This window comes from Erigeron canadensis, chromosome 3 (genome assembly GCF_010389155.1).
Source record: "Erigeron canadensis isolate Cc75 chromosome 3, C_canadensis_v1, whole genome shotgun sequence".
Taxonomy (NCBI): Eukaryota; Viridiplantae; Streptophyta; class Magnoliopsida; order Asterales; family Asteraceae; genus Erigeron; species Erigeron canadensis.
In genome coordinates, this window is record NC_057763.1 from 5,020,791 (window position 1) to 5,164,969 (window position 144,179).

The 144,179-nt window shown below is 33.7% G+C and overlaps 11 protein-coding genes and 2 pseudogenes across 13 annotated transcripts; 7 read left to right on the forward strand and 6 right to left on the reverse strand.

The window, feature by feature from the left end:
- The first annotated feature begins 18,098 nt into the window (after window positions 1–18,098).
- Window positions 18,099–20,702, forward strand: LOC122591407. Its single transcript, XM_043763678.1, has 9 exons — window positions 18,099–18,254; window positions 18,339–18,606; window positions 18,691–18,787; window positions 18,867–18,997; window positions 19,161–19,245; window positions 19,359–19,497; window positions 19,583–19,672; window positions 20,257–20,436; window positions 20,541–20,702. The coding sequence occupies exons 1-9, from the start codon at window positions 18,099–18,101 to the stop codon at window positions 20,700–20,702; spliced, it is 1,308 nt and encodes a 435-aa protein (XP_043619613.1).
- A 1,725-nt stretch (window positions 20,703–22,427) lies between these two features.
- On the forward strand, window positions 22,428–28,051 carry LOC122591408. Its single transcript, XM_043763679.1, has 10 exons — window positions 22,428–22,566; window positions 22,657–22,776; window positions 22,857–22,967; window positions 23,380–23,476; window positions 23,589–23,659; window positions 24,092–24,610; window positions 24,718–25,054; window positions 25,405–26,282; window positions 26,388–27,136; window positions 27,218–28,051. The coding sequence occupies exons 1-10, from the start codon at window positions 22,428–22,430 to the stop codon at window positions 28,049–28,051; spliced, it is 3,855 nt and encodes a 1,284-aa protein (XP_043619614.1).
- Window positions 28,052–28,971: 920 nt separating this feature from the next.
- Window positions 28,972–36,417, forward strand: LOC122593439 (transcription factor bHLH35-like). The gene is made up of 5 exons (XM_043765851.1): window positions 28,972–29,091; window positions 29,198–29,366; window positions 29,814–30,041; window positions 30,724–30,894; window positions 36,182–36,417. Exons 1-5 carry the CDS (start codon window positions 29,027–29,029, stop codon window positions 36,269–36,271), a joined length of 723 nt encoding a protein of 240 aa, XP_043621786.1. The 5' UTR covers window positions 28,972–29,026; the 3' UTR covers window positions 36,272–36,417.
- A 3,996-nt stretch (window positions 36,418–40,413) lies between these two features.
- On the reverse strand, window positions 40,414–43,740 carry LOC122593739 (pentatricopeptide repeat-containing protein At1g09820). 2 transcript variants are annotated; one of them, XM_043766185.1, is made up of 4 exons: window positions 41,629–43,740; window positions 41,000–41,514; window positions 40,720–40,914; window positions 40,414–40,639 (listed from the first exon to the last, which is right to left on the reverse strand). In XM_043766185.1, exon 1 carries the CDS (start codon window positions 43,633–43,635, stop codon window positions 41,770–41,772), a length of 1,866 nt encoding a protein of 621 aa, XP_043622120.1. In that variant the 5' UTR covers window positions 43,636–43,740; the 3' UTR covers window positions 40,414–40,639; window positions 40,720–40,914; window positions 41,000–41,514; window positions 41,629–41,769. The 2 variants fall into 2 exon arrangements, with proteins under 2 accessions (XP_043622120.1, XP_043622119.1); XM_043766184.1 differs by having other exon boundaries at window positions 40,995–41,514.
- A 1,571-nt stretch (window positions 43,741–45,311) lies between these two features.
- On the forward strand, window positions 45,312–47,127 carry LOC122591409 (glutathione S-transferase T3-like). The gene is made up of 3 exons (XM_043763681.1): window positions 45,312–45,654; window positions 46,025–46,295; window positions 46,635–47,127. The coding sequence occupies exons 1-3, from the start codon at window positions 45,312–45,314 to the stop codon at window positions 47,125–47,127; spliced, it is 1,107 nt and encodes a 368-aa protein (XP_043619616.1).
- Window positions 47,128–75,964: 28,837 nt separating this feature from the next.
- On the reverse strand, window positions 75,965–89,890 carry LOC122593737 (DNA ligase 4). Of its 2 annotated transcripts, none has more exons than XM_043766182.1 (26): window positions 89,510–89,890; window positions 83,739–83,830; window positions 82,945–83,030; window positions 82,723–82,859; window positions 82,229–82,303; window positions 82,007–82,098; window positions 81,796–81,867; window positions 81,616–81,695; window positions 81,451–81,488; window positions 81,366–81,372; window positions 81,107–81,262; window positions 80,782–80,857; window positions 80,532–80,656; window positions 80,425–80,459; window positions 80,282–80,340; window positions 80,126–80,209; window positions 79,931–80,026; window positions 79,524–79,572; window positions 79,347–79,434; window positions 79,076–79,270; window positions 78,757–78,982; window positions 78,566–78,671; window positions 78,347–78,477; window positions 78,094–78,255; window positions 77,844–77,996; window positions 75,965–76,841 (listed from the first exon to the last, which is right to left on the reverse strand). In XM_043766182.1, the coding sequence occupies exons 1-26, from the start codon at window positions 89,840–89,842 to the stop codon at window positions 76,217–76,219; spliced, it is 3,378 nt and encodes a 1,125-aa protein (XP_043622117.1). In that variant the 5' UTR covers window positions 89,843–89,890; the 3' UTR covers window positions 75,965–76,216. The 2 variants fall into 2 exon arrangements, with proteins under 2 accessions (XP_043622117.1, XP_043622118.1); XM_043766183.1 differs by having other exon boundaries at window positions 82,945–83,025; window positions 89,510–89,585.
- Window positions 89,891–91,278: 1,388 nt separating this feature from the next.
- On the forward strand, window positions 91,279–93,348 carry LOC122593013 (pentatricopeptide repeat-containing protein At3g14730). Its single transcript, XM_043765348.1, is given in 1 exon segment — window positions 91,279–93,348. A coding segment is annotated over 1 exon segment (1,833 nt). The 5' UTR covers window positions 91,279–91,364; the 3' UTR covers window positions 93,198–93,348.
- A 140-nt stretch (window positions 93,349–93,488) lies between these two features.
- LOC122593014 (RNA-binding KH domain-containing protein PEPPER-like) lies at window positions 93,489–98,277 on the reverse strand. Its single transcript, XM_043765351.1, has 6 exons — window positions 97,876–98,277; window positions 95,231–95,477; window positions 94,986–95,137; window positions 94,634–94,903; window positions 94,186–94,380; window positions 93,489–93,790 (listed from the first exon to the last, which is right to left on the reverse strand). The coding sequence occupies exons 1-6, from the start codon at window positions 98,140–98,142 to the stop codon at window positions 93,587–93,589; spliced, it is 1,335 nt and encodes a 444-aa protein (XP_043621286.1). The 5' UTR covers window positions 98,143–98,277; the 3' UTR covers window positions 93,489–93,586.
- A 6,880-nt stretch (window positions 98,278–105,157) lies between these two features.
- On the reverse strand, window positions 105,158–111,210 carry LOC122591410 (annotated as a pseudogene).
- A 4,552-nt stretch (window positions 111,211–115,762) lies between these two features.
- LOC122591253 lies at window positions 115,763–119,931 on the reverse strand (annotated as a pseudogene).
- Window positions 119,932–130,120: 10,189 nt separating this feature from the next.
- On the forward strand, window positions 130,121–134,289 carry LOC122591341 (protein CHLOROPLAST IMPORT APPARATUS 2-like). Its single transcript, XM_043763605.1, has 4 exons — window positions 130,121–131,304; window positions 132,463–132,600; window positions 133,408–133,472; window positions 134,011–134,289. The coding sequence occupies exons 1-3, from the start codon at window positions 130,342–130,344 to the stop codon at window positions 133,456–133,458; spliced, it is 1,152 nt and encodes a 383-aa protein (XP_043619540.1). The 5' UTR covers window positions 130,121–130,341; the 3' UTR covers window positions 133,459–133,472; window positions 134,011–134,289.
- Window positions 134,290–135,459: 1,170 nt separating this feature from the next.
- LOC122591411 (putative clathrin assembly protein At5g57200) lies at window positions 135,460–138,372 on the forward strand. Its single transcript, XM_043763682.1, has 12 exons — window positions 135,460–135,564; window positions 135,658–135,796; window positions 135,887–136,011; window positions 136,320–136,412; window positions 136,504–136,620; window positions 136,693–136,758; window positions 136,834–136,914; window positions 136,993–137,073; window positions 137,163–137,378; window positions 137,486–137,555; window positions 137,661–137,761; window positions 137,850–138,372. Exons 1-12 carry the CDS (start codon window positions 135,460–135,462, stop codon window positions 138,243–138,245), a joined length of 1,590 nt encoding a protein of 529 aa, XP_043619617.1. The 3' UTR covers window positions 138,246–138,372.
- A 95-nt stretch (window positions 138,373–138,467) lies between these two features.
- Window positions 138,468–143,395, reverse strand: LOC122594269 (pyruvate kinase, cytosolic isozyme-like). The gene is made up of 3 exons (XM_043766743.1): window positions 143,379–143,395; window positions 140,800–141,004; window positions 138,468–139,757 (listed from the first exon to the last, which is right to left on the reverse strand). The coding sequence occupies exons 1-3, from the start codon at window positions 143,393–143,395 to the stop codon at window positions 138,480–138,482; spliced, it is 1,500 nt and encodes a 499-aa protein (XP_043622678.1). The 3' UTR covers window positions 138,468–138,479.
- Between the last annotated feature and the right edge of the window lie 784 nt (window positions 143,396–144,179).

Consider the following 144,179-nt stretch of genomic DNA (forward strand, 5'->3'; position numbering starts at 1 on the left):
AGGTGTCACTGGACCAGCTGAAAAAGCTACAGGTGCAACTGGACGAGGTATGACAATATCTGGTTCTCCAGTTGCAGTAGCATCAGTAGATAGAAGAGGAGGGGTTGTAGAAATGAAAGGAAGAGATTCAATGTGTCGTTCATGCTGAGAATGCTCAGGTGTGAACGACGGCGACGGTGGGGTTAGGATGTGTCTATTTCTAGGCACACCCATAGAAGAAGGTGATTGGCGAGAGGTGAATATTGGAGGTATTTCTAAGCTTTGTACATGAGTTGGGGAAACTGAAACATGTGGTTCTTGGGGTTGACCAAGGAGAGAAGGGAGCTGATCAAGTATAGTCGCATCAGCCATCTCCTGGTCAGATTCTGTCTCAGATGAGTCCGAAGACTCAAGCTGAAACACACCCTCATTTATGCCAAGATCCATAAATGTTGGGGGTGGCTGAACAAGTTGTTCAGACTCCTGATGACCAGTTTGAGTTGCCTCAATGGTATCATCAGTTTGAGGATCCGTTGCCGAAGCATCTTCTCCCTGGACAGAGGTGACTGGTGCCTCAACCACAACTGCTCTATCCTCAGTTGCAATATCATCGGCAGCGGCTTCAGAGACCACTATCACAGATTGTGACTGGTCAGGTGCAGCAAGTCCAGATCTTGATCTCCTGCTTTTAGAGGATCTTCTTGCTTTAGGAACTGCCTGGACTCCTGCTTCTGCCACAGTTACTACTTCAGTAGACGAACGGTGGGTCCCTCATTATTTTGAGGCCCGCCCAGTTGCCTTTCTGATTCACCAGATTGTGGTGCATCAGTTTTAGAGAATGCAAAAATCATTCTCGGGGACATCTGGACTTCATCAGAAGTGGACACCAGGTTGTCCAGATTCCTCAACAGTTCTGGCACAGAGAACGAGGATTGCGTGTTGTTGTACTCGTCTCTGCCCAGAATCTGAATAAAACAAAGGGACAGAAACCTTGAAAAGGGAACACAAGGACCCCTGTTACCCTTCAACTTGAATACCAGGCTTCTGAACAAAATGCCTGCAAAATCCACCCTCAGCCCATTCCAAAGGCAGTACGCCATTTCTGCCTGGAAGGAGTTTATCTGGTCCAATCCACCAGAACTCCCTCCCAAACTTTCCACCAAGTGGACCATAAAGAACTTCCAGGATGGTGAAAGCCCCTTCATTGTAATGGACCCCTTGGTCTTCAACACATCCCCCTCCACCATCTCCTTATTTCCCATATCAAGGAAGACCTGGCGGAAATTGATATTGGAGGAAATCACCACTGGAGTTTCATTATGTCTCCAGTAGTTGAGGTTAAGGGCTTCCCTCAACGTTCCAGTGGTGATGGTACACGGGACTGACCCATCCTTTAGAGAAAAGGAGATGGATGAGCAGTCCTCAGAAAGAGAGGCAGTGTACCAGAACTCACACAAGTAATCATGGAATAGCTTGTGTGGATTCAAAGAGAAGGCATCGCTGAGGGGAGAAATCCGAAGAAAGGATTGGATTCTCCCGATAAGAGAGTCAGCGGCCTGGAGCCCTTGAAGAGATGCCATTGGATTATTTGGATTTAGTTTAATAAGCTTAGAGCTTATGGGAGCACCAGTGGCACGAATAACATTTTGTGATGGAATGTACTCAGCAGTGAGTAGATTCACATCACGAGAACGAGATGAAGAAGAAGAAGATTTAGGAGCCATTTGTGAATTTAGATTTAGGGTTTTGGACTTAAAGAAGAAAGAGAGAAAAGGATCTCGAATTGTGAATGATTGAAAGAGTAAATGAAGGAATTTTGAGAGAAGTAAATGAGACGGATATATTGTGGGGGGTATATATAGGCAGTAAAAATATTGCCAAAATATATACGAAAAGATATTTTAGTCTCCAAAAGTTTGAAATAATTTGTAAAAAGTTATTTTCCAAAATTTTGAGAATTCAAAAATATTTAATACTTCCCATCAAGCATTTAATGCTACGACGGCTGGTATTCCCACTTACCCACTAACTTCACCAATACCCATAAAAAGTGCAGTACATTTCAGCAAAAGTCTTGACACGTAAGACATGTCAGGTGACGTTCGTGAGTGCGAGGTTAGTACTCGAGTAACATCACGTGTCACAAGTATCCACCAAGTAAAACACAACGTTATGAAATCTGGCTGACCACCATTTTGAGACAAGACCAAACTAGCAACCAAAAGAAAATTTAGATGCCAGTTTCAACTGATGACCTTCAGTTGCATTTTTCAATAATTTATTTGAAAAATATTTTGAGTCTTTTTCCCCCTAAAAATGTGATCCATTTGATCAATGACTAGTCTTTGAGTACATCAAGGCGTTCAATCTCCAACCAATCAAGGATCACCTGGACCATCCTCAACTGAAGGGCCTCTTCAGTTTAATGAGGATTTAACATACCCAGTTCACTGATGAGATGTTTAAAAGTCTTTTCATCAAGAGGTTTTGTAAAAACATCAGCTAACTGTTTATCAGTGGGGATGAAATGTATTTCAATATCTCCTTTCATAACATGATCACGAATGAAGTGATACCTGATATCAATATGCTTTGTCTTTGAGTGCATCACTGGGTTGTGAGATATAGCAATAGCACTGGTGTTGTCACAAAAGATTGGGGTTCTTGTAAATTCATGCCATAATCAAGTAACTGGTTTTTGATCCAGAGAATCTGGGCACAGCAACTGGCCGCAGAAATGTATTCTGCCTCAGCAGTAGACATTGAGACTGAAGTCTGCTTCTTACTTGTCCAACTCACCAGTTTTCCCCCTAGGAAATGACATCCACCAGTTGTGGATTTTCTATCAATCTTACAACCTGCATGATCTGAATCTGAATAACCCATTAGATCTAACCCTGAGCCTTTGGGATACCAAAGACCAAGGCTAGGGCACCCTTTCAGGTACCTGAAAATGCGTTTAACAGCATGCAAGTGTGATTCTTTTGGATTTGCCTGAAATCTGGCACATAAACATGTTGCAAACATTATATCTGGTCGACTGGCAGTTAGATACATCAGTGAACCAACCATTCCACGATATTCTTTTTGGTCCACTGGTTTTCCATTTGGGTCAGAGTCCAAATTTAATGGAGCTGAAATAGGTGTGGTTTTTGATGGGATTGAATCAAATTTGTATTTTCTCAACAAATCTCTGACATATTTTTCTTGGTTAATAAAAATACCATCCATGGTTTGTTTAATTTGTAAACCTAAGAAAAATGTTAATTCACCCATTAAACTCATCTCATATTCTTGAGACATAATTTTTGAAAACCTTTTACACATTCCATCATCAGTTGACCCAAATATAATATCATCAACATAAATTTGTACCAGCAAGATATCACCTTTTTCTTTCAAGATGAACAAGGTATTATCTATTGCACCTCTTTGAAAACCATTTTTGAGAAGATGTTTAGTTAGAGTATCATACCAGGCTCTTGGGGCTTGTCGAAGACCATATAAAGCTTTGTTCAGTCTATATACCCAATGTGGATGCTTTCATTTATGAAGCCTGGAGTCTGCGTAACATACACTTCTTCTTCCAATGTGCCATTCAGAAACGCACTTTTTACATCCATCTGGAAAACCTTGAATTGTAAGTGAGCAGCATAAGCCAAGAAAATTCTGATGGCTTCAAGTCTTGCAACTGGAGCAAAAGTTTCATCGAAATCAACACCTTCTGCTTGACAATAACCCTTGGCAACTAATCTAGCTTTGTTTCTGACAACGTTGCCATCTTCATCCATCTTGTTCCGGTAGACCCACCTCGTTCCAATGGGTTCTCTCTTTAACCCTGGAGGACAAGGAACAAGCTCCCAAACATTGTTCCTTTCGAACTGGTTGAGTTCTTCTTGCATAGCTTCAACCCAGCTTGGATCTGCCATAGCCTCGTCAATCTTCTTCGGTTCAATTAGTGATAAGAAGGTGACGTTCAAGCATTGATCACTTGTGGCTCTTCTAGTCTGAACCCCACTATCTGGATTGCCAATAATCTGCTCAATGGGATGAGCAGCAGTCCATTTAGTGTATTGACTAGGTTGGTGTAATACAACATCAGTGCAAGACACCTGACGATCTCCAACTGTTGCAGCAACAGGAGGAGAATCAGTCCAAACTACTTCAACTTCATCATTATTGTCAACTGAAGAGTTAACATGATTATCTTCAAACAAAGGTATCTCTTGAAGAACTGGAGAAGCTTGAACTGGTTCTGATGTTGTTGTGGCACGCACATCAGATCCAATTACCAGTTTTTCAGGTAGGTTAAAACTGATAGAAGGATAGAATGAGGTGTCACAGAAGTTCTTCTTTACCTTAACTGGTTCCAAGACTTGGTGTTTGGAAACATTTTCTGGTGTACTAACTGATTGATGAACCTGATCAGATACACCAAAATCAACTGGGACAACTGAAGATAAATCAAGGGTTGGTCTTTTGTTGATTGCTTCATTTGATTCATCGAACGTGACATGAATTGTCTCATGTACCTTTTGGAGTCTATAATTATAAACTCTATAGGCTTTTCTAATATTTGAATACCCCACAAAGACACCTTCGTCAGCTTTTGCATCAAATTTTCCCAACTGACTGGAATCGTTTAAAATGTAAACTGGACAGCCAAATACATGGAAATATCCAACATTTGGCTTACGATTCCTGAGGACTTCATAGGCAGTCTTCCTATGTCTCTTGACATAAACTGACCGGTTTGGGTGTGACACGCAGTTGCTACAGCTTCAGCCCAAAAACAGGTGGGAAGACCAGATTCAGATAACATACTTCTGGCAGCTTCAATCAATGTGCGATTCTTCCTTTCAACCACACCATTTTGTTCTGGAGAACGAGCTGACGAGAAGTTTTGAGAAACGCCAGTGTCAGTGCAAAATGTCTCCAATTCTTTATTCATGAATTCTGTACCGTTATCACTTCGCAACTGACAAACTTTCTTGGTAAACTTGAGCTCAATTCGCTTGATGAGAGAGATAATTTCACCAGATGCATCACTCTTTGATCTGATAAATATCACCCAACAAAATCTGGTGTATTCATCGACCACAACCAAAGTGTACCTTTTACCAGCTTTAGTTTGAACATTCACTGGACCAAAAAGGTCCATATGAAGCATGTGAAGAGGTTCAGTGATGCTGAAATTCTGTTTGGTCTTGAAACTGGCTCTTTTCTTTTTGCCCATTTCACACCCTGGACATGGCTTCTCCCTTTAAAGGAAAACAAAGGTATCCCATCAACTAGTTGCTTTCTTGACAACTTGTTAATGTTTTTGAAGTTAAGATGGGATAACCGTTTATGCCACAGCCAGTTGGTGTCCTCATCAGCCTTGACATAGAAACAATGCTCTTTTGGAGTAGGCTCCATGTTCATGATGTACACATTCCCTTTTCTTGGTGCAATCATTACTACCTTCCAATCCTTGTTAAAAACAGTGCCTTGAGCAATGTCGAACAGTACCCTATATCCATCATCACAAAGTTGACTGACACTTATCAGGTTATATTTCAAACCATTTACAAATGCAACCTTAGTGAATTGAATCTGCCCATTGTCAACAACACCATATCCTTCAGTTTTCCCACTTCCATCATTACCAAATGTCACTGCAGGTCCATCACATGCAGTGAACTCTTCCAGCAGGGGCTTACATCCGGTCATAGTCCGGCCAGCTGCGCTGTCCAGATACCAAATATTTTGTTTCGATCGCCCTGCACACCCAAGTTAGTGATCAGTTATTTTTGTGAACCCATCTTTTCTTGATGGGTCCACTGGACTTCTTCCGAGAAGTCCCATGTGCTTGACTAGGTGTTGAACTGGATGAGGAAACTGGAGGGTTCTCTCCAGTTTCTGGAATAAAAACAATTGGTTTCAGTGGAACATTGACCTCCTTTTTCTTTTCGATGTATGCTCCTTTCTGAGCAGATTGTTTTATCTTTTGTTTTTGAGGAGGAGTTTTGACAATTTGTTTTTCAACAGAAGAGGATGCACCTCCTTCCAAATTCTTAATTCTGGCAGTACAACTTTGTACCTGCCTTGACAAATTTTGGATTTGATTTTCCATTCTTACCAAAATGTTTTTTCTTCAGGCTGCTGGCCTTTGGACTTTGGCTCAGCGGGGGTTTTAGTCTTTAGAGTTGAGGACTCACTTGACTTATGAGGTAAAGGATTGTCACCATATTCCTTTTTAACTGGAGCTTTAGCCTTCTTGGCTCCAGTTTTGACCTCAACAGGGTTGGTCTTAGTGGATTCAGATTTGATTGTGCCAGAGGAATCATAAGGTGTTTCAATTTTAACAGATTCTGGCAATTGGTGAATTGTGGGTAAAACAGCTGCCATCTGAAGATCACCAGATTTCCAGGCAGTTTTTTGAGCATCAATGGTTTTAGAAAAAGCGTCATAATTTTTACCAGATGCTTGAACCCAAGAATTAATAACCATATGTTCTTTTTCAAGATCAAATTTCAGTTTTTGGTTATCTCTTTCCAATGCCTCGTTTTTCAAATCTGACTCTTTAAGAGCCAACTGGACACTTTGCAAATCATTTACTTGACTTTTCATGTTGTTTAATTCAACCAAAACTGTTTCTAAATATCTTTCACAGTCAGTTCTCATGGTTTCAACAAATAACAAGTCATCATTCAATGATTCAGCAATATCCAATTTCAGTTCTGAATCAATTTCGATATCATAATCCCTTACCTTCTTTAAAATGATATCAACCCATCTTCCAGATACAACATCATCCTTCACCACTGGTTGTTGACTCTCCAATGCCATGAAACACATATCTCTAATCTCTTCTTCATCATCAGATGAATCATCAGAGAGTTCCCATTTCCCTTCAGTTTGAGCCATCATGCACTTGTTCTTTTCTTTCTCATTATTTTGTTCAAGAGACATGAGAGCAATCTGGGCCTTAAGTTTCTTGTATTTGGCCTTATAATCATCAGTTTTAACAAAGTTTGGGACAATAGGACCAGTTTGGTAGTTCATCTGACTAGATCTGCATTCCTTCATGAAATGGCCTTTCTTACCACATTTATAGCAGGTAAGATTAGCCTTATCCATTGAGATTGAATTGGAAGCATTATTGGACCCATTAAATCGATTAGATTTATGCTTAAACCTATTAAAGGTTTTAGCAATCATGGCAACCAGATCATCATCGTCAGTTTCCTCACAACCATCACTGAGATTAGTGGTTAGACCAGAGTTCAAAAAGTTGTTTAACATTTCCTTCATAGAATGTGACTGGACATTCTCAGTAGATATTAAAGCAGCACAAGGTTGCCCAGAAAAGTTGGCAGCCTTGGAACTCTGAGCATGGTTTAAAGCATCTTGTTCAGCGAGTAATCTTGCTGCATCATTATCTTCAGTAAATCTGAAGGCTCCATAAAGAGAGGCAAGAGTATGGCTATGCAAGGTCTTTCCTTGTCTTAAGACAAGAACCATGTGTGCCCATTTGGATGGCAAAACATCACAGAATTTTTCAAGAAGAATATCCTTATCCTTCTCCACTCCCAAGCCTCTAAGTTGATTAATTAGGCCAGTAAATCTGGTATAAGTACCAGTTAAACTTTCATTGGGAAGAGCAAAGAAGGATTCATACTTCTTGTTGAGAGCAACCTTTCTAGTGACAATGGTGTCATTTCCTCCTTCAAACTGGAGAACTAATTCATCCCACATAGATTTTGCACTTGGAAATAGCACAAGAGTAGGAATTAGTTCCTCAGGTATAGCAGAAAGAATCATGTTTTTCAGTTTGGTATCAAGATCAACCAATCTGCGATCCTCATCTGACCAATGTTCCTCAGATTTTTCCCTGGTGCCTCTTCTCCCAGTGGGGTCGAGAAGAGGGCTAACACCACTGGACATGGGTGTATATGGCCCATCCTTAAGGATTTTCAACATATACCTCTCTATCCCACCAAAATGCAAGAGCATTCTAGCCTTCCATGTACCAAATGTCTCACCATTCCCATCGAATTTGGGAACAGGAGAGTTGGAGTAATGTACATGAACGTGGTTAGCTCCAGGAGTAGGAGGAGGAGGAGGAGGGTTAGTATTTAAAGGAGTAGCAATATTAGGATTAGATTCATTTGGACCAGAACCATTCTCACCTTCAGCAGCCATCGAAGCAGACCTAGGTTATAGAATTGAAACAATTCAACCTGCCTGCTCTGATACCACTTTTTAGTCCCAACTATTACTAGATGGGTGCTGAAGACACCTCTATGTCGATGGTGAGTGAACTTTGCAACACGATCAATTAATCTGGATGTGACCAGTTTAGATTGATTGTGTACCAGGTTAACTGGAATTAAGTATTAAGGTGACAGAATATTAATACACTGCAATAATATAAATGATGAGTATATAAACTGGTGAGACAATATGTAATTTTCAAGTGTATTTTATTTATTACTTGTTAAAATAAAATACAAGGTTGTTGCGGAACCAAGATAATACAAGAATGTAAATATCCTAACAACCCATGAATTACAATTGATCTAAACTTGGAAATTCTCCTAAACAATCGAAACACTTAGAGTTGTGAAATGTTTCTTTTTGCGATTGAGAGAATATTGCACAAGTTCACCAATATTGCAGAATATATGTATTTGCAAAAGTTATTGAAACAGCTTGTGCAAGGACCTCTATTTATAGTCGAAGATTGAGCATGGGGATCTCAACTTCGATGTACAAATATGGTTGACAGCACACAAAAGTATTGTTTAAATAATCCTTTGTGTGTGTTAAATAAAGTAAGACAAAAGGTTACTTTATTCAACCACTCTACATCTTTGTATCTTTATCCAAAGACAATATCATTGTCCGGTTAAAAGGATGTAGAGTAAAAAGGTCCTCCTCGTAATCAGTGTAAAGCTTTGTAAGAGCATTTACACTGGAGGATTCTCCAGTTGATTGATCTGGTAGATTGTCAACTGGGCTTCGCTGCCATTGCCAATCTCTATCTTCCATTTGTTGTCTTTGACTTCAACTGGAAGGTCTTCAGATTCTAGTCGTCTGATCTCAACTGGAGGAAGTCATCAGTTGCTAAACCTGTACAATGCAACTGGACTTCTAATATTTCGGACAATTCCTCATGCTCTCCAGATGTCACTGGAGAGCTCCAGTTTAGTTAAAACTGGACCTAACAAGGTGTGTCGGACTCTATAACGCACCCTCCATCGCACCCCTTCTCGGCAACACAATGTGCACTTGATGTACGTTTTTATATTGTCTTTAAATTTATAAATGTTGTACAAGTAACTATCTTAAACCACACACTTTTACGAGCAGAGAACCCGGTCAATGTAGTATAGTCTAGTGATAAGCTACATGATCGTTCGCAGAGACGCGTTGAATTCTCAACCTTTGGTTGCTCGGGTTGACCATTACTCTGCCACCTATTTTGAAAAGAACCAAAGTTATTTCTAGCATAACTTGAATTAAAGTTAGAATTATCGGGATTTCTTTGGAATAGTCCACGTTGGTAGCCTCCTCGGTATTGGTTTTGAACAAAATTGACTTGCTCGGTAGCCTCCTCTTCACAATCTTCGGTATAGTGCATTCCTCCACAATTGTTGCACCCGTGTGCAATTACTTTGAGGTCCTTGTCCATTATGTCCAACCTATCTTCAAAAGTACAAAAACAGTTAGATAAAGCTTTAAGTTCATGAATTACCTCATTGTCGTAGTTGCTCTCAATGCTAGCCACGGTCCTCCTCGGTCTTCTATCTCGATCCTTATCGTCCATATCTCGAGCTAAGATAGCTTGCACCATATCCTCCATCATTTTGTACGCGGCATTTGTAGCCTTGTACAAAAAGTTACCACCGTCGGCTAGGTCTAAATCCTTTTGGGAACTCTTGGATAAACCATAGAAAAAGACTTCCATGATCTCATCCTTGTTAAGTCCATTCCCGTGACAGTTTCTGATCATTTCCCTAAGCTTTTTCCATGCGTCAACTAGTGATTCTCCTACGTCTTGCTTGAAAGCCTTGATGTCTCGAAGCATTTTCCTAACTAGACTCGGGGGAAAGAATCGCGAGACAAACTTTTCACGAAGTTGATTCTATGTAGTGATGGTACCTTCATCGAGCTCATCAAACCAAGCACGTGCCTCTCTCGCGAGAGGCGACAGAAATAAGCTAAGTTGCACGTTGTCATCGATGACATCTCCTCTGTATTTGAATATTTTGCACAAACAGGTGAACTTGCTTACATGCTTATGGGGGTCGGATTTTGCTTGGTCGTCATACTGGTTGTCTTGGATTAACTTAAGGTGGTGTCCTTTGACTGAAAACGAATCTCCTAAGTTCGGTAAGACTATTGCCAATCCCGGTGTCGGTGCAACGACCCTCGTCCTTTCCATCATGGGTCGATCGAGTTCGTCTACTACACCTCTAGGGGAGTTTGGTTGAGACATAGTGTCGGGTGATCCTACGGGGTCTTCTAAGTCGAAAAGGTTTTCTAAGTTACCTACGGGTGTCGAGTTGGATCTGTTGAGCCTTCTCCTATGTCTGATTCTACTTAGGCTTGTCGAAACGCGTCTTAAAACCGTTCCTGATCTCAAACGCATCAACTATCTAAGTACCCTACAAAACTTCAAGAAAGATCAACGCACCAATATAAAGCTAAAAATGAAAAATTAAATTAAACTACTTAAACTAAAATTGGAAAAAAAAATATTTTTGGATTTTTGATTTTAAAAAAAATGAAAATACGAACTAATTAAGCTAACCCTAATTTTGACCTAATTTGACTTAACCTAAGTACTGAAAAGTAACTACTTCGTGCCGAACCACAAATCAGGATCCAACTACACTACTAAACTAAGAATGCGTCGCATTCCCCGGCAGCGGTGCCAAAAGACTGTGATATGCGTTTTTATTTTGTCTTTAAATTTATAACTGTTGTACAAGTAATATCTTAAACCACACACTTTTACAAGCAGAGAACCCGGTCAATGTAGTATAGTCTAGTGATAAGCTACAAGATCGTTCACAGGGACGCGTCGCTTACCTAATCTAGTAATATGTGTAATTCTAGCGGTTGTGAGGTTGTCACAATTTCCTATTATATTAATGCAATAAAACTAAATAAAAGTCGTAACCGCTTATTCAGCGAGAGGCTCAGTCTAAAAATAGTTTGAAAATGCATAAAACAGTAATTAAATTAAAATACTTGTTTGGCATCTCCAACCTCATGGTAGACCAAATACTATCCTACTGGTTTGCTAAACTGTTGGAAACTTAATCACGACTCAGATTCTCGTTAGATTCACTTTGCCTAATTATATAGTGTTGTTGTTAGACTCACACTACCCTATAAACAAATTCTTTCTAGATTTATTGTTTAAGCATTAATGACCTAAAGTTTGTGTTACTAATTCATCTTTTAATTACCCGGCTCTTAAGCCATGACCAGATATAGTTATCTCCGATGACCACAGTGCTCGTTTCCAAGTCAAAGGATCGCGTCTGACATTGTTAAGCATCATGTTCAACTCATCCTAATCATTATGGTTCTGGATCCCTCGGTTACAAGTGAATCACTTTTTACTTCTAGTTATAGACCGACCAGTCGTTTTCTGTTCTAGCATATTAGTCCAAGTGTATGATCATAGACAACCATCAGAATTAAACTAATATGTTCAGATATAGAACCGATAACAATATGAATTACTAATAAACATGGATCTACGATAAACAGTAAAATACATTCCAACAGATTCTAACAAACACAGTAAAACAATAAACGTCTACATGATCACATTGATTCAAACAAGTATTTAGCCTACTAGCCTAATATTATTAAAGGAATAACAAAGTATGAGAAGATAAAAGACATTGTTCAACAATAAAGGATAAATAAAAGATAAATATCTAGACCAAGGATGAAGATCGGAAGGCGTTAGAAGATCCAAAACCTTCTGGAAATCTGCAAAGTCGATCTAGGGTTGATGCTGGGCGGCTAGGGCTGCTGAATCGGCTTTCTCTTAGGGTTTTGAGGGTTAGTTCGACGTAAATAGGTGTTTAAGTCGGTTTATAATCTGGGCCGACCAGCGGCGCTGGTTCTGGGCTTCGTAGGGACAACGACGCTGGTCTTCAGGGTGCAGCATTGGGTGCTTGCCAACGGCGCTGGTGGTTGCTGTTTGATCTCGTATTTCTTCGTTCGGCTTCCGAGTCATTTCCTTGTGTCTTGTAACTTCATAGGCTTCCTTCTTGAGTTACTTGATGTCATTTACCCTCTCTCGTATCTTCCGTGAACCTGCATAAACATACGATTCCATTAAGTACCAATAGTTCCGGAATAATAACTCATTTAGACATAGAAATGAAGTCTTTCGATAGGGGTTTTTGTCACAAAATGGACGCTTATCAGCACTGCACCAATTAAGAGGTGTGTCACACTCCCTACCACACCTCCTTTCAAAACACTAGGTGTGCCGCAGCCTCTTTAGAGGTACGTCACACCTACTTGACGAACCAGCAACTTTCCATTGTTTTTCATCCAAAACGAAAGCCAAGCAAAAACCCACCCTATGTCCGACTTTAATACATAAAAGTGACATCTTTCATGATCATTTGATGCTATCAAAACAACCATTGATTCATTAATGAATTACAAACATTATTGGACTATTTAATTACTCAAAACATCCTTATATGATTATTAAAAGCGACCGAATTTTTCCCAACCCTTATGGCCAGGAATGTGATGATAGGATGGACCAATTAAACACCACATCAAGAAGGGGGTACCTTAATTTAATGTATACAATGATTAGGACATAATCTATGAACCAAATCTCACCCGAATCACCATGAATCACAAGAAACACACACGAATTGCTTGAGAGGATGAAGGGGGAGGTTTTAGGGTTTGAGAAAAGTGGAAAAACTGAACTATGTTTGTGATTAGGGTCTAATTACATCCTAATCTGCTGTAGCAACCTTTCCCACTTGACACTTTGAGTCTCTCAACCTTAAGACATCACATTTAGGGCTTAAACTCACTGCCGGGAGTACAACCGAGACTTGAAGCACAACTAGACCATCTTAAACACATTAACACATATATCATTAAGGGATTAACACCTTACACATATAGCACATTAATCATACATAAGCATTAAATCTCCTAGAGATTTAATAAACACATAGTGTTGACTTAATGATTCAAGTCAACTGTTAACTCAAAACTTGGGATGTTACAAATCCAGTTAAAATATAAAAGAAGGAATGTAGCAAAGAATTTATCTCAAGTTGATAAATTTTGAACATTAAGTTTACGCTTTGTATGAATTCACTATGTTAATATTTGTTTTTCCCCCTGGAAACAAAGCTACAAATAGATTTTTAAAATTAGCCATATGCCCGCGCGATGCGGTTGTGCGTTGATAATGGTGGCGGCGACGGATGGCGGTGGCGTCGACGATGGGGTGGTGGCGGCAGTAGTGGCGAGGTTATTAATATAAAAGTAATTGACATATAAAAGGTATTGTAAGGTAGTTAAAATTAAGGGTATTATAGGTATATATGTGGAGATATTTAAATTAATGAATAAATAACACGGGTAGTTTGGGTAGATCAAGTTTTTTTTTTTTTTGAGAATATAGGAGGCCCAAATGCTTTATAAGGTAGTTAAGACTAGACAAATGTCCGTCCACAGTGAAAACGTTGGCGATGGTGTCCTTGGGATTTAGCCCAAATGGACATTTAATTCCCCTTATGTCTTTCAGTCAATTGTTGGTCACGGGTTCAAAACCTTTAAAAGGTATATTGGGAAGTCCTTGCCAATGAGGTGAGGCATAGGGATTTTCTTTAGCATTTAGCTGGTTTCCTCCAGAACGGTAGTGGGACTTCTACCCCAGTCATGCCCTCGGATCGATTGTGTTGGTGACGTGGTCGATCTCTACATGACGTTGAAGAGGCAATGCCGCTGAGTCCAATCACCACTGCTATTCAAAAAAAAAAAATCATTGGCAGTGGTGGCAGTGGCAGTGGTAGTGGCAGTGGCGGGCGGTGGCGAGCAGTGTGATTATTAGTGTAAAAGTAATTGATGTAAAAGGGGACAATGTAGGTTAAATTTGGGGTTGAAGGATGTGTAGTGTAAATAATTTCATTAAGAGTATTATAGATAAATTAGGTAGATATATTTAAATGAATGAGTAGTTTGAATTTATCAAGTTATGTTTTAAAAAACGTTGAGCCAATAAATGCTTTATAATGTTTTTTAGATTTAGATTTAGATTTAGTTTAGATAGTTTAGATTTAAATAAATAAAAGTTACATTATATTAAAATTGAAAAGGAAGCGTTATCTACACTATCTCATAATTTCTCCATACCTCAAAAGAAGGAACCCAGTTGGAATACGATGGCAGCCACAAGGCAAATGGTGATGACGAAGGTTTGGGAGCGACATTGAAGTCGTTTTTGGTTAACTTGGACACATTAAATGTTAACTTCTATACATGAAGTACAACTTAAACGTCAAAATTGAGAACAATACTAGAGTTACTAACAAATTACAAACAAAAGTTGTAAAAACACATGTGTCATCATTAGAATAAGGAGAGAGAAACATGAAAGAGAAAAAGATTTTATTTTAATTTGGTCCATCCAACTTGACAAGTTAGTTTGTAAACTTTTTTGCAATTTGTTTGTAGCTTTAGCATTTCTCTAAAATTAAAGACGATGTATCAAAAATATATAGAAAGATATACCACATGCCATTTAGTTACAACTAGTATTTTTACCAAGGCGTTGCCACGGGTGAAAAATAAAACTTTAGTGTCAAAAGTTAAAAACATTAAACCGTAAAACAAAGTTTGTGTGACAAAAGTTAAGAAAACAAAAGTTTTGGGTTATGTGGTAAAGGACTTAAAAAACACAAAGTTATGTGAGAAAAGTTAGAAAATTAAGAAACTTAAACTTGAAAACATATTTTGTGTGGTGAAAATTTAAAAAATAAAAGTTATTTGGCAAAAAGTAAAAGGGAAAATGTAATTAAAAAATATTATTTTAGTGACGAAAGTTTAAAAAGTAAAAGTTATGTGGTAAAAATAAGAAAGAAAAAAAAAACTTTTGATGGGAAAAGCTTAAAAACCAAAAGTTATGTAGCAAAAGGTAACTAAAGCAAAACTTCAGTGGCAAATATTAAAGGGGAAAGGTTAGGTAAAACATGCAGTACCTATCTCAGGTAAAGCAGGGGGGATTATGTAAAATTCAAGGAGAGTTTATGTAAAAATCAGGGGGGTTATGTATGTTTATTAAATTCAAAGGTTTAATTTGTAACTTTTTTTAATGTGGCAGTACCTAAGCTTAGGTAAAGTCTGCAGTACAGATCATTTTCCCAATATTAAAATACTTAAAGTTGAAAAAGCTCCGTTATATATTATTTTTGTAACTATCCTGAGTTATTCAAGCAACACTTAACGGTCATTAAATCTGACTTAACAGTTGTTAAATCCGTTAGTCTTGTTGGTTGTGGTATTGCAAGTTGTACCTCATGCATGAGGGATGTGTTTTTAGCTACAGTAACACCCCTTCAGTACATAGCTGACGTTACAAATTAGTATGTATATATAATTTTCTATTTAATATAAATAATGTTGAAAACTGTATCGTTATTATTATTTGGTCATTAATATTTTTCTAGCGATCAATAAGAATAATCACTTAATCTCTTATATAAATAAAACAAAATTATTTTTAGAATTTTTTTTCCTATGTGGCATTTTCTCTTAAGCTATTTTTTACAAAATTATGATGTCATAATTATTTTTCTTTATTTTCAAAAGTCTATTTTTTTTATATTAGGCCCTATGTTATTTATTTTTTTACATATTATTTTTGTAACCTTAAAAACGATTTTTTATATTAGGCCCTATGTTATTTATTTTTTACATTTTCTTTTGTAACCTTATATTTTTTAAAAATTAATATGAAAAATGATCGATTGTATTTTAGCTCTCTTTATTTTTAATTCTATATCTACCACTGATTTATGGTAGTTAGTTTTACTTTTTTTTTATCACCTAATCAGGTTTATATATTAATGTTTATCTTTATAAATACGTTGCTATCTCCATATCAAAAATTATAATGTGTCGACAACAAATTACATAATAACAACAACGGTACCTAATCCGGCAAAAGTCGTGTTTGGGGGAGTTAGAATGTAGACAACCTTAACCCTACACGAAGATAGATAGACTACTTTCAAAAACATCTCTGACCAAAAAGAGGAAAAAGATAGAGAGTGTAAAAAGTTTAGTAACCATACATGTTGGTCGAGTATTGTCTGACTACATTACAATTAGAGAAGAATAACAGACACCACATAACACACTTTAGCGTAAAATGGACAATATATAGTAAAAGAGACATTTAAACCTATTATACATCAACCTACAAATGTAATAAACATGTCTATGTACATACAACCAAGCATGGTTCCAACAATTACGAGCGGTATGTGTAAGAATTTCCCTAAATCCCCTCCCAGCAAGCCAAAGAAGCAAATAGGGTTAAAGACATACACAACTCTCCTAAATTATATACATAAGTGTGTATATGTTTTGGTTTTAACTTTTTAATTATGTATCCCGGGCTCTAACTAGTTTGATCATTATTTAAAGTTAGTGACTTATTAAAAAAGTATATTTGATTTCTAATAAAATTTGCGATGGATCTACAATGATAAAAGATGGCCATCAGAAATTTTCTAAGAACAATGTATAATGATTAATTTAACATGTTAGTAATAAGTATAGAGTTAATTACATAATTGGTATCTCAATTGTGCATGACATTATTGATTGCGTAGTCAGTCACATGGTGTATAGTTAAAACTAGATATTAGACCCGTGTCTAACACTGTACATGAGATTTATGATATTATTAAAATTAGATGTTTATATATTCAATATAAAAACTTATAATTTTGAAGATATATATTGTTCTAAGTACTGTTATACTTTGCAAATTGTAGTACAATAATCACAGGTTCGTCATTTGATCATGATGCGACCCATAACACGAATAGGTTTATTATCAATCACTTATCCTATGATAATTAAACAACAATTCGGATTGTTTTCATATTCTTTGATAACAATTAATATAATAATATATTTGGATAATGATTATTAAAATTTTTAATTTGTAGTTATCTAAATGATGACATCATCAAAAGTCAATTTGATGAAATCGAATGATGTGATTGGTTAATAAGTCATTAGTTCAACTGTCTTATAGTATATATTAAGATTAAGATTAAGATTAAGATACCATTTATTTAATTAACCCATAAAATCTTTATATATACTAAAAGACAACTGATCAAAAGTCAATTGACCAATCACAACGCTTAATTTTGCTAATTTTCCCAATTAAACATGTGACTTAATTCAATTCAATTAAATAAATTAATTTTAAATTAACTTTTGTCAACTATATATAAATATAAATTTTTTTATTAATTCATCCGTATAAGTAATATAGCTTTTATAAAGCTTCTAACTCTAAAACTTTTACATATATACAATGCACAAACCGACTTATACGATATATATACAATACAGACATTTAGTTTTAAAACCCAATAAAAAAACAAACTCATCCTTATATGTTCCCAAGAACACTTCTTTGCCAGACCATCTCACCTTCTCTTCCATATACTTGAAAATCCCAAATCGGTACGTCTCCCCTTCCCTTCCATTCTTAAAATCCGTATTACATTCAAAACCGCATATGGTATACAAGAAGAACAAGAAGGTACGAATTCTTATCATGTTTACATTATATTTTTCTTTAAATCAGTCCTTATTGTAATCAAATTAAATAAATTCAACTTTGTTATTTGTAATTGCAATCTGAGTATATTTAGGATACATATTCTTCTATATAAACCATAGAATCAGAACCCACGAAATTATTATCCCACGAGTCACAAATTGCAAGAAAAAAACCCAGCAGTCGTTACTCTTATTGTTTTAAAAATCCCACCAAAAAAACCCACCAGTTGTTCCTCTTATTCATCTTAATAACCATGACTAACGAAAAGAAAGTAACTTTTTTGCAAGACATCAATGAGAATTCGATTGATTACGCCATCAAGGTTAACATATTGCATCTTTGGAAGTGTTTTTTTCACAAAAATTCCACTAATGCATCCAGCCTTGATATGATTTTGGTAGATAAACAGGTAATCAACTTCTGTTCTTATTTATTTGTAAGTTGTAACATGTATCTTTAAAATTTGTTTATTTGGTACTTTGCTGATTAATAGGGCACAAAGATATATAGCTCAATACCTTACAATTTGATTAAAGATTTCGAACATCTACTTGAAGAAGGAGGGTTCCGATTAATCTCAAACTTTGAAGTGAAACCCAATAAATCATCGTTTGTGTTAGCTAAACACCCATGTAAGCTAAACTTTCTGAAAGAGACATCTGTTTCTGATGCAACTGCGTTTGAAAGCGTTGGAGAGCTTTTTGAATTTTGTTCGTTTGAACTGATTAACAAAGGCAATGTTGATGCGAATGCATCTTTTGGTAAGTCTTAATAATTGTGATGTATATTATCCACTATTTATTCCAAATTGTATATTAACAAGGTTTAAATTTATATATAACCAGATATCATAGGTCAAGTTATTGAGAATAAACCTCTTCGTGTCATGGGAACCGGCAACCTTACAAGACATATTCTTGAATGTCAACTTCGGGATGACAAGTAAGTTTATTTATAACTCTTGATTCTAACATTCTTTTCATAATACTTTGTTTATATGCTTAATTATTAACTATAACAGAGGGACTATTGTATCATGTGCCTTGTGGGATAACTATGCAAAACAATTCCTCGAGTATGTCTCAACTAACAAAAACAGTGACGACCCTGTGATAATTCTCTTACAACTCGCAAGGTTTAACATCTGGAAGAGTAAGTATTTAAACTTGCATTTGAGTTTACTGCTATTATCTTTTCCTTTCTGTTTATCTGTTTTCTATCTTAAGTATACGTTTTAAGTTTATAGGGTCTGATGCAGGGTGTTCTTATTATATATGTTTTCCTCTAATTATTTAATTTATGATTATATTCATAGAGAAACCACAAGTCTCCAATTGCATGTATGGAGCAAAGCTTTATATCAATGAAAACATGAGGCCTATACTTGAATTCAAGGAGAGGTATTCGTAATTTTCAAATTTATAAATATTTGCTTACATATAATAAACTATATATGCATGTATATAAATTTGAGTTTCCTTAATAATAATGTACACCTGTTTCACAACTTCAGTTTAAAAGGAAAACGTTTTGGAATGGATTCCTCTAAACAATATCCAAAACTTTTAAGCAAAGTGATACTAATCAAGCCTCAAGATTCTTATTTGAAGTTTCCTTTGAAGGGCATTGTTGAGTTGCTTCGTATAACAGAGGTAATAACCCCATAAACAACATTTACTTATTTTATTAAAAATTTTCCCTATTCACATTAATAATCTATCCATTCATATGTTACAGCCTACTACATGTGTTGTTGTTGGGAAGATAACAAGCATCATAACTGACCAAGGTTGGAACTACTTAGCATGTTGTAAATGCAATAAGAAGGTAGTTAAGTTGGAAAAAAGTGATGAAGATAAGGACATAAAAGTTTACTATAAATATGAACAATGTACAGTTGTTCTTGACGTCTACTGAAGGTAAAAAATATCTCCTTTTTTTAGTATACTTTGTGAAAAAATATACTCTAAAATCCCAAAACTAACTTACATTTGATATGCAGAATAAGATTGCAAGTGATAGTTAAAGACAAAACTGGAAGTGGTTCATTGTGGCTATTTGAGAATGTTGTGACCAGCTTGGTTAATCGGTCTGCCTCATACTTGATAAGCAAGATTAAACCGGTAATAAATCCTATCACATGAAATTACACCGATTTCTTACATATTCTACATGTCTAAGAGGATACCTGCATTTTATTGTTTACATTATTATGTGTATTTTTGATGATGTTAGTTATTTACAAATTTGGGTATATATGAAGTTACTTAGATATGATGTTTTTGATGATTAAACGTCATGCACTGCACTTATTTATCCGATTAATGTTGTTGGTGTAAAGAAATAGTTTTATTATTCAGGGAAAGAATTAATTTTCTAAAGTAATCATACAATAACGGATTCTCTTGTAGGGCGATACCCATCATATATACCCAAATGAATTTAACTCTATTCTCGACAAAAGGTATGTGTTGAAAGTTGAGATCAGCAAATTCAACGTGAAAAACAAGTACAAAATATTCACGGTCTTTAATCTTTCAAATGATGCGGATGTCATAAACTCTGTTTTGGACCAGCCTGGAACCAAAGAGGTACCATCTATATTCACCCTTAACATAAGAAACCTAGCTCTAAATATATTTAATGTATTAACTGATCATAACGAAATTACTTGGTTATATATATAACTCCACAGAATGCAATAAACTTGGATGATGAGAGCGACCAGGATGAAGTTGGAAATTTGAAAGACCCAAAAATCGAGGAAAGTCCCAATGCTCTGACCAAAAAGAGGGAAAACGACGACCAAGAGAATGAAGATGCCAAGTATAAGATCCCAAAAATTGAGAAAGACTGATGTCATCAGATATTCGAGCTTTCTAGCAACATATCTCTATCAATAATGTTTCTTTCATTAGTTTCTCTTTATTATTAGTCATCTTATTTTATAGTACTTATTTTGTAGTTCTGCAATGGCTACTAAGCCATCTTTAGTCGCAGATTGAATGTTTTTTTTAATCCTTTGTTGGGACACCATCTATGAATAATGCTTTCTATTACCCCTGTAGTCTTGCCCATGTTGCCATTTAACACAAGTTGATTTACTTGTCCATTTATCGTGTATCATCTGCTCTCTGCCTAGATACTTAATTTTATTTGGTTATAAGCTAATTGCTCCAACATGCAGTCCCAACATGTTCAGGCATTAGTTTGAGAATAATATAACTCCTCATTGTTGTTAACTTAGACTGATATGATTTTATGGGCCAACCGAATGACCTGCAACCAAAAATACATAATCCCGGATCAACGCATTAACTATTGGCCTTCTTAAATCAATGTATTAGAATGGTTATCAGAGAAGAAAACCACATTAATAATTCGAAAAAAAGTAACGGAAAAGAAACTTTGAAGGTAAGGCCTGCCACTTTTATCACATGAATGGCATTACTAAATTTTGGTCAGATTGACATTTACTTCAAAACTTTAAACTCAAACTACACAACAAAGGCTCTTCACTCTATCTCCACTATAAATGACGCAAAAATAAGGCAAACGACGATTCAAGTTAAAATCATGTGTTACCTCTGTTTTCATCCATCATACAACAGAATAAACTGGAAATAGTTTCATACGTATATGTGACACATAATCAATATATAAAACAACAAACTAATTACAATACAATCAAATAAGTCTATTAACAGATCACGACCCTGTAACATTGTACCCAACTGAGCACCTACAGACCGTGTATGGAGACTTCACAATTAAACCTCGCCCATGTCGGCCATTTACACAACCTCATTGACCTGCTCATCTCTTCACCCATAATTTTGGACATTTTAAGCAGCGTCATCTACACACAAATTTGTGTATTTCTCCGACTATAAAGGCAAACAACCTGGCAGAATCCATCCTATATGCATCATACCTGTCTCTTGCAATGCCTCACTCCCTTGAAACTAAAACATGAGGACTGGTCATAGTGTCAATCTGACTCTAACATGGTCTGGGCTGACATTAATGCTAACAACCATTACAAATTCCTTAACCATCATGGTTTTTATTTCAATCAACAATATTCAATGATCTCAATATCAATTTTAAAATTTAAGTCAGCCTTTCTTTTAGTTAGACTCATAAATTCATAACTATATGGATCAAATTATTAACTTTACATTCTATATTAGATTACACTTAGTATTTAAGAATTATAATAATATATTATTATCTTTCGAGAGGAATTTATGCAATAATGAATATTGTATTCTTGTGAATATATATTCATAATAAGGAAACTTAAAAATTACTACAACCGTAAATAAAAACAAATTTAAGTGATCCTAGATGGTTTACAACTACCTATTGTAGTAACAGTAGGATACAAAGTTGATGTTACATGATCTATAAATAGAGGTACATGTCAGGCAAAATCAAATACAACTTGAGCAATAGAGAAGTATTATTCGATCAACAACTTTATACTTTCTTTTACTTTTTCGACAATTGTGTGTGACTTGCAACTTTTCAAAGAGCTGCAACAACTTTGTTTTTAGAAATTGCATAGGCTTTTCTCACAATGAAGTTTCAGGATAAACAACCACCCAGAAAAAGAAAAAGAAACATACACATCGCAGAAGCCATGGAAACCGACCCAGGTAACTCTTCGTCATTATATGAAGTCCCAATCAGTTACCAAGCATCAAACGAAATCCCAGGTATTCGTATTCTTATCTAAACTGAATTATACAACTTCTGTTCGTTAGTATACTACAAAATCTTTACTTTATTACATGTTTACAATATAGGATACAATAGACGTGGCCAGTCACATAAGAACCTCCCACCACAAAATCAAAATAAACGTCATCATAATGACAAAATCGCATGCGGAAAACATAATGAGAGTGCTCTGTCAAACAAGACAGGTGAGGTTATTCTACTTATTTGTACACACATACTTATATAGAAACCACCATTATTAAAAATTTGAAAAATTTAATACCAGGATACAACTACATCGACGAGTCAAATCTCCATGATGTAGAATTAGCAACATCATTCGAATACGAAAAAGGGATAAAGTCTTTATATGACAGCAGTGTTGGTATATCGACAGGTACACATTATAAATATATTCTTATTAGATAAAAACATATTTTGCTAACCTTCACATGCTAAATTAACAGCTTACATTGACATGGGAGACCCGATTTATATTTGTAACTCATGTCAAGCAATGCTATGGTACGGAGAGGCAATAAAAGGCAACTCGGACTTGAAAAAAAAATCATACTCATTGTGTTGTTTGAGGGGACAAGTCCAACTACCCAAACTGAAAGAACCCCCCATTTTGTTATCAAAACTGTTCCAAGGTAAAGACCCACAAAGTAAAGATTTCACCGAACATATAAGGCAGTACAATATGATGTTTAGCTTCAGGTCAATGGGTGGAAAAATTGATAACACATACAACAAAGGAGGAGGCCCATACAGTTTCAGAATGCATGGGCAAAACTATCATTCTATAGGAAGTTTGTTACCAGAAACAGGACAAGCCCCGAAGTTTTCTCAGCTCTATATTTTCGACACCGATAATGAAGTATCCCACAGATTCTCCGCATACAGGTTAGTTTACAAAAACATAAAGTTAATCATTCAGTGTATTCCGTTCCTTCTATAAACATCCTAAACAAATTTTCATATGTTTAACATAATCGACATGTTATGTACGTAACAGCTTGGGAAAGAAAGGCTCAATAACTGACCCACATTCAATACCGTTTTGGGACGTAATCAACTCAAGGAAATGTTAGACGTTACCAATCCTTTAGTCAAGCAATTTCGAATGGCAAGAGATCGATTAACCATAAACGGAGACGAAAATGTCAAGCTCATACTGCGCGGCCGCAGGGGCAAGGACGGTAGGACACACAATCTTCCTACTGCAAACGAAGTCGCAGCATTGATAATCGGCGACATAAACGGATCTCGTGATAAAAGAGACATAATTTTAGAAACCAAATTAGGAACCTTAAAAAGAATCAATGAGCTACATCCATCATACCTGGCACTCCGTTATTATTTCCCTATGCCGAAGACGGATACAGGGTCGACATACCACTACGGGGCGTAGAAGACATAGATGACCAGGTAATACAACACCAACTTCATTAAAATATCAACTTATTTCTATCAATCTGATTGCTATTGATCCTTAAAAACACGTTATTCATCTCCTAGGGCGGACAAGGCTTTCTATGAGAGCTTTCTTTGCATATAGGATACAACAGCGCCAAAATGAAGTTTCTTTGATTTTAATGGCCAGAAAGTTGTTCCAGCAATTCATGGTTGACACCTATACCATGGTTGAAAACGACCGGTTGTACTACATAAAATGCAATCAAAAGGTGCTACGAGTTACTACTGAGGAAAATCTGTCTAAAGCGGCTCAATCAGGGGAAAAAGACGCGTCGAAAATGGGGACCCGGATAATATTGCCTTCTTCTTTCACAGGAGGCGCAAGGTACATGCAACAAAATTACATGGACGCTATGACACTTTGCAAGACTCTTGGATATCCAGATTTATTCATAACATTTACATGCAACCCAAAATGGCCCGAAATTTGTAGATTCTTAGAAATACACGGTCTTAAATCGGAAGACAGACCGGACATACTCACAAGAATGTTCAAGCTCAAGCTTGATCACTTGATCAAGAACCTCAAGGATGACCACGTACTCGGGAAAGTGAAAGGAGGTACTGCTTCTATAACTATTTTAGTCTCTTTATAAACTAATATATATATATATATATATATATATACACATAATTAAACGATTGTAATGCTTTTACATGTTGGTCAGTTGTGTACACCGTGGAATTCCAAAAACGTGGTCTGCCTCATGCCCATATATGTCTATTCTTCGAAGAATGCGACAAATTAAGAACCCTAGAAGACATCGATCGTGTTATATCGACTGAAATTCCAGATAAAGAAGTGGACAGTGAGTTGCATCATCTTGTGTGTGAATTTATGATGCACGGGCCATGCGGTAAGGACAACCCAAGCTGCGCCTGTATGAAAGACAAAAAGTGCTCAAAAAACTTTCCAAGGGCATATACAGAAACAACCCGCATAGACATCAAAGGATATCCCGTGTATAGGAGAAGAAAGACCGGCGTGACATATGAAAAAAGCAGGTAAATCTCTTTTAGTGTATATTCAATTTGTATGCCCATCCATTTTCAATTGTTAATTTGGTAGTCGGAATACACTTCTACATACAATAGCTTTTTGGATCAGCCAATTAGTAGGCCAACATGTCATTATTCTAGGTGGTTATAATACATCAACCTTTCCAAAAATATAGAAGCCCATATGTTAGTACATAATGAATATTTTAAATCACGACTTTAAGCTTAATGGTCTTTTTTAAAAGAAAACAAATGCTGAGCCGTTTTGGTTTCTTTGTACCAGAATGATATATATAATTCTATGCTGATAGTAATGCAAATGCTTATCTACATCGTTCCTTTTCTTGATAAACCAGGTATGTCGTAGGTTACAATCCGATACTTATCAAGCAATATAGAGGACACATGAATGTCGAATGGTGTAACCAACTCGGAGCTATCAAGTATCTGTTTAAATATATCAACAAGGGTCCAGACAGAATAACAGTCGGCTTTCCAAAGAAAACCCAAAATGCCAACAAGGAAAACCAACCAACAGATGAAGACGAGGTCGCAGGTTACTATGATTGTCGTTACATATCTGCATGTGAAGCAGCCTGGAGATTATTTGGTTTTGAAATACACTATCAGACACCGCCTGTTCAGAGATTATCCTTCCACATTAAAGACCGTAAACCAATACTCTTTGATCAGCATGACACGGTTGCTGATGTGGTTACAAAGCATACGGTGAAAGAGTCGCAATTTCTAAAATGGATGGAACGAAACAAGACGGACAAAGACGCGAGATCTATGACATATCCGGAATTCCCCACCAAATATACTTGGAACATAAAAGACAGAGAATGGACAAAAAGGACAAACCCATCAAAATCAGCAATTGGGAGGATCAACTATGTATCTCCAAAACATGGGGAAACATACTATCTCAGAATTTTTCTCAACAAAATTAAGGGACCTACATGTTATGATGACCTGAAAACTGTACATGGAAAAAAGTACAAAACGTACAAAGAAACTTGCTATGCACTGGGTCTTTTGGATGGTGATGAGGAGTACATACAATCAATTAAAGAAACCGGTTCTTGGGCTACAGGTTCTTTTTGTCGATCCTTATTTGTCATGCTCATTACATCAGACAGTTTGTTTAGGCCTGAATATGTTTGGGAACAAACATACAACAACCTAACTGATGATATACTTCACACACGTAGAAAAGAGCTTAACGAGCCAGGTATTACACTTTATCTTTTTATATTAATAAAGAAAAATCACATACCAAAATCTATTGTATTAGTTTATAAAGCCATAATCTTCTTATTGTTAAACGTATGTACAGATTTGGAATTGGACCCAGAAGCTATTAAACACATAGCATTGGCAAAAATCGAGAAGATGCTACTCGCAAGTGGGATGAGCTTAAAAGACATACCCAACATGCCCTGCCCAGATTTCAGATACATCGAGGTGGCATGCAACATGCTCATTCAAGATGAACTCGGTTATGACAAGGAGAAACTGGAAATGGAACATCAAGGATTACATGCAAGCCTCACAGCGGAACAATTAAAGGTATACGACACCGTCATGGATGTGGTTGCCCAAGACGACGGGGGCGTTTTCTTCCTATATGGATACGGAGGCACGGGAAAAACATTTGTTTGGAAGACATTATCATCGGTTATCCGACGCAAAGGAAGCATAGTCTTAAATGTCGCGTCAAGTGGGATAGCTGCATTGCTGCTAACAGGAGGAAGAACGACCCATTCGAGATTTGCAATCCCACTTAACCCAACCGAAGACTCCTTCTGCAATATCAGCGCAGACAGCCCTCTGGCAGACTTAATACGAGAGGCTAGATTGATCATTTGGGACGAGGCACCCATGATGCATAAGCATTGTTTCGAGGCCTTAGATCGAACAATGAGAGATATAATCCAGGGACCAAATTCACACAAACCTTTCGGGGGTAAAGTCATAGTTTTCGGGGGAGACTTCCGACAGATCCTTCCGGTCATTCCAGGGGGAAATAGAGAGGAAATTGTCAATGCTTCGCTTAACCATTCATCTTTATGGGATCATTGCAAGGTCCTCACATTGACACAGAATATGCATTTGCAGAGCGGGACAAACGCCCAGGAGAAAGAGGAAATTAAAAAATTTGCATAGTGGATATTGACAGTCGGTGAAGGGACGGCAGGAGGCAACAATGACGGGTCTACAGAAATTGAGCTCCCGGAAGAGGTGCTGATTAAATCCGAAAAAAATCATGTCAAATCTATTGTGTCAGCAATTTTTCCTTCGATTGCAGAACACCATAATGACAAGGGATATTTTGAAGACAAGGCAATTTTGGTACCGACAAATGAAGAGGTCGATACGATCAACGAATACGTACTATCGAAGATAAATGGCGACGAGCGTATTTACTTCAGCTCAAACAGTGTTTGTCAGTCAGAGTTCATTGACGAGTTCCAACAATCTTTGTACGCACCGGAAATACTGAATGGGTTCAAAATATCAGGGATACCCAATCACAAATTGGTACTAAAGGAAGGTGTGCCTGTGATGTTACTTCGCAATATAGACCAGTCTAACGGGTTATGCAATGGGACGAGATTGAGGGTAACAAGATTAGGAAAGAATGTGATTGAAGCGGAAGTGATATCCGGCAACAACATTGGATACAAAACTTACATCCCCAGAATGAAGCTAATACCGTCAGATAAAAGAATACCGTTCAGGTTTAATAGAAGACAATTCCCGTTGGTCGTTTCTTTCGCAATGACAATCAACAAAATTCAAGGCCAATCTTTATCGACCGTTGGTCTGTATCTACAACGTCCAGTTTTCACACACGGACAGTTGTATGTTGCAATCTCTCGGGTTAAGTCGAAAAAGGGACTCAAGGTGCTGATATGCGACAAAGATGGGAAGACAACAAACACTACAACGAATGTCGTCTACAAAGAAGTGTTGCAAAAGATGAAGGAAGATATGTGATTTTTTAAACAATTAGATTTAGCATTAAGAATTTTCATTTGAGTATCTCAATTTATTTAAGACTACTTTTACATTTAAACCTATAAGTATCTTTGTCTTGCATATATTATTTCTTATATTAATAATTTAATAAACTCGTGTATTTGACACGGGTCTAAAATCTAGTTATGTACTATTTTCCCTTTAATTAAGTTTTTTATCCGTGTAGGTTTTATTTAATAAAATATTATAGAGGCATAATATTTAATAGATTCCCAAAAAAGTGTGTTATAAATAATTGTGGAATGGATGTTTATACCATTTTAATCTTGAAACGATAGTCTTTTATTCCGATTAGTTGATTGTATATTGGAGGCAACTCCAACTATAAACAAAACATCTTTCTATGATTAGACTAAAACATCTGTCTATGATTAGACTAACATATATTCTCTATTTTGTTTTTTTTTTTTTTTTTCATCGAAAAGTTAGTTGGTATTTGATATTAAAAAATATTTTATTACAGACTATGAGATGCAAATCATAAGCCGTTATAAATGATTTAAGAAAAAAATCACAAACTTATCACTCTAAATAATTGAATAAAGACTTGTGGTGAAATAATGAATGCAACTACTAGTTTAGCTAAACTACAGAGGTCATTTTTCTTGATTTGATGTATTATTTTGTTTTAAAGTTTTATAACAACTATATATATTTTTAGATACAATTAAGCCTATATATCACTCAAAATGGAATAAATCATTAGTAATTAAATTTTCTTTCTTCTTCATTTTCTTTTTACCTTTTTTTATTTTTTTTTAAGTGGCAACATATTTGTTGTACTTGACTTGACGTGGAAAGTTGAACAAATACTAGCCTCCAAACTTCCCTATAAATAGCTTTACTTTTCCTTTTACAAATACACACATCCTCGTCTATTGCCTTATATTCATCAAAAACCATCTTCCACTTTTTTGCTTATCAAATTCTTGAATGGAAAACATTGAAGAAGTGAACAATAACTATTGGGACCTCATCCATCAAACTGAAGATGTAAGGCAAGTGTTTTTACAATAATAATATTTCAATAATTTTTTAATTAATATTCATTTATCTTAAATTTATCAAATTTGATGTAACTTTGGTGGTCATATATATATACAGTTGGGGTGGACTGGATGAAGCTTTATCCGGCTACTACGACTCGAGCTCGCCCGATGGAACTCAGTCGTCGTCGGCTGCCTCCAAAAACATCCTGGCCGAAAGGAATAGGAGGAAGAACCTCAATGATAGACTCTTTGCTCTTAGAGCAGTGGTCCCTAATATTAGTAAGGTGTGTGACCCTCCATATATATATGATTGATCATATATTATTTCCATATTTTACATATCACCATTTCTTTTAATAGTCATTTCCCTATACTTGATTATGTTCTTTGTTAAAGCATTTCAAATTCAATATTTGTTTCACAACATTCGGAATTCTTAGTTGCTATAGAATTTTGCCACTTTTCTTTAATAATAATCATTTGATTAATTTATAGTAAAGGTGATGATAATAAATTAATAATCTAGAATAATTTTCTTTCATAAACAGTTTTACATTATGCAATAACATGTTTGCATTTATTGTATATGACCAAAAATTTTTAGTAATTATCATCTCCTCTTAATTAATACTAATCTTGATTGATAAGTCTTGTGAAATTCACTTTTGAAAAAAAAAAATTAATAATAATAATATATAACGCGCCCCTTTTTTTTTCTCTACGAATTGAAGATGGATAAGGCATCAATAATCAAAGATGCGATCGATTACATTCACATGTTGCACGAGCAAGAGCGAACAATTCAAGCAGAAATAATGGAACTCGAGTCTCGAAAGTTAGAGCCCGAGTATCATGACTACTTCAGTCAACACATGTCGAATGAAAGATCTAAGAAGAAAAAACTTGAACAAGCATATGATCCAAGTGGATCGAGGTCGTATCCCATTGAAGTCATAGAAGTAAGTCATACCTTTTATATATATATTTTTTATGTTTTAACTTTTTGTCCAAATATCACTTTTATATATATATATATATATATATATATATATATATATATATATATAACTAGAGGAATACCCGCGCGTTCGACACCTCTGGAAAAAAAGGCGGTTAAATGTGGGGTATCATGAACAAAAAACAATGGGCTGTAATGAATAGAAATACACGTGATGCGGCTAATATTTTAATCGAATATAGAAATTAAACTGAGATCTTGTCTTCTACATTAACTAATCCTTATCAAACAAGTGTTATAAAGATTAAAATAAAACTAAAAAAAAACTACTTTCAATCTACATGACTACATAGTGAACAACCTGCAAACATCAACATACCACAATATCCATTACCTAAACGCATAAACATCTTTATTCCAAAAAATGAATGATAGATACGTAAATGCATAAGATTTTTCCAAGGGTATTTTAGGAAGTTCATGAATAAAGTGTTTGGGAAAGTGTAAATTATAAGGGTAAAATAGAAAATTTAAAGGTAGGTGTTTAATTTGGGAGGAGATTAGTTTGTTTATATAGGGAGTATATATATTGGTATGCTAGCTATTATATTTTTTATATAAATTTTTTTGGGTGGCTTATCTATCGATCACTTTATAAAAAAAAAATATTATAACTTTGACAGCTAAGTGTGTCATATGTGGAAGAGAAAATAGTGTTGGTGAGCTTAAAATGCAACAAAAGAAGAGACACAATTGCAAAGCTATGTGAGGTGTTTGAATCTTTGAAGGTCAAGATTATGACTGCCACCATATGTGCTTTTCCTGAAAGGCTCCTCAACACTCTCTTTATTCGGGTAACTTTTTTATCCTTATATCACTTACATTATTATTACTCGTATATTATACAACACGTTCAAAATAATTGATGTACAAATAATATCTATCATTATCTAATACGACAAAACATGTTTCTTAAAAAGTTGAATAACATAGTACTTAACTTAGTAACTCTTGACAGTACACCTGAAGTTCTTATAATACATACACTTTAATACTATACGGGAAGTTTTATAATAATTAAAGGTTACCATTCTTATGTGTTTTGCTAAAGACGGTGATATAACTTTCAGGTGGGTTAATTTTTATATAAAAACAAATTATTGTGTTTTGTTAAAAGACAATTATTTGAATTATGATGATTATGAAAGACTATTTTTTCCATTATTATTATACTAGATTTTAGACCCGTATCCAACACTGGATACGAAATTTACGATTTATCAATATTAGATCTTCATACATTTAAGTCATAAAAGCTTTTACTTTTGAAGATATACGGCTTTAAGTGTTATACTTTGCAAGTTGTAATACAATAATCATAGGTTCTCAATGTCGTTATTAGCCGAGACATATTGATGGAATTGTTTGCCGTAGTCATTCGACAAGGCACATGCTATAATAATTACTCTATTATAGAATATTTTGAAACCAATTGTACTCATAATGTGATATTATTATGAAAGATAATTAAGATTTAAAAAATAAACATACCTGTGATCTTGTACTTAACATTCAAGTATATGATCATGATGCGGGCCCTATAACACGCATATGTTTATTTTTAATCACATGTCCTATGATAGTTAGATAACAATTGGAATTGTTTTTATATTATTTGATAACAATTAGGATTCTTGATTTGAGTGGCAACTATAACTTTAAACATTAATACACAATTTGGATTTAGTATTCAAGTAACCCTTTGTTGTAAATCTTGTTTTGTTATGTAATCGTCCCATAGTCTGTGATTCCTATTGTGTTTAGGATAATGATGTTGTATATCGTCATATGTTATTATGTTTTGGATATGTATCTAGATTTCAAATGTGTTTATATTAAATATTAAACTAAATATTAATATTTATAATTTATAAAAATCTAATATAATATTTGTCAATAAGTCATTAGGTTTTGAAATATTTTTTTGTATGATATGTCAAAAAGAATTTAATTTATTAAATGATTGTAAGTTTTAAAAAGATATCTCAAGTTGATGGCTAAAAATAAATATAAATTAAGTATTTAAGGCTAAAAAGTGTAAATTATTGGTGAACAACAGAAAAGTGTAAATTAATAAGACTTTTTCTACAAATTAATATAAATACTAATATAATAATATATCTGGATAATGATTATTAGGATTTTTAAGTTGGAGTTAATCTAAATTATGGAAGACTAATTTTTTCCTTTATTATTATTATATATATAAGAAAGATGATGTCATTATATCATAATTATCTAATATTATTATTATTATATATCTTTTGATTAATGGTTCCTATACAAAACTTTTGTTTTGTCTACATAAAAGCGTTTAAATCATATAATTTGTATTGTATAGTTGTCTAATGCATAATAACAAAATAATTTAGGAAACACTTCCCGGCCCGTCGATCTCTTTCGTTTTACTTACTAAATAATAATCATTGCAAGAGAAAGTGTTATTTAATGACTATGGACGATTAATATATGATAAACAAAATCATATAAAAATTAAAAATTTAAAGTTGTTCCAAAAGTCCAGGGAGAAAAGGGATCAAGAAGAGTTGTCCTCACTCTAAAGATATAAGAGTAATTAATTACAAATTAGATACGGGATAAGATTTATCATTATGTTATGTTAATATTATTAAAAGAATCCGTATATATAAAATGTTTAGGAACTTTCTAGCTAGTCATACTCGATCACAAGGCAAATTTGGCTAATAATTACTAGTTCAATATATTTTTAAAAAAACGAAAAATAACCAATCTATTATCAAGTCTCAATGTCTCATCAACCAATATTTCAACTATGATAAGCTTAATTACATTACATACGTATGCCATTCGAAAAATAATACTTTAATAACATACATAAACAATCATTCGTCTAATTTAATTAGTAAACGGTTTAACATTGACACTTTCAAATTTGATGTAATTTGTATATCAAATTGTTAAACAGAAAATCATATAAATGGAGAAGGATTAATTATGTCTCGACTCAACCAATATTTTCATGGTCGTTCGTAATCAAAAATTTTAATTGATGTTTCAAATATCAAACAATTAATGTATATCTTGAAAGGCAGATTTTAAGTTGGAATTCCCTTAGACTTATATGCAGAGTTTTCAATTAAGAGTTTTTCTACCTTTAAGTAGAAATAAAACTGTATACATTTTATTTTTTCTATACCTTATGAAATATAAAGTTGAGTAACTGTTGATTATATAAAACACCTATAATCCACAATCATGGCATGCCTATCAAGAGTTCGGTGTGTAAATTACCATTTTTTATATATATCTATTTAGCTAGAAAGATAGATTATTTTTATAACACAAATTTCGTTATTAATATTTTGACAAGATGTCAAAAGTAATACGAGTATATATTACTATATTAGACCAGGTAAGTCGAACTAATATACCATAGGTAATTAAAATTAAGCTGTAGTGAACGATAATATGTTCATAGTTATTTTTAGTGGATATATATATATATATATATATATATATATATATATATATATATCAAGTTAAAGTTTATAACTTATTGATATAAGGCACACCAAATCATTTTCTTTGAATATCTAATATAAAAAAGCAAATACAGTCAGTCTTATTTGTCTTTTCATATCTTAATTTAAATAATCATTCCCTTCATCGAGAAACATAGTGTGAGGAATGTGCTTTAATTTAAAACAGTAAAGATCATTATATTAATCGAAGAAAATAAGCTATAGATATGGAAAAATAATACAATATATCAAGTGGCAATAAGTGCTAGTAGGGTTATGTTTTTTTGTTTGTTTGTTTTTTTAGAGGGGTGGGGCCTAAATTGTTGTTTAAGGTAATGTGTGACTTATAGAGTTATAGTAACTTACTTGTCTGCATATTTCTATTCAAAAAAATGTTTTCAATAATATATAAGACAAAACTAAAAATAAAGGTAAAAAAATAACATCACAAGTGACAACTTATAGTTACGTAATATATTTGTTAATTTATATTTCTCTCGATAGTCATATCTTGAGGTATCCTATGACACATCAATGTCATATATCTTAATTATTGCTATTTAATATGTAACCGTACTTATAAAAAGATATATGAGGTGTGTGTTTGTTTAAATTTTTGGAAATATATATATATATATATATATATATATATATAACGCTCTCGTAATAGCATTCTTAAAATAAGAACGATGAGAAGATTTAAAAACATCATTTTGATGCATTAAAAGTCCGTAAAACTAACATAGTGTATAATTAATTATCATTATTTAAGTGTTTATCAACACATTGATCCGTCAAAATCGAAAAAATCACGTTTTTTGTTGGATGCATTATTTTGATGAATATGCATCCAAGATGGATGCACAAAACAAAAAACATGATTTTCACGATTTTGACGGACCAACGTGTTGTTAAACACTTAAATAATGATAATTAATTATATATTATGTTAGTTTTATAGACTTTTAATGCATCAAAATATAGTTTTTAAATGTTTTCACCGTTTTCTTAATTTAAAACTTTTCTTATTTGATTGTATATATATATAAATTGAACCAATACATACATATATACGAGTGAGAGTTTCAAAATGTAAATATGTAATGATCTATACATAAATATTTATGTTGTATAATTAACTATATATGTAATTGTTTTTAATTAACTTTTAAATTCTAGTTATTGGGTATATCTGATTAATAAAAATTTGCCAATTGACAACTTTGTATAGAACGTGACAGCTTATATGATTGCTACATATAACGAATACATCCAATAACCATGATTTCAAAGTTCATTATATACAATAAATATCGAAATAATTCATTACAGGGCATAAACGTTCATGTATAGGTATAGTTTATTATATTATGAGATGCTACATCCTATGTGTAGAAGAGCTTATGTTTTTAGATTATAAGATTATGGGTTGAAAAATGCATTTTGACAAAATCATCGTAACTTAGCTTCACTGAAGAAATGCTTTCAACCCAAGATAAAAAGCTATAAAATGTATGACAAAATAAATTGAACTTATATCTATAGTCTCTTTCTGATGATGGAGTAATTAATTAGTCTGCTTTATATGAATATATTTCTATGATGATGTACAAATCAGTCACTTTCATATTTGTAATGAAAAAATTATGATCATAATATTCCTATTTTTTTTTTTTTTATTATAGTAACATTACATTTGTTAATTAAAAAGTGACTTATTAAAAGTGGAGACCATAGTTGACGTTGAATTTATTGAAAGCTTTTCGAGAAAATGATCCATATTAGGAGCTTTGTTTAATGGTTTAACTATATACGAGCATTGTACCCGCGCGTTGCGGCGGCTAGAAGGTGATGATAATATAAAAGGAGGTTGTGGTGGAGAAGGAGGGCAACGACGGGGGGTGATAGAAGGTTGACAGTGTGTAATGATGAGAGAGAATGAGAGAAATGAGTGATTATAAGGGTTTTATGTTTAAGTAGGGGTATTTTGGGAAGAAAAAAATACTGAAATTTAAGAAATTCAATACTCTTTATAAGAGAGTATAGATATAGTTAACAATTTCATTTCATTTCTCTACTATGATGATCACTTACATATAAAATTATTGTATCTTAGATTTTGTGTCATAGGTCTAAATACTACATGATTTTTTCTTTGATATCCTTTATAGTAATAAATCATACACACTGACTTTATACACTGTAATTTTCATAATCGTTTGTTAACAAGTTTAGCATGATTTTGAGGTTCTTAATCCCATTTGTACAAATAATTGTAACAAGTTTTCGGCTTGTAGTACCCGCCTTCATTGCAAGTCAAGTCATGGTTAATTTAGGACTCTTACCAAAAAGAAAAAATGTTTTTTTAACAAAACATGTTGCGCAACTATTTCGCGAATGTATGATCTAAGATACACCATTGTCTAGACTCGGACTCTCAAATACGTATGTGGTATGTTAGCTTTGAATAAACAAGGTTTGTTACACAAAGTAATTTTTTAGCCTCACACAAGTATATATATTTTTAGTGTATTTTTTTTCTTATTGTTTTGTTATAACAAGCTAATTTGTGTAACAGGCTGATAAAGAAGAGATCGATATATTGAAGATACAAATTGAGACAGCCATATCAGCCTTAAATGACCCTCACAGTCCAATGAGCATGTAGTTAATTTATAGCTATGATCAATTATTTCATCGAATTCACCTTTTTTTTCCTTCTTTCTTCTACTTTTTTTTTTCTTTGAATAGTTAGGGAGTTGTAATTATAAAGAGATATTTTGTATGACATAATATACTACATTTTGATTTTTATAATAGTTCAAAAGATTATGATTTGTTTGAAGATAACATCAGTGATCCCTATAGATTTGTCTTATTATAATAGACCCCTCTAATTCTTTTCCAAGCAAAACTATATGCATTTTCCTCATATAACTGTAAGATGGCCATCCTTTATTTATTAAAGCCATTCTTTCACAACCGATTCAGTAATAGCACCATAGCTAGCTTCTCCTTTTCACATATTTTTGTATCTCTTTCTATCTATGCATACATAGCTAAAGACTTCTCAGTCCGACTAGTTCAGAGACCTTGGAAGTTGGAAGGCTCTCTCAACCTTTCGACTAAAAACCATTCAACTGGAAATACATTCGTTTTAACAATCCTAATGCAAATATTCTAGCTTAAATGTTTTTATATACAAAGCGTCAATTATTATACTTAGTGACATTTCGACTAGAAACTGAAGATTCTGTAAGATAATTAAGATTTAAGGACATGGATACACATTGTCTTACATACTACATACTGGCCATTAAACATAATATTAGTCTTTGAGCAATTCCATGGCCCGTTCCCTAAAACTCACTTTCTTCTTCTTTGAAGGTCCCGGATTAGGATCTGATGTCGGGGCTGGGGTTTCACTTTTGGGAACTGGAGGATCCAAAATCACACTTTCGTTGGTCTTTGGTTCCAGGCTCGGGATCATGTCTAGTAACATGGCCTGAGCTGGGTCAACCATGACTTCCAGTTTATCACTTTCTTTATTAGTTGCATTATCGCCCCTATTGTCACCATATTCTGATGTGAATTGTGCATAAGGAGACACGTACGTGTCAAGTTTTAGTGGTTCTGTATCTTCAACAACGGGGTCCTACATTTCATGTAGCTTTTCTTGATCAACTTCCACATGGATTTCATCTAAAGAAACCTCATCTTCTTCAGATGCATATTCATCTAACTTCACGGCCATGTTGCCAGAACGTGCCCGAGTTCTTCGAGGCTGGTTGAGACCTGTCTTTCCACTAGAAATTGTTTTTGCTTTAGTTGGCCTACCTCTTCTCTTTCTGCCATCTCTAACTAAAGGTGGTACTTCTAAAATTTCTGTCTTTTTCTTCTTATCTTCTTTCTTCAAGCTAGAGAAGGTTTCCGCCTCCAGTGGCTTCTCACTGTTATAAAGTCAGTTTCTAAGCTACATCAATTAAAGGGTGTATGGACTTATTAACATTTGAAACTAATTATTTGATTAGAGTGAATTTGCGATAATCAGTTTTTTTTTATAGCTTTTCCTTACAAACTGCAATCTTAATAATAAGAGCCTAAGAGTAGAGCAAACATTTACTCCATGATCTTACCTTAATTTGAGAGAATTCTAATCTCATTTCTCAGAAAATCGTGTTTTCTTAAGGGAAAAATCCATAAAAAGGTAACCTTTTTACTCAAAATTCCTAATAAGGGGAACCTATATAACTTTCATATATTAAAAGGATTCCATTTACATAAATTTCTCAATAAAGGTAATGTCATTAGTTTTCGTCGTTAGTCATTCGTTAAGTTTCAAGTCACCATGCCAGTCATTTAAAAAGCTTATCTGGATATTTGACTGGAACATGGAAATGTATATATACATGTTTATATCTATACACCCAACAAAAACACAGGAAGAACAGAAACAAAAACGGAAATCAGAAAGGAATAAAAGAAACATACACAATAACCCAATCTAACCTTAATCTAACTAAACACAATAAACACAAAATCACCTTTGAAGTCAGAAAGAAACAGAATCGCCGATTCAGATCTGAACAGGAAGAAAAGGGGTTGCTTGACCGGCGTTGACCAGATCTGAACACGAATTCCAGGGAGTTTTCAATAATATATGAAATGGACATGTTGCCAGACACGATCTAAGGGAGATGTACATAAGGATTTAGAGTTTGAATCATGTTTAGATCCATTAAATTTTTCAGTCTTTTAAGTTTCACATCGAAAAACTCTTTACACCTTTTTTCTGGCAACATGTTATTCCGACGAGTTCTTATGTTATTCCGGCCGCCGTGTGGTTATGTTGAAAATAAGCTTTTTATGGAGCAAAATAGGCATACCAATTACTCGTCATATCCACCTAGAAACGTAAATGCTGCTGCAAATAACATAGTGGGTATTAGTGAGGCGACCACCATTAATTCAGCAGCTCTTTCTTTCATCCTCCATTCTTTGGAAATGTATGTATTAAGTCAACATATATAATTTTGATTAAGTCAACATATATAATTTTGATTTAATTTTGTGTATTGGTGGATATATGTATTTTCTTTTTCTTTTTATAATGTATAATCTGTTTTAGTCAATGCCACGTAAGCAAAGTCGATGATGTGGCATGGGTGACATGACACTTAACGGATGCCTGACGTAAAAAACTAACGATGTTCCCCTTATTAGGAAATTTATGAAAATTGGATCCTTTAAATAGACGAAAACAAAATAGGTTCTCCTTTTTTGAAATTTTAGGTAAATAGGTTACCTAAAATTTTGTATTTTCCCTTTTCTTAAAGGAAATGCCTTTAGCGGCCATTTGATATATTAACTTCCTAAGAATCATTCTTTATCATGCTCAGCTATTTGATTATTACAACTTAAGACCAACATGGCTGTGGATTAATGGCTTGCCAAAATGAAGATGAAACCACGGACTGAAATAAATAAATAAATACATGGAAATTCCAGTTTTATTACAGGTGATATAGTATTCTGATAACTTAAAATAGAACACCAAACGTGATCGCTTCTAGAAGAGATGTCCATACATGATACATCTCTTGAGTCTTCTTTTTTCCCCTCTAATTAATCATTAACCATGTAGGAAGTTACTATTCTGACGAAAACATTCAACTATAAATTAAACTATAGATGCATATTATTTGGATGGCCATTCTAAACACAAACCATAGATGCACATTATTTGTAGGGCACGATATACTTCGGTATTATCACCAACTATTTATTATGATATATTACGAGTAACATCTTTAAAACTCCCAACCATCTCCAAGATTGCTTAGTTGTAAGGCTGAGTCATTTAGTATACAGTCTATACACGAAGGAAAGTTCAGACTTACTCAGATGAAGTTGATTCTGTTGAACCAATGGGCCTCAAACTGTAATCTTCCTCTTGTAGCATTTGGTTCTTCTCGAAACAGTCTTCTAGCCACTGACAGTTGACCAGATGTAACTTTTTGTTCCTTAAAAGACGCCTCTCCGATGATGAGAAACTGTCACAGCAAATATTAAAATTACACTCACAAGTCTTTTTTAGAACGGAGAACAACTCCAGTAAAATGTCTGATCAAATGGCCTGATGTTGATTACCTTTTCAATATAGTATCAAAATCCACATTTAACCCTGGCAAAGACATGACCACCATATGAGTAGCAGTAGAAATATGATTGCTGACTTTACCGCCATTAAAGGAAACTTCAAGTTTCATCCTTCTCATTGAAAGTTCAAGGAAAGCTTCCCAATCTGATCTCCTACAACTCAAACCCATGGTTGATTATCTATATAAAATTTACAAATATATCCAAGAAAAAGAAAGTTGAGAAAGTTTAACAAAGAATTTACAGATAGTTTGCTGGAACATAGAAATACATGCAGCATCCACTGAAGCGTGACCACTTGTCCAGAGGACAGTACTTTTTATGATAGTCAATGGTTTTAGAATCCTCAGATCTATTGATGTTATTCAAAAGCTGGAAACAAAACCACAATGTTTAGTCTATTAATTTTGTACCATTAAAAAGAATGGTGACTGACTGATTATCCGAACTTTACAATTACCTGTTCCAAATCTTTGATGTCAATATCCATATAATAAGCATCTGAAAATTCATCAATATCTTCTTGTAATTTCTTCTTTGAAGACTCGGAAAGAACGAGAAAATACCTATATTACCCATATCTGCAGATGAGACACTTCAATGTATACCAGAAAACTCAAAAAAGATAGTAATGGGTACTGCAATAATTACTTTGGCTGTAAGGGGATAAGTTTCTTTTAACAACAACAATCAAGAAGCCACGAGTAATGGATGACATCACCATGACGCTTTGCAGCTTGAAACTTGATCCCTCTACTTTCTGCAGCAATACAATGAGTAACTGCATTGTTCAAATTCATTGAAAAATTACCACCATTTTCAGCCACCATTTTGTGCAATGAATCCAAGGTATGCGTCAAAGGTACATTCGCAAAGTCTAAAATGTTTCAGGAATTCCAAATATATGGTAAAGATAAATAATGACAGATATACTGAACAAATTTGATAGAAGGATACAAAACATCATATTTGATAATACTTTTGTCTCTCCTTTAACTTGAGAAACATCAGTATTGAGCAGATGAGAGGGAACTGACGAACCACTCTTTTTATTTGCAGTCCTTGCTGATTTTGCTCGTTTTGGTTTATTTTCTTGCTGATTTTCCCCCCATTGTGTTGTATGATTGCTAGAATGCACCAATTCTACAAAAGCTGCAAGAATGAACATCCATACTCAAAACATCTATAGTGAAAAGTCAAATTAAGATGTAAAATCAATAACAATTTACTACCTTACAATCAACATCAAGGCATTCATGCCACGGTTTATCATCCCTTGAGGTAAAAAAGGGGAGTAAAGAAGTAGATGGTGACATATCGCGGTGCTGCAGGCTCAAAGACCACTTGATCTTCTTTTGTGGTATCCTAAATAAACGACGGTAAGCTTTGCGGCCACCATACATTTCAATTCTGATGGTAACAACATCATAACCTCACAACGAAGATAGAAATTGCCGAATAGGTCAATTTATGTTAGCACAAATCATCTTCAAATCAACACTCAAATGTGTCCCTCAATCTTGCTTCCAAATTTGTCACTGCTATCAAATTGAAGTGGACAAAAATCGAACAAATCAAAGAGCTATGAATTTGATTTGCAAATATCTGAACTTCATGAACTAGCCATAACCAACAGGGTAGATCGATCAATGAACTGGAACATAGATCAACCAGCAGCGAGTGTATCTTCTTAAGCAATCAGACCAAATGTATATTGATCAGATTATAAACCAAAACATCCCGTTAAATATCCTGAAAAAGGAACAAACATATAGATTAACTTTTACTCAACTGATTGATAATGATCAATAAGCCAAGTTCCCGCACTCTACCAGACAATTAAAATAGACCAAACAAACTGATTACCCTTTGACAAAGAAGACAACGAAGTGGTTGCAGATTCTCGATTGATTACGTTTGATTTCTGCTAAGAAACTGATTTCAACATGTTAGAGCAGAACTGTTCACCCACAAAAAAAATCACCACCACTAGCAGAGAGGTGTTAGTCAAGAAGTAACAGGATTGTTATAGAGATGCCCGTCTATATCAGGAAGAAATCCTCGCTCCATCATTTCCTCTCTAACAATATCATAGGTTATACGATTAGGTACCAAACCTTTCTCCAACATCTTGTTAAGAAATTCATTAGCTATTTCCAGCTTACCTTTCGCACAAAAGGCCTTAATCAACACATTATACGTCACGACATTGGGCCGCCTCCCATCCCTTTCCATTCTTGTCATCACATTCAAAGCGGCCTTGAGGTTTCCTTCCCTACGATAACCATCCATCAAAGTATTATATGTTAACTGAGTCGGAATCAAACCAACCCGCGACATCTCGTTAAGAAGCTTTAGCGCCTCTCTTGACTCCCCATTTTTGCAAAGTGCACCAATCCGTATATTATATGTTACAACATCTGCTTTCAAATCTCTATCCTTCATAACCTCCACAACCTTATTCGCAGCCTCCATATCTCCAACTCGACTATATCCAGCAATCAATGAATTAAAAGTTGAAACTTTGGGACTTATATCATCCTCTAACATTGACTTATACACTTTAGCCGCTTTTTCCAAATTTCCATTTTGAAAATAAGCATTAATCAATGTATTAAATGTATACACATTAGGAACTAACCCTTGCTTAGCAATATCATCAAACACCTCTTTACATTCCTTCACGAGTTGCTTCTTTGAAAACCCGTTCATCAAAGCATTAAAAGTAACAAGACTCGGCTCCACGCCCAACTCAACCATTTGAGCCCACAGCGCAAGACCTTCATCAACCTTCCTCAAACCACAAAACCCGTTAATCAAAGAATTATACGTGACAACATTAGGTTTCAACCCCTTATCTTGCATTTCCTTAAACAACTTCATACCGGCAACAAGGTTTCCATCCTTACAATACCCATCTATAACACAATTATACGTTACCTCATTTGGAAACACCTTCTTTTCCACCATTTCCTTCATAAGAGCGTCTACTTTATACATTTTCCCATCCCTGCCCTTCTTACAATACCCATCAATAAGCGTATTATACGTCACCACCGACGGCGAAACACCCCTAACCCGCATATCCTCAAAAACATCCGTTGCTTTACGCAACCTCCCAGCTTTACACAACCCATTAATCACCATATTAAACGTGGCCCGATTAACCCCAACCCGTCTCTTCCCCATCTCTCTATACACAAATTCAACACGCCCAAACATCTCTTCTTTCACTAAACAATCAATCAAACGATTACACCCCAACACAGACAACTTCAACCCGTAATCACCCGCCCTATCAAAAACCTCGAACCCCATCTCGGGTTTTCCATTTTTCAAAAACCCCAACATTAAAATTTCCACAATTATCGAATTCACACACACATTTCCCTCACAAACCACACCCAACATCCGCAATATCGAGTTACAAGAATGTTTCGAATCAATAACAGCATTTCTAACAAAACAACATCTATCATCTAACAATGATCTGATTTTACTATACTTATTAGCATTTGCCAACAAATAAAACAATCTAAGATAATGTTCAAGTGAATGAGATACCTTAGACTCCCTTTGGGACCATTTGAAGTACGATAAAACCACGTCGGCCGGAGCATTCGATTCGAAAAGATGTTGGAGAAATAGGTTAGGGGGAATTGTTGTTGAATGAAGGGATTTGAGGGCATTCCAATGTTGATTTTTTATAAGATCAAGATAAGTTTGTGTGTCTTTTTGTAATGGAACAGGGGATAATATTGTTGTTTGGGAATTTGAGGAATAAAAATAATAATAATAAGATGATGATGATGTGGTTGTGATTATGGAACATGGGATTCGTGTGTGAAATCGAAAACGATGAAGACAGATCATGTTACAAAGTGGTTTGGATTTAGACCAACTTTAACGCAGCATGTATTGGCGGCGTATTCAAGCCAAAAATCCGGCGTGGAGGATTAAGGACGTCGGCGTGGAGGGTTAAAGACGAAGATAGATTGAAAACTCAAAAGTCAAAGCATTGAAACTTTTAGAGAGCGTTTGGTAAAAAATGTTTTGTAGTTTTACATTTTTAATTTTTTAAAAAATAAGCGTTTGGTTGTAAAAAATATTTTGTAGTTTTTTATTTTTAATTTTTTAGAAAATAAAATGTGTTTTCATTTTCTATAAAACAAATCAAAATTTTAAAAACGCGTTGTAATTAGAAAACTAAAAAACATGTTAGAGAAGTGAGAGGAAGGAAAAAATGAAATAGAAAATAAAAATGAAAAACAAAATAAAGATGTTTTCTAAGTTTTCTATGAAAAAATAGAAATCAATGTTTTTTGTTTTCTTGGAAAACATTCTTTGATAACTATTATTAGAACGCGTTTTCTGTTTTTCATGTTTTCTTGAAAAACAAAAATGAGAAACAATGAGTGTTTTCCGCAACCAAACACCCCTTTAATACCAATATACGGTAGTTAATATCAAGTTTGATTTTAAACCTCCAACTATTAACATATCTATAATGCTCTATTGTATATGTTAGTTTGAAAAGAGTTTTTAAATCCTATTTTTTAGTTAATATATGGTTTTTAAGTTAATACACGCATTTTTATTTTTTTTAAATATTAATAGTATTGATGAGGTGACATTAATAAACTGGGACTTCAGTGTTGGGGTTAATGGCAAAAATGTTTCAATGTGATGAGTCAATGTATTACTGATTGACATCAATAAACTGGGTTTTAGTGTGGTGGATTAAAGATGTTCTAAGAGCAACTTTAACGCACAAAGTTTTACCGTTTCCGGCGCGGCGCATTAAGGCCACCAGCGTATTGGTAGGCGTATCCGTCCAGCGTAGTGGCCACCGCGGTAATGATTCTTGGTGTATTGAATTGATTATTGTTTTTGTTTTGTTTTCACCTTTTTCTTTTCTTTCATTTTGCTAAAATGTAGGGTGAAATAAAAATAAATATTGTTTGTTTTTCTATTGATGGTGTTGAAGATTGTAGGTCGGCTGAGTGAAGTGGAAAAAATGAATGATTAGATCTAGGCTTTCTTTATTAGACTAAACGGAGTGGACACCTTTATGGCCGACCCTCGCCCTCCCTCGCCGACCGTCGCCCCCCACACCACCCCCGTCGACCGACAATGTATTCGCCCGACCCACACCTCTCGCCCTTTCTTCCTTTGACCATCACGTTGACCGAGGTGAGTAAATGCCCTACCGGCTAGTTTGACCAAGATTAAAAAAAAAAAAATTCCCCTTGTTTTTAAAAACAAATCCTTTCCATTCCATTTTCCTTTTACTTTCATCTTCTCCTTTTTTCTTCCTTTTTTACTTTCATATACCTTTCTTCTTCTTTTTTTACTTTCATCTTCTTCATATTTAACCAAAAATGTTTCCAAACAACAACTTCAACAACAATCCTTTTACCCTGGGTAATCGTAGTCAACGTCCAAATAACTCAAATCAACAACCCGATATGTTAAACGACCTTAATTTACTCAATAACCCACAACTTTTTCAATTGATTCAACATATGTCTACTAATCAACAAATGAGTATGGGTATGGGTATGGGTTCACTTATGGGTATGGGTCCGGGTATGGGTATGAGTGGTTCGAGCCAACATGAAACTTTTGGTGGGTCGTCTAGCCAACAAAACACTCCCGGTTCATTTTTTGATCGTCAAAGGCTAGTTGAGACTCCACCACTAGATTCTCAAGATGATGATGTTGTTCAAGAGACACAACCACCCCCTCAACCATCAAAACCAAGGCGGCATAGGAAAAAAGTGGCCGGCGAAGACGAACCACGACCAAGAAATGTCATACAAACGTGGTTACCGTCGGAAGAAATGAATTTAGCTACGGCTTGGCTATCGGTGACCGAAGACCCAGAATGTGGTATTTTTCTTTTTACGCATACTATTTTTTTTATATAAATATGCCCATTTTTTTAAAAAAACTGTTTCGTTTTTTTTTTTTAAAAAGTTGTTTCGTTTTTTTTTTTTTTTAAAAGTTGTTTCGTTTTTTTTTTATAAATTAAAAAACTGTTTTAGTTTTTTTTTTAAATATATTTCGGATTTTTTTAAAAAGAGAAACAGTTTTTAAATTTTTTTTTAAAAAAACAGCGGACTTTTTTTTAAAAAAAAACACATTTTTATATTAAAAAAAACAGTTTTTTTTTTTAAAAAAAAAAACAGCTGAGTATTTTAATTAAAAAAAACAGTTTTTTTTATTTGAAATATTATTTGAGTTTTGTTTTTTGTTGTAGCAAATTATCAAAAAAAGGGGGTATATTGGTCACGAATAACCGAGGCTTTGGCGACATTAGAAGAAAAGCCGATAGATTACCGTGACCCCGAAGTTGTGAGTGCGAAATTGAGGAAGATACGTCCAATTATTCAAAACTTCAACCAAATCTATACTCGAATCGGTCATGCAAGTGGGGAAAACGATTTAGATCGTGTTAGAAAGGCCAACGAAGAGTATGAAGGAACTTATCGCAAGCCATTTCTGTATTCATCAATTTGGGGCAAAATTCGGTATATATTTTACTTTTTATTAAGTTTAATTATGTTTAATATATATATATATATATATATATATATATATATATGTACATCTCATTTTATTATGTCTAATATATATATGTATGTACATTTCATTTAATTATGTTTTATTATGTCTAATATATATATGTATATATATGTACATTTCATTTTATTATGTTTTATTATGTCTAATATATATATGTACATTTCATTTTATTATGTCTAAATATATGTACATTTCATTTTATTATGTTTAATTATGTCTAATATATATATGTACATATATTACTTTTTATTATGTGTAATTATGTTTTATATATATTTATATAGGTACAGTTCGAAGTTTTATCTCGTGGACAAAAGCGCTGTGAGGACCAATCTCGGTGAACCCACGGCCAAAAGGTCGAAGACTTCATCATCCACTGACCCAGTGGCTAGTCAAGGGTCGGATGCTAGGGTCAACTTTGACCTTAACTCGTTTGAAGAGTTGGGTGATAATGATGATGAGCCGGGGCATCAAGAACGGCCCATTGGTAGGGACGCATCAAAAAAAGCGTCGAGAGGGGAAGCCGGGTTGAGCTCGGGAGGCAAGGGGAAAGGAAATGGTAAGTATATGGAGACGTTTGAAGTAATTGCGAAAAAGTTGGATAAGTTGTTTGATATGAGCTTGAAGAAAATTGAGTTGAAGGAAAAGAAAGTTAAGATCATAGAAGAAGACCGCGATTGGAAGTTGTTGGGTACCGACTATTCCCACCTTGAAGAGCCCGAGCGAAGCATCATGGAACGCAAAAAACAAGCGCTTCGTGAAAAATATTTGTCTTGATTAGTTTTTATATTTAATAACTTTGTTATTTTTATGAACTATTTTATTTTTCCAACTTTGTTATTTTAAGAACTTTGTTATTTTTATGATTAACTAGTAGTAATTTTAATTATGTTTAATAAATTTGTTTATGTTTAAAATATATATGTATCTCCTTTTTATTATAACAAACTTTGTTATTTTTATGATTAACTAGTAGTAATTTTAATTATGTTTAATAAATTTGTTTATGTTTAAAATATATATGTATCTCCTTTTTATTATAACAAACTTTACAAAAAAATCAAAAATAAAATTAAATCAATTATTACCATATGGCACATGGCACAAGTCGCCCACTCCTTAAAAACCCACCCATTTCCACCTTTTTTGAGGGGCAACTCTTTTTACCCCACATGCCACATGGCACAAGTCGCCCCCTCCTTCCCCTGACACCACTCCTCTTAGTCTTAGTGACTTATTTATGGCTAGCATATGAAATGTCAAATTTACCCTTGTTTGGAATGATACGAGTATATTAGTTTGCAAAAAAAAAACACAATTAAACCTTAATCGTTAATGTAGTACTGTATAAGTTTGTTATCATTAGTAATAAAAATTTTAAATAATATATGCTATAATAATATGTTTTTAATTTAATATAATGTGTTTTTTAAATTGATATAAATGATGATGTGTCACTAATAAATTGGAATTAGTAAAAGTTATTTAGTGTAGTGAGTTAGTGTATTGGTGATGTGGCATTAATACATTAAATGTCAGTGTGGTGGGTTAAAGATGATCTAAAGGTTTTAGCTTTTATTTAAGAAAATAGCGACGAGCTCTGGTAATCGTGCACCACGTCTTCACTTGGCTGTTCTTCGGAATCTTTTCTTTGATTTATTTTTTTATTTTTAAGTTGGGTAAGATTTTAATTTGATTAATTTAATTTTTTTATACTCTATAATCTACCCTTATAAATATAATAAGTAAGATTCAAACTCTGATAAAATACCTTAAAGTTAATGATTTTACCAATTGGTCACCAACGTTATTCACTATATATGCCTTTTAAGAGTTTAAGTTGGATATAATATAAAACAACTGAGATTGAAAGTGGTTTAATCTACTTTTTCTAATACATTTTATTGTGTAATAATTATATTTTTACAATTAGTTATCTAATAAAGTAATTTTCACCTTTAATGTATTGTAATGTATTAAAATAAATTTTTGAGTGTTTTAATATTGGTCTTACTTTAAAGATGTTATCATTTAGAACTCACCTTTACTCTATATTTATATTTATTTATATATCTATATCTACATATAAAAAGAATAGCACCTTTTATTTATGTAAAATGTTAAAAATACTCTCTGCAATATGACTATAATAACACTCACTCTTCTTCTAAATCATCTCTTCTTTATTAACTAGTTTAATTACTGTATCTTCACTAATATACCTAAAATATCTTTAATGAAATAAATTTCACCAACAGTTATTCAAATCTTAAAATAAAACCCACTTAACGGAAACTTTGACGAAATTACAACTAATATACCCAATTACCACCACCACCGGTCCAATTAACCACCCAACACAACGACCGCTGTCGGGCCAAAAACCGCCGCCGTTTCAATCAACCACTCAGCAATGCACCGCAACCTCCATCTTCCTTTTTTTTTCGCCGCATATATATAATCGATCGGGGTTTTTCATTTCTATTTGTTTTGCTTCAACATTCTTGATTAAAACTCAAATATAACTTCAAGAATCAAAGATTTGGATGCATTTTTACATATGAGTTTTGAACCAGAACCCAGGTAGTACCTAGAAAGCGAGTTTGAAGTTATGGTTATGAAAAAAATAAGAAATAATGTGGTTTGATTTGACTGCTAATAGGTAGATCCATTTTTGTTTGTATAGTTTGTGGGTGTGTGTTTTGGGGATTTGTCTTGTAAGTTTGTATTGTTGGGTTGATTGTAGATTTTTGGAATATAAATTTATATTGATATTTTCTTAATGATGATCGATAAAGACCAGATTTTAGTTGTTTATGATTTCAGAGAAGGGCTTCTTGTTGATGATGAAGAACCTAAAGTTGTTGAAAATATATATATACAAGATGAATATATATATATAAATATATAGTCCCTGTGGTTTGTGTTCATTAAAACTGGACGATATTACCCTCGCATGGCAAGCACGTGAGCGGCTTAACGGCTAAAAAGGGACGGACGTTTGTAGGAGGGACGACTGACAATGAAAAAGAAAAGTCCAGGGACATCTAGTGATAAAAAAAATACAGGGATGAAAATGCGAATCGAGCAAATCATAGGGACGATTTGTGATAATTTCTCTAATAATAATAATAATGATGATGATAATAATAATAATAATAATAATAATAATAATAATAATAATATAATAATAATATAATAATAATAATAATAATAATAATAATAATAATAATAATAAAAAGAACTATCATGGTAGCCAAACATCATTAATATATATTAAAACAAAAACCCTTAATTCTAAATTTGAAAAATATGGATCATTGATTGAATTTGATAACTTATTTTCCACCATTATATTAATTGAATTTGATAACTTTTGGTCCTTCAACTTTTATATAAATGTGTTTACCACTCAATAACTTTGTTAACTACATCTTTTTTAAAATAGTACTCTGAATTTCTTAATGTTAGTAACTTATAACTATAAAAATTATATACGACACTATAATATATTTTCATGTATATAAAGTTTTTTTTGTATATTTCTATTTCTAATGTCGTGTAAATGATATAAGTTTTGATAAAATTTTCATTTAAAACTGATTGACAAACTGAATATGGTATTTAGATTTTGATAAATATTATATGATAAATTTACTACATGTTTATTTATTTGTCGATAATCTGTACCATTTGTTTCACTAAGTTTCTTTTGTTAAAAATTTTAGTTGTATTATTTTTAAAATTTTTATTCATAATAAAGCATTACAACTATGATATTATTACGAGAAATTTTAATTACATTTTCCTTTCATTATTAAACTTTTATTTTCAATGACACCACAACTTTTTTCAAATACTTTTATACTACATGGTTTTTAGATGTGATTTTTAAATCCATTTGAATTAAAATAACACATTTGGTACTCTTACTATGAGTAAAAAATAAGCTTAAACGTAGTGTTAATAAAGATATCTATTTAATATTTCACAACTAATATAATGATGAACTACACTTATTAGAATATATATGCTCCATGTATATATTTTAGTTTATGGTTGAAAAAATTATTTGTTAGCATTTTAACTTGAAAATAAACATGATATTATAATTGTGGTTCAAAAATCTGTAAATATTTATTTAGATGTTAATCATTTTCATATATTAAAAGTTTTTTAATATAAAAAATATGGAGTAATATATAATCTCACGTATTACGCAGGGAATAAGCTAGTGTTCCCATAAAAGACACCCAATTAATGTTCAAAAATGAAACAACGAAGATAAAAAACAACGAAGACTTGTAACATGTAAGTATGAACACGTGTATTATTGCTCCAGCCGTAATTCGAACGAGGTTTATTCTATTCATAACCCACATCCCCACATGCTTTCATGGAATCACTATACTTTCCATACATTCGAAGTATATATTTTGTCACAACAATATTTATATGATTAAGGCCTATTTTTTAAATTTATTTTATGGACTTAATAATAAAAAACTTAATATATTTAATTAAATTTTATGTTTTTTTTATTTAATAAATAATCAATTAATTATTTTTTACTTGATATACACAAACATCATTTAATATATTCAACATTTACTAACTAAAAATTAAACGGACCCTAAAACTAGTTGCCTAATATAAGTAACCATTAAGAAAATTAAACCCATTTTATTTTATATTACATAATAAAACACATATACACACATATATATAAATATAGACCATGTAATCTGAGATAAATCGTATTGATAATGACCTCTTAACCAGTTTTTTCACTGATTCATTTCATAATTTGGAAGTTTCTTATGTCTTATTTCGGAATCAAATATTCCTTGATTTCCAAATAAATCCTTTATTTCATTTTTAAGAAGAAAAGATGGTCCATTATATTGCAGAATAGATCTTACCTTAGTTAATTGCTTGGGTTTGTGATAATTTAAAAAATACATATTTTTGTGACAAGTAAGATAAATAAAAAAAAATATGTGATTTTCGCTTACTATTACTAAGATTATCAAATATCTTTTTTATAGTCATAAGCGAAATAAAGTCAATTTTATTTTGTTTTGTTTTCTTAATCCTTTCTTGATCTTGATTTCTTTTATTATTGTCAATGTGTTTCTGAACAATTTTTTTTTTATTCCATAAAAAGGTATAGAGTGGTTAGTGCATATTAATGATACATAGAAAGATATCAATGTATATTTTTACAATGCAAAATTGAATTAATAATTCAATATTTTTTCTTTTTAATAGTTTCCAATATTTAGATATATAATTTTTAAGTTCCATTGAAGGGGCTGAGCAAGAACTTCATCTTGAAGTGGCAAATTTAAAACATTAGTCTTACATTTTATATGAATTTTTTATTTATTTGTTTGTTTTTTCTTTTTCTAGAAGTAAAATTACAAATGAATTTTTAAAATAAATAAAAATTATCCATACTGCATCCATATATATACCTGAAAAAAGGGAACCCAGTGAGAATACGATGGAAGCCTAAAATTTTAAGCGAGTGATCGACATTGAAGTCTTTTTTAGTTAATTTGGACATATTAAATGTTAACTACCATCTATATATGGAGTACAATTTAAATGTTAAAAGGTGTTGAATCAAAAAGTATCATGCCACATGGCATTTAGTTACTATTTTTTATTTAAATTAATATTGAAAACTTTACAAAGTATCATTTTAAAAAAAAGTAATGGAGAAACTATAAGCCTAGTAACATAATTAGATACCCACCAACAAATATCATTTTCCTAGTCACCAATAAAAGAAATAGTCACTAATTTGTGATGAATTATTAGTCCCAACTATCACTAGATGGGTGCTGAAGAAACCTCTATGTCGATGGTGAGTGAACTTTGCAACACGATCAATTAATCTGGATGTGACCAGTTTAGTTTGATCGTGTACCAGGTTAACTGGAATTAAGTATTAAAGTGACAGAATATTTAATACATGCAATAATATAAATGACGAGTATATAAACTGGTGAGACAATATGTAATTTTCAAGTGTATTTTATTTATTACTTGTTTAAATAAAATACAAGGTTGTTGCAGAACCAAGATAATACAAGAATGTAAATATCCTAACAACCCATGAATTACAATTGATCTAAACTTGGAAATTCTCCTAAACAATCGAAACACTTAGAGTTGTGAAATGTTTCTTTTTGCGATTGAGAGAATATTGCACAAGTTCACCAATATTGCAGAATATATGTATTTGCAAAGTTATTGAAACAGCTTGTGCAAGGACCTCTATTTATAGTCGAAGATTGAGCATGGGGATCTCAACTTCGATGTACAAATATGGTTGACAGCACACAAAAGTATTGTTTAAATAATCCTTTGTGTGTGTTAAATAAAGTAAGACAAAAGGTTACTTTATTCAACCACTCTACATCTTTGTATCCATATCCAAAGACAATATCATTGTCCGGTTAAAAGGATGTAGAGTAAAAAGGTCCTCCTCGTAATCAGTGTAAAGCTTTGTAAGAGCATTTACACTGGAGGATTCTCCAGTTGATTGATCTGGTAGATTGTCAACTGGGCTTCGCTGCCATTGCCAATCTCTATTTTCCATTTGTTGTCTTTGACTTCAACTGGAAGGTCTTCAGATTCTAGTCGTCTGATCTCAACTGGAGGAAGTCATCAGTTGCTAAACCTGTACAATGCAACTGGACTTCTAATATTTCGGACAATTCCTCATGCTCTCCAGATGTCACTGGAGAGCTCCAGTTTAGTTAAAACTGGACCTAACATGAATCTATAACGATAAAAAATGACCACCAAAATTTGATCACCAAATAATATCGACCAACTTTAACATGTCGGTGTTGGAATTATGTACGATTTTTCATTCATTAATGTGAGTTCCCTACACAAAATGTTAATCGAATATAACAAGATAGTACAAGTATATAACAAGTATATCAAGTAATCCCACTGACAAATAATTCTGATCTAGATAATAACTAGTTTAGAATTACGATCCAGATATAAATATGAACACAAAGTAAATACGAGAAAAAGTGCTTGAAACTATATAAATACTATGTATAATCAAGTATTATGGCAATGAGTCGAGGTGTATTTTTCAATGTATTTTATTTATTTCATATAAACAAAATACAAAGGTTGTTGTGGAACAAAGATAATCACACTTGTGAAAGTATCTAAACAACGTTGAAATACAAATGATCTAATCAACAAGGAAATACTCGTAAGTTTACTTAGAGTATATCTCACAAGTTGCAATGCCAAAGTTCCAAGCATTTTGCAAGTTGTGAGAAGTCTTGTATTTATAGACCAAGATGTCTTGATGACATGGCAAATGGTGGTACAAATACAGTTGGGTGCATTTATGGATTTGTAGGACAAATCCATAACATGTTTGTTTACAGTAAAGTATGTAAGTCTCTATGACGTGACTTGACATACTTTATTCCCAACCTTTTACTTAAACTAGCACAATACCAGGTATAATGTTATTAACCGGATAAAGGCCGTAAAAGTACTGCAAAAAGACTTCCCCGTAATCAGTGAAAAAGTGTTGTAAATACTTTTTCACTGAGCGGCTTCAGATCTTCAATCAGGTAGAATCTTCCCAGAGCTCTGCTTCTCAGAAGATTCTCTTCTTCAGTCTTCGACTTCAGAATGAATGTCTTCAGGTGTGTTGATCTTGATCTGAGGTGAAGCTTCAGAGAACTAATTCTGAGAGGGTCCTCAGAATTTCTATACAAGTATCTTTTCTGAACTTAAGATATTTCTGAACAAATTATACTTGGTCGATTTTCGACCTAACAATTAATTTTTGTTCCATTTCGTTTTATTTAATAAAGTTTTAACAAATGATATTAATAATTAGAGTTAAGAATCTGGTAGTGTATGTAACTTGTCCTTTTTTTTTCTATTGTATGTGAACATTAAAATTCCTGAACGTTTGGTGTAAGTATACCTGGTAAATTGAATCAATCGTGTAATTACCGGTTGGATCAAAATTTTAGCCGGTCAAGTGCCACGCTGGTTCTATGTCACCTACATATTAACCAAAACTTTATATAACCCTAATATTTTCCCCCATTTTTTATTCATCCTCCCGCCCCCCATCTCTTTTCCCTCTCTTTCTTTCCCGCTCTCCTTCCCTCTCTTCTTCTTTTACCATGGCGTCAAGCTCGTCTTCTTCTTCAAGAAATCCAACTCGTTGATATATGCATAGTCATTGTGGAGAAAAGATGCTCGTTTTCACATCGTAGACTGCAAAAAAATCCAGGCAGGCGATTTGTTCGATGCCCTAGGGTGAGTTTCTATAAAATACTTAAGAAATTGAATTATGGTCCACTGAATTAGGGTAAAATTGTTGTTTTATTTCAGGTGAAAAGCCGATATTGTACTACCTTTACTTTTCTTGATGAAGAACTACCGAATCAATACTACAAGGAACTTCTTCGCAATCTTCATTCTCAATCAAAGGAATTTGTTAACCTTAAATCTACTGTGGGAGATGAACAAGATGATTCAAAGGTTCAATTTCTGTTGAAAGCATTGGAAAACTTGACTTTGTCAAAAAAAAAAAGTGAATATGAAAGACAAGGTTTTCTATTTTTTTGTTGGTGTTGCAGCCATGTTCTCCATTGTCATTAGACTAGTACTCATGAACTAAGCATCTTGTGTTGTTTTTTTGTTTCCATTTTGTTGTAATGAAAACAATGCAATGAAAATTGTCTTGGTTATGTCATTTGTGTTTGTTTTATTGTGTATGGATTCTGATGATTTTTTTTCCTATGAATTTTATTTGACTTAAATATACTTGTAAAAATTGGCCATGTATATTAATGTGGACATTATCTACCTAAAAAATGTATATGCTTAATGTAGACATTATATACCTAAAAAATGTGGACATGTATATGCAACCAAGGACTGACATCATAACTTGACTGCCACAGATTTATTCCATACATGATAGTTACAAAATTGTGGCATGGCACAATTAGCAGTCACAAAAGAGATCATAGTTTTCCTGCAGTTAAGTGTCTACCATATCTACATACTACTACAAATTCATACCCTAAAAGACAACAATACAGATACATTTACATAAGTTTTGTTTGACCCATTAATTCCTAATCAACTACTAGCATGTTATCAGGTGCGTCTCCTGGTCCTGGCACATGCTTTCCATTTTTTTTGACAAAATTCTCTGGCTAGGGGTCCTTTGTTTGACTGGTGGAGCCTTCTTCATTAGTGTTGCAGGTTTTTTCTTTGCCTTCTGTAATGTATCTTTATGTCCCTGATATGACTCACTTGTTATTCTTGGTGCAGACACTGTAATCCTTTCTTCAATAGGTTGTGGCCCGGATGGTTGAATCAGTGTTCCTGATGAACCAATGACACCTCCTAGCCATGACATTGTTCTGCCAAAAGCAACTGTGTATCTTCCCTTGCCCTTACCAAATTCATTTCCACCCCTCTTGATACCTAACTTGGCCCAGTGCTTCTTACATTTGCAGAATCTGTAACATATAAATAAATTAGGGTACAACATAAATTATTGTGAGTATAATGAAATAATGCCAAAAAGTTTAAAGTAATAACTTACTAGCTATTGTTGTTGAAGTTGCAAACTTGAAACCTCCTTTTGTAACCCCATACCTCTTTCTAAGACTGATTGGTGGTTGAGTAAAGGAGTTGGTGCTTGCAATTGGTTGAATGGTTGCCTTCAAAATTGTTGGTTCAAATTTTTTTTCCATGTTTTGCCTTGTCAATTGTTGGTTCACCTTTGTTTCCATGTGTTGCCTTGTCAACTGTTGCTTCACCTTTGTTTCCATGTTGTGCCTTCTTAATTAGTTGACTACTAGCTTTACTTGTAGCCTTTGTTGGCTGCCTTGTTGGTGGACTTGATTACCTTGTTGGCTGACTACTTGAAAACCTTGGTGGACTTGACAACCTTAGTGGACTTGAAAACCTTGGTGGCTCATTACTTGGTTCATTTACAAACTTAGGCATATAAACTGCTGGTTGAGTTGCAGGCCTAGGTGGCTGACTTGGTGGTGGTAATGAAGTCCTATGTTTGTCAGGAACTGGTTGACTATGAGATTGTCTCCTGCCAGACAAACTTGCACAAACTTGCTCCCATGAGTTATATCTTACACTGCTTTCTTAACTACCAAAAAAGTTACTTTCCACTTTTTCCCTTTTTGATTCCCAATGTTTGTCACTGACTGGTTCACTCTGCCTTTGATTACTTGGTTCACTATTTTTTTGATTAGGTTGTTGATTCGGTGTTTGAACATGTGGTTGATTATGTGTTTCATCATCAAGTGGTTGATTTGGTGGTTCATTGTGTGTTTCATCATTTGGTTGATTCAGTTGTTCATCAAGTGGTTGCGTCTGAGTTGCAGGCCTTTTCTTTCTAGGTTTTGGCACATAAGGCCTCTCAGTGGCTTCATTCTTACAACCCCTAACATTGTGTCTTTTTTGCCAACACTTTGAACAAGTAATTATGGTTCCATGTTTGGTTACCCTTCTGTTATGGCTTACCCTAGGTTCATGGGCTACTCTTATTCTCTTACCTTTTGGCCTCCCAGGCATGATCCTAGGTTTTGGAGGCAAGGGTACATTATGATTAGGGTTTACTTACCATGTATCCATTCCACCAACAGGATTAAGGTATTGAGTATAAGCATCCATGAACATACCCTTTCTAAACCAACTTGAAATGTGGTCCTCTGGTTCCTCATTTAACCTGAATATGGCATTGACAACATGAACACAAGGAATTCCACTCAATTCCCATAACCTACAGTCATAAGTTCTAGCTTCCACATCTTACCCATATGAATACTTGTAATTCCTCACCTCAAATTTATTAGCCTCAGCATGAATTACCAACCATCCACTCCTTTGATTTTTTTCTCAAGTCCATTTTTTTTTCTAATGGCAGGACACACATCATGTTTCCATTTAAAACTTATATCCCTAATGCTCTCCAGCCTAATCATAAGAATGACCCTTAAAGCTTCTAAGAGTGTTATTATAGGCTTATTCCTAACCTTCAAAAGTACAGAAATCCAACATTCACTAAACCCATTCTCTATTGCTTCACAACCAGTATGCAACTAAAAAAAGGCCATACACCAGGATTTAGGGTTTCTATCCATTAAGTACTTAAAAGCATTAGGGTTAGCTAACTTTACCTCTTTCATGACTTCTTCAAATTGGGAAGGATATGTTGCTTTACATGCCCTCCAGAACAGGTTTCTGAAATGCTCACCACTGTAAATTTTCTTGAAGTTCTCATATATGTGCCTTGCACACTGTCTGTGCTTTGCTCTGGACATCACCTCCTTTACAGCCTCAATCAGACCCTGAAGAAGTAAATAATCAAGTTATATGTATAATATAACAACATAATTAAGAAATAAGTATAAGTAAAACAAGTTATATAATCTACCAAAATTTATAAAATTGTACCTTATGTTGGTCAGACATTAAAGTGAGTTCATCACCTTCTTGACACCCAAGATCATGTTCTAGTAACCTTAAAAATCATATCAAATTATCCTTATTTTCCACTCCTACAATTGCCCAAGCAATGAAATATATTTGATTATTGCCATCACTTCCAACAGCTGTCAGTAACTCACCAGTGCATGTTGTTTTCAAAAAACAACCATCTAATGCTACAATCCTCCTGCATCCCAATTTCCACCCCTGCTTCAGACCATACAAGCATACATAAAATCTGTCTAAGTAAACTTTCCCATCAGGGTTCACAGTGGTGCCAAGCTAAACAGTTGAACCTGGATTTGTCCTTAATAATGCTTCACCATATGGCCTAAGTAGAGCATAATGCTCCTCTAAAGACTTCTCAAATTCAGTCAATGCCCAAGTCTTGGCCCTTTTACACTGTGTATGTGTTACAAAGCACTTGTATTTTTTCATGACTAACTCCTGAATGACACACAATTTAATCTCTGGTTATTTCTTATTCCTATCTGTAAAATGCCTGCCAATCCACTTGTAATTAACCAATGTCCCAAACTTGAAATTCCTAGCACAAGTATGCTCCCCATCCATTGTCCTAATCTGAAAAGTCTTCTCTGTAGCCATCCAAGCTGCAAACAACCTAAACTTACAGTTACCCTTCTTTTGATATCTCATCCCATCCTTGATTTGTTTGCCCTTTTCTTCATCTTTCACCCTTGGTGGTCAATTTCCACACCTTGCAATGATGCTTTTACTGCAACTCCTCTAATACCACAAAGAGTAACCATTTTCAAGGCCATAATATGTCAGACACTCCTTCATTTGCTCAGGGCTTTCATACTTTTCACCAACCTAAATATATATATATATATATATATTATACAATGCACATTAATAAATATATATAAATTCAACAATTACAACTATATAAAATATATAAAGTTATCAACAGAATATAATAAATATATAAAGTTGTTACCTTTGGCATTTTTAATCTCAGTGAGTTGATTTGTCATAAACAAGGAATGGTTCATTATCATTAGGTGGTGGTTGTAGTGGATCTTGAAATTCCTCCCCATCTTTCTTGGTCATTGCTTCAATAAGATCCTTCAAGAATTGATCATGCTCCTCTTGTATAACAGACTTATCATCACCTTGAGCAGGTTGATAGTCGTAAATTTTAGGTAACTAGCTAGGCCTTGGCATTTTTTGCAATTGGTCTACCTTGCCTGACTTGTCTGACTTCATCTTCTCCTTCACTTAAGTGGTCTAAGGAAGCAACTGATTCATCATCATTAGCTACATCCCAATCATCATCATCATCATCATCATCATCACTATCTCCATTTCCTGGATTCCTACTCTATTCACCACTTTCCTCATTGTTTTCACTTTCTTCATTGTTTTCACCATCCTCATTGTTTTCATTCTCAGAATTGTTTTCATTTTCCTCATTGTTTTCATTCTCAACATTGTTTTCATCTTCCTCATGGTTTTCATTCTCAGCATTGTTTTCATCTTCCTCATTGTTTTCATTCTCCTTAGTTTGTTCTTCATTTTCAACCAAGAAGTCCTCATAATTATCCTTATTGTTTCCCTTTTCAGTCTCATGCTCCCCATTCTCATGCTCTTCATTCTCATGGTCATTCAAATCTATCTCCTCTTGTGGTTCATGATTCTTATCATTTTGCACATACTTATCTAGGTTGACAACCACATGCTCACAAAATAGTTGCATAAGGCCATATGTATCAGCTAAGTCAAAAAAGGTTGCTACTTCAGCATTATCTCTTAATTTCATGAATGTACCCATGTCACCTAGTCTTAACTGATAGTACAACCCTTCTATTGGATTTACTACTTCACTCTCAATGTGATGTACTAACCCTTCTAACGTATCAAACTGTCTAAGTTGAAGTACATTTTAAAGACCATGAGAATAACAAAAAAGGTGGAAAAAGAACATACCATCATGATGGACATTTACCGGGAACAAAACAGGTTGTCGCTCTTTCATCTAGAAACACAAACATATAAATAAACATAATTTAAGACACAGACATAGTTAAAAAAAAACATATACTCAGACTAAATAAGTAACGTATTTCAAAAACTTGACATTATTTTTGAAAACCCCCAAAAATTTTATAATCAAAATTAAAAACCCTAATTTTTCGCCCATTTGAAAACCCTCATTTTTTGCGTAATCATAGCTAAAAAACATATATTCAGACTAAATAAGTAATGTATTTCAAAACCCTGACATTATTTTTGACAAAAAAAAAAACCCAATTTTTATAATCAAAATCAAAAACCCTAGTTTTTCGCCCTTTTGAAAACCCTCATTTTTTTGTATAATCATAAATCATAGATAAAAGATTAATGTATATCATACCTTAATATAACAGGAAATCAAGATTTAAACCAAAGATGAAAGATTAATGTAGATGAAAGAGTTTGTTGATTGAACTGAAAAGGGAATCGGGCGGGGGGGGGGGGGTGAATTTAGTGTAAGTGTTAATTTAGTGGGAATCGGGGGTATTTATATGGGGTTGTTTTTTTTAAGCAAAATATTATGTGTTATTTAATTTCCATGTCATCATCAAAAACACGCGCCTCGCTTATTTTGATACGAAATTGCCCCTGAGTTGTCCTGAACTCAGCTCAGATCGAGTCAGCCTGGACTCAGCTTAGGCCATGATGATGTTTCCATCGATGGCATACTTTGGGAAGATGATTGGTGATCCTATCTGCCCCCTAGGATTCACCTTACTTAATTGGGAAGATTAAAATGTTGAGGGAAGTTTGAAGATCAACTCGCAAATCCGTTCAATCTGGGTCAGCTTGGAAGAAGAGTCAGCTTGGGACGCCCAGTCTGGGTCAGCTTGGGCAGAGTCAGCTTGGAGCAGAATCAGCTTGGGATTTTCAAACACTTATCTGTTTTGATGCTTTCAATAATGAGTCATGTGATTAACACGTGTGTGTGGCTGTTCTAGATGGTTCTGAATAAGGATAAGAATTCAGTTTCATGTTTTTGTATTGTTGTGGTGGCACCTGATCGTGGGAGAAGAAGAATACAAGTGGGGACCAGAGAGAGAACCTTCCACTACCCTACAGCTGCAGATTGTGCTCTCCATTCCTATTGGTTGATTAATAACAACCTTGTACTAGTTGTCTAGGGTAGAATATTCCTTGTCTCTTGTATTTCCTCTATAAATAGAGGTTGTCTTTCATTGTAAAAAGGATCAGAGTGTGTTTATGAAAAGTTTGATAGAGCTGAATTCTATTCATTTGAAAATCTTCTTTACCTTTATGGATCTTTGATCTTAGTGGTTTGAAGTGGTCCCTTTATCAGTAATCTTGGTGGCTTTGCCTTTATAGATTATTGTGGTGAGATCTCAAAATCTTCATTACTTTTATCTGTATTTGTGGTGGCTCAGCCTTTATCAAATATAGTGGTGGTTTTGGAGTGTTTCTGGTATTTGATTCTGGTGGTTCAGTCCTTTACGAGTCAAGTATTAGATTCTTATCTACCCTTGTTTATTTGTTCTTGTTTCAGTTTATTTCCACTGTTTCATTGCTGATGTATTACTTGTTCTTATAGTCAGCTTGGGCGTGTTTTGTTATAAATTCAGAAAAATCCTACAAAAATAGTTTTAATTCCGTTGTGCTTGTATTTTATGAGTTGACTCAGTCTGACTCTGAGTATTTCACCTAAATTTCACATCAGGTTGGTTTTTTTTTGAAGCAAAATATTACGTGTTATTTAATTTCCATGTCATCATAAAAAACACGCGCCTCGCTTATTTTGTTACTGGCAAACTTTTAAGCAGGTGAAATTTTACACGATTTATTCAAGTTCGAGACATACTTACATCAAATGTTCAGGAATTTTAAGTTTACATACAATAGAAAAAAAAACAAGTTAAATACACTCCCAGATTCTTAACCCCAATAATTATTATGGAACTAGCCAAATGCTCGCACAGTATGGTGATAAGATGGTGGGGGTGATCGATCATAGGGGGTGATAGGTCATAGGAGGTGATATGTCATAGAGTGTGATAGCCAAATGCCTTAACCGTAGGGGCTCTGCCCTCGGATTTAAAAATTCATCGAAAGTATATCGAATGACATCTCTAATGAAAGAGTATGAAAGTTTAAGAACAACCATATAATTTTTATAATTTATCGATGTAAATTGATTTATGGATGAGAGAGAAAAAAAATGAGTGGTTGAGATTTGATGAAAGAGAGGGAAATGAGTGGTTGAGATTTAAGGGTATTGTAGGTATATTAGGTGATAATATTCATACTAATTGATAAAAGAGATGGGTAATTTGGGTAGATCAAGTTTTTTTTGAAAAAATAAAAATGTATAAATATTTTATAAAAGAGTATTGATATAGATATTGATTAATGAATATATGTTTATATCATTATGATCTTGAATGATTATCGTTCATCTATATTTTTATATATATTCATAGATTACATTCCTTGATAAAAACACATTATTGGGATATACGATTTTATCAAAATAGCTTTAATAACTAAATTAAAATCATCATTATGTTGTTTTTAAAAATATCTTCACTAATCTATTTACATCAATTACCTACACCGATCAATGCTGTCACTACAAACAACAATCACCGCCACCACCAACAATTACCGCTGTTACCACCAAACCAAAAACACTATTGCATTATGTAGGTACCTCACTATTCCAATTAGTAAGTTTTATATTGAAGACACTCTAACCTACAATTAAATATACTTCTATAAGAGATTTTTAATCTAGGTCGTTTTTCCCGGTTTGATTTTTTTTAATTAGTTATATATAGTTTTATAAAAGTTATATATTAAACTTAATCCTTTCTCCTTAGTTATAAAACAAACTTAACCCTTTCTCCTTAGTTAATTAAGATTTTGAAATACCTAAATTATCTTCACAAATTCAACATTTTTTTCATTCATCCATTAAATGTACCCAAAATACCTCTAACAATTTCAACCCACACAAACTTACAGTCAAATCGTAATCTAATTATCTATCTAAATCTATATTATATTTGGATTCAATATTACACAATTCATCAAACCACATTACGTCAATAACTTACACTAGTTGTCTCCGCCAGCACCACCACAAATCTGCGCCGCCGCCACCGTCGCACGACAACATTGGTCACCGCCACCGTCACTACATCGCCACCACCATTGTCACCTCCACCACGGCCGCTACCGCCGCACTCCACCACCACTCGTTACTGCCATTACTGCCATATCACGTGACTACCCTTCTATATATTTAAATACAAGCCTAATTACTCAAAATGTATTACATGGTGGTGTGGGAAACGAGTGTTGATCGGGTTGTTGAAATTGTGCAGCTGACGACGACCCCCCATGGTAGAAATTAGGGGGTTGTGCAGCGGCAAGTGAAGCATAATAAGCTGCCATGAATTGAGCATAATGGGGGTCATTTGGTTGTGGGATGAAGGGTACTTGTGGTGGCTGGTTAGTGTACGATTGATTAAAATCTTTCACGGCGTTGTTTCAGAAGTCGTTGGCTTTTTGGTTGTTGAAGTTCGACATGATTTTCTGCTTAAAATGGTTTTGTATGTGTGAATATATCTGAATAATGCAGGTGTGGTGTGTTCTAGTGCTTATGGAGGTGTATATATAGGCTTTTTCAAAAACTAGCCGTTAAAGGACTAAAAGTGTAAAGTTTTTGAGCTGCAGGTGGTCAAAGAAGACGTTACAGGGACCTGTTTTGCCAACTTTTGAAAGTTCAAAATTTTTGTCTTCTTCCTTAAATGTAGCCGTTGCATTCAAAAAACAAAAATAAATAAAAAATAAAACAAGCGAACCATTCGTCCCTGCAGGAACGAGAGACCCGGACTAGTCCCCCGAACCTACCAGGGACGAGTCCCACCCAACGGTGTGGACTCGTCCGAGGATGTCGAACGAGGCCAATGACGAGTCCATTGGGGACCTTCTTATATCCATCACTTACATTATTAGGGGGAGAGGAGTCATGTAGCTTAATTTCCCATTTCTTCCAAATCCCACCAATCAAATACCTCCAACTCATTTTCCTTTTCAACCCTCCCAACCAACCCTCTCAACCATTTTCAATTGCATTCATCACCTTCTTAACTCTCCCAAATTTTATTTTTTTCTTTTTCATTTAATTTAATCAAACATTTTTTTTCTTTTTTAATAAAAACTTAAATATTTCATTAAAATTAAACTAAACATTACATAAACATAAATTAAAAAGTACATAACAACATAAACCGAAATTTAAATTCTACATGATAATGAAGACAACTAAATCAAACTCGCAACTGATGATGGCTGCATCGCTGGATCGTCAAGGTATGATAAGCCTAAAGCCCATATATGCGCCGTGAGATCATATTGGAGCCGATGATGCACGTTCTCGTCCTGTAACTCCCGGTTTGCTTCCAGGTTATAAACTCTTGGCACCGGTGGATCCATAATATGAACCGGTGATATTGCCCGCCCGTTGTCTTTTATGATCATGTTGTGTAGTATTGTACACGCGGCGACGACTTTTCCGATCTTCTCCTTAGTCCATAGCCGGAGGGGACGATCCAAAATCTTCCATTTTTCCTTGAGAACACCAAACGCCTACTCAACATCCTTTCTTGCAGCATCTTGTAGTCTTTTAAATTTCTTTTCATCTTGTTCCACTAGATGCGGATAAGCTTTAACAAACGCATCCCACCTAGGATAGATTCCATCGGTAAGGTAGTAACCACACCTGTAATTCCGTCTATTTACGCTAAATGAACTATCTGGCACAGATCCATTACGCTCGTTTTGAAACAACGGCGACTAATGCAAAAGGTTGACATCGTTGTTCGATCCAGCAAGACCAAAAAACGAATGCCAAATCCACAAGTCATAGGAAACAACACACTCAATCATAATAGTAGGTACCTTGTGATCACCCCCCGTGTATTGCCCTTTTAAGTGTTTAGGGCACATCCTCCATTCGATGTGTGTACAATCAAGACTACCAAGCATTCCTGGAATGTAGTGTCTTTTTTCATGAGCTTGTGTGATGAGAGCAATGTCATGAGATGTCGGCCTACGTAAGAACTCCTTTTGATATAAACTACTGATGACCGTATCACAAAAGTACTCCATGCTCTCGCGTCCCGTTCTGGCAGCCATACATAAATACTCGTCATACACGTCTGAAGGTTCACCTATAAACAGTTGCTTGATCGCCGATGTGCACTTTTGTAGAGCGGTGCAACTTTTTTTTACCCCGTGCGTCGTACCCCTCTTGAAAGTAACTAAATCTAGCTTCCATATCACCAACAATCTTCAAAACAACCTCTTGCCCATGCGAAAACGATGACGAAAAAATGGTTCGTCAAACTTTGAGTCTTCAACGAAGTAGTCACGCATTAGTATCATGTAAGCTTCTTCTCAGTTTCGATCGATATACCTACGAGTGTCGGAAGAGGTGCCGGTATCTTCAAGCTCGGCGTACACTTGATTAAAAAACTCAAAAGTACCCCCCATAGACGAATCCAATTTTTTTTAGTAATGTGGTGTTTTTTTTGGTGAAAGTGTGAAGATATGTTTTTATTTGGTGAATGTTTTGGTTAAAGTTGAAGTGTATATATAGGTAAAGAGTGGGGGAAATTTTCTATTTCTTTTTTGTTTTTTTATGTTGAAACGGTCAAAAGAGTGGGTTGGACCCCACCTCCACACGCTCCCCTAGCTCCCAACGGTCACATTCTTCTCCAAACCTGGAGGGCTTTTAGCCCGTTCACTTCCATGCTGTTGCCATGCCGCGTTGATGGCGGCGGTGTTCCTTTAGAGGGCTGGGCAAGCCGCTTGCCATGCCATGACCACTCCTCCCCCCTTATACTATACAATACGTTAAAATATTAGTAGTGGATTAAGGGTCAGGCAAGTGAAGCAAGGGCTTTAGACCCCAAATATTTAAAGGCCTCGTATTTTTATAATCATACATAAACTATTAATGAGAATTACAAAAACGTTTCGGAAAATAAGAAACATAAAAATATAAAATTATGTGTTTTATGTGATATGTGAACATGTTTACTTACATAATTATATACATGTATGTATATGCGAATAAACAACAGTGCTATGTTGAAAACATGTTCACTGTTGTAAAATCTTAATCTTAATATATATTATAAGACAGTTGAACTAATAACTTATTAACTAATCAAATCGCTCAATTTCATCAAATTGATTATCGCTTATGTCATCATTTAGATTGACTACAAAATAAAAATTCTAATAATCATTATCCAAATATATTATTATATTAGTATTTATATTAATTTGTTGAAAAAGTCTCATTAATTTACACTTTTTTTTCCATCAATAATTTACACTTTTAACCTTGAATACTCAATTTATTTTTACTTTTAGCCATCAACTTGAGAAAACTTTTTAAAATTTACAATCATTTAATTAACTAAAATTTTTGACATATGAAATATTGTTTACATAAATTTATTTCAAAACCTAATGACTTATTAACAAATATTAGATTAGATTTTTATATATTAGAAATATTAATATTTATTATAAACACAATTTGAACTTTAGATACATATCCCAAACATATTAACAGATTACGATATACATCATTAATATCCTAAACACAATAGAATTACAAAACATAACACGGTTTGCAACAGAAGGTTACTTGAATACTAAATTCAAATAAATATGAACTTCATTCAAGATTCATGATATCTCTTAATAAAAAAGGTACATAAGTTTCTCCTTTTTTATATATTAGTTTTGCGTATTAATATTTAAAGTTACAGTTGTCAATCAAATCAAGAATCCTAATTGTATCAAAGAATATAAAAACAATCATAATTATTATCTAATTATCATAAAACAGATGATTAAAAATAAACCTATACGTGTTATGGGTTCGCATTATGATCAAATACATATACTACAGGATCACAAGTATATTTATATTTTAAATCTTTATTATCTTTCATAATAATATCACATTATGAGTACAACTGGTTTCAAAAAGTTCTATAATAGAAGAATTATTATAGCATGTGTCTTATGGAATGACTACAACAAACAATTTCATCAATATGTTTCGGCTAATAATGACAGTGACAAGCCTATGATTATTGTATAACAACTTGCAAAATATAACATTTGGAACCATATACTTTAAAATTATATGCTTTTATAATATAAATGTATAAAAATCTAATATTAATAATATCGTAAATCCCGTGTCCAGTGTTGGACACGGGTCTAAAATCTAGTTTGTTACATAAAGTATGAATAATTCTATTAACCAAAAAGGCCTCGTAATAAAAATTGGCTTTAGACCCCTCATAATAATATATGTTAAAAAATTATTGATGTGCGAATAGTCACCCTTTCTCTTTATCATTATTTAATAACACAAAATACGTTTCTTAAAAATTAAAATGTAGACTAACATACTTAACTTAGTAACTCTTGACAGTACACCTGAAATGCTCATAATACACTTTTATATATATGGAAATTTTATAATAACTAATTGTTACCATCGTTATGTGTTTATTTGCTAAAGACGGTTATAATTTTCAGGTGGGTTTTCTTTTTAAAGAAACAAATTATTGTGTTTTGTTAAAAGACATTTATTTGAATTATGATCATACAAAGTTATGTTTTTCTTTATATATAAAAGAAAAGAAGATGTCATTACATCATAATTATCTAATAGTTATTATTTCTCTATTGAGTAATGGTTCCTATACAAAACTTTTGTTTTGTTTACGTTAAAACGTCTACATCATATAATTTGTATTGTGTAGCTGTATAACATAACAAAATAATTTATAGATCCACTTCCCCGTCTCTTTCGTTTTACTTGGTATATAATCATAATCAATTATTGCACTTGCAAGAGAAAGTGTTATTTAACGACTATGGAGATTGATATATATATATATTAGGTCTTTTACCCGCACGATGTGCGGCTAATTAAAATGTCATTAATGAACGGAATGTAAGAAAAATAATCTAGATGTGGATTTTTTTTTTAACCACAATCCAGATGTGAATATTGATAATTATTAAAAGTATTTTATGTTAATCTATACAATTATATCATTTGTTGGCCCTTGTATTTTCATATTATGGTTAACAACAAAACCGGTCAACAAAAAGATTAAACAACATGCGCTGAATCTGGACTATACTACATAGGTTATTAAAAAAAGATTATAACATATATTACTGTATTCAATAATAATACATAGCAACAATGAAAGTGGAAAATATGTAGCATGCCTATTTATTCATCAAATGTAATTATATGTACAAAACAAAATACTAAACATGACAACAATTTATTCATATAACATACACATAAATATAATACGTATAAGTAAAAAACCAATAAGATAAATAAGAGAAATTAATTATAGTTTTTGCTTTTAGTTATGCTAAAGAGATGAAGGAAATACCTTATGCAGTGATGGAAAAAATATAATCTCAAACACAATCAAGAAATAAAGTATTTTATCTCCGTCAACCAAGAAACTCATTTATAAAACTCAAGTAACAATTATTATTATCATTATATAATAGACTTTGTTTTGTGCTAGAATACAAACCAATTTCGGTTACTTTATTTTATATGTTCGGCCAAGAGAAGGAAGGACACGAACAACAAAATTGTTTTGTTATATATAATCTAATAATAATAATAATAATATTTTCATATGATTTCTAAATTTTGATATATTTTATATATTTTTGGCAAAAGTTTTATATAATCTAGCTATAATTTCAAATAGTTGAAAGTCCATGCAATTTCAAGCACAAAACTATTCCAAAAATAGTTTTTTTTTTTCGTTTGGAAAACTTTGGTGTAAAAGTAGATTTAGATATAAATATTCTTTTTTTCATGTACGTGATTCTTTATGATTTTTATAATTAATATAGAAGTATGAGATTTGATTTAATATTATGAATATTTTGTATTTTTCATGTACGGGATTTTCTTTTAAAATATAGGAGTATGAGATTTGATTTGTTATTATATTGTTTTTATTTAATATTTTGTATTAAATTTATACAATATTATTAAAAAAAATGAAGATGCCACATTGGATAAATCCTACGTGGCAATGTTTAAACATAGCTTTAGTTTTAAGGAGTGCTTCAAAAAGCTCGATTAACTACTGTTTTATAATGTAGATAGATATATGATAAACAAAATCATAAGAATAAACAATTAAAAGTTGTTCCAAAAGTCCAGGGAGAATAGTTGTCTTAACTCTTAAGATATAAGACTAATTAATTACTAATCAGATACAAGATAAGGTTTATAATTACGTTAATGTTACTAAAAGAATCTACCAATATACTAAAACATGATTGATATTTTTTTAAAACGACATATGGCACATTATATAAATGACACGTGTCACTTTTTATTTTAAGAATTTTAAAATAAATAAATTACTTTAAGTAATATAAATATTATTATATAATAACTACTTCGTAGATTACTATTAGTTGGAATCTGTATCTAATTGAAATTCTAAATTAAACCTATTTGTTGTTCTCCATATCTAATTAAAATTTTAAAGTTTATCTTATATTTATTCTTTGACATTAAACTCAATATTCATTAATGGCAATCTTAGCAATTCGACAACGCTGCCTCAAGAATGTACACCAGAAGCACAATATACCAATACAAAGTTGCTCATATACAACTAAATAATATCTAAGATAATACTATCGTAAAGAAGATAAGTTTTAATTATATTGTTTTAAGTATATTGGCTATGTCAAGTTTTATTGGTTATTGTTATTAGTTAGTTGATGATTATTTATTAGTAGACCGCCTTCCCCACTACCGTCACCGCATTACCCGGGTATTATATAATTTATTGCTACCTTTAGTCAGACATAATGGCTATTAATATATATTTATTATAATAAAAAAGAATATAAAAATAAACAATTATGAGTCGACCGTACAACACACGGGATTAGTACTAGTTAGTATATATAAATGTTTCGGAACTTTCTTGCTAGTCATACTTGATCGCAAGGCAGATATGGCTACTAAACTATCAAAAAATTAATAACTACTAGTTAAATATAATTTTTTTAAAATGATAAATTACCAATCTATCATCAAGTCTCAATGTCTGATCTCATCAACCAATCCGCCAACTATAATGTAGTTAATTACATTACATACGTATGCAAAAAACACTCATTCGTATTATTTAATTGGTAAATGGTTTAAGATTGACACTTTCAAATTAATTTGATGTAATTTGTATATCAAATTGTTAAACCGAAAAACATATAAATGGAGAAGGAGTGAAGGACCATGTCCCGACTTAACCAATATTTTCATGGTCGTAATCAAAAATTTTAATTGATGTTTCAAATATCAAACAAATAATGTATATCTAGTAAGACAGATGTTAAATTGGAAAACCCCTTGACTTTGTGTGCAAAGTTTTCAATCTTTACTTCCCGTATAAATGGTAAGAGTCTTTCTATCTTTAAGTAAAGAAGATAAAGTTATATACATTTTACTTTTTCTTTACCTTATAAAAATATAGAGTTGAGTAACTGTTGATTATATATAAAACACCTATAATCCACAATCTTTGCATGCTTATCAAAGAGTTCAGTGTGTGTAAATCACCTTTTTTACAAATATCTATTTAGCTATAAAGATAGATTATTTTTTGTAACACAAATTTCGTTATTACTCGTAATATTTTGTCATCGGGATGTCAAAAGTAGTAATATATATTAAATCATGATCAGGTAAGTCGAACTAATATACCGTATGTAAATTATAGTGAACGATAATATGTTTATAGTTAGTATTTATAGGTGAAGAGGAAAGTTATTTTGAGAACCATAAAAAAAAGAGAACACGAGAACCAATCTGGGTCACACATCTCATCTCCTTTTTTCTCTCTCATTACTTTCATCCAAATTTTTCAAAAAGTTTTATCTCACAAACCGTGCATCGTTAGACGGAAAAAAAACCATGAGTAGTCTTAAAATTTCGTCCTCTTTCATTAGAGATGCGACTTGATATACTTTTGACAAACTTTTAAATTTCGATTTTTTTTTTAATTTTTTTTTTAGCGATAATCCTACACATGTGTAGGATTACATCCTACACATGTGTAGGACGTCCTACACATGTGCAGGACATGTGTAGGGTATACATCATACACATCCTACACATGTGCAGGTAAAAAAAAAAATTCGAAAAAAAAAAAAAATTTCGAAATTTAAAAGTTTGTCAAAAGTATATCAAGTCGCATCTCTAATGAAAGAGCACGAAATTTTAAGACTACCCATGCTTTTTTTTCGTTTAACGATGTACGGTTTGTGAGATAAAACCATTTGAATGAATTGGGTGAAAATGAGGAGAGAGAAAATTAAATATCATCAAGATCAAAATCAATGGTCAGGATTGGTTCTCGCGTTCTTTTTTTTTGATGGTTCTCAAAATAACCCACCCCTATAGGTGAATATCTATATATTTATTAAAACAATAGGAATCCTAACCTTTTAAAGCCCTCTTCAATATGAAGTTATTTTTAAAATTTGCCACATAGGTTTTTATCCTATGTGTCATTATCACATTTTTTTGACAATATTTATCCATTAAATATTAAATAAAAAAGATATTTATACACAAACTTAAGAAACCAAATCCCTTATATTTAAGAAACAAATCCCATATGCAAAAAAGAAAACTAAAACCGTATAAACTTAAATATGAGTTTAAATTTTCTATATATCTTTTTTTTTTCCCTGTAAATGCAATATACTTTATCTAACTTTTTTGATCTTGGATTCATTTAATCAAATCGTATATTATCAAAATCGTTTCATTATAGGAATTTAAATATTTTTAACTAGATAATAATATCACAATTTGATTCATTGAAGTTACGGGTTATGCGGATTCATTTCTTTCATGGGTAGCAATTGTTTTAATAAAAACATGGGTTGTAATTACAATTATTCCTGATCAAATATGATATTTAGAGCAAATATGCAGCCACAAGATATTGTCAATCTTATTTAAACTAATTTTCACTATCCAAGTAGCACAACACCATTAGGTTTCTAAATATGTTCAACTAAGTTTATTTTTTTTTTTTTGGTATTTAAATGTTGAACATTATATATATTATTGATTTCAATGTCAATATTAAAACTTTTAAAACATAAATTTAATATCCGCACATCGTGCGGGTAAAAAACCTTGTATATATATATCTATATCTATCTCTATATCTATATAATAAATATTAAAACAGTAGGAATCCTAGCCTTTTAAGCAATCCTCCCTAAATCAAAGCTATGCTTAAATGTTGCCACATAAGATTTATCCTATGTGGCATCTCCATGTTTTTTTTAAATTATCAATCTTTTTTATAGAAAATATAGTATAAATAATCGTATATGAAAAACAATATATTTATAGGATTGATCAACATTAATTTGGCAAGAATATTACAAATCCATAAATTCTTACATATCCTTTATTATTGTTGTTGTTATTATTTATTTATTTATTTTATTTTTATTTTTAATAAAATCGTCACTTTGTACGTACGATTACAAATTCTATATTACTAAATCCTTATATTTGTTAGAATTGTACGTACGATTACAAATTCATTTGTTTGGATTTTACTTCGCACTTGTTTAGTTCATGTGAGTTTGCTAGAGTATTATGGGGTCGTATGAAGACATGGTTACAACTTGATATCCCCTTCGCTGGTCCTTTTGAGATGCTAGAATGGCTATCTTCATTCCATGCAACTTCCAAGTTCAAGATGGTAATTGAGGCGATCTTTTTTATTTGGTGGTGGACTATGTGGAAGTATCGAAAAAACGTCGTATTTGAGAATGAGGTGGAGACTAGTGAAGACGTTTTTAACTCGATTATTTCTCTATCTTTTTTTATGGTTGTCTTCTCGGAGTAATAAGATTAAGTTATCGTGGTCATTATGACTCATTAGTCCTAAACATTTGATGTAATATTTTTTAACTTCAGTATCGAGCCAAAGTTTTTGTTAATACATATAATATTGCTATTAAAAAAAAAAGTGATAGCAGGGTTGTGTTTGTATGTTTGTTTTTTAGAGGTGTATGTAGGGCCTAGAATATTGTTGTTTAAGGTAATGTGTGACATATAAGTATATAACTTATTTGTCTTGAACACTTGCATATTTTTATTTAAAAAAATGTTTTCAATAGCATAAGACAAAACTAAAAACAAAGATAAAAAAGGAACATCACAAGTGACAACTTATTGTTATGTAATTTATTTGTTAATTTAAATTTCTCTCGATAGTCGTATCTTGAGGCATCCTATGACACATCAATGTCATATATCTTAACTATTGTTATTTGAATATTTTGCGCAACTATATCGCGAATGTATGATCTTAAGGGTGTTGGCAACGCTGAGTCGTCCCGGTAGTGAGTGGTCCAACCACTCGCACACCGCCGCCATTACCTAAGCACTCACGCGTGATTGAAATTGAGTGGTCCGACCACATCGAGTGGTAAGCGAGTGGAACGATTTTCGAGCCTTTTTCGACCGTTGAATGGCTACTTTTTTTTTTCCAGTTTATATATATATATATATATATATATATATATATATATCAATTCATCTTCTTCCATATATACAAACAACACATATTCAAACACACACAAATAACACACTTTTCTTTAAAAAAATTACAAATCTTATCAAACAATAATGGAAAAACGAATTGGTTCTACCACTTTGCTAGATGAACCGTTCGAGTGGTCAGATGATAGTAGTCTAGAGGTGTTTGCAGCCTCGATTGAGGGGGACGAAGCTGAAAGTTTCAGGTCAAGGCGCAAAGTCGTCAACCGTGACCGTTGGGCCGCTTCACAAAGGTTGCATCGCGACTACTTTTGTGAGGAACCCAAATACGATGGTGATTTTTTTGAAGATAGGTACCGCATACCTAAACACTTGTTATTAAAAATCGTTCGAGATCTTGAGGCGAGATACTCCTATTTTAGTTTTTAAAATAAAAATAAAATTATAGTGAGTGATGAGTAAGTGGTGGCAATGCCATCAAAAATAAATTGAGTGATGAGTGAGTGATGGGTTTGAGGTGACATAATGTAATTGGTTGGAAGTGAGTGGTAAGTAAAAAGTGAGTGAATGGGATGCCAACACCCTTAGCTCGTGTGCTTATTTAAGAATGATACACCATAGTCTAGACTCGGACTTTCAAATAGTCAAATACATATGTTAGCTTTGAATAAACAAGAGGTTTGTTACATAATACTCCATTTTTTAGCCTCACACACACAAACATATATATATATATAGATATATATATATTAGTGTTTTTTCTAATTTGTTTTACTATAATAAGTTAATTAATTGTGTACATGTTTGAGAAAGATTATATAGATATATTGAAGATACAAATTGAGACAGCCATATCAGCCTTAAATGACCCTCACAGTCCAATGAGCATGTAGTTAATTTATAGCTATGATCAATTATTTCATCGAATTCACCTTTTTTTTCCTTCTTTCTTCTACTTTTTTTTTTCTTTGAATAGTTAGGGAGTTGTAATTATAAAGAGATATTTTGTATGACATAATATACTACATTTTGATTTTTATAATAGTACAAAAGATGATGATTTGTTTGAAGATAACATCAGTGATCCCTATAGATTATGTCTTATTATAATAGACCCCTCTAATTCTTTTCCAAAGCAAAACTATATGCATTTTCCTCATATACGAGTAACTGTGTATAAGACTTTAACATGGCCACCCTCCCTTCTTTTCTTCACATAATTCTGTATATATCTCTAAAATATGTGTGCAGTCATTTTATATCGATATACAAAGGAAAATTCAAACTTACTCAGATGAATTTGAGTTTGTTAAACCAACGGGCCTCAAACTGTATTCTTTCTCTTGTAGCATATTCGGTCCTTCATATGTAACTTTTTGTTCCTTAGAAGACGTCTCTCAAAAGAGGTGTTTTTGACAGCGAATGTTATTGTTGGATAATGTGAAAAATGGTAAACCGTAGATGGACTTTGAAGTTTTTGACAGGGGAAGTGATTACGGGCTGAAGTTGTCAGATGCCCTTATGAAGGAAATGTCAGAAGAGGTGTTTCCAAATGAGGTTAAGTATAATTATCTAAGATGGAAATTTGGAAAAAGCGGCTTAAGTGTATAAGTCAATGTTAGAGGATGATATCAAGTCTTTAGCTTATTTACAATAGCATCAAGCTCTTCATCAAAGAGCCCAGCACTGACTCTGCAGCCACGGACCATCATGAATTGCCAGTATTTATTGTGAAATAACTAAGTGTCAAACTAGACTACAAATAGCCTAATATGTATATTTAGGTGACCTGAACTACCTAAAAAAAGTTAATGGGTGGGAACCCTATGTGATCCCATGTACGGGCGTGGTACCCAGAATGCACGTCGCATAAAACTCATGTCCGGTGACTCGCCGTTATCACACATGAATCACATAATACAGTTTATCCGCTTGTCTTTGACAAGATTTGAACTCCAGAGTCTTCATCTATGTACCCATGTAATCACATAATTGTTGATACAAGTTGATCTACTTACTAATATAACCTGTCACAAATCTTACGGAAAAAGATAAGACTTTATAACAGATAATCTTAAGACAACCATGGGGAACCAATATCTCAAAATGCAACGTCTTGCAGTATCTAGAGTTATGGTTTAATAAGTTCAAAGAAATGAGTGCTCGAATTCAGCAATATCAACGCTACAACCTATATAAAACTTAGGTTCAGTGGAAGGATAAAACATAAATGTATTGGAAAAAATGGTGAGTCAGTATTTTTGTTGTTACAGTTTTAACTTTACAAGCTATAAGTTATAAAGATTGTTTATTAGCTAGCTTCTCTTTTTCACATATTTTTGTATTTCTATCTGTATGCATAGAAAAACATACATAGCTAAAGACTTCTCAATCCGACTAGTTCAGAGACCTTGGAAGTTGGAAGGCTCTCTCAACCTTTCGATTAAAACCATTCAACGGGAAATACAATCGTTTTAACAATCCTAATGCAAATATTCTAGCTTAAATGTTTTTATGTACAAAGAGTCAATAATTCTACTTAGCGACATTTCGCTATATACTGAAGATCCTGTAAGATAATTAAGGACATGGATACAGATAGTCTTACATACTACATAGTGGCCATTAAACATAATATTAGTCTTTGAGCAATTCCATGGCCCGTTCCCTAAAACTCACTTTCTTCTTCTTTGAAGGCCCCGGATTAGGATCTGATGTCGGGGCTGGGGTTTCACTCTTGGGAACTGGAGGATCCAAAATCACACTTTCGTTAGTCTTTGGTTCCAGGCTCGGGATCATGTCTAGTAACATGGCCTGAACTGGGTCAACCATGACTTCCAGTTTATCACTTTCTTTATTAGTTGCATTATCGCCCCTATTGTCACCATATTCTGATGTGAATTGTGCATAAGGAGACACGTACGTGTCAAGTTTTAGTGGTTCTGTATCTTCAACAACGGGGTCCTGCATTTCATGTTGCTTTTCTTGATCGACTTCCACATGGATTTCATCTAAAGAAACCTCATCTTCTTCAGATGCATATTCATGTAACTTCACGGCCTTGTTGCCAGAACGAGCCCGAGTCCTTCGAGGCTGGTTGAGACCTGTCTTTCCTCTAGTACTTGTTTTTGCTTTAGTTGGCCTACCTCTTCTCTTTCTGCCATCTGTAACTGAAGGTGGTACTTCTAAAATTTCTGTCTTTTTCTTCTTATCTTCTTCTTTCTTCAAGCTAGAGAAGGTTTCCACCTCCAGTGGCTTCTCACTGTTATAAAGTCAATTTGTAAGCTACATCAATTAAAGGGTGTATGGACTTATTAACATTTGTAACTAACTATTTAATTAGAGTGAATTTGCGATAATCAGTTTTTTTTATAGCTTTTCCTTGCAAACTGCAATGTTAATAATAAGAGCCTAAGAGTAGAGCAAACGTTTACTCCATGATCTTACCATAATTTGAGAGACTTCTAATCTCATTTCTCAGGAAATCTTGTTTTTTTAGCAGAAATAACTTTAGCGGCCATTTGATATATTAACTTCCTAAGAATCATTCTTTATCATGCTCAGCTATTTGATTATTACAACTTAAGACCAACATGGCTGTGGATTAATGGCTTGCCAAAATGAAGATGAAACCACGGACTGAAATAAATAAATAAATACATGGAAATTCCAATTTTATTACAGGTGATATAGTATTCTGATAACTTAAAATAGAATAGCAAACGTGATCGCTTCCAGAAGAGATGTCCATACATGATACACCTCTTGAGTCTTTTTTTTCCCTCTAATTAATTATTAACCATGTATGAAGTTACTATTCTGACGAAAACATTCAACCATAAATTAAACTATAGATGCATATTATTTGGATGGCCATCCTAAACACAAACCATAGATGCACATTATTTGTAGGACACAATATACTTTGGTTATATCACCAACTATTTATTATGATATATTACGAGTAACATCTTTAAAACTCCCAACCATCTCCAAGATTGCTTAGTGGTATCCTGAAGGGTCTCAGAAGAGACTTTGGTTCGAACCTTGCTTCGACCTTGGGTAGAAGCATGACTGTCTTACTTCCCCATACCTCACACACCAACGGGACGGGTGATTTTTGTTAAAAAGGTACAAGTCAAATAATTAAAGTTTCTCAAAAGTGACAAAGAAAAAGGAAAAAAACAAAGACCTTGAGAGAGAAAAATATATGGGCTGAGTCATTTAGTATGCAGTCTATACACGAAGGAAATTTCAAACTTACTCAGATGAAGTTGATTCTGTTGAACCAATGGGCCTCAAACTGTAATCTTCCTCTTGTAGCATTTGGTCCTTCTCGAAACAGTCTTCTAGCCACTGACAGTTGACCAGATGTAACTTTTTGTTCCTTAAAAGACGCCTCTCCGATGATGAGAAACTGTCACAGCGAATATTAAAATTACACTCACAAGTCTTTTTTAGAACGGAGAACAACTCCAGTAAAATGTCTGATCAAATGGCCTGATGTTGATTACCTTTTCAATATAGTATCAAAATCCACATTTAACCCTGGCAAGGACATGACCACCATATGAGTAGCAGTAGAAATATGATTGCTGACTTTACCGCCATTAAAGGAAACTTCAAGTTTCATCCTTCTCATTGAAAGTTCAAGGAAAGCTTCCCAATCTGATCTCCTACAACTCAAACCCATGGTTGATTATCTATATTAAATTTACTAAAATATCCAAGAAAAAGAAAGTTGAGAAAGTTTAACAAAGATCTTACAGATAGTTTGCTGGAACATAGAAATACATGCAGCATCCACTGAAGCGTGACCACTTGTCCAGAGGACAGTACTTCTTTTTATAATAATCAATGGTTTTAGAATCCTCAGATCTATTGATGTTATTCAAAAGCTGGAAACAAAACCACAATGTTTAGTCTATTAATTTAGTACCATTAAAAAGAATGGTGACTGACTGATTATCCGAACTTTACAATTACCTGTTCCAAATCTTTGATGTCAATATTCATATAATAAGCATCTGAAAATTCATCAATATCTTCTTGTAATTTCTTCTTTGAAGACTCGGAAAGTACGAGAAAATACCTATATTACCCATATCTACAGATGAGACACTTCAATGTATAGCAAAAAACTCAAAAAAGATAGTAATGGGTACTGCAAAAATTACTTCGGCTGTAAGGGGATAAGTTTCTTTTGAGTACAACAATCAAGTAGCCATGAGTAATGGATGACATCACCATGACGCTTTGCAGCTTGAAACTTGATCCCTCTACTTTCGGCAGCAATACAATGAGTAACTGCATTGTTCAAATTCATTGAAAAAGTACCACCATTTTCAGCCACCATTTTGTGCAATGAATCCATGGTATGCGTCGAAGGTACATTCGCAAAGTCTAAAATGTTTCAGGAATTCCAAATATATAACTATCCACCATGGTAAAGATAAATAATGACAGAAATACTAAACAAATTTGATAGAAGGATACAAAACATCATATCTGATAATATTTTTGTCTCTCCTTTAACTTGAGAAACATCAGTCTTGAGCAGATGAGAGGGAACTGACGAACCACTTTTTTTATTTGCAGCCCTTGATGATTTTGCTCGTTTTGGTTTATTTTCTTGCTGATTCTCCCCCCATTGTGTTGTATGATTGCTAGAATGCACCAACTCTACAAAAGCTGCAATAATCAACGTCCATCATCTATACTGAAAAGTCAAATTAAGATGTAAAATGAATAACAATTACCAACTTACAGTCAACATCAAGGCATTCATGCCAAGGTTTATCGTCCCTCACTTTATCTATACGGGGAAACCTCAAACTGTATGGAGCAGCAAAAACCTAAAATACGAAAGTGAATTGAATAACTTCATCTTATAAATTGATTAAACTGCAATAAAAAATAAAGTTCGTAAATTTCAGAGCCACACCTCAGACCGAATCGTACGAATGTCACTGGTAATAGAAAGTATGATTGATCTGTGTGTGAGTAGAAAACATAATGGTGAGAAGCAGTGCCCCATATAGAGATTTTTTTCACCCAAAGTCTAATTTTAAAATATACAAGATCCTAAAGTGTTTACTTCAAAAAAATATTTATGTATAACCACTTTTCTTGTAATATATCTTTCTTAGCGGACAAAAAAGTGATGTAGGTCAACCCAATTACCACCGAGTAAAATAAACCATTTTAGCCCAACCAATTTTGACACTTTATATGACCCATATTGACAGTTTACCTAATCCATCCGGCAAGACCATGCTGCCACTTCTTGTAAGAAGCACTCATGTTGTCATGAGATTTTTTAAGCTTATTACAAGTAAAAGAAATGCTTACTTCTCGGGACTATCAATCCAGACATCTGGTCTCTCTTTTGAGTTATTGGTAACCTTATAATAGTTAGGCGGACCCTTCTTTGGGTATTCATATTTCCTGCAGTGATTTTTCAATAAGGAAACATGTGTCAGCTATAAATGTGAAGGCAAGTTTCAGACTTTAATATATATTGAAAGAAAATTGATCATCTGTTACCTAAAATAAGGCTTTAGCTTATTTACAACAGCATCAAGCTCTTCATCAGAGAGTCCAGTACCCACTCTGCAGAAGGAAATGAACCTGCAAAATAAACCATATATAATTAATATTTTCGATTATATAGGAAAATTTTAACTAATACATTCATCGTACCTCCTAGGGTAGGTATTTGGGGCTGGGCGTTCTGCTAGGCCCACTAAAAACTGTGCAACCTTCAATTAAAGTAACTTGTACTTTGTAAGTTCATTTTCTTGAATATGAACTCAACAGATAAATCAATGCAAAACAGATCTCACCTGTCCACCACGACGACCTGAGCCATAATATCCACCTACAAAAATAATTTAATATAACTATAAGCTATGACCATTAGTCATCAAGGAAAGAAGAAAATAACACACACCTATAATGAGAACATCCAGATCAGATCCAGCTCTAACATAATCAGGTTTCAACTTTAACCACTTGCCACTGCGATCACTTGGTTCCCATTTGGAGCCAAGGTCTTTCAAAACAATTCCTTCATCTCTATAAGTTCAAAAATATAATCAGATTAATATGCATACTAAACAACATTACACGAAGAACATAAATATTCTAGGACCAAATGATAATTCTATTTTGTTATGATTCATTGGTGATGTAACACTGACCTGTTCTCGATGGTTCGTTTGAAAAAAGTCTCAACGTCATCAATATTATGAGCAATGCGCGACCAGCATGGTTCCCCTGAATTACCAGTATTAATTGTGAAATAGTAAAGTTCCAAACAATGTTGTCACATGATTGAAAAATAAGTTTTAACGGATGCAATAGATTATTCTGACACTTGATATTAGAAAGGAAAAGAAAATAGATTACTATAGCCTAATATATATACTTAGGTGATCAGGACCATCTACTAATACATATTAACGGTTGCGAATCTATGGAAAACGATAAGGCTTTAACCAGAAAATTGATTATTTAGTTATTTACCAGCAGCTGTATGAACATTAAGACCACCATCAGGAACCAATATCTCAAGACGTCCCTTGACTGGGTTCACAACCTTTTTAAGTAGCTCCTGACGTTCCTTTAGACTTTGATGTATAACACTGGTGTCTCCATCATATAAAATATCAAATGCAACGTCTAGCAATATCCATAGTTACGGTTTAACAAATTCAAAGAAACACGTTAATTAGATATTCAAGAGCAGCGACCTAAACAAAACTTAGGTTCAATGGAAGGATACAACATAACTGCATTGAAGAAAAATGGTGAGTCAGAATTTTCTTTATCATGAAATATGAACCAAATCATATGGCTCAGGAAGTAACCTGTCGCTCACTAGCAAGTCCCTCCTTTGCAGCCTTGGCTGAAAAAAAAAAGGCTTGATCATCAATTGAAAAAATCGACAACACAACTTTACAGAGTTACCACTCTCCTTTCCCAAACATGTAATATTATGCAAACAGAAAATATAGTGGTGAGTATCAAAAAACCTATTTCTTGATTTAAGCCAAATTCAGCAAAACGGTCATTTGATGTGTCCCAAACTAACATTTCCCCATCAAGTATACACCTGAAAAGAGAGTCGCGAAAGTTGCAAAGAAACATAATCACATACAACTAAAACAGAAAAGATAGTTATATAGCATCTTACAAGATACAATTTACATTACCTGTCAACGAGAATATTTTGCTTGATAATATTTGCCATCCCGTGTATATATTCTGGATGATCAAGAAAATTCCTGAAAAATGCAGAATATTAGAACTCATCACCTAGACGGAGTGACGGGCACAAAGAAAAAATCCCTGAAAAGTAACAATAGAAAATGAAAAAAAATGTAAACAGTAGAGCATAATTCAGTTTCAAGGATGTGCGTGTACCTAGAATAAAAATGTATCTCTTCTCCGTTCTTATGGATTTGAATGCGATCACCATCAAATTTGCACTCAATGACAACTTCCTTTCCGTGAAGCTGTAGAAAGAGGGAAATAAATATTTTGTTAACACAGGAAAATTTCACAAAAGAACAGCAAGCAAGCATAGCTAACAATGCAAATGTCAGCACAATGAGGTCTGTAAAGATATAGGCAGAAGTGCTGTACCTTTTTCCATGCACTAGCTGCATTAGCAACCCTCAAAGCCAGTTGAGGTCGCACAGCTTTTCCAACCTCTATATCCTACAAACAGAAATGCACACCAGCAGCTAGATTATGATATTATAGCTAAGGTATGTTATTTTATAAAGACTTAGCTTAGTGATGGTAAAAAAAAACAACAAAAAACTACTTATAATCAATAAATAAAGACAGCATGTTTACACTCTCTGGTAGTTGAATATAACTTTTTATCATACACATGGTAGTTTAACTCACACGCCACATGTGTTTATACTTTATAAACATTTTTTTGTAAGAGTAAACATCAGCACTTTACCCAAAAAAAGAGTAAACATCAGCATGCTAACTAATAAAAAAGGCTAACCAAATATAACATGCAGATAACTGGAAAAGGTTTTATAACATGCCTCTTGGAACCCAATTCAATGTATACCATATGCAGAAATTGAGAAAAGTTAAGATCAACTTCTAAAATAAACCTGGCGCTTGTGGCGTTGACGTCGGTCCCTCAACCTTTCACAAACTAGTTTTAGGTCACAAGTGACATTGAACAAGTCTTCAGCATCAGGGTGAAATTCGTGGAAGATACTTTTCTCACTGATTCCTAACTTGAGATCTTAGAAGAAATTGATGTGAGGAAGTTAAAAGAAGAAAGAAATCGTTCTCGACAAATAGATACCAGCAATAAATAGCTATCTAACCTTTAAGGATAATCATAACAATCCACTTCATTTCTTGTGCATTTGTGTTCCTGATCAGATCAGAAAGAACAGAAGTCTTCTCTGCTCTGTCATAACAGATAATTAGAGAGATAAAAAGCAATGAAGACAAAGAAAGTAGAGATAGAGGAAAAGGTGGGAGATCAATAATAGCAGTTAGCTGTAGGGACTATCAACATAACTATGGGGACAATAGCATGATAATTATCCATGAGTCAAGTTAACTAGCAACATATCATGAGAACCATGTTATATGGATCAGAGACTGACAGCAGCAAAGAGGCCGAATGGGCCGAGGTCTGAAGATTATTGAGGCCATTTTTACATTCGGAGGAAGATAAAGACAGAGTTCAAGAATTAGAAGGGAGTAATGTGTCAATTTATTATTTAGTCTTTACATAATTAGCTAAACTTGTTCAAAGTTAGGTTATATGTCTCGTTTAAATAAGGCCCATGCCATCAGTTGTCTTTTGTCTTGAATATTGTTTTACGTTCTAGGAGCATTAGGAGCTACTAGAGCTCTATATCCAACATTATCAATCGTAACAGCTGGCTGTAATCGGCTATTTTGTTCGTGAATTATCTTGTTTATCTTTGTTCTTGTTATGTACAGCTAGATACTTATCACCATGATTCCACAAATCAAATTCAGTCACATGAGAGAGACATGATTCTCACAAGCAGTAGTTGACTCCAGATGTATCAAACAAGTATGTTGTTACTCTGAATTTATACAGGCGGTGGTGTTTGGTTAAGAGAAAAAAACACCATCATACCTATTTTCACTTGAAGCCAAGCGATCAAGCAAGTCATTTATCTCTTTAATAGTTAGGTCCCCAGAAATCATGCCCTGCCTCCTCTGTAGAACCTGCTCAAACCCAAAGGTAAGATTTAATGGAACAGAGTGTAAAACATCATAGTTATCTGACCCTCGTTACTTCATTTAACTAAAATCCTAACCAATGATATGATACAAATATGAGAACAGCAATGATACACACATAGTAACATATGATAACCAAGGGTCCAAATCCCGCCCCACGTCCCTTTAACCATAATGTTACATGGTCAACCTTTTCTCATGTTGGCCGTAGGACTGGCCAGTGGTCGGTGGAGCCCCAATACTGGGTCAATTTTCCATTAAAGTTTACTGGTAAGGAAAAATTTTGGCTATATTTATTCTGACGTAATATTGATATCCATCAATATTGCATAAATATAAACAAAATCAAAATCCTTCCCGGAAAATAGATCACACTATCAAGAAATGGATAACTTAATATTTGCTTTGTTGGGAGGAGAGCTAAGAAAGGGCTAAAAGATGACTTTTGGCATGAACTATATGTTGCACAAATGACTACATGAGTTGAACCAGTTTCTAAATTCTAAAGCCATTCTTCAAATCTATTAACATTTTATACCAAGACTTAAAATACATATCTACTACCTTATAAACCATTAACTCCCTTCAAATTTTGATAGACCCAAACTACCCCTCTCCTTCATTCATTAATTTAAATAACTCTACTTGATATACCTATAACATCCTTAATAAAATTATTTACAATATACATCCTTCAAATATTAGATAAATACACTACCCACTTTACATCAATTACTTTTACATTAATAACCACACTGTCACAGCCGCCGTCGCCACCATCGGCGTCACCAACGCCGCTACTGCCGCCACCACCACCCGTCTCCGCCGCCACTATCACCACAATCGCCATTACCGCCAGCTCATCAAGTTTGACATTAAAGGTCAAAGTGCTTCTATATTATTGGAGCGTAACAAACATAAGTTACATACCATTTACATCATCGATTCCACAAGAAAAGTAAAGTCAATATGGATGTCGTCCAAATTAGCAGTAACATCCATTGCTTATGTGGTAAACTAAGTCGCACTTTTTAAAACATTTCAAGGACATGCTATTTCCCAGATTCAAATATACCAGACTTGTCAAAATCAGTGTATGACTATTTATGAAACTAGTTCAAGTGAAATACACATGTGGTCCATGTAGATATTTAACACAAATCTACTACCTCACCCTAAAAAGTCCACAATCCACATTGTTACTGAATACGCAGATGTTGAAGTTTTCAAATACAAAATGAACTTTGTTCTTTTTAGCGTTGAAAATCTTTTTATTCAATATGTAACTTAACATAACAGCAATTTGTCCTGCAAAGGTATAACCACAAAAACTTCCGTCACTTTGATGTTTCAATGTAGCCCATTATACACTTGATAGTCAAAGTGAACTTAAATCTCTGACAGAGTTATAACGTATTCATCTATTATCCGCTTGTCCTCCATATACTTTCAATTGCCGGGGAGTATGACAATCCATTAAAAAGATAACCAAAAAGAATATAACTAAATACCATACGATCACCCACAGTAAATTTTATATATATATATATATATATATATATAGCAACCTACATTTGTTCATTAGACATTCAGATTGTTGGGCGTGATGGCCTTCTTGGGCCTGTTTTATTAAAGAGGCCGGCTCTTTTAGGTTTCCTTGGGGACCAAGTTTAATACCCTAGCTGTTCTCTTATATATATCCCTCTCTATTGTAATTCTATTGTCGTTCTGAGCATTAATAAAATCCCTAAGTTGCAGCCGTTGATTAGTTCACACACTTTGTGTAAGATACCACGTTAATTATCGTGTTCTTCTTCTTTAATTTTCTGTTTTGCTTCCGCTGTGCAACCTACTGTTCCTAACAAGTGGTATCAGAGCTTAGGCTGCTTTGATTCTGTTCGTGGCTGCTGAATTCGCGATTAAGGGACTGTTCTCTGACCCTTTGTTCGCTGATCTTGGTCTGCTACTGATCAGATTTGTTTCTGAGATCAGTTTGATTGAAATTCAGTTGTGGCTGCTGTTGTTCGAATTATTTTAATTCGTTTGCTGCTGCTACTGTTCGGTTTTGATCTGTTCTGGTTCTGTTCCTGCTGTTTGCTGCTTATTAAGCTGGTGTTGCTGCTGTTTGCAGTTTTCTGTTGCTGCTGAAATTGCTGCTTTCTTCCTGTCAGATCTATTTGAAGCTGGTTTGCAGCTGTTCCGCTGCTGTACATCACCAAAAACTGTCCCTGTTTGCAGCCGACTGCTGCTGTTGGATCTCGGGTTTAGGGTTCCTGTTTTGGGGTTTTTTTTTGGGTGTTGTTGACTGATCGTTTGGAAGATATAAGGTTGCTGTTATTGTTTTTTTTTTTGTTTGATTCTTGTTGACGGGTGTTAATCAACTAAGTTGAAGTCGGGTAACTTTGGTTATTTATTTTTCGTTTGTCATTATGGCTGAAGACGGGAAATTTGTGATTGAAAAGTTTGACGGTTCAGATTTTAGTTGGTGGAAGATGCAGATTGAAGCTATACTTGGTCAAAAGGATCTGGACATTGTTCTTGGTAAAAAACCGGAGAAGATGAATGAAGAACAGGCAGCTCTTTGGGATACGAAGGATAAGAAAGCAAGAGGGGTTATTACACTGAGTTTGAGGAGATGTGGCTTACAACATCATGTCTCAAACTACTGTCAGTGGTATGATGTCGGCGTTGTCAAATATGTATGAGAACCGTCTGCTGCTAATAAGGTATTCCTGATGAGAGAGTTGTTTACCATGAGAATGAAAGAGGGGGGCTTAGTGACCAAGCACATTAACAAATTAAACTCGATCTTGTCCAGATTGTCTTCTGTTAAAATAGAGTTTGATGATGAGACCAAGGTTGTACTATTGCTATCTTCATTGCCTGATAGTTGGTCAGGGACAGTGACGGCCGTTATCAGCTCGGTGGGAACCGATGATATGACATTTGAAAAGATTCGGGATTTGGCATTGGGTGAAGAAATTCGCCAGAGGGGTACTCAGTCGAGATCTTCTTCTGAGATGTTACATGTTGGCAAGAAAGGGAATAGCAGGAATAGTGGCAAGGGTCGTGGCAGGAGTCCATCTAGAACTCGACTTGGAAACGGTAAGGTTCCTGATGTGACTGGCATAGGTAATGTTGTCTTGGATACTTCTTTCGGTAGTACTTGGACTTTGCTAAACGTCAGGGTTGTTCCAGAGCTCAAAACAAGTTTAATCTTTGTTGGGCAATGGGATGATCAGGGTTTTGATGTGAAGTTTGGTAGAGGAAAGTGGATTGTGTTCGAGAAACATCGAGTTATTGCTAGGGGTTTCAAGAAAAGTTCGTTGTATCTTGTGCATGTTCTGTCTGGGGAAATGACCACCCCTGTTAAGACGAACGCCAAAGTTGGGCTCGCTGATTCGGTAGTTAAACGAGTTTGGTCGATGGTAAAGAACTCCGGAACTCCAGGTAATCTACTTGAGCGTATTCGGAAGTCTGAACGTGTACTGGAATTTCGTGACAGTGGGAGAAGCTCGACACAGTCAGGGAATCTACGTTGGATTCGAAAGACTGGGGATCCGAATAAAAATCTCTCCTGAGAAGTTACCGTCATTGGAGAGTGTTCCTCTGAGAAGTCCTGAATCTACTTTGTGGAAGTCAGACGGGATTGAGGATGTGAAGCTGAGGTCTGCTAAGACCGTGTTGGGGCCATCTGAGGCTCCAACGGGGCCTTCTATTTAATAAGTGGGGGTCCTCTACAACTAGGTATGCTATGGTTTGAAGTTTGGTTTGTTCGTTGAACTGGACCTGTTGTTCTGTTCCATGTGTTGTTTTGGGATTACTATTCTAACCGGGATATTGTTTGAAAGGCGAGCTGAAGTTTTTCGCAAGGCCTTCAAGTGGGAGATTGTTGGGCGTGAAGGCCTTCTTGGGCCTGTTTTATTAAAGAGGTCAGCTCTTTTAGGTTTCCTTGGGGACCAAGTTTAATACCCTAGTAGTTCTCTTATATATATCCCTCTTTATTGTAATTCTATTGTCGTTCTGAGCATTAATAAAATCCCTAAGTTAGTAAGTTGCTGTCGTGGATTAGTTCACACACTTTGTGTGAGATACCACGTTAATTCTCGTGTTCTTCTTTAATTTTATGTTTTGCTTCCGTTGTGCGGCCTACTGTTCCTAACATAGACATCCTATCTGTACTAGCTATAAGTTTGATAAGCTGAATACTTAGATAGTCATATAGGAACTTCAGACCTTTGCCACAAAACTATAAAAATTTTGACTACCGTAGCCTTTATAGCACTTATTTCACATCAAACATGCGTTCCATTGAGCCGGTTTCTAGAATACTTGTGGGAATATGACGGCACTGCATTCACCAAGTATGACTTAACTTATGATAACATAATGTTATATTTATTCACCTGGATGTGGATTTCAAAACAGAAAGCGACAAATAGAAAATCCTATTTTTGAATTTGGTTGAGCAGTCCATCCATGTCTCTCTCAAAACTTAATCACACTGTAACATGTTTCTTATTTCAGCTTTAGCAACATGATCAGGTGCATACTTAATGAATACCCGTTGTTCAAAAGTTAAAAGACTATTTACTAGTACTATTAGAGGATCTTCTTGCGCTCCTTTGTTTCTTTATCTAATCCCGCCAAAGGCAGTCCGAATCACCTTCTCAACTACTACTTTCACTAGCAAAACTGCAACAATTTGTCAATCTCAACATCCATAAACATTTCTTATCCGTAGTTCTAAAAGCTATATTCGAAAATGCCTTCAATACACGTTACCAGGACTTATCTCCTACATATACTCTAAACAACCCGAGCATATCTATATCTATACTATATTATAAAGCAAATAACCCCTGTCTAAATTTTAAGTTTCAACATTTACTTTCCCAAAATGTCCCTCCTATCTATTCTATATTTATCTAAAATAACTATAATACCCATTCTCTCTTCTCAAATCTCAACCAATCATTTTTTTTCTCTCTCCTCCATAAATCATTTTATTTCTCTAATTCATTAAAAATCATTTATCTCAAAAACCGTACATCGATATATTACAAAAAATTATATGGTTGTTATTAAAATTTCATGCTTTTTTATTAGAGAGGTCATTCAATACACTTTCGACGAATTTTTAAATCCTAGGGTGGAGACGGTTAAGGGTGGAGCCTGTCAGGTAGATCACCCCATCACCGTTGCCACCGCCATTACATCACCACCATCACCGCCGCAACGCGCGGCTACCGTTCTCGTAATATACAAAGTAAATTTTATTCCAAATGACTCTACATTTCCAGTCCGAGATATAAGAAACCTCATACTTTTTCCATCCCAAAATATGAAATCAATCACGTCGAGGAATAAAAAAAACCTAAATAATCCGAAAATTTCTTTAGTAAAGGTAGATTAGTTGGTCAGGCCACCATCTAACTTAACATTTCTAGGTAAGCTACACTTAACATACATGTGTAAGTCAGCAAACGGCTAGTTAGGTTTCCACCATTTCAGAATAGACATTCAACTATTTTAAAACCGTAATAATCGAGCATTCCTAAACCTTTAGGTCTTTTGTCCAGTGAACACTTAATTATAACTAAGTCAAACCCTAAGACTAACCGAAACTACAATTATAACAACAATGAATCAATCGGATTATACCTCGGCCGCCACAAGTGAAAAATTGCCAGCATTAACACCGGTTTTAGCCCCGCCTTTACGCCAATTAATAAGACGAACGGCATCAGCAGATTCTCTAGACATACCTAAAGCATCAATTATACAAGTTGCCAAAACTGATTCCTTTAAACCGTAAGAACCTCGCTCTCTATCGAGATTCGGAAGGATCAATCGTACTGCTGCGAAATAATCCCAGGGTTTACAATAAGTGTCTAGAAATTTCCGGAATTTAGACCGTTTTTTTGATGAAGTTTTTGATTTTTGAATCCAGTTGAATAAACTGCACATCACGCTGAATTTTGTATTGCCTGACATTTTTTTTTATTTTTGATCGGTTAGGGTTTTATGTGTGTTTGTGTGAGAAATTTGAAAGTTGAAAGTTTATATATAGTTGATTGGTAGTGTAGCAGGTCTAAAGCTTTCCTTATACGATTCATTTTTGTATTTTGTTTTTTTTCATGAATGAAAAATAAAAATAAACTTGTTTATCATTTCACAATGTTCATTCAATCATTTGTAATATACTAATATATAAAGATAAAAATTAGAAAGAAAACTTAATTCTTTATATTGTATTGGTACTTACTAGATACGAGTATATGTTCTCAAATGACTTGCACGTGAAGGTATTTTAACAACAGGGATAAATTATTTTTAACCAAAGTCAAAAAAAAAAAAAAAAAAAAAAAAAACACCGAGACATAAATGAAAAGATTGTTTTTAAAAACCACTTGGAGGAAATCTGCATTTCACCCTAATTATAAACAAGGACCGAGTGAATTCCAATTAGAATGGTACACGTATTATTAACCGCACTCTATTAGTTGAGTAAAATACTAAAAATCATGACAACGGCATAAAGCACTCTATTGTTCAGTTATAACTTGGGTTGTTGGCTATATGGTTCAAACTATATGCATAGTTCAAGTTTGCAATGAAGTAGATAGTGGCCCGATGTAATTTTTGGACTATACTTTTAAAAAATAATTCTTAAAGGTAAAGGGGTGTGGTTGACAAAAAAAAAATAGTGATAAGAGACAACATCTAATAGCGGCTCACGTTTGCTTATCGCCTTTAAATTGGGCAGCTCGCAGTTTGCGCCACAAACCCATCCAATTAGCCTTGTAATGTCAAAGAGTTTAGATATCCTTTGAAAAAAAGAGAAATGAAAGATTTTTTATAATATTAAAGATTATGATATTCTTTATAATTGTCAAGGTTCATATAGACTTTAAAGACAAAAGATATGTGATAAGAATATGAAAACAAAAGAGATTATACAGACATAAAATCAGTGAGAGTTAAAATATATCAATATATTATATATCATAGAGTATATGTATAGAAAACAGACAAGAAATGATAAATCATCTTAATATAATAGCCTAAAAATCGTTCAAACCATTAGATGAAGATATGTAAAAAAATCAAAGGTATGATTAGAGATAAGAATTAGTGGAATTCACATATAATTATCTTTACTTCTTAATAAAGCAAATCCCTTCCCTACCCTAAATATTTCTGTATTTGAAATACCTTATTTACCCTTAGACTTTTTTTTGTTTTTTTTCTTTACGTAATTACCCAAAATCCCTAATAAAACAGACCACCTTCTCGCATATTGTCGCTGCATTGCGCGAGTACCATGCTCGTAGTTTTAAAAGAATTTTAAAGTTAGCTTTTAAAAGAATAAAATATTTTCAAACAAAAAGATTAAAAAGTAACAATATAAAAAACCCAAAACAAAAAACAAAATTAAAACCAACAATCTATTTTTCATCAAAAATCATATGATCTCACTCTCTTTCGGTCTTTCTCTCTCAACAAACAAAATCAAATGTACAAAACAATAACAAAAACACAACTCCCAAACTTAAAAACATGCATTACGTATATCCAATCATATGCAAACCAAACCAATTTACAACATGCCAAAATCCTACATGCTTACATGATTGTCAATGGTTTTTTAGACTCACCATTTTCCATCACAAGTTTAATAAACATGTACTCAAAATGTAACCACATTTCCTATGCACATTCTGTTTTCTCTAATTCTTGTTTAGTACACTCCCCAAATGTTTTTGCTTACAATGCTATTATCGCGGGTTTTGTTTATAACGATATGCCAAAACCCGCGATACAAATGTTTAAAAAAATGCGGGTGGAGGGTATTATGATGGATAAGTTTAGTTTCCCTTGCGTTGTTAAGGCGTTTTCGGGTATTGGGGATGTTAAGGGGATGATGAATGTACATGGGTTAGTGTTTAAATTTGGTTTAGAGAAAGATTTGTTTGTGGGGAGTGCTTTTGTTAATGGGTATTTGAAAATTGGGATGGTGGGGGATGCACGACAGGTGTTTGATGAAATGCCTGAACGAGACGTTGTTTTGTGGAACGCGTTGATTAATGGGTATGCCCGGATTGGGGAGTTTGGCAACGCGTTGGAGTGTTTAAGGAAGTTGCGTGAGGATGGGAGTTCGCCGAGTAGGTTTACTGTGACGGGTGTTTTATCCGTGCTTACGTTGAAAGGGGACGTTTATAACGGGATATGTGTTCATGGGCTTGTGATGAAGATGGGGTTTTTTATGGGTGTGGCTGTTTGTAATGCTTTGATTGACATGTATGGAAAATGCAAGTGTCTTCATGATGCTTTGAAAATTTTTGAAGGGTTGGTGATTAAGGATATATATACATGGAATTCAATAATGGGTGTTCATCAGCAGTCTGGTGATCATGAAGGAACTTTGATGTTTTTCAACAGAATGTTGCGTGATGGGGTTTTTAGTCCGGATTTAGTTACTGTCACGACGGTTCTTCCTGCGTGCTCTCATTTAGTAGCTTTAAGGCACGGGAAGGAGATTCATGGGTATATGATTGTCAAAGGATTGGGGAAAGATGATGGTGAAGAACGATACGATGATACATACGTTAATAATGCTGTCATGGATATGTATGCAAAATGTGGAAGCATGAGAGAAGTTCAACTGGTATTTGATCATATGAGGGTGAAAGATACGGCTTCATGGAATATTTTGATCACGGGTTATGCAATGGATGGGTTTGGCAACGAGGCGTTGGATTTGTTTCATAAAATGTGTGAATTGGAGTTGACGCCTGACGAGGTGACGTTTGTTGGCGTTTTATCGGCTTGTAGTCATGCGGGGCTAGTGAAGCAAGGGCAAGAAATTTTAAGTCAGATGAAGTCTAAATACAACGTAGAACCAACGGTTGAACATTATACTTGTGTGATTGACATGCTTGGTCGAGCCGGACTACTTGATCAAGCATATGGGTTGCTATCTGAAATGCCGATTGAATCCAACTCTGTTGTCTGGCGGGCATTCTTGGCATCATGTATTCTTCATGGAAATACAAACCTTGCTGAAATCGCTGCAAGTAACGTGATTGATCTTGAACCCGGGCATGGTGGTAGCTATGTGCTGATGTCTAATGTGTATGGCACAATGGGTCGCCATGAGGAGGTGAGTGATGTTAGACATAATATGAGACAACTGGATGTAAAGAAAACGCGAGGATGCAGTTGGGTCTAACTTAGCGATGGGGTGCATGTTTTTGGAACGGGCGATCAGACCCACCCTGATGAAGATTCGATTTATAGAGAGCTAAATTTGGTGTACTCGAGCATGTGTCTTGGCCAAATGACTTGAAAAGGTTCGAACAAATGGAACGCTTATAACATTTGGTGAGCCCCAACAGGACTTATGCTACCAAATTATTGTTATAAAACTTACAAGTGGAAACTCTTGTTACATTTTTAACTTGACAAGTTATAAAGATTGTAATAGAGCTTAGAGTGGATTTGTCCATGTCAAATATGTACACACATATATATGATAAAAATTATCAATAAACCAAAATATACATCAACTGACATATTTCATGAACTTTTTTTCTTTGATGCCATAACTACCTATGTCAATGTTAATGGAGAGAAAGCATGAGCAACTAACTGAAGCTTTAATAGTAATAGTACATTTAAAACAGAGTTTTAGAAAGCAAAGCTTCAAATATGTTGGATGTATCAATCGCGTACATTTTACATCCTGTAACTACTGTATCCTCCTAAACTTCCTCCTAAACCGGGGGCTCCATATCCGCCATACGATTGTCCTCCATAAGTAGATGTTGATGATGCTGGGTACAATGAATTCCCCAATTGAGAGAAGGAAGACCTCAAACCCGAGTCCAACATGCCATAGCTGCTTGGATTTGACGATTCTTTGTGACCATCGACACAATCCTGAGTAATGGAAAAAATTGATAGAATTAATAATACTTGGATACTCTATAAAATGGTGAACACTTCACATTGAATCAATAGTAATTGATGCTCTTTTATTTTCTTTCCATACCCCCCAACAAAAAACCTATCAATAATACTAATTATATCAAATGAGTATGTTATGTTAAATTCATTTGAGCTCAATATAGTTGCTAACGTGTTTTTTATTCAGCGTTGTCATCTTGACTGATATGACTTTCATCATTATTCGAATAAAATCGATAACATGCTGCAATCAATACAGCTGTCAGAAAATAAGTGATGTCATGGATTTACCTTTTTTCTTTAGAACTCTAGTTGTCACCATATTAACTTTGACCATTGAAAAAAATATATAAAAGGTTCAGTCTTACATGAATTAGTTGCTGAGCGGTCTGAACTTGTGTGGTTGTCCCTTTTATTTCAACTGTAATTTCATCTGGTAAACCTCTGCTCTCTTGCACAGTAAGAATTGCACCACTTGTCCGGCGAATATATGCAATATTTGTCCCTCCAACTCCAATAATATCCTCAGCATATATTAGTGGTATTTGCATGGTCTGAGACATCTGGTTAATATAACCAAAGATAATTTATTATAAACACAAAAGATGAGAAATTTCTAATGCATGAAACATATATCTAGTTTACAAATACCCATCCCAACACTACTTTCTTCCAGGATTGATTGTAGTTGTAAGAAGTAAGAACTTCCCAAATTCCATACAGAACGTTCACTTACTCTTAAGATCTCAGTTATTTCAAGAATCTTAAATATATGCAATTATCAAAAACATAAAATAAACAAATATGACTGCTGACCTGGGTGACAATAGGACCGCCAGTACGAGGAATTGCAGGAGATCGTGTAGTGGATAGTCCAGGATCACGGCCATATAAAGACAGGCCATGGGATGTGAGATGTGATTCTCGTTGCAATTCACGGTCCGGAAATAGTGTCTCTCTCCTCAATGGAAGAGAATAATCAGCTGCACCGCCTACGCTGGGCTGTGAGCTCCGCATCATGGGTTTGTCAGCCCATGATGGCTCCACTTGGGGTTCTTGCGTGGCAGGGGTGGCTGCTACATCGTTCTGTATAAGGCAGATCAATAGTCATTATTAATCACATAAATGATGTTATAACTACCATGTAATCAAAGTGAGAATTACTTACAGGCTTTTCAAACAGAGGAAGAACACTACGATCTACCAAAAACTTCCTCAGGTGTCCCACCACAGCTTCTAGAGCTTTCAGAACCTTGATAGCTTCTCCCTGCATATCCACAATCCTCTCGTCTGGGTTGGAAGATATTGCCGACACCTCATCTGCCAGATAACATTTTTCAGATAATAAATTTGATTTTTAAAAGACACGAACTAAGAATGATTGGGACTCAAGCAAAAAGAGTGAATTCGTACCCCCTGAGAGTACCCGCACAGAACAACCAGTGCTCTCCTGAATTGACTTGATTAATGATCCTTGTTTTCCGATCAGACTTATGGCTTGCATCGACGGCACCAACAATCTGATTGAGCAAAATGGAACAGATGCTATACTCTCACCCTCATTCTCTGGAAAGCCATTAATGCGTTTGAATATTCTAATTGCAGCATCCATTGCAGGTGAGAGAGGTAGCTCTGTTTCTTCTTTACCAGACACCAAAACCTTAAAAAAGAAACCAATCAGTAGAATGCAAATTGTCATGCAAGAATTTGGAGATTGGCATGGAAAAAATAAAAATGAATGCAAGAAAAGAACAATGTCATTATTAGCAGGCAATGTAGCTGATTGAAGAACTTCTCCAGATTGATAAATTGGTAACTTTTTAAAAATCATAGAGATTATAAAAAAACCAATGTACAAAGTAACTACCAGACAAGAAAGTCAAGAGTAATAAAAAGATAGCAAGCAGCTAATTGCATATCCTTATGCTCATAATGACATAAATTATTAGGAATCCTACGCCATTAATTCATTTACAAATAACAATCAAATGCACATGAACCACATTGAGCTATATCTTTGAAGTTTCAAGAAAGATATAGAATTTGATATAACCTCAGTGAATAAGAAACTTGCGGCAAAAACAACTAACCGATTATGTTTCGAGTTATACATGTTAAATGACTTTAATTTAGTCATGACTCATGAGACACTTACAAGATACACTGTTATTTATATAAGTGCCGACAAATGACAGACTTCAATTTTGTAAAATACTTGAAATGAACACTTGCGCTAAACTTTGGCAACATGCAGCATCATGAGTATATTAGCACTTCAGGTCTACTTTAGCATTTCTTTTAGCAGTCTCCGAGTCCCATGATATCCTGCTTTTTCCGTAAAAGCAAAAAGCTTTTGGGTGATGTTCAACTAAAACATCATTGACTACAAATTCTTACTGTCATTTGACTAAAACCCATAACAGGGTAAGGAGGCTTATCCACTTATTCATACGGTCTAAATTTTGGGTAAGGTAACCTACTCACTAATTACCATTTTTTAAAATTTAAGAACTCTCATAGTCTCATCACACCGAAATCGCTATGTCTCTTCCTTTTCTAGGGGTTATGAAAAATCCTCTGGCAAGGAGACATTTAAAAGTGAAGAATAACATTCAAAAAGTAAACATTCGTTCTTTCGTTATCCCTTTTTAATAGTTAACTTCACCAAAAATGGGGTAGGGCTTTTAACCGATCTTTTTATGAGTTGGGATCAAACTCTACAAGAAAATGGTCTCCAGGTCTAGGATATATACAAGATTTCCAACTTGTGAGGGCGTGTCAGTAAACTTGGCACAGAACTAGAATTAAGAGCCTATACAAGCCAGGCAGACTTGAACACTTGACAGACAGTGCATACAAATCTTTTCAAAATCCAACAACCTATGTTTTCTTGCACCTCCCATGACAACTGCTTTTGTGCTCCCTTAGTGAGACTATTTTGTTATATATCCCCGAAGGATCATAAGACAGACTCGCATTGTCAACAACCAACTTCAACAATGAGTAAATACAACAATCTTTTTGGATAGTTGGTTGCTATAACATTTTTATGATGCAATAATCCGCTTTCCTTAACATCATTTATGAAAATCCTTCAATATAATATCAAGTCAGGTACCAACATAAGAAAAAAACACGGAAAACACTCGCTTAAATTGCATTCCCATACTAATAAATATCTACCGAAACAAATTCTCAAAGGTACTAAGGTGAAATATGCTACTATACATTTCGGATATCTGTTCAGACCCGGGGAAAGTCAAGCCTTAGGCTCTGAAATACGCAGCCTAGCCAGTATTTCAGCGGGTGTTTGCTATATTTTTTTCCTTAGCCATCAGAAGATATATAACCATTGACGTTCGAACCTAGATCTCTTTTAAGACTTTAAAAACACCTTATGCCCTTACCACCAGGCCACCTCTGAGATGCTACTATACATACTCAGTAAAGCAAAAATCTTTTACAATCTATCAATCCGTTATACATAGGTAACTGTACTACAGTACTCAACCCAGCCCATATAAAAATTTGTAATTTTTTAAGTTTTCAAACAAAAACATTTTGCTACTCCATAAGGGAAGGTATGTAGCTATACATCACCTAAAAATTGACCAAAACTTACATTCCATCACCCAAAACACTATAAAGTTTCTAACTTTATTCGCACATTGCATACATAATGCGAAATCTTACATTATATCACTCGAAACACTGAAATAAATCCTAAACTTTATTCTCACATTGCGTAAATAAGACAAAAAACCTACATTATATCACCTGAAACACTATAAAGTTTCTATGTTTACTCACATCTATAATAATTAAGAAAACAAACATACCAAATAAACCCTTCTAAGTTACTCTAAACTGCGTACCGTATCCAAGAATAACACCGCGTCTACTAATAAAATTCGATTTGCCTAATTTCACAATTCATCATATCCACACAATCTAATTTCTCTAAAAAATCAACCAATCCGATTCAAAAATTAACACCCACAATACAAAAAAACAATCTTTTTTCTTTTTATAAATAAAAGAAAGAAAGAAAGACTTACAATGCGATCAGGGGTACCGAGAGGGGCATCAAGAACACGAATTCGGGCTTTCGTATCTTCACACATCTTTTTAATTATATCCCCTTTTCTTCCAATTATACTACCCACTTTCAGAACCGGAACTATAAGCCGGAAAACGCATTCACCGGGCCAACCGGGCCATTTGGGGGTCAAATCTGCGGTGGCCGGAGGCGGGTCTGTTACAGTTTCTACAACGGTTTCCGGTTTAGGAGGTTCTGTTACGGTGCCGTTGGTTACGGAAGCCATTAGTGTGTGTGTGTGTGTGTATGTGTGTTTTACAGGGTTAGGGTTTTGATTGGAGAAGAGGGTTTGGGTTTGACGAAAGTGAGGTGATCTATGAAGATGGAATCGGAAGTGAAGTCTTTGTTTTTGTTGTTTTTTTTACTTTAGGGGAACTTGGAAAAGCTATACAATTACCTTTTTCTCCTCTTATACTTCAAGTTTCTTGATTCTAGAGATGTGCGTGGTCCGGTTTGGTCGGTTTTTACTAAAAATCTTAACCAAACTAATGTAAACAGTTTAACATTTTTTCAAACTAATCCGTTCAAATTATTATGTCAAACCAAACCAACCAAAACCAATTAACCGGTTTGGTTTGGTCCAGTTAAACGGTTATCATACTTTTGACATTCATATATAAAAACTTTTATTAATACTAAATTGCAAAAGTTTCACTTATACTTAAAGAAACACAAAGTATTTTGAAAAATATAAATCATGTAATATTAATTAGCTTGATGATTTAGGGATTGTATCTTTAAAAATTTTAAATCTACAATTTGAATATGTTCAACTTTATATCAACTAATAATTTGTTATTTATAACTTATAATATTATTGAATATATATATATATAAAATAAACATACCATTGATATAATTAAATGGTCCGGTTTGGTTAAACCGGTTTGATAAAAGTCTAAAACCACGAACCAAACCATAAGAGCGGTTTATTAAAAAGGCAAACCAACGGTTTAAGTTTTTTATTTTAAACCGACCAATCCGTCCAATTACTTCGGTTTAAACAGTTTAGCTGGTTTAGACCAAACCGTGCACATCCCTACTTGATTCTATTTTTGTTTTACTAGCTAACTAAACCCGGGTCCCGGTCATCTAATTGAAAACTTTATAAATAGAAATACATAATTATCTATATTATTTGTTCATATACCCTTTGTTTAAAAAACTTCAACGATAACACTTTGTTTAAATATTGAAAATATGGGGTTAAAAGAGTAACATGTAAAAACATGAATTTAGTTAAACCTTATTAATAGGGAGATGACATTACATTAACAAAATTAGTATATATCAAGGATTCATGTAATAAAATATTGAGAAGCCATGTAAGCAAAAGATGATGTTATAACAATTTTACTTTATTAATATAAGAGATTCTTATTATATATATTTTTTTAATTAAATGAGAATTGATAATTTATATATATACTAAAAACCTATGTAAATGTATAAGTACTCTATGCACGGAATGCACAAGCTTTTAAAGCACAGACTAATTTTAACCAAATTTCGTTTTAAACCCCTAAAATTTCTATTTTTTAACTTTTACCCCACATCAAAGTTTTTGCTTTCATTTTCGTGAAACTAAACTTTTAAATTCTTATGTTTTCATCAAACAACTTTCACACAGTTACGGTTTTACTTTTAAATATTTGGTCTTTGATTATTTTCATTTGTCTTTTTATACGTATAGAAAAAGTAAGTAACTGCTCAGTGCCGCCTCCCGCGGGTTTTGAGCCCCAATACCTCGACGGTGTATGGGGGAGGTTAAGATGTAGGCAGACCTTACCTCTATCTAAGTAGAGAGGCTGCTTCCAGTTTCTACCTAAATGGTAGAAAAGGCCCTCCAACCTTTGCATGGGATGAGGATCCAACCTTTGTAGGCAGACCTTTGCGGGTTTATACGTATAGCGTTTTCATTATACAATAACTTTTATCATTATACAATAACTTTTTATTGACACTAAACTTTTGGTTCTCGGGTTTTCATCATACAATTTGTAGACAGTTATGGTTTTACTTGTAAAGATTTGGTTTTTGATTATTTTCTTCCGTTTTATACATATATAAAGCGTTTTTAATATATACTAATTTTCATCATGTTTACGTGTTATATTCATAAAACATTTAAAGCATTAATATATTTATTATTTGTGTCTTATACAACTTATTATTCATTTACAATATTTTTAATGCTATTGCTAGATGATTAGCTGTAATTTTTAAATTTTAGGTTCGAATATTTGACATAAATTTGCCAAAACTTTATTGTATACCTTCCGCTTCTTCAGGGCCCTCATTTTCTCACTCAACTCAATCAAACACTCGCCAAAAATGTACCCGCGGCAACGTGCGGGGTCAACAACTAGTTTTATACTTATAATTTTTGTGTTTTGCTAACAAACCGTAAAAGTTGTAATAAGATGTATTAATTAGTTATAAACTTATTATAAAATTCAAATATAAGCTTTTAATACAGAAGGTAAAAAAATTTTATTCACGTTAATTGCAGTTTTTAGGGCTGCATTTAACATTTTACATAACTTTTAGATATCTATAATAACGAGATATGTCATCCGGACATTATCTCGGGAGACATTACGTTTATTATATACGGTAACAGGTAGAAAAAAACAAATGAAAACGTGATAAAATGGAGAAAAAAACAAATGAAAATATAGTAACATTATACTATGGGGAAGAGAATATGTGGCTATCATGTAAACTTGGGTATAAAACTCCTTACATGTTAATTTTTAAAACATAAAATTCATGGGGACATGACTTATTTATATTACAACAAACATTAAAAAAAGGGATCAATATCTAAGCTTGAGTACATGATAGTCACATAAACACTTTTCCCTTATAGTATTATATATAAAAAAAAATAAATGAAACTACAAAGAATTAATTATGAAAATAAAAATATTAACATTGTACGATAGGCGTTGTACAATAGCTGAAGTCAAACTATAACCTCCGTTTAAATTTTACTGTATATTTTATTTACGTCCGCCTTAAAGCGTGAGTAATAATTCTAGTGCAGTACTAAAATCGGTGGAATATATATAGAGCCATTGTGCGGTGAAGTTCCACATAATAGATCATGCTAGATTGAATTAAAATTACTAACAATTTTGATGTAACTTTAATTGGATGATAATTAAAAATGTGAATTTATTTAGTTAACAAGTCAAACAGGCCGTCAAGACAAAGTTAAGCTAAAAAACTTTCATAGGTGTGTGGCACAACGCCACAACTAATATGGTTCTTGTTATATATAGCTACTTTTGATTATAAATGAGTTGGTATAAGTTATCTTCTATCAAACGGGCCAAATTACACGCGCTAGAACTTAAGAGTTAATATGGTTTGGTCCTTTAAATTTCAGCCTTTTGCCTTTTTAATGCTCCAATCTTCAAATTATGGTGGTTTAACCTTTTAGAGGGGATATTCGTTCTTTATATACAAGCACGTTATCTGCGCAATACATCGGTGGTCGTGGTGACGACGATGTAGTGGTGCGGGCGATTGTTGGTGGTAGATGAGATGTCAAGTAGACAGTCGTGTAAATAATTAATGTAAAGAGTTAATGGAGATATTTTAAAAAAATAAAAAGTTGTTAGTGTAATTTAATCGTTAGTGTAATTTAATCATTAATGTTAAGGAAGTAGTATAGGTAAAATATTTTAAGATGTACTAAATGAAAATATTACATATATTCAATATTTTTAAAAACAAAGTACTCATTCTTTTTTATTAAATATAGTATAGAAGTAACGATAAAAAAACACATTTTTTTAGGTAGTTTAAGAAAGACACATTTCAATATCTAAAGTTTGCCTTTTGAGTTTAGTTAGTTTAAGAAACCAATGAGTGACTACCAAAAAATGTGCCTCAACCTTTTGACGAGTTTAGGTCTGTACTTATAATGTCTTTAGGCGTGCGTCTTTGGGGAGGAGGACGCCGGATGTTATAGGCAGCGGGAGTCCTAGCCTTACGTCTTCAAGCGGGAGTCCTCACGGAGATTGTGAAGGACGCGTGATAGTGGGGTAGCATATGGGGTAGGAGCTATATAAATTATTATTTATTATCATTATTACTGTAAGTGCAACCTAGAGGGGAGTGAATAGGTTGTACCCGATTTTTATTTGGTTTGTAAGACTTTTTGATTAATCTTCAATACTAGTTACAAACTTGTTTCATTTGAACAACAAAACGATAATACCTGTAAATTAAATACCAACAACCAATTCAATCCTTGTGAAGCAAATATAATAACAATGAAATGAGAAATAATAAGAGATATCTTTACCCAAAAAAGAAATAATAAGAGATAAGGGTAAGAGAATTTATCACCACATGAACACCACGATATATAGTGGTTGGGGTTGGATGTTAACTAATCCGCCTTAATCCACTCCTCGATTCACAATCGAGATTTTGTAGCACTATCTTTCTCCAAAACCGGTGGAGAGTCTGCAATACAATCTTGACACTTCAAGATGAACCAACAATTCCTAACCACTAGGAATTTACCAAGTCTTGACACTTCAAGACATACCAATGATTCCTAACCACTAGGAAATCTTCAATTCTTGACACTTCAAGAATTTGCCCAACTCTAACCACTAGAGTTAAGTATACACCCAAATGATCTTGATACTTCAAGATAATCAATTATCTGGCCACTAGAGATTACAAACAATGGATTCTTGACACTTCAAGAATGAAGCCAAACTCTAACCAATAGAGTTTTGTATACACTCACAATCACACTCACTAGTGTAATTGAACACAAATTTGTAGGACAAATATTATCCTCACTACAAAGTTGAACCCTCTTGCTAATGATATAAAGATTTGAGATATGAATGAATGTAACAATGATATATTCTGGATATGAGCTCAAGAGGTTAGTTGCAAAAGTCACCAAGTCTTCATTTTATACCCATAAAGCACTTTGTAGCTGTTTGACCCGGACAACTCTTAACTGAGGCCGTCCCCCAAGGCACAAGAGCCGTGCTATACCTGGAACTTCACAAAAGCCATGAATTCCTCCCATGTTGTCTCCACTACAAGCAAGAATCTTACCGTACCAAGTTTAACTTCAAAAAAGAATGGGAGAAATAAAGGAAGATGCATACCAACAATATATGTTTAGGGATTGAGAAAGTCAAAAGTTGAAATATGGAAATGAGAAGAATAACCCCAAATTTGAAATATATATCTACATTCCAGATCTTACCACATCAATTACCACATCAATTTTGACTCTTAGCTTAATTTTGACTTTCATTGACTTTCAACACTTAGTGAAATTTTGGCCTCCAATTTTGGTGAAAAATTAAAGTGTTTAGATTTGGATTTTAGCAATTGCAAACATCTTAGAATGATAATATAACACTTAGGAACAAGTATCGGGTCATGAGCTTATGTAACGAATGCTCGATAAATCTCATCAATTTGGACAGAAGGAGCATGACCTTTGTTTCAGCAAGAGCCGTGCTCCATGATACTTAGAAAAAATTTCGACCTCAAATTTGACGAAAAACGAAAGTTTTTATTTTTGAAATTTGCCAATTCCAAACATCTTAAAACATCAATATAAGGTTATGGAACAAGTTTGGAGTCACAGAAGTGTGTAATGAAGGCTGGAGAAAAACGAGTGAAATGGACAGAGAGAGCACGGCTTTTACAGGACATGAGGCCGTCCTCTAGAGCCGTGCTCTGAACTGAAGCCGTGCCTGGGTTTTTCGACAACTTGCTATATTTAACTCAAACTTAATACTTTCATCGTTTTTAGTTCGGAATAAGCGTATGTATACCCAAAACGTTATTAATACCATTTTACATATTCCATATATTGTAATGGCACACCCCACATTGATCGACACTATCAAATAGTGCTACTTTGCGTCTTTATTAAACGTTTTCTAGAAGGATGATCAAGCATGTAAGAATATACGTATGATCAATTATATTTAACACTTACTTTATGTGGCATGTCCTCAATAATCATCAAAACTAAGGAGTGCATTATAAATGTTATAACTCTATTAAACCATATATGCACCAACATTACTATTATTATTATTATGGTAATAAAAACTATAGAGATAGAAAATTGTATGTATAGAAGTTGCAGTGTTTGGAACTTGGAACTTTGGATGGCAATGAAAGAGATAATGATGATCAGATACATATTTTTTATTTATCAAACAAACTTATAATTTAGACCCTACATTATTTGATATTTATAAAAATGGTATCTTAGTTTGACATTTTAGAAAATATACTTGTATATGTTAACATCGAAATGATATTTAGGGGGTGTTTGTGTTTGCGTTTCCAGAATAGATTATGGATATGTTCTTGAGTTTTGTTTTAAAAGGAAAGGAAAAGATTGTAAAGGATTTTAAAAATATTTGGGTTCTTGAGTTTTATTTAAGGGAAGAAGAGAAAAGAAGGGAAAAGATTTGGAAGGAGAATTCTATAGAATTTGTTAAAGATATTTTCCTTCCACTTTTGTGATGATTTGGAAGGAAGGAAACTCTACCCCTTCTCTTCCATTCATCCCTCTTCTCTTCTTTCCCCTCCCTTTACATATAAACTCAAGAACACAGGCTATGTGTTTAAAAACTGCGTTTTGAAAAAGCATGTTCCTACCTGCTTTTTCAAAACTGCGTTTTCTCTCTAATTAAACGCAGATAATCACTTATTTTGCCAAAAACATTTTTTGATTATTTGAGTTATACAAACGCAATAATCAAATAATCAGCTCAAAACTCAATCACAAACACCCCCTTAAAATGGTATTTTTAATCATGTTGTCTTTTATTTTTAAGTAATGTAATGTATCTGTTTAATAATAAAATGTGTTTTTGTTATATTTTAAATGGTGTTTTGTTAATAAAATAAATAATAAAAAGAATTGATGATGTAGCGAAGAAGTTCTGAATCAACTTGCCTTATAAGAGGGAGTCCTGAGAGGAGTACTGAGTGGTATGATGCTGACGTGACAGACAAGAAGCTGGAGGAATCTCCTCCTTTTTAGGGGTGGGGGCTTAATGGACTAAAAGTTCAAACAATTGTAAAGGATCAAATCATTATAAATTTAGATCACTGTTTGTAAACAAAATGGTTTTGTAACTGGCGTTTATTGCCACAAATATGACCTATATAAAGATGAACCTATTTGCTTTTCCAAAAAAACAGGAACCCAATTGACCTGTTACTCAACCATCCTCGGTTAAGAAAATGGAGGTAGGAGATCCAGGATATGGTGGAGCTTGCTTCAACAATGCAGCATGACGACCAGCCATGAGAACAGCTTCCGGATCAGCAGCAGACAATATCTTCACATCAAGGCCTATCTGTCTCTGTATCAACTCATAATTCTCCTGAAGAACCTCGATCTCGCCAAATGGCAGCTTTGGATCCAATGCTTGAACGCCAAGTGTCATGACCTCATCCTTCTTAAACCTCAAGAACGACATGCATTGTTTCTGTGTTTGCTTGAAATTTTCTTTCTTGCCAATTGCACTTTGCTGCAAAGCTTTTAGTATCTCCTGATCAGATGCAAACCTACAGTTTTACTATCAAACTTGTCTCGTAAAATATTCAAGCATTCTCTTTTCCAGCCTTCATATTGTTCGTTCACAAAGATCAGTCCAACTGTTGGTTTGCTCTGAACGAATGCTTTATTATTGCTACCTTTCTTTGACCCACCAGAAGACTGCTTCAAAAGAATCTTCCTGAAAATAATTATTAGCAAATTTCGTTATTCAAATAAATAAATCAGCAATCGGAAAACTAACAGAGGTTAAAGGTAAAGAATTGGCTAGATACATAATAAATAATAGGATTAACAAACGAAAGAAGAACAACGGTGATAGTTTAACCAACTTGGTAAACAGTGGAGTCATATATATTCCCATGTATAGTGAACAAGTTTCAGGATTACTTGTTAAAAGATTTACAGGAACTAGATAGATAATGTGACGAAAATGACCACATAAGCTACATCATTCCAATAATATCTAAGTTATAGAATAAAGCAATTCAGAAAAATTAGGTATCAGAATACACTTCTAAAACTGGTTTGATTCTGACCTTATTCCATTTTAGCAAGATTTATGGATTTATATGCTATAACATTACCCCAATCAATCCATTAGTCTGTAAATAAGTTGAAACTGCCATCTTTAGCAAAAAGATCACTTAACCTCCTATGTGTACAACCTGCTAGAAAATAGCAACAATAACAAATAAAAAGACAAAAAACAAATTCAAAAGAAACACATTATAGTAAAGCACGTTGAGGGGAACCTGAAATTAGTAATAGAGTCCTGCAAGTATCTATTAGCCTTTTGTAGGTTAATATCGGGGTTTTCAGCTTCAGGCCAGCCAACTTTAATTACAAACCCTTCTTTTTTCAAAAGCTTCTGCCATACATACTCAGAAAGGCAAATAGGAGCAATAAGCCTCGTCTGAACATCCATAAACCGCCACACAAGATCATGATTCATACCACTCGATCCACATGAAAGCCTATATTCATCCCTAGCAGCTTGAAAATAATAGAACCCAGTTTTCAGAGCTTCACGGAACATGTAATCGTCGTAGTTCTTTTCAGTCGATTTTATGGCAAAATTCATTTCATTGACAAATACATGATCAGCATATATAGAAGGTGAGCCCACTCTAAAAGATGACTCAGCAGCAAGAACTTCCTCCATCCACGCCTTCTCCTTGGTAAGCCTCAAAATCGCTGCATTGGCAGTTTCAAATACAAAGTTGGTATCATCCATTCCATCACCGGCATCAGCAAGAGAGAATCTAGTAGCATCAGCTGAGAATTCCTTGATAGCTTGTTTTAGGGTCCTAAAACTTCCGGTTGACTTTGACATTTTCTCTGAGTTTAACGTAATGTGGCCGTTGCATCTGAACCCATGAGGCCAATGTTCCTTGGGAAATATCGCAGTGTGGTTATAAATACAGAATGTAAGGTGATTCTGTATGAGATCCTTACCAGACACACGAAGATCAACCGGATACCAATACTCAAACTCGTGCCTCATATTCTTTAAAAGTGATAAAGGAATATCTGAAGAATCGGGTTCTCGAACCGAAAGAAATATATAGTCCCAAACATCATCAGTAAGCTGATCAGGTAATACAACATAGGTGTCTTTACCAAACATATCCCCATTCTGTAACAGATGACAGACTGTATAGTAAGTCATGTAGATTGTGGAATCAGATAGGGATTCCACCAGAAACTTATCATCCCATGGAATACGAGTCCCCAAACAAAAACTTCTAGAGCAAGCCCATTGGTTTAACCAGCTCAGGGCATGCTCGAACCCATGTCGAGTCTCATCAGAGTATAAATTCATGTTGGCTAAGCACTCTTCTGCAGCTTCTCTCCAGCTACCTTCACCATAAGTGAGATACCATTGATCAGTTAAGGCAACAACACACTCGTCACCTGACCGTGATATCACTTTCTTCTCGGGTTCACTGTATACAACAACTTCACCAAGTTTTAGAAGCTTGCTTCTAATTAAGGTTTTAGCATCCTGAACACACATCCCGGCATATTCACCAGCAATCATAGTTCCTTCATAGAAACCACCCTTATAGATTACCTTTTTAGCAGCATCGAGCTTTTCTCTCTCATTTTGGCTCTTGATTTTCATGTCGACACATTTTTTCAGCAGATTTATCACCAAACTCAGGATGGCTAATGATTGGGATGACCTCAAAGGGTAATACCCACTCATCTTTTATACCGAACTTAGCCCTGAAAGAAGCTTTTGATTTCTGATGTGTCATATTTTATACCATTTCCCACGTGATTTTAGAACCAATTATTCGTTGTTTTTTATAGTTTATATCAAACTTTCGATGCTTTGAGGGTGTGTTAAGTGTTTTCAGGTTGGAAATTGATTAGACGAATGAATTGGTTGATTTTGATGAGTTATGGAAGAAACGGGAGAAGGTTTCGGTTGAAATCAAGCGAAAGACGAAGAAAACGAAATCTGGAAGTTGTAACGGGCGTTATATAGTGGTTTTGGGTTTCACCTGTAACTTGAAGTTACTGTACTAACTTGCAGTTACTGGAGTAACGGCCGTTACAAGGAAGAAGAAAACTAACGGCCAGTTAGCCCACTAACGGCCGTTACACGATTTTAGGTTAGCCCACTAACGGCCAGTTACAATGACCGATTAACCGTTTCAATCATTTGATTATCTTCAATAATTTTAGAATGTTTTTGCAACCTATTTATATGATCCAAAATTATGCAGATTCGGCGCCAAACTGCGTCGCAGTTTCTCTAGTTTTGTTCTTGTCTTTTTAATATGAGTAGCTAAATCTCTTGCACCCGCTTGGGTAGTAATCATGTCATAGGGTCGAATTAATGTTGCTTGTAAGTGTTGAACAAGGTTTATATGTTTAATCAAAGATCCACATTTATTTGGATTTAAATATTGTTTTCAACTTTTATATTAATTGATTGATAATTGTAATTAGAAGTTCGGGAGAAATCTATGTCATTGTCAATTGATTTATGAAACGGTTAATCGGTCTATAATTAACCTAAAATCGTTGGAGTTCGGGAGAAATCAACGATAAAAATTTTAAACAATTAAATTCATTTCGAGTTAGTAAACGCTTATGATAGAGGGATCTAATTAGGCGAATAAGCAGTTCGGGAGAAAGCTTTTAAAGATTAAATCATTAAATCAACTTAGGTTCTCAATGCTTAATTGTTTTGAGTAGAAATTAAGTGTGGGGGCAATAATCATATCTAAAACATATAAAGTTTCAAGTATAATGGGAGTTCATCTTGTCTACCTTTTAAGTCGTTCAACAAATGCAAGTAATATTTAGACCCGATGATTGGCATGTGAGCTGATCCAAGTAGGTGTTCTTTTTAAATCTTTGTTAAGATTCAACAACCAAATATTCTCTTGCGATTAATCCTACGGGATTACTGACTTTTCTTACTAACTTTTGCAACGTGGCAATTCGGCCACAAAACCCCCCTTTTTAATCTGAATCATTTTATTGTAACAATTGCTTAATAAGTCCTTGTGTTCGACCTCGGTTTACCAAGTCAACTATATTGCATATGAACGGGTTCACTGCCCGCAAGTGTGTAGTAGTCAGTAGCTAGGTATTTCGTGTTTATAAATTTAAAACTAGAAAATACACATCAATTTCAAATCCTGCAAAATCATTAAGTTGGCGTTAAAGTAGTGAGTAAATCCCAATCAAATTGATATTTTTCTAATTTACTTAAAAACTTGACAAGTTCCTATATCATAATGTATATAGACAAGATTTTACGAAATCCTATATAAATTTTTTTTTTTAAAGTTTTGCACCATTTATCATACATATAGGAAGGAATTTATCTCTGAAAATTGTAATACTCACAGCTATATATTCTCTTTAACTTGATTTTTCCTTTAATGACTTCTGGTTTTCTTAAATGGTTTTCAATTTAGAAATCCCCAAAAGACAAACTTGTGATCAGAAAGACATTAGCCACTAGATACATAATAGTCCTAAAATGACAACAAAAGAATCAAGTAAAAGTACAAAACAAAAAAAAAAGGAAAAAACATGATCAATCGGGTAATCTTACAGAAGTCCAAGTTACAACCCATCTTGTCTCTGACAGTGACAATACAGTACGTTCTTTTTCTATTGAATAATTTCATGTACGATATGATAGAACCAAAAAAAGAGGGAAAAAAAAACTAGCAAATAAGTTAAATTCTCTTGTGCGTAGTTAAAACCTCTAGATATCATGCCAATGTGTCCATTAGAAGATACTACAACAACTGATTGATTCAGTGAAATAAATTGTACAAGACCACAAAGTACAAAAAATTATTGTTAGAGTTCTAAAACTTTTGGAAGACATAAATTTGACAACCAATAGCTCCGAATTCGTTTTCAAAATAAAAACGTGGATTGTTATTATCGGTAAAAGGAAAGCAACATAATAATTTATAACACGATAAAACATATTGACTGAATATACAAGAAATATTACCTGCAACGCCATAAAATCATCAGGGGAATCACTGGGCACGCTGGTGACTATTCCAGTACCTTTATCAGTAAGCACCGAAAGCATTGGAAGGCAGTATATAACTTCATTGACTGACAAGGGTGACCGAAGGGGTAATCCTATAAGATCTTGACCAATCAACTCCACGAGACATGTAGGCTTCTTGGGTACTCGCGACTTGCCTTGATATGCCAAATTGCGAGCTGCATGCCAAGTCAAAATAAAGACTTCATCTTGATTGATTTCAAAAGCTCCATACTTGCCATCTGGCAAAACCCAAGAACTGGTTTGACCATACATGGTCTCTGGTCTTAAGGTTGCAGCAACGAGATAGACCTTCTTTCCTTCCAAATGTGCAAATTTAGCAGGGAATGGTCGGACCACCTCCATTTTAATGAGCGTATACTCCTGAGGGATAACACCTTCCCCTGATGACCGATCATGATCAGCACAAGGCTGCCCATCCAAAGGCGAGTAGATTGTATATCTCAAGTCCTCAACAATCTTGCCATATCTTTCCAACTTCCTCATCTGCCACCTCACAAAACTATCAAAGAACAGATTGGCCCTTGTAGCAATGAATGATCTCCTCCAGTCAGCACCCAACCCAAAAGCCTTGAGATCTTCCATAGCCAATGGAGGAAAAAATTTAAGCCACTCATCAGATTTTTTTAATGTAGCAATCACATCATCCGCTAAACCATACCCACGCATTATTTCCCACTTATAAGTCCCCCTACCAGTTTTCGATGCGGCCTTTGATTTTTTTTTCCCTTAAACTTGCCTCCTTCATTATTAGCTTTATTAGATTCTGGTTCACTAACAATCTCGTCTGCCTCAGGGAACACCGACGGATTCCCAAATTCTTCTATTTCCCTCCTAAGTTTATCCGCAGAGGCCTTAATTGGCATTCCAGTACAATGAAATCCAAAGGGTAAGAGCACATTCACACCCCTAAGCCTATGATAAGCAGCAGCAAATTCAAGCTTGGATAGCGAAAACGCATGGCCCAAGTGTAAATATCCATTCATATACGGAATAGGAAAGGTCCCCAAAAACTTATCTCCTGCTTTAGGCCGTTGGTCATTAGCTTTAGCATTGAACACTTGAGCCTTATCCCACCAAGTATGTACTTGTCTCTCTATTTCAAGAAGCTGGTCCCTCCTCTTGAAGCTCTTCCCACTATCGGTCTCTGCCATCTCCGTTAATATATATTTAATTAAACCATGCCAAATCAGAAATTTGTTGTGAAACTGCCATTTAATTAAATGAGTTATTATCATTAGGCGCCCCTATCGTTGTCAAAATTAGCTTTTGTATCATTAGGTGCGCCGATGGTTGATGTTAATTACGCCACCTGCCCTTTCAACTAACGAATATGACTCTCTCTCCGTTAAAGCCCCCCATGTGCATTACACATGAGTATATTTTCATTATTTTGCATCTAAAACACCATCTCCAACTTTTTCATCTTCTTTTCAAGATCAAACACATGAACCAGAAATATAATTAACTATAAATCTTTCATCTACTTGTGTATGTGATCGAAGTGGGTATCTAGAGACTCCAATAGTTGGATTTTAGTCATTTGATTGAGAGGGGTCATCTTGCAAATACCTAAAAGAGAAAAAACGTGGCGGCAACTAGTTATTGTTATGGCTGGAATTTTTGAGGTCGTTTTCCCAAATATTCCTCATCTACAGATCTCGTTTTTGCATATTTTCCTCTATATGTATATAGGTTCGATTGTTACAAGAATAATAATGATAGGATTGAGTATTATTAATGTTAGTTCATGAAGCTCACAATGTGTACATAAACACAAAAGGAAAAAGGCATAAACACAAGACTCAAACACTTACTATATCAATGCCTTGTAAAATGTAGAGTCATGTAAATACAAGGACCAATGTTGTAATTCTGTAAATTAGTAAGTTAAGGGTACAAAGTGTCTAAATTGAAAGATAGTTAGTTAAGAGCGGTTTCTTATTTTTTAGTGTATATATATATATATAAGGAAAATGATTTATGATGTTAACATCATCTTTGTGGATGATGTTGCTCTCACAAACTCACTTAAATAAATTTTTACACATGTCAAAAAGCCCCCCATGATTTTAATGGTTTGTGAAAACAACATTATCCAACCAAAATAATGTTAACATCATCCCAAGTTATCCCTATATATATATATATATATATATATATATAGTTTCTCTGTTTCTTTGTAATATACCATATATATTCAATACAAAATATCACAAATTCTCTCAATAATGTCGATTCATCTTATGCGACAATTTATATTAAAATCTCGTATCTGTATAGTAAAGAAAATAAGGGTTTGATTTTTTAGGGTTTGATGTTTAAGCGATTAATAAAACTAAAATTTTGTGTTTGTAGATTGAATTGAAATCTGTAGTTGTTTGTTGTTTTGAATGGTTGCGAAGGATAATATACTCTCACATCGTGAGCACGTGAGGGGTTGACGGAAAATGACTAAAGATGGGTAGTCAAAAAGGCGGGTAGCGTAATTAACATCAATCATAGGGGTATATAATGATACAAAAACAAACACAGGGGGAAAACGCTAATAACGACAATCACGAGGGCACCTAATGATATTAACTCTACTTAAACCCATGGTTCACTTCAAGTAATTGGTACTTAGCAAACTTTGAGTGAAACTGTCATGAAAAAAATTACAATTTCTAGTCAATTTCTGATCAAAGATTAAGAAGAGGTACCTGGTAAAGAAGGTGAAGGTATTCAAAAATTTCTTTTGAGATTTTTTTTTTTTTCTGTTCAACATCAAAACGAGAAACAAACAATTTAATATCCTAACCAAAATTATTAAAACATAATTCATGTCATTATACCCAACTTGAAAAAAATAAAATCTTATAATTGCGCCGCCTGGGAAGAGGGATATTGATTCAAGAAAACCCAATCACAATATGAATATTACACTACAATATACTGTCACACTTATGAATATGAATCTATATATTTGTATATATAAAGAATACTGATGAGGTAAGACACGAAAACAGGGTTTAAGAAAGCCCTAACAACACTGTATATATCCAAATTATTTTACTCTTTCAGCCCCTCCACTTTATTCTTCAACAATACCTGCACAATATATATTGGGGTTTATTAAATAATAAAATAACTTTACCTATTTAACCAATAAATAAAATAATTTGAGACAAAAAAAAAGAAGTAACGGGTTAAAGAAACAAGAGTACGTACTGGACTAGTGGACTTGCCAAAGAGATTAAAATTCATAAGTGATTCAATTTTTTCAAACATCATCGTCTATGTTTTTTTTAAGTTTAACTAGATGGGTTCCACACTGCAGCGGCAAAAATAGATAACGTTCGATATGGAATGTGAACAAAGGGTGGGGCAATTTACGAGTTAGGTTTTTTGCTATGTGTTTGCGTGTGAGGAGAGATAGAGTCCGAAATTTTTATAACGATATTTTAGTCGCAGTATATAAAATGGATATAGTAATGTATTAAGATGAAGGATAAATTACACATATCACGTTCTTAAAAATTTAAGGCGGAGGTACCATTTTTTTTATATAATATAGATAAGATTGCATCATATTGGCTTGAATGACACGATATATAATGATCACCCGATATATTTTGAAAAGTAGTCGTATATTTTAGCTCTTCGTCATCATTCGCTTCTAAGGGTAGTTCCAAATGTCTCGTTAATGTGGAAAATGTCCCACACTCCCACCCATGATTTCTTCTCGTTCGGGTGAAAACTCAACTATGTGCTCGCATATATAAATGGGTGACGATCTATACATCAGTGTTTTTTAACCATATACCACTAAAGATGTTTCACATTATTATACATTATACATTTATACTGTACAACATTTTCCATAGAATACCACATGATAAAGTAACTCTCCCAGTGTCGTCTTTCACGGGTTTTGGGTCTCAATACCATTACCAAAGGTAGAGAGATTGCTTCCAGGTTCTACCAAAGGTAGAAAAGAACCTCCAGTCTTGCTAAGCATGAGGATCGAACCCATATCCTCTGTTTCCAGATGCAATGACTTCAACCACTGTTTCAACCCAGTTGGTTAGAATACCACATGATGTCTATGGGTACACCCTACAAATCTTTCACATGTTGCAAGATAATGGTGGATTCACCCACAAGAGAGTCGAATATATATATATATATATATATGTCACCGGATGAAACCTCTCGAGTGATGTTGTAACAAGAGCATGATCCGACTTGTGGAATCGGGTCTTGAATACACCCCCAAAACCCGTTTCACGTATGTTATTGAAAACGTCATTTTTGAATCCCTAGATTTTAGTGGTTTGTCTTCAATGAAGCCGTGAAATAGTGAATATGATCGATACATTGTGTTGTTCTTCTGACCATAACAATTCACCATATTTTGATTTGGCCTAACTTGTATATATATAAAAATTATGTGAGTTTGAGTGAATGATTAGTTTTTTTTTTTTTTAAAAAAAAAAGAAGAGGTTGAGTGAACGTAATGTAGTGGTTCTTTTTACATGTTTTTAGTTAAGTAATATTCCCCTCGTATCTCAAATTATGTAAAAACTTCTCTCTGATAGATGCATATCGTTTTAGTTATAGAAGAAAGATATTGACCAAACTATTAATATATGTTCAAAACAAGTTATTACCAAGAGAGTTCGTTATTACTCGTATTAAACTTGATTCTAGATGGCCAAAGCCATTCTACATGAGCCTCCACGGGTTTAGTCTGTCTAGAATTAGGTTTCACGAGTGACAAATATCTTAGATCGTGATCTCGAGAATAGGCTTTTTAGTAGATGATTGACATTCCTAAAACAAAGTCATGGCCCAGAAAATTTCACTTCTACAAATGTGACAAAGATTATGAATGTCAGGAGTTACAAATATGGTGAAATGGAAAATTAACATCCAACCATCCACATGTTTTTCCGATTGGAGCGATGTCCAAAAGGTTGTAAAAACGAAACAAAAGAGGCACTTGTGATCGTTAGTTAAAGGACGATACATGGTTGCTAGATTAAAGTTGTAATAGACATTTGATAAGTGCAATACAAGCATGAAATGTTGGTAACAAAGTATGTCCAACGTGAAAATAAGAATGTTAAAATCTGAAAGGCGTTTCCTAACAAGTTTTTCTATAAATTAAAGAATGTGAAATCTGTTACAAAATCCGCCAACGAGAATAACAAAAAAAACTAAACCTTAATAATGAGGTTGTTAAGGAGCATTTGTCTATGAAAAGGAGACGTTTGTTAAGGGTAATGAAGGTCCAACAGCATCCCTTGCAATCGTTGTTTAGGGTTTCTTGAAAATACAAGTTTAGCAGGCGAAACATCATTTTCGTAACAAGTGGATAGCTAATTTGGTGCAAACTAGACATCACTATTTTGATGAAAAGGACATTAACTTCATTGAAATAGACTACGAGAAGCATTCTCACTAGACCTGCATTTGACATGATGTTGCACCATCTCACGTATGCCTTGAAAGGGAAGTGAAAACTGAAAACTATATGAAGTGTGTACTCGAGTGGTGATGATTGTGGTGTTGACATCATACCAATTAAGCACGTAAATAACCTATGTAGGTCAGCGACTTAGCTCACTCGGGATAACTTTTGTATACCAGATAGCCAGAATGAACATGTCACCGGCATGCAAAGATACTATCAAGACCGAAACGGTAATGGAATCCATGAAATAGTATATAATATGCCTTCATTGTTTTTCAAAGTATAAAGAAAAAGAAAAGTTTGATACCCAAATTCTCTAAACATTTTTTTGAGAAGAAAGTAAAAAAGGTAATTAAAAAAAGAAAAAAAAATAAGACAAAGGAGACTGTAAACTCAGCTTAAGTCTAAAAAGTTTCCCTTTTAGCTCCATTATCACACAACACCATTACTATGATGAAAGAAGATTAGAAGAACAAACAGACTATACAACTATTTTAACATAGTCGAGATACCACCAGCCGTTCAAATTTTACTTACCCGAATACCAAAACTTTAAACAGGAATAACATCGAGCTTTGATGAGTCTTCACATCTCAAAACAATTCCCTCCAAGTTCACAGGAAGAAGACATCTGGTCCATTGGCATCCTGTTGGAACACCCTCAGATGGCGGCACAATCATCAACACGTTGTTGTGTCTCTGCACAATTCCCATCACACTAACGGTACTGCCTTCTTTAATATACCTGCATATGATTCAAATTATGATTAAAGCAGGTAATTTGGAGAACAATACTGGATCAGATAAGGGACCAAGTTAAATACCCTTCTTTGAGCCGCATCACACGATCGTCCATTGGGATATTTCTGTCATTCAACCATCTGATGAATTGAGGAGATGAATCTACGTTTGACTGGTCAACTTCAATAACAGAAGGTTCCTCGACATATGGAGTCACACGGGCACCGTAACCAGTTTTAACTAATGCCCTTAAGCCGGATTGAAAATCGGATATATAAAAATCCACCACATGTCTCTGCATTTGTTAATGCATCAACATTTCAGTAACTATAGGTTTAGAATCACATGTAGAAACACAACAACATAAACATGCCAACTTGATGCACATTAATGTGTAGTGCTTGTATACATTTAACACCAAACTGCGGCATTTTATCACATCAACTTTGACAAAATTTATGAAAATGTGGAAGACATAGTAACTAAATCTAATTGCATAAAGAGTAATAGAATATGACCACTTTAAATAATTAAATAATAAAAGTTGACGTCAAGCTCAGCTTAAATTAATAATTTATAAAGATTTGTTACTAATCTATCGAATGCATCTCATATATTCCATCTTTGCCTGTAAAGTTCAATGAGGACAAAAAGTTTAGAATCTTCATAATGAGTTAATCATGAATTAATGATATAATCTTAATGATTTCAAACAGTCAAATTATAAGTGTTCTTTTTGGAATGTAGCAAGAATTATTTAATCATAGGAGAATATTTTGCTTTATGTAAAGCTAAAATACACATGCAATCCAAAAAGAAAGGCTAGACTTGTGTTCACCAAACCTAACAAGCTGTATAATAGATTAAAAAAAAAAAAGGTTTAAATTGCAATCAAGCATAACTTTCATTTTGCATTAATTGCTACAAAACAAGACTCTAGAACTGAATATTTGAATAGGGAAATCAATTATTATCCTTACCTCCATGGACCGCAGACCCCAGGTAAAGCGACGATGTGTGGGATTGGCAGGTTTTGAACTCCATCCTCGATATTCATATAAACTTGTGGATGTATAAACACATCTAGGGGTCCTTTGGAATGATGACTCCAGAGGAACATTTCCACAAGTAACCACCTTCAAGATATTAAAAGTTCATGAACGGTATGAGCAACTAAATAAACTTACAACTTAATCTATGTTAACGATCCCCATAGTCATAGATGGAAACATTTCTTCGAAATGATATCAAATTTCAAATGACACACGGTAAGCTAATAACATCAAAGTCTTCCGAGTTCCAAGTCCTAAACCACAGACCGACTATACAAAAAAGCAGAAACTTACTAGGCAATGTTGGTGCAATCAGTTAAGATGGGTTACTAAAACCTGAAACGTGTGGATGATCTAGTTAAGTCGATTTGCATGTCGCTTTTAAAAAGAGGGTTACTACGTCTTTTCTATGATATAAGAACCAACGGATATCATCCATAAATAGAGGGATATACCTATCCAAAGGTGATTATGATGTTTTAGAGTAAAAATATTTAAAGTTCACACATGTGAAGTATAGGTAATGACCTAAAACTTCTAACACATGACATAAGCCCAAAGCATCAGCTTTTCACATAGTGATACCTAATTTTGACGAAAATCATCAATATTGCAAGCTTAATGATGAAATCAAGAATTAATAAACAAACCTATTAAGAAGATTCTCAGTTTCTCACATTACGAAACTAAGTATAATCATTCATATATTTATAGGATACAAATTAAAAAAAACAAGCAAGCATATGTGCAACATACCCCAGAAATCTTGACAAACTGCCCATTCTTCGCCGTTCTAAGTTCAGCATCTGGATACCCATCAATAAAATCAACTAAAGATTTTCTTCCCCAACATCCAAAAACCGAGCTGCCAGCAGCCAAAAATGTTAACAATTTCAATGAGAAAAATGAAATTGCTAGCAGCCATAAATATAAACGTTGTAGCAATAACCATTGAGGAAATAAATCAGTATTTGAAAGTACCTGCTGAAAGAACGACCAGTCTGTGGACGAAGGTAGGTAACTGCTTGATTTTTAGCCATGGTAGTTCGCGATTTACCCTGCGCCGTAGAGTCTGCCTGACCTGACCCCTTCCGTGGTGCACCAGCTGAGTTAAGAGGTCCAGATGTGATGAGTCCTGTGGTTGGGAGAACCGGGATAGGTCCAGAGTTGTGTCTAGAAGAGGGCAAACCTCCACCTTGTGGTCCAGAGGACTTCCTAATGGGTTCACCGTGCTTATTTAAAGGACCAGAACTGCCTTTCTTCATGGAAGATGACCCTGGACCAACCCCAGAAGTCCCCATTCTATTAGCGGAATTTGACGTTGTTTGGTTGGAATGAGATGAATTCCCACCACCAAATGACCCAGTTCTTAAAGGAGCACTTGCTATCGGTCCTGATTTTCTTGGTCTGGAGCTAGCATTTTCCACATCAAACATTTTTCCAAGTTCGCCGGATTTTTTTATGTCACCGCCAGTGTAAGGCATGGCAGTGGAGGACATAGTTGGAACCCTTTCTTTAGGCTGTTCAGGCCGGCCCGATACATATAAACCATTATTCAATTGATGGGATGGAAACCGTGAACTCATTTTCGAGTAAAGTAGTATATGTAAATAAATATCTACAAGCAAACGATCCTTTGGTAATACTCAGCCTAGAGCATAATCAAGACCTACACAAAAAATTCAAAATATCACAATTTCCGTCAAAGTACTTCAAGAAAATTAGATAATTGTATAATTATTCAAGATTTCTATTTATCGCAGCATCGGGCATCACACGCAAGCAACTGGCATCACCCGCAAGCAACTTTAAGTGCATAACAGTAAAGGAATATTGGCATACTTACCTCATAAAGAAAACAAGAATTACCTACCACATTTATTTGTACCAAATCAATGAATAAGCTCCATAAATGACTAAAATCATACTTTAAACATAAGAAATCAACTTTAAATTATCAATCCTGAAAAATAAAACTAAAAATTTTGATAATTTTTTTTTTCCAACCTTAAGGCAAATTCAACTCAATGAGAAGATCCAACCAACAACCACAAAAAATAAATAGTACAGTCACAACGACAACTATACCCAATCCTGTCAAAGCCGGGGTACGAGGAGGTGGGATGCATACTGTCATACCTCTGCACTAAACTAAAAAGACTATAAATTTCACAAATTTATATACTGTATCTAACACAACAGATCCAAATCAAAAACAAGTAAACTAATCAATGTCACAGATCAAAGGTTTAACATCAAATAAACAAATACCCATTTCAAGAAAATAAAAGAAAAATGATAAAAATCAAAACTTTAACATCAAATCTAAGTAAAACATAGATAATAAACACTAAGTTAATTAAACTAAAAAATGTACCTACATTGATTAGTGGAGATCAGAAGCCCTAAAAACAAAGAGTATGATATAATTAAAGAAATTTTATATGTATATGCAGTGAAGAAAACAGTACTGGAATTTGTAAATACCTTGTGAGAAGGAGGAAGTGTAAACATGGCTGATCATGAGAGAGAGTAGAGAGACAGAGAGGAAAGTTTTAAAATGGGGGTTTGTTTGTTTGTTTGCAGCACCGATTTGTAAACCCTCAAAGAAATTTCGGACTTAATTTTTTTCTCACTAATTATGTACACATATACATACAACATATAGTATATAGTTATATACTCGCATACATATTGCTAATATTATATTATTGGACTAAATTATGATACTCTTTTACACTTTTTGTATGTAATATTTTTATCTTTTGAAGATTGACAAGAATGACCCTTTGTTTTGATCTACATTTTTGTGTTTTTGCTTGTTTTTTTTTTTAGTTTGTCAACCGATAAAATATAATAAGGTTTTGTGTATTGTGGAAATAGATTTAGGTTTTTGAATATAATTTTTGTTTTTTGTTTCTGAATTGATGAACATTTTGGTAATGAACGTATTTTTGGGTGTTTCATTACGAAACTAGATCTTGGGGTGTTCGGTTGAAAAGAATTATAAAGAATGAAAATGTAAGAAAGAATGAAAACAGTAAAAAAAAACGAATATTTGAAAAGAAAGTGAATTATGTGATATGATATCCACGGAGAATGAAAATGATTCTAATTACTTCTTCATTCCATTCTCATTTTTCATTACAAAATAAATAAATGAAGTCTTTCTCATTCTAATGTTCTATTTTCATTCCATCATACCAAACATCCTTTGGGATTCTGGAAATCTTATTGCCTTTTTTTGTATCAAACTGATGAAATTTTTGATAATGAATATGTTATCAATTTGGATCTATTATTTTATTTGTTATATAAGTAAAGAAAGGAAAGAAACTGTCTACTGCCGTTTTTTACGAGTTTTTGGCCCTGATACATCAACGGTGTATTGGGAAGATTAAGATATAGACAAATTTTACTTCTACTTAGATAGATAGTCTGTTTTCAAGTTCTACCTTGATGATAAAATGACCTCCAACATTTGCATAAGATGAGAATTAAACCTCGATCTCTGTCTCAATAGGTCAGAGTGAGTATCAATGTCCAAACTACGCTGCTTAATTTGTTTTATAATTGAAAGCTCAATACGTAGAGAAAAACAAAATGATCAGCCGACTATGTTTCAAGTGTTTGGTCGTTTATTTGTGCGATTTGTTATCTTCGACTAGCGTGCCTTAAAAAGGGTAATTGGATGGGAACCCCCTGATACCATATACCATTTGGTACCTACTAATCCTCCAGCCAAGCTAGTGTCCAGGTGAATCTCAACTATTTAATAATCCCCTGATTATCTAAAGTTTGCCTTTGGCAAAACTCAAACTTAAGATCTCTCCTGAAAAGTGGCGGATGGTGGCCACTAGGCTATTACCTAATGGTTCGACTAGAGTGCCTTATATTAGTAGAATACTAGAATTCTTGGTTGTCAATTGTCATACGTTCAGATAATATATATGTTGTTTCATTTTCGGGATTGAGTATATAAGTTGTGAAATTTGGGCATGTTATGGCCAACGTGTTTTTACGAGACGTAATCTATTTCATAAATTGTTAAATGTATACAATTGTGGCATATATATATATATATATATATATATATGAAGGTAGCTCATTTGGTAAACACTTTAGGTCTTTTATGGAGAAGTAATATTATGTTTTCTAGTTGTTTTAAAAAAATAAAATAAAATGAAAAGAATGAAAGAGATTCGAATGAAATAGAAGGGGTATATTTTTCATCTTTTCAAATCATCTTAAATATTAAAAGAAGATTTGTTAAACAAAATTCATAAAAAAAGTTTAAATTAATAAAAAGGATAATGAAATTAGTACAAGGGCCAATTACTACCACTAATCCAAAGTATGAGGAGATGTCGACCATTTTTTTCTATGCGTAATACGTTCCACCGATGTCCAAAAACACCAACGGAAATATGACTTTTTCACGTCTCTTAACTTATAAGTCCAACTCATTATTTTATTTTATAAATTATATCATAAAGAAATTCAAATATGTCGTATACATGATTCGTGAGTTTGAAATAAATTGTGGTTAAGGTAAACCAATGATTGAAGCTAAATTATAATAAACAGTTTTGATATATATAATACTAGTCCTAATACTCGTACGATGTATGGTAGCTAAATTATAATAAACAGTAATGATAAATATAATATATGTTTATTTAAAGTTTTGGATTACCTTAAATTTTTAGAATTATATCAAAATCAGAACTTGTAACCATGGTGGATGACAAATAGCTTTTTGTGATTTCAGATCGTAAACTCAAAATTTTAAAGTCTTTCATTTTAATAACTTATTATAAGTAATATAAATAATAGGAGTTGAAGAATTGAGAAATAAAAGAGAATTTATTATAATGTCTTTTATATTAATAGACCAATAGTTAGGGTTTAATTTTAATTCTAATAAGGAAGTTGAGTCCATATACAATTAAAAAAGATAAATTAATAAAATAAATAAATTAGAAGGACACATGTCGATCAAGGATTACGCCACGTGTCGTTTCAAAAACAAGTCAATCCTGTTTTAGTTTATTGGTAGATGTTAGTAACTTATTATAAGTAATATAAGTAATAGGAGTTGCTGAATTGAGAAATATTAAAAATACAATTTTATTAATGAGAAAACGATCATTTGAATAAGATTATAATGTGTTTTGTATTTATAACCCAAGAGTTATAGTTTAATTCTAACTATAATTAGGAAATTGAATCTATATATAATTATAAAACCTAATTTAATAAAATAAATTAATAAAAAGACACGTGTCGATCAAGAATTACGCCACGTTTTTTTCAAGAATATGTCAATCCTGTTTTTAGTTTATTGGTAGATATTTCATTTTATAATTTTTTTGACTTATATATAGTACTAAACTTGTAATCGTTTGCCTTTATATTAAGTTAAAGAAATTTGCAAATTATTTATGACTAAAATCAAAATCCTTATGACACACGACAGACCAAATATAGTATATATTTAACTAGTGCTCATGCCTATCCAATGGACGGGTAATTTCAAAATATATTATTCAAAATTAAAAAATTGGAATTCAATTATATTAAAATAAATACCAAATAAAATTAAAATACCTAAAAATAAAACATAATTAAAACGATTAAATATGGAAAAAAGTTGAAGAAGTAAAGCGTAATAAATTAATCTTTCGGGGAAGACTCAATGATTTCTTCAAAAGTTATGAAATCAATATGGTGCATAGGACCAGAATAGTTGTCAAGAACTTTGACCAGAGTGTCGGGCTGAAAGGAAATCTAATATGTATGATCCGAGTAACGCCAGGTTCTAATGTATCTATCAACTTGGAAATTTGCTAGCTGAATAGTCACTCCATCGTCAAAATACTCTTAAATTTTCGCCCATTCACAATTGACCGAGCCATGTATGGTCGTGTCCTGCAAATATTTAAAAAAAAAAAAAGAAAAATCTGGTAAGTTATCTTAAAGTTTCTATGTATTATTAATAATGTACCTGTCGTCGCTTTTATATTAAACTATATATCAACGGAATGAAGCGTCCTCCTTTCGTGACACGCCCAAAAAGCACCGGGAACGCCCCGAGAACGCCTGGGGAATGCCCAGCACACCGCCCCCAGGGGCGTTCCACCTCAAAAAAATGTTCCTCTCGTTCGAATTTGGACGCCGATGGAAGCTTTTACCAACACCCCCCAACAGCTCCTTTCCTGCACCCTATTGGTCCTTTCTTTATTCTTCTTTTTTTTTTCCTTTTTTTTTATCTATATAACTAGGGGGTCATGGGAACCCCTTATTCCAAAGAGAACCCCCATTTTTACAAGGAAATACACATGTCACATTTTAAGGAAAAAATGGGGTTCTTGGAACCTCTTACTCCCCATAGCCTAAACATAAACATATATTAATAATTAAAAACTAAAAAAGTTGCATTGCGTACGAAGATCAAGTACTAATTCTTAATGGGTAAGTTTCTGCTTCATAAATTTCTATATAAATTTCTATATATATTCTTAGTAAATTGATTCTTGATGACAACTTTTGATTTCTTTTAGTCAAAGCTAATTCAAGAGTGCTTTTCTTATGCAACGAAAAGCTAGCGAGCAAACAACAATTTCTTTTGGTTTCCATCAAATATAGACGATTTAAAAATTTACACAGTTCGGTATGATTTGAGTAACCATCAATATGACCAACATCACAACTTAATCAATACGAAAGCTAAAGAAGAAACATATGAAATTAACTCCATATAAATACTGATTCCAATTTACCCATTTTTTCCAACTTTAATTAAATAAAAAGAGAAACAAAAAGTGTATAGTATATAATTTGAAAAATAGATATCAATTCATTAACAAAGACCATCTTGAACGTTTTAATTTTCTTCGGGTTGTTCAACTGTGAAACAGTCCATATATGCATAACACGGAGTCATAACATGTGTTGGCTTAAGATTTTCAAGATGAACTAATGTGGTCTTATTTTTTTCTAATGAAAAAGAAGCCATAATGAACCTAAACAAACTAAATTAAAAGAGATAATAATAACAATAACAATAACATAAGAATTCAATATTAAATGATAATAATAATAATTAAATTTGAACAAAGTATATAAATAAAAAAATATTTTTGGTAGTCAATCTTAGTTTTTTTTTTTTTTGAGTTGAGAATATGTGAAAGTTTTTTCTAGATGGTTTATATATAGATAATAATAATATTAATAATAATAAAGATTTTTTTATTAAAGGTCGGCTATTTATTAAAAAAAATATTAAAAAAATAAAGGATTAATAAGGAGGGAGTATTAAGCTAAAGAAGTGGGATTAGGGGTGCCAAGTGTACTCCCAACATTCTCTTTTAGTTATATTATAGATTTGTCTTACCATTGAGGCAAAACTTCAACGGTATCCTAATCTTCCCATGAGAGTTTTGGGGTTGAAGGGACCACGTTCAAGTATTGTGGAGAAAAAGTTTACTTTTATTAATTGTCATGTTGTTTAACGGATTATTATGAGGTTTTTCTCATTTCCCCCCTTCATGGTTTTCAAAAAATTCGAATGACATCCTGCCCGAAAGACGTAGGTACCAATAAGTGGAACAAACATGCTATAACCATTCGGACGTTAAAATAAAGCATATATTGTCTCATATCTTAAGTAAATACTAACTAAGATGACCTTAGGAGGCACATGAGTTCGAGTCTCACTTCTCACATTTGTGAGAGTGGATTAATAAGGGTTTTTCGAGAGTCTTGGTTTCTAGGAATACGTGTAATTTAGAAGTAGGAGTAGAACAAAATGTCGTTAAAAAAGATGATTATTTTAGAACACTATACGGATACTCACGCAATGTTATGACGATTTTAGTTTTAAACTAAACACTTATGTAAAAAAATAATAACATAATACCTGCTAACTAAAATGTCTTATTATTTCCCATAATCAAAAGTATAAAATATAAGTTATGTAAAGTTAATTTAAAAATTAAAATTTGACTAAATGAATAAGAAAAATCTAACTAATTAATAGTAAAAAAGATTAGAGGGGTATAATAAACACATCAACTAAGGATTAGGGGGGGGGGGGGGGGGGGCTGTCGAAATACTTTAATAGATTCTAGAGGGATACATGCACGATGTGTAGGAAGTGTTGGTTGTGTATACAGTGTGGTGGTGAAAGTGATTGGTAATGACGACTACTAATATAGATAATTTATATTAAAGGAGAAAGAGGTGAATGGGGTTAGACAATTTAGAAGTTAGGGATATATAAAGGGCAAAACATCTATACTCCCTATTAAAAATTATCAACCCCTGTTGAAAGTTTACAAGATTTGGAACATGTAATTTTACCCTTTTACCCCTCCTTATTCCTGCCCTTATTCCCACATATATTTTTCCTATTGTTTTCTTTCTGCCACAAAAATACAAACACCTCCACCGCTGTCCTCAAAACCCAACCATCAACTCCACCGTCCATCGCCTCCACCTTCCTTCAACACCACCGCCGCCGTGGAACATCCCTATGATACCCAAATCACCAGTGAAAAATAGGGACACTTGTATTCTATGTCAATGGTATTCGCCGCAACGCGCGTGTACTATGCTCGTATATATTAAACGGAGATATTAAAAATAGTAAAATAAGAGAAAGGATAATTTAGGGTGATTAAATCTGTAATCTATACTATCTAATAAAACAAACCACCAATTTTTCCCTTAAACTTTTTGCCTTTGAAAAACCAAAAATACTTTTCTCCTTTATTTACTAATCTAAACATTTTTATCTAATATACCTAAAATACCCTTAATGAAATAATTTACTGTATATATCTCCCAACAGTTAAAATAACTATAATACTACTTTTAACAACTATTGTTACATTTATCACCATCGTTTCCCCCCATTACCATCCCTACTGCCGTCCCCCCTGAACCCCCCCCCCCCATTATTACCCCACCTTCGTTGTATTGTGCGGGTATAAGTCTAACTTGAGGGGGAAAAAAGTGAGACAAATGATTTATATGAGAGTATAAATTATAGTTGATAGCTTGTTCTAAGTGTTAGAATTGTCTATGAATTTATAAATGACAATAAAACAAATCAAATGAAAATAAAGAAAAAATTCTGAGAGAAAGACTGTCCTAAAAGGTGTTAAGACAATTTGCTAAATCAAGTATATATGAAAGAGTTTTTTCTACTTATGATGGTCTAGTAATAAACGTTTGGATTTTAAGAGTAGAAATTATTAAAGGTTACAAGTTTAAATCATTTGAGCGAAAAAGTATACTTTTTATGGTCACGAAGGTTTACCAGCGAGTTAGCGACAACTACAGGCTACTCGCGAAGCATATGATCTCCCTGAGATTAGTATTAAGTAATGACAATGAGCAAATAAGTCACCACAGTTAAGAGTATTTGCCGATTAGAGGAAAATCCTAATTTAGCAATGTGTAAGGCTTATAAAATCAACAAAAACTGCCACCTCCCGCTGCCCCCCATCATCCAGTGATGGCTCCTTGGTACTTCTTTTCAACTTGTAAGTGTGCTCATAAGGAAAATTTGAAAAGCAAAATGAGAGTGCATTCTATGTAGTATCTATATGAAATGAAATTTTAGTACATTTTAAGGTAACAAATAGACGACTCAACCCTTAACTATTCTTTTATAACTAGCATAATACCCGTTTATATGTCATGTTTCAATTTTCCAAAACAAGTCGAATAGCATAACACGATATGATACTTATAAAAAGTTAGGTTCATATGATTCACAAATTGTACAAGATATACTTGACACGCATTTAAGCATGACCATTATATTGAAACACACGTGACCTATGCATTGTGTACTTGTTTATACGAGTACGTTAGTTAGAGATTTTGTTTTTATCAATACATGTAATAAGATAACTTAAAGAAAAACATATGAATTTTTTTTTTTTAAGACCAACAAGGGCCGGATCACGGGTATCCGGACTGAATACCGTAGACCTACCCGATCCCCTCCCCCGCCCGCCCCACCCGGTAAAAGCTCCACGAAAGCCGGGACAAAATCTTGGCGGGCAATCACAGGCCAAGAGTATCAAACCTGTGACCTCTTGGACAAAAGTCTGGGTGTCCAACCACTGAGGTAATCAGTGAAGGACGGAAAAAAAAAACATATGAAATAATGTAGATCATATAATGGGTTTGAAAAAACAAACTTGTTAAATTAAATGAAGGCTACAAAAGTCGTTAGGTACTCTTAGGTTGTTCGACTAGAGAGTTTGGAGTACTTTTGTCTGTGCAAGGAGCATTCAGGGGGTCAAAACGGACAAAGCGGAGAGTACTCGGCCAATTCGGATCCACTCACAGCCCTACCTTGTCACGAGTAATCGGCTCGAATCGGGGATGCAACAATGAATTAGATGAACTCGACATGATTGTGTTTTAAATCTTTTAGGAAAGCCATTACCACACCCCGCCGCCACCACCCGTTGTCCGCCACCATCACATCACCGTCGCTACAATCAACATCACCGCATCGCATGATGCGTCTAGTAGTTATTCAAGTATAACCATATGCAAGTATTGTAGCAATGAAACTTGATTTGAAACATATTTGGCGTAAGGAAATACTTAAATTAACTCCTTTTAACCACATTATTTTTTAACAATATGTTTGGGCATAACGACATTTTTTTCTTTATATACACATCTCCAATTTTAGAGCAACCTGATTATTTCAGGAAAAACATATCTCCATTCAAAGATCATTTTACTCACATCCAGTTTTAAACCAAAAATCATAATATCATAAGTCCTCCGAATATTAGTCTATATAAAAAAAGTCAAAAATGAATGGGTGATTGATTTGCAAAACCCCTAAAAAAGTTTAACTACTCTCTAGCAAAGTATTGTAGCATTGCTATAATGACTGTTGTGAAAATCTAGTTCTTGTAGGACTTATGACGACTAAGGAAAAACTAATACACATTGGATAATAGAGCATCAATTCAAGCATGGTCAAACAATGTAAAGAAAGACATATCTTAGTAATTTTATTTAACTACTCCATTAATATGTTGCTATGGAGATTTAGATAGAATTATTCATATAGTGATAATAATACACTCATTTAGATTAAATGGCATGTATTTGATGGAATAATGTTCAATTATGTTTCTTGCAAACAATGGCGGCTCAAGGTTTTTAGAGACCTCAAACGAAATTAATTTTGAAGGCCTAATCCATTACCATATAAATTTAAAAAAAAAAAAACTCGACTTTTGTTATTCAACTACTAGTAATAAAAAAGATACAGATGTTGATACAAAAACTAAAAAGGCGTTACTGCAATATAAGTTATATAATGATACTTAGTCCAAAATCTAAATATTAATTTTAATATACAGGATATTGAGGCCTTGAAAATTTAGAGGCCTAAAACGATCGCCTAGTTTCGTAGTACTATTGAGCCACCTCTGCTTGCAAACAATGTGTAAAAGCTTAAGATACGTGCATGTTGTGTGGAGTGAAGCTAAATAGCTCAAAAACGAATGAATATGAACATCCCATCATTACCTTGCGGTAATGGTTTCGTGCAAAATACAATGGTTGTCACAAAGACGAGATTGCAAGACGGACTAAATGTTGTGCACTCTGCTTGACAAAAGCTTCCAAAAACTTTTAAACATAAAGGCACAAAGCATGAAAGTATTATTAAAATAATTAATCTTTACCAAAAAGATCATCATATTTTCTTTTTTTCTGAAGCTTTTAAACATAAGTTTTTTAAAAATTTATATAACAAAAAAAATGATAAAATTGATATTTTAATTTTAGAAACTTCAAAAGTAATATTTTTGGTTTGGTATGAGTTGTCCAATGTTGAAAACAACCTTGTTAAAAAGTCATTTTATACTACAATCATGTCAAATGAATATACTGCTAGTACATATACTACTCGTATGATATAATAAAAATACAAAGATTTGCCTAAACAATACAAAAAGTGGTGATAATTGAAATTGAAGTTCAAATTGAAATTGAAATAGAAATAGAACAATTCTTAAAAACACAAAAGGGGCAGAAACAACAGAGGAGTGGTCCTTCCAAAGGATGTGAGAAATGACTGGGGCCTCTGTCTTGTCCTTTCCTCTGTTTCCATTCTTCCTCACACCTCTCCACAATACACACACTAGATTACACTCCACACACATATCTATATCTATATCTATTTGCAGAGGCATAGAGAGGTGGATTCCTGTCATCATTGCAGGATCTCTTCTCCATTCTCGTGATCTTTTTTTTAAACAAACAAACACCAAACTTCCAGTCTCTGATTCTTCTTATTGGTGACATATTTTCATCTGGGTAACCACAATTCATGATTATGCTTCTCTGCCCCCTTTCCAATCTTCTTTGATACACATACACCTATACCTATACATAACTACATATAAATATTTGTATCTATATATGCCTCCACTTTCCTCATTTAGCTAAGTAAGTGGTTCTCGTCCTTTAGATAATAACAAAATCCTCTGTCTTTCATTGTTTCATTCGCCCTTCAAGATTGCATTTTTTTTATATTGGTTTCTAATTTTAGTTTCTGGGTTTGTCTTTGTTTTGCTTGAATATTCTAAAGTTTCTTCCTTTTTGGCTTTTTTCCTTCAATAAATCACTACTTCTAATCATACAAAAAAGAAACTTACTTTTTAGGGTTTAGGGTTTTTCTCCTATGTTTTTCTTTAGTTTTTTCATCAAAACCCAACTGTTATTCTAATCATTTTTATAACTTCTTTTAAAATTTCATTTGGGTTTTTCACAATTTTTTCTAGAATCTTGTTAGATTTAGGGGTTATCTGTTGTTGTTGTTGTTGATGATGATGATGTTGTTGTAACTACTTGTGTACTCCTTGTTATTGAATCTTTTTGACAAATTTAGTGAATTTATCTTGAACTCACAAAAAAGTTGAGAACTTTTGATTGAATGGGTTGGTGAATTTTTATGTAAATTAAATTCTTGAAATATAAAAATGTCATCTTGTTTAAGTTCAAGAGCTTGTGGGTTTGATGTTGAGCATATGCTAAAATGGCCATGTACTATTATGTCAAGTAGAACAACCTCAAATTCATCCTCTCCATCTTCAACTTTATCAGAATCTAGCAATTCCCCAATAGGAATCTCTACACGAAAGCCACGGACACCGCGAAAAAGACCTAATCAAACTTACAATGAAGCAGCTGCTCTGCTTTCCATGGCTTGTCCCAACATTTTTAGCACCAAATATCTCACTAAAAGAACCACTAACTTGCCCAATATTACTAGACTACACCTTAATGAGGAACCAGAATTGATTTGGTCATTTCAGGCAGTAGAGAACTCTGGGTTTCTACTCGGGCCACGAGTTATAGAAAAGCCCGGTTTAGTGACCGGGCCAAAGGTTGTGAGTTTAAGCCCGAATGCAGGGGAAGGGGAAACCGACCCGAGTTGTGTTTGTGTGGATTTGAGTGATGAGTGTCTTGATGATTTTGATACTGAGTCACTTCTTGATGAGGAAATTGAACTAGGGATTGATAGTATAATGGGTGATTCAAAATTGAATGAAGAAAATAATGAATTAGGTAATAACATTGCTTATGATTACAACACTTGTTATGGGTATCCAGTTGGACTAGGATTTGGGTTAGTAAATGGAGTGAGGGCATTGCGAAAAGGCGGTGAACGGAGTTGGTGTAGCGTTCCATTGGTGAACGTGGTGAATTTATCGACCTCCGTGGTTATGACAAAAGGTGAGAAATCGGCTGTTGGAAAGAAAATGAAGAAGAAGAAAGTAGAGAACTTGATGAAATTGGAAAAAGGGAATGTGAAGCCCGAAAATGGGCATGGGTTAGGGCTAAAATTGAACTACGACGATGTTTTGAATGCTTGGTCGGATAAAGAGTTGCCGATGCCCGAGGAACTTTCACAGTCCTCGTCTTCGGGGGTTGATATCAATGTAAGTCAGCTCTTAATGGTATCGATTTCAATTTGTCACGTTTTGTTCTTGTATACTTAAAAAAAATAAAAGTACTCCGTAACAACTTATGCAATTGGTACCATTTAGGTCTTTTAAGTTAGATTTCAAGTAGTGTACAATGTAAGTATTGAGTTAATTTTGAAATGAGATCATATGAGTAAACTGCAAAGTGTAAATTCTAAGTTCTACATAAGTACATAGTAACAATGAAGCCGGACTAAAAAGTACTTGTGATATGAGTCACCTAAAACATGTCTAATAAATAATTACTACTTTTTATTCACCTCAAACATGTGGGTAAAAAGTTTTATTTTTGTATAAATATATATCTGGGTCAATAAATTTAAAATGTACTCTATTTTCTTTTCATGAAATATATGTTTCGCACATGAATCTTGCACATGGTTTGTTGTAAGGAAATACCTTAAGATTAAATAATGTTTTGTATATTTTAATATATACTTAACTTGTTGTATAGGTTATTCACTATAGAAAAAGTGGTTGGTGCATCTAACCCAAAATCACTTTGATTGATTATTTGTACTAAACTCTATAGTTAGCATCACTAATGAGACTTGTTGTACATGTGTATTATTTGGGTTATAATTCATTAAAAAATAATTGCTTGCATCTATTTAATAAATCTTATTTAAATTTTATTGATAAGTCATGGTGTCCATTGTATTGAATTAAAGAGTTAAAGTGTATAAAATAATAATAATAATTGCATGAATTTTTTATTCAAAATAATCAATTATGAAAAATAATTCAAAGTAGAAAATTGATTTTTATTTTTGTCGATTATAAAAATATTTTACATGTTTGAACATCAACTTAACTTTCTATTTTGGATCACCTTTTCACTTTTATATTTAGTTTATGGGTTTTGTTTAATACAATCACTCATTGTACATCTATAATAAAAATTTTGGGATTAATTTTTGATATGAAAGGTATAATTTTTTTTTTGATGTACATTAAGAACTAAACTGTATTTAGCATTTTTTTATAATTTGTAGAATTGAAAGTTATGCAAATAGTTCTGAAAATAACATAATAATAAATAAATTAATAATATTTGTTTATTAATTAAAAATGAGCTAAGAAATGATACGAAGAAAATGTATGTAATGGCAGGCAAGAGCGGCTAAGATTGATTTGTTCTCCGAAAACGGTGGGTGGAGCGAATCAGGTGCAACGGGGCGTTGTATGGACAAAAAGAAAATCAGGCATCAAGTCAAAAATGCCGTCCCGGATAAACGGCCCAGATGCAAGGTACCTTTTCATTTATATACCAATTTCCATTTTTCATATTTATAAGTCAAAATACAAAATTTTAAGTCAAAATAGAATCTATCTAAACTATAAAGAGTAATAAAATTACAGTTATTTTCATTAATTTCATAATTTGTTAATTCTGATTTTTATTAGTTATCATAATGTATAATCTTTATGGCAGAACATACAAGTCTAAAAATATGTATCAAATCTGAAGTACTTTTGGTTGTATCGGTTTTGAGTCTGATTCCATTATGTTTTACTTTTAATTCGGCTGTTTTTTTTTTTTTTGAAAAACTAGATTCTTTTCTTTTCATCACGTTATTTACTTGGGGCGTGTAAGGTCGGTTAATCAAAAGTATCGGTTTATAGTGGGTCGGTTTATAATAACTGTTAAGGAGTTGAACTAGTCCAATAATGTGAGCGTGGTTCATGAACGTTTGGGACCAAACCGACACCAAAACACTGCTATATGTTTTACCTCTTTGGTTCTATTTCTAAATTTCTGGATTAGGTTCAATGTATGTGGTCTAGTTTTGGAATTGTACATATCCTCAAAGAATAGACATTTATAATAGAGATAGAGATTTTTTAATAAAAAAACATAACTTTGTTATAGTTTTTCGATAGTTATATTTACTTTGAAATGACAAGAAATAACAACTTTGTCATAATGCTATTCAAGTATTGACACTAAATAATGCGAATTTTAAATTACAAAATGATAGTAGCTCATGACGAAAAGTAGAAGTATGAGTTGGGAATTATGACCACGTCTAAGTTTTGTAATTTTTGTATTTACAGGGACGCTTTGTGAAAAAGACAAACCATGCCGCTTGCAACGAGGAAACGTGAAGTAAAAAAAATCAGTTAACTCCTCCAACTTTTGTTACACTTTTACTTTAGTCCTCTTACTTTTGTTTCTACATTTCAAGCCCTTTTGTTTCTTTCTTTTTGCACACCAATATTGTAACCACAATATGTACATATATGTGAAACAAAGAAAGAATGAAGTCAAATAGTTCAGCCATGGTCTTCTGATTCTACTATTTTTGTCATAAAATTTGGCTAATCATGGTTTTCAGAAATATGGTATGTTAGTATATACTCCGTATTAAAACATTATACATAAAAAAAATTGTTGTTTTTTAAAAGGTTGGGCATTAACCAACACAACAAGGATTTAGCAACTCCATAAGGATACTGGCCATTCGCTATAAAGACCTGTTCCGGGGTTAATTGTCTGGTCATATACAACTTATAGTTCTAAAGACTACAAAATACATATAACCTCCATATCTTGGGTCCCACACACAAATGACATGGAGTAGTAAAACTGGTAAGTTAATATCAAGTCATGCTTAGGTGTTTTAAGCTTACATATGTATACGTGTGTTATATGCTCAGGGAAATTAGAGGGGGAATGCTTGTTCGGCCACTACTTAGGTTTCAATAGAAGGCACGTACAAGAGATGGACTAAGCTTTTGGTACATTCATGTACATGATCATAGAAGATCGATATGCAACTTTTGAAAGAAAAGTATGTATATATTATATCTATATATAGATTATGACTGGAAGAAGTGACACCCTTATGTAATCTAGAATAGCTCAAAATTCTTTCTAGATTATGTAATTTTGTTGTTGGATGTTTCCTTCCTTTAAAGTTTAAAACATTTCTATGATTGAAGTAGTCCATAGATGGTTTATCTTTGTATCGGTTGATCTTATAAAAGATATTTATGAGGTTGCTATCGCGAAGAACCAAGGTGGTTTAGTGGTTAGACGTCTTACTAACCCCCACAAGATGTCTGTGGTTTGATCATTTTCGTAAACATCTTAAGGTGGTCAATGATAGGGTTCGAAAACAGTCACCGAATACTCTGGTTGACTGGTTGAGCTGTATACATCTAAGTGAAAACATCTCCATCATTTACGTTGTAAGCGTCAAATGCAATATGATCCATAACACCACCTTTGCGTTACATCAGCTTTCACTTGTGCAATCGTTTTGACCGTTATGGATGCAAAACGACTCATAACATAAAAAACCACATTTTTCATAGGTAAATATATGTACCGACACACATATACAGTTAAAAAAAAAGAGTTGGCCGAACACATTAGCGTTGGAACCCTGAACGTCTTCGTTGATGTGAGGCGTCAAAATGGGGGATAGGGAGGGGTTGAGCACCGAATCACCAGGTAGTGACCCTGACCCGTATCCGTTTCATACTGCATGTTCTTAATGTACCAAAACAAACCAGACTCAACCAGACTCTTGTCTATCCTTCATATATATACAACTATAATAACCAGATATTCAATATTAACAGCATTCCTTAAAAAATATTGCAATATTGTTGTTCAAACTCAAATATTATCATCATCAACAACAAAATAGAGGAAGAACAACAATAACAAGAACAAAAACAAAAACCAATATCCAACATCCACTAATTTCCTCAAATTCAAAACTTTCAATGTTTTGATTTCCATAAGACATATACATAAGAAAAATTAAGAAACGTTCATGGCTACATTTGAACGATGGAGAAGAGCCTATGGAGCTATCAAAGACTCAACAACCGTTACCCTTGCAAAAGTCAGCAGTGATTTCAAGGTTTCTTCATAATTCCTTAATTCAAACCGCATTTTTCATATTACAAAGATATGATGCCATTTTACGATCTGATACAAGTTGTCGTGTTTATTCAAAGCATATTGATATTGCCATTGTGAAAGCTACAAATCATGAAGAATGCCCTCCTAAAGACCTTCATGTTAAAAGTAAATTTTTCTTCCATTGTTTTCGTTGTTGTTTTGCAAGAATTTGTTGCATTTAATTCTTGGTAATGTTAGGGATCATCGGTGCAACGTCTATTGCTGTACCACGAGCAGATGTTGGATACTGCATCCATACGCTTTCCAGGAGATTAACAAAGACCAAGAATTGGATTGTAAGTATGTCATTTCTTATACTTATTGATCTTAATCATTTGTATATCAAAAACCATATTTTTGGCATTTGTTTCCTTTCATGTTATATTCAGGTGGCGGTGAAGACCTTGATGGTTTTACATAGGATTTTGAGAGAGGGCGATCCTAGTTTTAGAGAAGAGTTACTGGTTCATTCTCGCAGAAGGAAACTTTTCCAGATTCCGGAATTCAGAGATGAATCTAGCCAGCTTGGTAACCAACGTGGCTTGAATGTATATGAGTTGGAAGTTGTTATTTTAGAAAAGCCCTTTGTGACATACTTTTTTTATTCATGGAAAACAGCTTGTGATTGTTCTTCGTGGATACGAAACTATGCTACGTATCTTGAAGAACGATTAGAGTGTTACAGAGTTTTGGGATTTGACATTGAGACAGAACGTTTCACAATAGCGCCAGGATCAGGCAAGGTATGATGTAATTTTATTTTCTTTTAAGGGGTTTTTGGATTTGCGTTCTAAAATTGTATTTACATCTCACACGCCATTTAGAAGTTTTTCAAATAAATGTCAAAAGTTTTAGTAACATAACTAGAAAGTGTTACTAAACAAGTGGGTGCTTGAGATTACATTTAAAACTGCATTTGAAAAATGCAGATAATCAAAGTTTATTGGAAAAACACAGATAAAATCGATTTTTGTTGAAACAATTAACACAATAATTGGAGAAACATTACTAAACATGATTCCAAACACCCTTTGTGGATTGTGTATAACAGGCTTATAGTAGAACTCGGGTCATGCACATTGACGAGCTACTTGATCAGCTACCTGCTATGCAACAACTTCTCCATCGTCTCATAGCTTGTCAGGTGAATGTTTGATAAACTTTTAGATCCATTTTTCGATTAATGGTGCTTTATGTCTTCCTAAAAGGTACACATGTTTTTTTGTTTTCTGTAGCCCGAGGGAGTAGCATACATTAATAGTCTTATACAACATGCCTTGACTCTAGTACTCAAGGAAAGTCTGAAGATCTATTCTGTGATCAATGATGGCATAATCAAACTTGTTGATGCGGTACCTATTTTTCTCATATTGATTGTTTGATCGAGTTTCAGTTACAAGTTAATGATCTGTACTTTCAACCAGTTCTTCGATCTGTCAAAAGATGATGCCGTTAATGCTTTAAACATCTACAAAAAAGCCGGAAAACAGGTTTAAAACCATTCCTTCCAGCCCAAATCTCATACATTAATGTTTTTTTGGTTCTAATCTTTAGATAAAATGTAGACTGAACAGCTTATAGAGTTCTACAATCTCGGGAAACATCTGCGTGCTGCTATGAACATCCAGTTTCCATCATTGACTCAGGTTTGTATATGCGGAACGATCTTTTTGAGTGTTTAAATCCGTACATAGTTTTTAATCTAATCTTTTTAAAACTTTCAGCCTCCACCTTCGTTTCTTGTAACTATGGAGGAACATATACAAGGAGCTTCTTCGAATAGTTCTGTTTTAAATATCAACCTGGTGAGGTCTATTGATCATCTTTCGTATAGTTAACATATTCATGAAATTAGAGATAAATATTTGTTTCTTGTTTTGATACAAAATTGAAGGAGCATCAAGATATGAATGAGCAATCTCCACGAGAAATCAAAGAAGTCGAAAACAAAGAGGCCTTACAAGATCACGGACCCGAATCAAAGCTTACGAAAGAGGTAGAAGAAGTCGAAAACAAAGAGGCCTTACAAGATCAAGGACCCGTATTAAAACCTATAAAAGAGGTAGAAGAAGTTCTACCACTCATCAGCATTGATAATACAGATTGTCCAGTGAGTACTAAATGCTCGAATATTTCACTTTTTTCATGCTCAACCTTTCAATGAATAAATAATCATAACTTCAGTTCTACTGGCGCGTTTTTTCAAATTTATGGCAGGATTTGAAAGAAACAACCTCAAAATTTGCAGAATTAGACGTTAGTGAAGCTCTTCCCATCATTAAGGCAGGTAAATGTCCTATTGTAACACCTTAAGAAATTACTAAATTACTGACAGACAGGAAAAGATGCTTGGTGTATTGATTAACCTGTCTATAAAACTGTTTTTGAGCAGGTAAAATGTTTGAAAAAACATCAAACTGTTGGGAGCTTGCGGTTGTTACCTCATCAAGTAACACCAATAACAATGCCAATGCCCTACCACAGGGCAAACTGGTTAGTGAATACTATTTGTGTCTTTCGAATTAGTAGTCGTGGGGTGATGAGTGACCTTTAACACGTGTTCATGGTTTCATTTTTACAGGGTGGTGGATTTGACAAGATGATACTCTACAGTTTATATGAAGATAACATTGCAAAGAAACATATACAAAATCAATACGGTTTGCAATATGACCCCTATCATTGCCACCACCATCTATTACCAAACCAAGCCCAGTTTGTGTCTGGTGGAGTGGCTCCACCACTCGCTATACAGACAACCATTATGCACCAACAGACGCAACAACAACAACATATGATGAACCAACAACCATGTCACCAACAATATCAGCGCTGGTATCAACAACAAAATATATGCATAACATACAATCATCAACGATCATCAAACCAGTATCTACAACGACAGGTGATGGATCCAAAACCGTACGTGTTTGGGGATGGAATTAATAATCTACAGAGTAATCATGGATTAATATAGACTGGACATATATGATGTCCATTCGTATAGTGTAACTATAAGTAGATTAAAGGAACTCTGACTTATAAAAAAAGATTAGAAAAACTTCATTAGATAGATATATGTTTGTAAGTAATACTAGAAAATTGATCACATCAAGATGTGTAACAACTTACTACTTTCCTAATTATATCTGAAAAAAAAGTACTTATGCTAATGCAATTTTTCTTCCAAAATCTTGAAACTTGCACACAATCACTTGACGTTGAGGATCTTGATGAGGCCGGTTCCATTAACACGATGCAGCACCACCACAGACTCTCCATCCCTGCAAACCCCCATGGCTTTTGCTTCCTGTATAGCCAACTCCACAGTTGTATCACATGACTCGGTTGATGTAGCATTGATGTGCCCTGAGCTTAAGATGGGCACCAACCCACGATAAACAAGTGTGTGCCTTGCTGGAGCTTCATTGCTACATGACCACTCAAACGAATCAGTAGTTGATATCTCTGGCACCACAACAGACAGTATAGGGATACTTGGTCGAAACTTAGCCACCAATTTTGCAGTTGTTCCTCCTCTAGTCAAGACCAAAATCATACTTGCCTTAACAGAATTTGCTGTTTGGACAGCACTACAAGCTAAACTCTCCAACGGGCTCATGGGCATTGGCGCATTCTCCATGGCTTTCTTGAATAGGCTCCTGTAATCCAATGAATCTTCTGCTTCTATGCAAATCTTGGCCATTGTTTGAACAGCAATTTCCGGGAACGCCCCAGCTGCTGTTTCACCACTAAGCATGACACAATCAGTCCCATCGAGAACCGCATTGGCAACATCTGTTGCTTCAGCCCGTGTTGGACATGGAGACTTGATCATCGACTCTAGCATCTGTGTTGCAGTCACAACGGGCTTTCCTTTCACATTACATTTAGAAATCATCAGTTTCTGCGCAAGGAATATCTTCTCAATAGGGATTTCCATCCCTAAATCACCACGGGCCACCATAAAAGCATCTGATTTCTCCAAAATATCATCCAAATTCGCCACACCTTCTTGATTCTCAACTTTTGACATTAGCAGAATAGACTTAGCATGTTCTCCAAGAAGCTTACGAACCTCAACAACATCTGAACCTTTACGAACAAAAGACATCGCTATGATATCAATCTTGTTAGGGATCCCCCATTGCAAGATATCATGTTTGTCTTTCTCAGTCAAAGTCGGGAGATCAACAATCACCCCGGGAAGATTAACATTCTTTCGTTCACCCAAAACCGCAGAGTTTTCACAACGACACTTGACTAGACCACGGTCCTTGTCACAAGCAAGAACCTTTAGAGAGATGGTCCCATCCGAGCACAGAATGACACTATCCGGTTTCAAGTCCTGAGCAAGATTCTTATAGCTCATTGAGATCATGTTTTGGTCACCTGCAATTGTGTAATCAGTAGTGATTGTGATCTGTTGACCCTCTTGTAGTTGTATTGGCTTCCCATCCTTCAAAAATCCAGTCCTAATTTCCGGACCCTGTTACAAAGTACAAGAATTTAACATATATCAGGAACTGATCATTTAAAACTTTAACTAATACTCACTTTTCAAAAAAAAAAAAAAATTCTTTTACATATATCCCAACTTTATATATACATATGCTTGTTTGTCACAGAAAATTAAATGTGTCTGGTTTCCAAAAAAATTAATCAACTTTTCCATTCCATTCTAGGAATGAACCATCTTTAGTCCAAACCGGCGAACCAAAACCAAACTTGACGGTTGTTTCTTGGTTTCGGGCGAAAAACTATCTTTCAATTTTTGTATTTTAATTTGTCGTAAAATAAGTGTCCGGTTCTAGATTAATTTTCTATTAACCTAATGAAACCAAGTTGTTTTAAATAATTTAGGAACCAAGCATGCATAAATATATCATAAATTCCTTAATAAAAAATTATGAGTCATAAATATTCTGTTCTGTTTTAAATTCCATTACTAGTCTGCATGAGTAATAGATTCACGATCATAAGTCTATTTATCACAAAGTTAAAAACTCACATACAAACATAACTACAAGTTACAATCATTAAAATAGAGACAGAAAGAGTAAATAAATAAACTCTATATATATATATATATATATATATACTGTATAACATAATGTTAACAAGGTTACATGTTGTCGGGTTAGTCAGAACAGGGTTGTTTTGGTGTTTCTTGATGTTAATTGAAGTATAGAAGTAAAGTAGATTTGGTTAAAAAAAACCTCCGTCCCATTAACAGTGTACACTTTTTACTTTTCAAAGTCTTTTCTTTACAACTTTGACCAACAATATTTTTATTTGTATTGTGTAATACTTGATGAAAATTATATGAATAGATAGAGGTTTAGATATGTTTTCATTAGGTATAACTTCCGCCAAATATTATATAATACAATAAAAAATATTTAAGGTCAAACTAACAATAAATAGACTTTGAATATTCAAAACTAAACAAAATTAGTGGGACGGAGGGGTAATACTTATACATGCGTATGTATGTATAAAAAAATATAATGTATGTATATAGAATGTACCTTAGTATCAAGCATAACAGCACAAGGGATACGCGTGTTGTTCATCGCTTTACGCAAGTTATCAAGAGTTTCTTGATGGTATTCATGAGAACCATGCGAGAAGTTGAAGCGTGCGACAGTCATTCCCGCACGCAACAACTTCTCGATCATCTCAACTGATCGTGAAGCCGGCCCTAATGTACATACGATCTTGGTTTTTGGTCTTCTAGCCTTCTTGGTGGTTAGCAATTGCAAAGGAGAATCTGGGTAGGCAAGCATTGTGGTAAATTGTTTGGTCGAATGAGAGAAACTGTAAAAGATCGAATGTTTTTTTTTTGTCGAATGTAAAGACGGTTATGAAATATGTTTTATGGGGAGTTAAGCTCTGTTTATATAGGGTTTATGGTTTGTAGGAATATGTAAAAAGTTTTATATTTATGGAATGTGATTATACGATGCTTGGAGAAAAAGTTGGTTTCCAAAATTCTGATTTATTTTATGCTTGGAGAAAAAGGTTAAGGTTTTTAGGTTATATTTATTAGTAAAGTAAAATTTTTAACTATGGAATACATTGATTGTAAAAGTTATAATGGAAACCAGAAAAAAAAAATTTAAAAGAAGGTAACTTTAGGGTTCTTTTTAATTTCCTATTTGCTTTTAGATTTTAGTTGATTTTATTAATTTCTCTATCGTGTAGGCAAATATTATTGACACAATATTTTATTCTCATACCATAAAATTTTATTTTATTTTAGTCAATATAAAGACGGATATGACTTCAAAAGATTTTGTTTATAACTTATAGCATAGTAAATCGAACTTTTCATCATGCATAGAATTTTTGCTAAAACAATTGTCATGCACATAAATAAATTTTCCATAAATTATTTTATTTTACAAGTTTATTAGCTAAGTAACCCGGGTATTTTAATAAAAATTTTGTTAATAATTTTTTGATCCGCATGTATTCTGCATATACCTAATAATGATAAAATGAATTGTCGTTGTCACTTCAACAAGACTAATATATTTTTAAAAAAAATATGAAAATATTATATAAACATTAGAATGAAAAATCTTCAAATGTAGCAACGGACATGAGAATATAAACTTTTAAATCTAGTAAGCGAGCTTACAATCATTAAATCAAGTTAAAACACAAAATTAAAATAATAATTTAAAATTTTTAAATAAATAAACAAAATTCAATCACGATGTAAAAACTACTCAGATTAAAAGATTCATAGCCAATAGTAACATAATGTTAACAACGAACCGATTTGCATTTGAATCAAATCTATTATAAATAAGATTGAAAACAACATCAACAAAGATTATTAAAAAAAATCTTTGTTAATATTCAGTCAATAGTTTTTAGGTTTTATAGAATGAAAACATAAAAAACTTAAAGTTAAAGAAAGAATGAAAAAAGTGAGAAATAAAACATTTTAAAAATTAAAGGGTTAAGTATCTTGAAATGTAACTAACTATAACCAAATGTCTATAGTAGAAACGAATTAAAGTTTTGGACATTGTATGTTAACAACTTGATAAATTGTCCAAATTATGTAATATGACGTACGTGACAACCCATGTAAGCCATCACGTGCAAGTTTTTGATTGGTTGACTCATGATTTAAACATTTTTTATTAAGTTCTTAACACACAATATTCAATATGATAATAGGTTCCCACTAGACATTTGATTATAGTTAGTTACATATCACCGTACTTAACTAAAAATTAAAATACAAAACACCCCATGATATCATGCTTTTCTAAAAAGTACCTTAAAATGGATGTTCAATTGCCATATTGTTTTTTTTAAATATCTTATGAAAACAATTTGTTTTATTAATATAAGAAAAGAGAAGAGATTTGGATGGGTTGTTTTAAGGATTTTTTTTAAAGATTACATAGAAGGTCTATGGTTCGAACCTTATAAAGTGCTCAAGATATCTAATGATTCGTCAAAGCTTGGTTTGGCGTTGGGTCATTTCTGGTTTCGTGGGTAAATAAGTGATCTGTACACTACCATATTTTGACTGTACACCACTAATCATGTTATATATTATTGTATTGTATAACACTTTAAAACACATTTAATGGTGTATGATTAAAAACACGTGGTGTATATAGATCACTACTCATATTGAGAGCATGTTGATTACGGTCAAACGGTTTCATTGGTTTTTGATTGTTTTCAACAATAGTCTATGTAGGTTCCCGCTTCCCATGGCCATATACTTGATGTGACCAACAAAGATTTTCTTTATCGTTTTAGTCATTTGGAAGCTACTTTTTGATGGTCTTTCACACTTCTAGAATAACTCTTTAATATTTTGACTTTTTTTTTTGACTTTTTATTTTATAATGGTTGTCGTGTTTGTCTATGCATAGGGGTGATGTGAGCGAAGGGGCTATTGCTAGACTGCTAGAAGGTGTTCTATTTCTAACAATTGTTTTCATTGTTATTGCTATTACTCTATTAGTCGGTTTTAATTGCCATTAGTCGGTTATCATCATTTTCTCAAACAAATTATTTTTCACATTTCATCCTATCATTGGAGAAAGAGAAACTACCAATCTCAAACAAATACTTAATTTGGTATTGCATTTATAAAATAAATTTTGCGTTTTTAAAGTATATTTTGCGTTTTCAAAACTAAGTTTCAAAAAAAAAAACATGTAAAGCATACATATACATGCTTCTTGAAAACTACGTAATAATTAAATAATCATTTCAAACGTAATCGTAAACACCATCTTATTCTTATTATTGTAGATACGTATGTTCTTAGAAACATACTACTACGAGTGATCTAAAAACCTATTTCAAAAAAATTGTAATTTTGCTTGTTATTCAAGCAAGTTCTTTTCAACCGTATTAGTAAAATTCTGCCATTGAATGGAAACAAATGTACACTTAGAGCCCATTTTTTTAGTAATTAAGTGTTGAGTGTATTAACTGACTGAAATATGAATAATGTAAGTATGTATTAAGTAAAATTTAAGTAATTAATGATTATTTTTATTTATTAAACCAAAAAAGAAACATGAAATTTAACAATATGATTAAGATTTGAAGTATTAAGTTTATTAAATAAGAATAAAAAAACCTTACTTTTATTTTACAACAAATAATATGCATTTTTATCTAAGATAGTCACTAATAACAACTGATAATTATATTATACTCATAAAAATTGTATTGTAAAAAGTATGACAATACATATAAAACTTACAAACATTGAAAATTGGTGGAGAATTGATGTTAGAAAATGTATTAATTGGTAACAATTTAAGTTTTCTTTCAACTATTTGAGTACATATTGGGGCTTGGTTTATCTGTCGCTTAAAAATCCCATTTCTTTCTATTTGGTATTGAGCTGAAACTCAAG

What these genes read in the sequence shown, in the direction of transcription:
- LOC122591407 (XM_043763678.1), top strand. Translation starts at nt 18,099, where the DNA reads ATGACTAACGAAAAGAAAGTAACTTTTTTGCAAGACATCAATGAGAAT. An exon ending in TGTCAACTTCGGGATGACAA is followed by an intron (nt 18,788 to 18,866) that starts GTAAGTTTATTT and finishes TAACTATAACAG; the next exon opens with AGGGACTATTGTATCATGTG. An exon ending in ATACTTGAATTCAAGGAGAG is followed by an intron (nt 19,246 to 19,358) that starts GTATTCGTAATT and finishes TCACAACTTCAG; the next exon opens with TTTAAAAGGAAAACGTTTTG.
- LOC122591408 (XM_043763679.1), top strand. Translation starts at nt 22,428, where the DNA reads ATGAAGTTTCAGGATAAACAACCACCCAGAAAAAGAAAAAGAAACATA. An exon ending in CAGTGTTGGTATATCGACAG is followed by an intron (nt 22,968 to 23,379) that starts GTACACATTATA and finishes ATCATTCTATAG; the next exon opens with GAAGTTTGTTACCAGAAACA. An exon ending in CGTAATCAACTCAAGGAAAT is followed by an intron (nt 23,660 to 24,091) that starts GTTAGACGTTAC and finishes TTCATCTCCTAG; the next exon opens with GGCGGACAAGGCTTTCTATG.
- LOC122593439 (XM_043765851.1), top strand. Translation starts at nt 29,027, where the DNA reads ATGGAAAACATTGAAGAAGTGAACAATAACTATTGGGACCTCATCCAT. An exon ending in CATCAAACTGAAGATGTAAG is followed by an intron (nt 29,092 to 29,197) that starts GCAAGTGTTTTT and finishes ATATATATACAG; the next exon opens with TTGGGGTGGACTGGATGAAG. An exon ending in ATCCCATTGAAGTCATAGAA is followed by an intron (nt 30,042 to 30,723) that starts GTAAGTCATACC and finishes TAACTTTGACAG; the next exon opens with CTAAGTGTGTCATATGTGGA.
- LOC122593739 (XM_043766185.1), bottom strand. Translation starts at nt 43,635, where the DNA reads ATGATCTGTCTTCATCGTTTTCGATTTCACACACGAATCCCATGTTCC.
- LOC122591409 (XM_043763681.1), top strand. Translation starts at nt 45,312, where the DNA reads ATGGGTATGGGTATGGGTTCACTTATGGGTATGGGTCCGGGTATGGGT. An exon ending in GACCGAAGACCCAGAATGTG is followed by an intron (nt 45,655 to 46,024) that starts GTATTTTTCTTT and finishes TTTTTGTTGTAG; the next exon opens with CAAATTATCAAAAAAAGGGG. An exon ending in TCAATTTGGGGCAAAATTCG is followed by an intron (nt 46,296 to 46,634) that starts GTATATATTTTA and finishes ATATTTATATAG; the next exon opens with GTACAGTTCGAAGTTTTATC.
- LOC122593737 (XM_043766182.1), bottom strand. Translation starts at nt 89,842, where the DNA reads ATGTCAGGCAATACAAAATTCAGCGTGATGTGCAGTTTATTCAACTGG. An exon ending in TAATGTTCATACAGCTGCTG is followed by an intron (nt 80,858 to 81,106) that starts GTAAATAACTAA and finishes CTGGTAATTCAG; the next exon opens with GGGAACCATGCTGGTCGCGC. An exon ending in AAACGAACCATCGAGAACAG is followed by an intron (nt 80,657 to 80,781) that starts GTCAGTGTTACA and finishes TTGAACTTATAG; the next exon opens with AGATGAAGGAATTGTTTTGA.
- LOC122593014 (XM_043765351.1), bottom strand. Translation starts at nt 98,142, where the DNA reads ATGGCTTCCGTAACCAACGGCACCGTAACAGAACCTCCTAAACCGGAA. An exon ending in TCGGTACCCCTGATCGCATT is followed by an intron (nt 95,478 to 97,875) that starts GTAAGTCTTTCT and finishes TTCTTTTTTAAG; the next exon opens with GTTTTGGTGTCTGGTAAAGA. An exon ending in CCGCTCAGCAACTAATTCAT is followed by an intron (nt 93,791 to 94,185) that starts GTAAGACTGAAC and finishes TCCATTACTCAG; the next exon opens with GATTGTGTCGATGGTCACAA.
- LOC122591341 (XM_043763605.1), top strand. Translation starts at nt 130,342, where the DNA reads ATGTCATCTTGTTTAAGTTCAAGAGCTTGTGGGTTTGATGTTGAGCAT. An exon ending in CTTCGGGGGTTGATATCAAT is followed by an intron (nt 131,305 to 132,462) that starts GTAAGTCAGCTC and finishes ATGTAATGGCAG; the next exon opens with GCAAGAGCGGCTAAGATTGA. An exon ending in ATAAACGGCCCAGATGCAAG is followed by an intron (nt 132,601 to 133,407) that starts GTACCTTTTCAT and finishes TTGTATTTACAG; the next exon opens with GGACGCTTTGTGAAAAAGAC.
- LOC122591411 (XM_043763682.1), top strand. Translation starts at nt 135,460, where the DNA reads ATGTTAGGGATCATCGGTGCAACGTCTATTGCTGTACCACGAGCAGAT. An exon ending in ATCGTCTCATAGCTTGTCAG is followed by an intron (nt 136,413 to 136,503) that starts GTGAATGTTTGA and finishes TGTTTTCTGTAG; the next exon opens with CCCGAGGGAGTAGCATACAT. An exon ending in CCCTACCACAGGGCAAACTG is followed by an intron (nt 137,762 to 137,849) that starts GTTAGTGAATAC and finishes TCATTTTTACAG; the next exon opens with GGTGGTGGATTTGACAAGAT.
- LOC122594269 (XM_043766743.1), bottom strand. An exon ending in CTGTTATGCTTGATACTAAG is followed by an intron (nt 139,758 to 140,799) that starts GTACATTCTATA and finishes ACTTTGTAACAG; the next exon opens with GGTCCGGAAATTAGGACTGG.